Source organism: Lactuca sativa, chromosome 5 (assembly GCF_002870075.4).
Source record: "Lactuca sativa cultivar Salinas chromosome 5, Lsat_Salinas_v11, whole genome shotgun sequence".
NCBI classification, from domain to species: Eukaryota; Viridiplantae; Streptophyta; class Magnoliopsida; order Asterales; family Asteraceae; genus Lactuca; species Lactuca sativa.
Genome location: NC_056627.2, coordinates 28,903,496 through 29,047,674, shown reverse-complemented (window position 1 = coordinate 29,047,674; position 144,179 = coordinate 28,903,496). Strand labels below are relative to the sequence as shown.

Below are 144,179 nucleotides of genomic sequence, written 5' to 3'. Positions count from 1 at the left end.
TTCAATAGTCGTACAACGGTAAAAAGACAGACGAAAACGGATGTCGGATGAAGAAGTTATGAAATTTTAAACGGATTTTCTTGTCCCGGTCTGTTAAAAATTATAATATTAAAAATAAATTCAAAATTAGCCGACGAAGTCTAAACGAAAGTTGTAGAATATATTCCCGCCTATGCTTTCATATAAAGAACCTCAAAACGGAGTCTGTATGCGAAAGTTATGGATTTTAGAAATTCGGGACACATTTTCCGAGGAATTTCGCATGTGTGGCTCGAAAATGGCCACGTCACCCTCGTTCATGGCGCGCCACGTATCCGATCTAGGTGAGTCATCGCCTCGTGTAAGCCACTGATTCATCTGAAGCTGAGGTCCAATAAGAGACCAACGCGCCTCGCCCCGTTTCACACTTCCAAGCCTCGCACCCGGCCCCCCGCATGCGCGCCTCCTGCCCTTCGCGTGTCCGAAGATCGCACGAGCCACGTATCCCCTCCGATCCGAACCTCTCAGCAGCTACGTGGATCCTTCTTAGCCACTAATCCTCGGTCTCGCACCCTATATATAGGGGGGTTGCGAGATCTTCTGGCTAGAATTAGAAATTTGTCACTTTTCACCCCTAAACTTATATTTTGACTATTTTGACTTCCCCCGAAGCCCCGGAATCATCTCCAACACCCGAAACAAATCCCGAAGTGCCCGAAGACCTAGAAAAATTTATCTTTTCAGTTTTCAAGCTCCAACCTCGCAGAGCCCGATTTTTCATTAAAGCCCCCGGTGTTATCGTAAACGATCATTTTAGGAAACGAAATGTTGCCCGATTATCATTTTAGTCACTTTCATATTACACATAGATATGAAGTATTTTATATAAATGCGTGCTATGTGTATATATATTGATTGTTTATTTGAGACGGTTGTTGAATGAATGTTTATACAAGTTTTAAAATGACTTAAACTATATATATATATATATATATATATATATATATATATATATATATATATATATATATATATATATATATATATATATATATAATCTAGAAATATGTTGGGTATAACATGGGTAGATGAAATAGTTGGTGTGTGATAAATTGATGAGAGGCCTCAATGTTGTTGTTGTTCCAGTCATCTAACGGAGTATGGATGATGACGACAGACTCTTCTAGACAGTCCAGTGGAACGCTAGCAGGCTCGCAACCTGTAGGTGTTTGTGGGCGTGATGTTCACTGGTGTACTCCACCCCCCTCATGGTTGCCTTACGGACATATATGGTTGAGGAATCCCCTTAGCAGTAAAGTCCATCTCGATGATAAAATCCTTAGACTATGTCCCTTTAATAGGTATTTAGGGACGTAAAGTGATGATAACGGGAATGGGTAATCAGGGTTATTGTTGGTTTGATAAAATTAATAAATTTATTGTTGATCAATGTAATTAATAAATTTATTATTATTTGTAGGTTGAAAACCCTATATGCTCACCAGGCTCCCAAGCCTGACCCACTCAGCTTTATGTTTTACAGGTAGTGGACCCAGAGCATTATTTGGATGAGGATGAGGGATTTTTGGATTATAGTCCAGTAGTTGTAAATAACTGTTGTAAGGCTTATAATGTACTGTTTATGCTTTTGATCTGTATCGAACATGACATCCCGAGTCTTTTTAATGAAATACATTTCTACGGAAATGCTTTGATAAATCTTTATCATATTTTATTTTGGGAACAAATTCCGCAACACTTTTAATCAAAGGATTACTCTGATTTTATTATAAATGCATAAACTAAATAGGTCTTTTCTGGCCGTGAAATTGGGGATGTCACAGTTGGTATCAGAGCATTAGTTTAAGCGAACTAGGAATTTGTAGGATTTCTAGACTTAAACTTAGAATGCTAAGTGATGATTGTGAGATGAGTGTCTACCATATTTAAGACACGAGCACTAGTATATTTTAGGAAAGTTGCCTAAAATGCTTTTATGTGCTAAATGCTATATGTTTACCATATATGCCATTAATTGTTCGGATCTATGGTCTGTTGCCGACCGGATTTGGAAACCTTATGTGTGTAGGATTCTAAGCATAGGACTACGATATTAGAACTAGCATGTAAACGTTTTAGAGTCTATACGGAATAAAGATCTAAATTCACCCTATTCGATGTATAGATCAAGATGGCAAGAACCCACAGTGGAGCTGGGAATGCAAATGGGAATAGGAATCAACCCCCAGTACTTGAGCAAGTACCTGTTGCAGGAGCTGCACCTGAGCCAATGACGATGGCTGGAGTACAAGTGATGATATAGATGATGTTGGATCACCAAATGCAGGAGACAAGGCGATTACTACAACAGAATAGGGAAGAAATTATGATACCTGTTGAACAGCCCAAATTGAATGAAGGGCAATCAGAATGAGGGAACTATAGTGGGACTGTTGGTCAAGCCAACCCACTGATAGTTAGACGAAACAACCAGGATGGAGTAGGTGATGGACGTGGATGCAAATACAAAGATTTCATGGCATCCAAACCACCGTGTCTATCCGGAAGTCCAACACCGGTGGAAGTTATAAATTGGATCTCCGAAATGGAGACAATGTTTGAAAGTTGTGAGTGCAGCAACAAACAGAAGACCGCACTTGCAATTCCTCTGTTAAAATCTGGTGTATTGAGCTGGTGGAAGTTACTAGCTGATTCGATGCCCAAGGGAGAAACTAGCAAGATGTCTTGGGAAGACTTTGTGGTACAACTAAAATTGCAATACTGCTCTGAGCAGGATCTTCTGGAAATCAATAATGAGTTTCAGAATTTGAAGAAAGGAAAAATGGGCGTTACTGAATACGCTGCTAGTTTCACAAAAAAGATGAAGCTTATTCCATACATAGTTCCAACTGAACTCTCTAAGGTCAATAAGTTTGCACATGGTTTACCAGCAGATTTTGGTCCAATAGTTAAACAAGCAACCACACTGAAAGCCATCATCTGGGCTGCCAAGAATGTTGAGACCCAAATCAGGGAGAAGGGTCTGGAGAGGACAGATGTTGGTGAGAAGAGGAAGTTTGAAGGACCTTCGAGGCCCAACAAGAAAAGTATATTATCGAATTCTGGTTGGAGAGGAGGAGGAGGAGAAGCCAAATCGTGCAACAAATGTAAGAAGAAGCACCATGGGAAATGTGGCAAAGAGGTCACATGCTTTAAATGTAGAAAGCCTGGGCACTATGCCAATGAATGCACCCTCATCAGGAAAGTTTGCTATGGGTGTGGTGAGGAAGGGCACATCTCGAGGGACTGCCCAAAGAAGAAAGGGGAAGCAAGGCCCAATCTCCCACCAAAGCCAAAAGCCAGAGCCTTCAAAATGACACTTGAAGTTGCGAAAGAGGAAGTAGATGTCGCTTCAGGTACTTTTCTCGTAAACGAAATTGCCTGCCTAAATTTTGTTTCATTCTGGAGCCAACTACTCCTTTATTTCGTATGAATTTGGTAGAAATCTAGCTTTGCCTGTTGATAGACTAGATAATGCTTTAATAGTCGAGGTTGCTAGTGACAAGTTTATACCTGTTAGCCATCGCATGAAAAACATCTTCATAGACTTGAATGGGAATAAGTTCCACGAGGAATTATTGCCTATTAAGTTAAATGGTTTCGACATCGTGTTGGGAATGGATTGGCTTAGCGCCAATGATGCTGAAATATTGTGTAGGAAGAAGATAGTAAAAGTAAACCCGCAAGGGAAAGAATCATTTATGGTGTATGCGGATAAACACATAGTGAGTTCTGGAATCATTTCCACAATGAAAGCCAAAAAGTGTTTGGCCAAGGGATGTACATCATATCTAGCATTTGTGATTGATGCTAAAAAGGAAAAGAAGGAGGTGCAGGAGATACCAGTGGTGTGTGACTTTCCGGAAGTCTTTCCTGAAGATCTTCCTGGATTACCCCCTGATAGACAAGTAGAGTTTAGAATAGACATGTTACCAGGAACAAGACCAATAGCAAAAGCACCATACCGATTAGCACCAGCGGAGATGAAGGAGCTTATGATGCAACTTTAGGAGTTATTGGACAAAGGTTTCATTAGACCTAGTTTATCGTCTTGGGGAGCTCTGGTGTTATTTATAAAGAAGAAGGATGGGAGCATGAGAATGTGTATAGATTACAGAGAGCTGAACAAGGCAACAATAAAGAACAAGTACCCGTTGCCAAGGATTGATGACCTGTTTGATCAGTTGTAAGGTTCGAGTTATTTATCGAAGATCGATCTAAGGTCAGGATATCATCAGCTAAAGGTGAGAGAGCAGGATATTGAGAAGACTGCTTTCAGAACAAGATATGGACACTATGAGTTTTTGGTTATGTTATTTGGACTAACCAATGCTCCAGCAGCCTTCATGGATTTGATGAATAGGGTTTGTAAACCATTCCTCGATAAATTTGTGATAGTGTTCATAGATGACATTCTGATTTACTAGAAAATCCAAGAAGAGCATAGTAAACACTTACGAGAAGTGTTAGAAGTGGTGGTTTTCGCTCTCAAGATTGAGACGATATACCCTATGCACGATCTTGAGTTGGGAGTGGTGGTTTTTGCTTTCAAGATTTAGAGGCACTATCTGTATGGGGTCCGTTGTACTATATACACAGATCACAAGAGTTTGAGACATATCATGGATCAGCCGAACCTGAACATGAGGTAGCGCAGGTGGCTGGATGTGGTCAAGTACTATGATTGTGAGATCCTTTACCATCCTGGTAAAGCGAACGTGGTTGCGGATGCTCTGAGCCGCAAGTCAGCTGGGTCCTCAACCCCAACCAGATGTATGAGGATAGCGGTGGATTCCCCGTTGGTGGGTTTGGTCAGGGATGCTCAGATTGAGGGCATGAGATCAGAGAACTGCAAGTTAGAGAGGATTAAGGGCAAAAGCGCCCGGTTTGTTCTGGATAGCCGCGGGTTGTTGACCCGTTACGATTGGGTTTGGGTTCCGATGTCCGGAGGGGTTCGGCAGACAGTGATGGGGGAGGCTTATAAGTCTCGTTTTTCGATTCACCCGGGAGCCAACAAGATGTACCGAGATTTGAGTTCGAGTTATTGATGGTCTGGCATGAAGCGAGATATCGCTTGGTTTGTCGAGAGGCGCTTGACTTGTAGGATGGTCAAGGCCGAGCACCAGAGGCCGCATGGTAAGCTACAGCCTCTGGAGATTCCCATGTGGAAATAGGAACGGATCACAATGGACTTCATCACAAAGTTGCTGAAGACGGAAAGGGGGTTCGATGCTATATGGGTCATCGTGGATCGATTAACCAAGAGTGCCCATTTCCTGGCCATACGTGACAGTTCGTCGGCAGAGAAGTTGGCCGACCTATACGTCAGAGAGATTGTCTCTCGCCATGGGGTTCCAGTTTCTATCGTTTTCGATCGAGATGTCAGGTTTACTTCCCGTTTTTGGCAGAAGTTCCATGAGGAACTGGGTACGAGACTGCATTTTAGCACGGCGTTTGATGTGCACAAAAGTACCCACTAATTTTAATATTTATATCCTAACAAACTTAGACTAACTATGCACTTATAGGCAGTGTACCTAGTCAGATTACAATATAGCTTAGGTAAGTCGGGTGTCGATCACAGGGAACGATGGTGAACCAATTGAAAATATTTTATTATAGGTTACAGGTCACACGAAAATAGTAAAGAAATAGTTTAATAAATCTCAAACTAACAATTAATTAATAACTCTCGATAAACTAATAGGCAAGCAAATCTCTTCAGGTACTTTGATTTAGATAAATTACACCTTAAAAACATAGACAATTGCATACACAAATTCATTTATTTATGTTCACCGATTCCTAAAATGATTAGATTCGCGTTCACTACAACTAATCCTTTAGCAAACAAGTCAATTCAAACAGTGATCAGTTGATTAAACAAACATGCTTCCTAGTGTTCAGTTCGTATCAAGCAAGACTTGTAAATATACTGTAACAGCCCGAAACCCCAGGTATTGTTTAAATTATGTTTTTGGGTGATTTAAGAGGGGACTCGGCGAGTTGGGGCCTAGACTCGCCGAGTAGGATCGCAGACTTGGTCGCGGGATCGCGACTGGACTCGACGAGTCCAGGTATGGACTCGGCGAGTCGACGCTGTTTAGCGGAAACCCTAACCGTCCAGGTTTGGGACGTATAAAAGGGACTCATTGGCCGTCATTGTTCGTTTTAGCCTTCTGAGAAGAACCCTAGATCGATTGGGTGCAGCTGGAGCAAGGATCTTAGGCCATTGTTGGTTATAGAAGAGTGGTTGTGCAAGGAAGAGAAAGGATTGGCTAAAGGAGCAGCAAGGGGTCACATTCTGAGGATTGGGAATACAGAGAATACATCATCCAGGTAAGAATTCGTGTGTGCTCTGCTATATTGATGTACTTATGAAATTAGGGTTTATAGAACCCATTTAGTGATTAGATGATGTAGTGCCCTGTTACCCACGACTATAATCTTGTAGTAGGACCTTTAGAGGTCCAGCAGGTCCCATGCATGTGAAATTCGGGACGAGACCTATCTCAGGAAGCAGTTACTCGTCTGCATGGCATGGACTCGCCGAGTTGTTCTTCAGACTCGGCGAGTAGCTTGAAGATTTACTGGGACTCGCCGAGTTGTTCTTCAGACTCGGCGAGTGGAGTCGGGGTGGCCCCGCGATTCTTCCAGGAGTAACTCGTCGGGTCGAGGAGGGTACTCGACGAGTAGATAAGGAATCTCAGAAAGTTGGAAGACGTCCAGACTCGCCGAGTCGTCATGGTACTCGCCGAGTCCGGTCGAGTTGACAGTTGACCGTTGACCAGAGTTGACCTAAGTCTGACTTCGTAGGGATAGTCACACTTAGAAGATATAAGTATTAATGAGATATGTAATGCTATAGGGAGGTTGTAGCTCGTCGGTTGTGCACGAGTCATTTCGGGGTTTGCTAGCGTTCAGCTTCTACGAGGTGAGTCTTCTCACTATATTGTACCCGGAAGGGTTTGACTGTGTGACCGGAAGGTCGGATATGTTATGTGATATGTATGCTATATGTGGTAAGTTAATTGTTATGTGTGCTTATGTATGATGTGTGGGCCGGAAGGCAATATGTTATGGGCCGGAAGGCGATTATGTTATGAGGACCGGAAGGTCAGGGCCTGGAAGGGCGTATGTGCGTAAGTGTATATTGGGGAACTCACTAAGCATTTATGCTTACAGTTGTTGTGCATGTATTTCAGGTACTAGCGAGGACCGTGGGAAGGCGCCGGCATGATCGATACACACTGAAGATTGTCTTTATGATCTTGGGATTTTGAATAATTGTATTTGACAGAATAATTAATCTATTTATGCATTGTTTAAAATGGAAACAATTATGTTTTAAAAATGAAAAATTTGTTTGAAAAATTTGAGCTGTTACATATACTTAATCAAATTACTAATTCAATTTAACCTCTTGTTGATGGTCATCAAACAAGGCTCACACATTAACTTACTTATTCCCAAGTTAATCCTAGTTTCACATTCGTTACTCCTAGACTTATAATCTTGATGGTCATCAAAATCATAAGCAACAAGCAATCAAGCAGATGTTCATGAACTTAATTTACTTAATAATTAACAGAAAATAATTATCATTAATACGTATGGATCTTTTAACAAGCTTGGCAAGATAAATTAAACATAAACAAACAATTCAATATAGCAATTAGTCTAATAATCAAAGCTTCATTCAATCATAAACGCAAAGTAAAAGGTTTTTACACCCAAATCAGAAACTAAATACAGAATAGTAACACAATGGAATGCTAAACATGGTCACGTTAACAACCCATATGATTACTGACATGTATCCGCTCTCCAACCCTTCCGATCTCCGCTCCCGTTAGCTCAACGGCCTTCCGGCCGCCTTCTAGACCCTCAAAACGGCTTAACAGAAGTTTAATATCGACTAAATTAAGTTGGAAGTCGAATCCCCCTTTCTGGTTAGCTGATAATCGACTTTTATAACCTTTGTAGCCGACTTACGTACGCTGGGCATAAGTCGGATTACGCTGGGCGTACTAAGGATTTATACGCGATTGGAGTTATCTGATGCCAGCCATTACGCGGGGCGTAATCAAGAATTATGTTGTGCGTAACTCGTCTTAGCCTTTAAGCTTGGCGTACAAGTAAATTACGCAGGGCGTAATCGTTCCTCCAACATTTTTCCTTTCTTTTATCTTCTAAGCCCGATTTCCGCTTCAGTCTTTTCTTTTGTGCTTTATCGTCAACGAATAGCTGCAAAACATAATTTAAAGCATTGTGAGTACTTTTTAGTTCTAAAAGAGAATAATAAAGGCCAAAATATTAAGATATAATGTATAAAAATATATATAAAAATACACATATCAGCGTTCCATCCGCAGACTGATGGGCAGAGTGAGCGGACCATTCAGACCCTCGAGGATATGTTGAGGGTGTGCGTTATTGATTTCGGTGGGAGTTAGGATTCCCACCTGCCGCTTGCAGAGTTCGCCTACAACAACAGCTATCATTCCAGTATCGGCGCCCCAACTTTCGAGCTGTTGTATGGGCGGAAGTGCAGGACCCTAGTCTGCTGAGGTGAGGTTGGGCACAGGGTGATGGGTCGGACAGAGGTAGTTCTGCAAACTACCGAGATTATACAACAGATTAGATAGCAACTGCAGACCGCTCAGAGTCGGCAGAAAAGTTATGCCGACCGACGCCGATCTGAGCTGGAATTTCATGTGGGTGACATGGTTCTTCTAAAGGTCTCACCCTGGAAGGGTGTGAGCTGCTTCAGGAAGAGGGGAAAATTGGGTCCCCGTTATATTGGGCCATTCAGAATTATTGCCAAGGTTGGCAGGGTGGCTTATAGGCTAGAGCTTCCCGAGGAGCTTAGCCGGATCCACAGCACATTTCATGTTTCGCAATTACAAAAATACATTATGGACCAGGAGGCAGTGGTATCGTTGGATGACATTCAGGTCGATGAGCACCTGAACTATGTGGAGAGGCCTGTGGCTATTTTGGAAAGGAAGAAGAAGATTTTGCGGAACAAGGAAATACCTTTAGTAAAGGTACAGTGGGAACATCGGAAGGGATCTGAGTGGACATGGGAGCCGGAGGCGGAGATACACGAGCATTACCCAGCATTGTTTATTCCAACGGACTTCGAGGGCGAAGTCTACTTCAAGTGGGGGAGAGTTGTAACGCCCCGATTCTCAGGTATTGCTTAAATAAGATTTATTGGGTTAAGCTCTACTCGACGAGTTGGTTGACCTACTCGTCGAGTAGCAGCTGGATGAGATCGCGTGTTAAGTGACCTACTCGACGAGTCCATATTGGGACTCGGCGAGTAGGAGCGGGAAGATGAAACCCTAAATCCCGGGGTTTGCACCTCAATTTAAAGGAGCCTTAGCCTCCTTTGGCCTCTTTGTAGTCTTTGAGAGCCCCTTAAAACCCTAATTCGTGTGTGTGTGCCTTGGTGAGGTGTTTGAAGCTTGGAAAAGAGAGTCTTGGAGGAAGAAAGCTAAGAGTGCAAAGGAAATTGAAGCAAGGAAGGAGTGGGAAGCAGGATTTACCTTAGCTAGCATCCTTTGGAGGTATCAAAGTACCATCCTTACTTCCATTTTTCCTTTTTGTTGAGTTTCTAGGGCTTTTTATGGATTTTCAGGTTGGTATGATGAGCTATGGGCTAGATCTGAAGTTGTAACTTCAAATCTGGACCCTCCTTGGATTCTAGAAGCATAAAGTCACAGTCATGGTTGTGATTAAGGTCCTTCTTGAGTATGAAGTTCCATTAAGAACTTAAAATAGGCATTTAGAGCCTTTATAGCCATGCATGCACGTAAAGTTTGCAACTTTACGTGATAAGCATGCCCTAGAAGCTTGGATCTATGAGTTGGAGTCGTTGCATGGCTCAAAACAAGTCTATATGGAAAAAGGCCTGAATGGACTCGGCGAATCATGTGAAGATGGCCGTGAACTCGACGAGTTGATGATCAACTCGGCGAGTCCGATGAAGATCGTCATAAGACTCGACGAGTTGAAGAACAACTCGGCGAGTCGGATGAGTTTTCTCTTAGCTAAGTAGTTAGCTATATTTGCAAACCATGGTTCTTCTCCCATGGTCACCATAATATACTCGTCCGGAAAATCATCGCCAACTCTATTTTCGTGCAATTGCGGGTTTTCAAGCCTTGACAAGTGGTCAGCTGCTACATTCTCCATTCCCTTCTTGTCTCGTATCTCTATTTCAAACTCTTGAAGAAGTAGCACCCATCGTATCAGTCTTGGCTTAGCATCCTGTTTGGCAAATAAATACTTGATGGCAGAGTGGTCAGTAAAAACGGTTGTTTTAGATAAAACTAAATAAGGACAGAACTTGTCAAAAGCATACACCATAGCTAATAATTCTTTTTCCGTGGTGGTGTAATTTTCTTGGGCTGGATTTAGAGTCTTGCTAGCATAATATATGGGTCGAAAGTGCTTATCAACCCTTTGACCAAGGACAGCTCCTAATGCAAAGTCACTAGCATCACACATAATCTCAAAGGGTAAACTCCAATTTGGTGCAACAATGATCGGGGCATTAGTTAATTTTTCCTTTAAAAATTCAAATGCCTCTAAACACTCTTTAGTAAAATTAAATGGTGCATCTTTTAATAATAATTGTGTTAGAGGTCTAGTTATTTTGGAAAAATATTTTATGAAACGCTGGTAAAAACCCGCGTGTCCTAGAAAACTTCTAATGCCTTTCACATTAGTTGGTGGGGGTAATTTGGCAATTGTGTCAATCTTTGCCCGATCCACTTCAATTCCCATTTTGGAAACCTTGTGGCCTAACACTATACCCTCTTTAACCATAAAGTGAAATTTCTCCCAATTGAGGACCAAGCCGGTTTTTTCACACCTAGCAAGCATTAAGTCAAGATTTGTGAGACAATCATGGAAAGAAGATCCAAAAACAGAAAAGTCATCCATAAAAACTTCCATGAATTTTTCCACCATATCGTGGAATATGGCTGTCATACACCTTTGAAAAGTCGCGGGTGCATTGCATAGCCCAAAGGGCATGCGCCTATAAGCAAAGTCCCACTTGGGCAAGTAAATGTGGTCTTTTCTTGGTCCATTGGGTCTATGGGTATTTGGAAATAACCCGAGAATCCATCTAGAAAGCAATAGTAAATATGGACCGATAGTCTTTCCAACATTTGATCAATAAAAGGTAAGGGAAAATGGTCTTTACGAGTGGCATCGTTTAGCTTTCGATAATCGATGCACACTCTCCAAACGGTTACCGTTCGTGTCAGAATTAGCTCGTTCTTTTCGTTGGTTATGACCGTCATCCCTCCTTTCTTGGGCACCACTTGGACCGGACTCACCCACAGACTATCGGAAATAGAATAGATAATTCCCACATCTAAGAGTTTAACCACTTCATTCTTGACTACTTCTTGCATATTCGGGTTTAACCTTCTTTGGTGTTGTACAACCGGCTTTGCTCCTTCTTCCAGATTGATCTTGTGAGAGCAATAGGATGGGCTTATTCCCTTGATGTCGGTGATGCTCCATGCTATGGCCCGCTTCCGCTTCTTCAACACTTGCACGAGCTCTTCCTTTTCAGAATTGGACAGGTCAGAGGCTATGATTATTGGCTTTTGGTTGCCTTCTTCAAGGAAAGCATACTCCAAATGTTCTGGTAAAGTTTTGAGCTCAGATTTTTGGTTCTGACTGTTGGACTCGCCGAGTGCAGGTAAGGTACTCGGCGAGTTTGTGGCTGCATTCACAAATTTTTCCTTTTCTAAGGAAGAACTCAGCGAGTAGATCGGCCCTACTCGGCGAGTAGGGCTGTCAGTTTGCTTCACCAATTCTTCAAACTCAGCTTCTTCCAGCAGCCTTTCAATCTCCATTAAGTCTTTTTCTGGATCAAATTCTTCATCATCAGTTGTGAACTTGCTGGAATCTTCACTTATGCATTCCTCCAATAATTTGTCAAGCATATCAATTGAGAATGTCATGTCGTTACTGTTCCTTGCATACTTCATAGCTTGGTCTACCCCAAATGTGACTGAATCTTCTCCTACCCGCAAGGTGAGCTTCGAGTCCCTCATGTCTACTATAGCACTTTCCGTGTTGAGGAAGGGCCTTCCAAGGATGATTGGAACTTGTGGATCCGCCTCCATGTCTAGAATGATGAAATCAGCGAGAAAGACGAATTTGTCCACCTTGACTAGTAAGTCTTTGTATATGCCTCTTGGGAAGGTGACTGTCTTGTTTGCCAAGTGAATTGCCATGAGAATTGGCCTTGGTTCCGGGAGATCCAGCTTCTTAAAGAATGAATATGGCATTAGGTTCACACTTGCTCCTGAATCGGCTAAGGCATGAATAGTAGCCAAGTTGCCAAATTGGCAAGGTAAAGTCAAACTCCCCGGGTCACCCTTCTTCTTTAGTAGCTTATTTAGCATAGCAGCTGAGCAGTTTTCATTGAGGACTACCTTCTTCACTTCTTCCATCTTCATTCTATTAGTGAGAAGTTCCTTAAGGAACTTTGCATATTTGGGCATTTGCATGACGGCTTCAATGAAGGGTATGTTGATTTGAAGAGCCTTGATATGATCTAGAAACTTCTGGTACTCCTCTTCCTGCTTCTCCTTTATAGCTCGGGTTGGGTATGACATTGGAGGCTGATCCAGCTTTTCAGGGATCTGTTTTTTCGGATTTGGTAGTGTACTCGCCGAGTCCATACGTGGTACTCGACGAGTAGGGCTGTCAGATTGTAAATTTTGCTTTTCTGCTTGCTTTTCTGCCTCCTCCTTCTATGATTCCTTGGATGCCTCAGTCTGAATAGGTGACAGGGGAGTGATTATCTTCCCACTTCTTGTTGTGACTATGTTTATGTGCGCGCCTCGTGGGTTATTTTCAGTTTTGCTAGGAAGTTCGCCCGGTGACCTTTGGTTGATTTGTTGAGCAAGTTGCCTAAGCTGCATTTCTATATTATGGATAGATGCTTGCTGGTTTCTAAGCATGGTCCTTGTTTCTTGAATTGCAGCATCATGATCACTATGTCTTTTTTCTGAAGCAGCTACAAATTTGGTGAGCATTTCTTCCAAGCTTGGATTTCTCTCTTGTACCGGCTCCTCCTTTTGGTAGAAACCTCTTCCTTTTTGCCTAAACTTCTCCTCCTTGGCCTTCTTGTACTCTTCATACGGGAGCCACTCTTTCTTTTGTTTGCGCCAGTCTTCATCATATCGGTCTCCGCTTGAGTAACAAACTTGCACCTTCTTGTTGCCATTCTCATCTAAATCACAGTCTCTAGTGAGGTGAGGCCCATTGCAGTTTTCACAACCCACCCGAATAGCATGGATCGTTTGATCCATTTTATCCATCCTCCTATCCATGGCTTTTAGCATAGCCATGACCGTGGATAAGTCTTCAGTAGCTGCATATGCGGCTGCCCTAGTAACATCATTTCTAGGGTTGTGGTATTCTCTAGAGTGTTTAGAGAATTCTTCAATCAATTCTTTGATCACCGGGGGCGGCTTCTTTGTGAGTGGGCCTTGCGAGTCTAGTAACTGCCTGGTTGTGACATTGACTCCATCATAGAAGATGGAGACTTCTTGCTGGTTGTTTAGGTCATGGTGTGGGCAGTTTCTTAGTAAGCTCTTGTACCTCTCCCAAGCTTCATATAGCGACTCTCCAGCTTGTTGTTCAAAGTTAGCAATGGCCTTCTTCAACTTGGCTATCTTGGAAGGTGGGCAAAAGTGATCAATGAATTCTTCTTTCATCTTGGCCCATGTGGTGACTGATCCGGGGGGAAGTGACTTGAGCCAGTCTTTTGCAGCACCTTTGAACGTCACCGGAAGCATGCGAAGTAGCTGAGTCTCGCGAGGCACATTTGGAACATTAAAGTAATCAACTACATCATTGACTTCATCCAAATGTAGTGAACCTGTCTTTTAATGGTATAGTGAACCTGTCTTTTAATGGTATAGTTGGATAAGTAGGGTGTCGATCTCAGGGAACGGGAAAATTAAACTAATGGCTAATTTTAACTAAGCAAATAATGAAAGTAAAAAGGTTTTTTCTCTAGTTTTGCAAGACTAGAAACTTAAACACACCACAAAAACACTTAATTAACTAAGTAACTAAAGCAAACAACTAATTCACCAAATTTGATAAAGATGTTTCTATTTAGGTTCAACCAATTCACTCCTATGGTTATTTTGAATTTATGATAGATTAATTGTTATTGGCTACCAACTATAGTGGTTAGGTTCATGTTCATTACTCCTAACCCTTAGACAATCAATTAATTCAAGCGGTGATCAAGTGTTTAAACTAATTAATTCCCTAGATTAATGATTTGGATTAAATAAGATTTGTAGTGGTTAATCAAATTAGTGGTTCCATTAACCTCTTGTTTGTTGGTTTCTCAAACAAGCTCATACATTAATCTACCCATTATCTTGTTAATCTTAGTTTCATATTCATTATTCCTAAGCATATGATTAAGTGTTCACATAGACATATGAGGTTAACAACTAAGAGATGTCCATGCAGCTTAATTGTCTTCCAATTAACAGAAAATAGTTGTGATTAATGCATAAGGTTCTTTAACAAACTTAATTTAATAAATCACCAATAAACAATCAATCAAAAGCTAAGAACTAAACCATAGGAGTTACTTGGTATTCCCCAAACAGAAACAAAAACGTATTTAGCTCATAGTTGCAGGAAAAACAAACACAAAAACAAGTTTAACTAAGCTAAACATGATTAATTCCTAAAGCTAAGTGGAATGATTAACCTAGTTGCCTTGATTCTTCAAGAGATTGAAAATTAGAGTTCCTCAGCGCCTTCAAGGGTTCTCAACCGCAGATGAATCTCCAAAAAATGCTAGAAAAGTATTCCCCTCAGATAAAGGCTCGGTTTTTATAACTATCTCAAAACAGGGTGTACTCGGCGAGTAGCAGACCCAACTCGCCGAGTAGATTCTAGTTATCCGTCTCAAATCAGGAGTCGTGACTTATCCTATGAAATATTCTAATGGACTCGCCGAGTAGGCTCGTGTACTCACCGAGTAGGAAAGCTTTTGTCCCTCAATCTTCATTCTTTGGTCTCTAATTACTTCCCCTTGTTCCCTTTCACTCCCAAGCATGTCTTTTGGACTGAAAACAAAATTTAAACAGTATTAAGTACCTTTTGTCCACATTATACACATAATTAGTTAAAAATGAATAAAAATGTATGCTAAATAATTAACTAATTATGCACATATCAGTAATGTGACTTCATATCAACACCTGTGATATAAATAAACTGAGTGGGTCAGGTTGGGAAACCTGGTGAGTACATAGGGTTTTCAACCCACAATAATATAATTATTATGTTTAAACAATCAAAAAATCAACCCAATTATCCATCCCCATTATCTTCTTTAGTCTTAAGGATCTACCCTAAGAATCAGCTATTCCTCGTTTATTTATTCCTAAGGATCATCCTAAGGAATCGGCACGAAGTCCATTGTTACCAAGGCTTATAGATTATAACTGGTGAACACGTAGTCCAAAACATCTGGTAAACACTTAGTTCAAAAGTAACTAGTGAACACACTTAGTTCAAAATACCTAGTGAACACACTCAGTTCAAAGATACGTAGTGAACACACTCAATTCAAAATACCTAATGAGCACCTAGTTCAAAAACACCTACAGGTTACGAGCTTACCAGCGTTCCACCGGACCGTCTAGTATCGCCCATGGTCATCATCTATACTCCACTAGATGACTGGATCACTGACAACATTGATGTCTCCCATCGTGTTATCACAAAACAACTATTTCATCTACCCATGTTTTGGCCAACACATTTTGTAGATATAAAATACATATACAGTTTAAATCATTTAAAACATGTATAAAAATCTTTCACCCAGCATAGACAGCAAGTATTCAGACAATATGCACACACAACACATAACTTATATTAAAATACTTCATATCTATGTGTAAGATGAAAGGGACTATGCACTCACCTGAAAGGTGGTGACTCAGCACTCGGACAGCGCTTCGATACTCTCAAAACAATTTCCTTTGATAAAACCTAGTATCAATACCACTAGGGTTTAGTCTAACGATAACCGCGACAAATTAATAGTCTGACTATTATTATTATTATTATATAAGCGTTAAATAACACTCAATATAACTCATAATAATAGCCCAAATAATTATTTTAAGGACCTAATAACATTCCTATAAGTATTCGAAAGCTATATTAAAAATTGCGTAAGTGTAGCTCACTTACAGTGAATTTTATCGAAAACCGGAACTTTATTTGAAGCAGCGTTTCGAAACCGAAAGACCCTTTTTCTCGGGACTCCGGGAGCCTCAGGGCTTCCTTAGGGTGCTAGGGGATCACCTAGGCTTAGGGGAGGGTTAAAACCCTTAGAGAGAGAAAGAAATCTAGAGAGAGAAAGAGAATGGTGTGAAAAAGTTGGAGACCCTCGCCCCCTTTTTATACACTGCGAGGCCTCGGACTACGCTGGGCGTAATCCTTGGCTACGCTGGGCGTAACTTCGGATAGGGTCGCCACCTCGGATCCAGCTGTCTCACACTCGTCGGAAGGATAAGGCCGAAGGTACGCGGGGCGTACCAGATCTCATACGTGGGGCGTAATGCGAGGCTACGTGGCGTGATCCGAAGCGAAGCCTTGGTTAGCAAGCAACGGCTCAGAAGCGGCCACGTCATCAACCTCTCGCAGATTTCGCAATTTTGCACTCCGACTTCTAAAAATCATATCTTTCTCATACGAGCTCCGTTTTTGATGTTCTTTATATCCACGCGAAGGCGGGAACGTACTCTACAACTTTCATTTAGACTTCGTCGGCTAATTTTCACTTTATTTTAAATTTTATATTAATAACAGGCGGGGACAGGATTGGTCCGTTAAATCCTCATAACTTCTTCATCTGACGTCCGTTTTTGCCCATCTTTTTCTCATTATGCTACTCTTAACGAGATCTCCGATTCTCGTTTAGGTTGTGTCGGCTAAAAATCGCTCGATCTAATATTCGAATTTCGGGCAGTAGACTGCTAATCCGAAACTTCGAAAAATCATAACTTCTTCATACGAAGTCAGATTTGGGCGTTCTTTTTATCGAAGTTCTTAGTTTAACATATTCTATGACTTTTGTTTGTATTTCTAAGGCTAAAACTCGCTCTATCGCAAATTTACTATTTACGCTTCTCGGTGCCGTGTCGGTTCCGTCGCGAAACTTCGACGGGTCATAACTTCTTCGTTATAACTCGGATTTCGGCATTCTTTATATGTATGGAAACCTTGTGACATATACTACAACTTGGTTCAAATTATTTATTCTAAATAACCTTTTGTCGAAAAGTCGTTTTCGACCCCTATTGCCTCTAAATTGACTAGCCCGGGTCTAAGGGCGTTACAGCCCAGCACAGAGGGGATCTGCACTTGCGACCGTAGAGGGATTCAAATGGGGCAGCCTTGATGCTGGTGTGGTAACTATTGTTGTACGAGAACTCGATCAAAGGTAAATGTGTGTCCCACGACTTGCCGAAATCGATGACACATGCTCTAAGCATGTCTTCTAAGGTTTGGATAGTTCTCTCACTCTGTCCATCGGTCTGAGGATGATACGCCGAACTCATGTCTAGCCTAGTTCCAAGAGCTTTCTGAAGGGATTGCCAAAACCTTGAGGTAAACCTGCTATCTCGGTCGGAGATAATGGACGCAGGCACACCGTGCAGTCGGACTACCTCCTGGATGTAGATTTGCGTGAGTCTTTCCATCTTGAATGACTCTTTGATCGGAATGAAGTGAGCAGATTTTGTCAAACGATCGACAATTACCCAAATGGTGTCGTACCCACTTGGACACTTGGGTAACTTGGTGATGAAGTCCATGGTAATCATCTCCCAATTTCCACTCGGGTATCTCGGGTTGCTGGAGCAGACCCGAGGGTTTTTGGTACTCGACTTTCACTTTGACGCAATTCAAGCACTTGCCCACAAATGTAGCGATCTCGTCTTTCATGTTGGGCCACCAGTATTGTTTCTTGAGATCCAGGTACATCTTATCCAAACCTGGGTGTACAGAGTCTGGTCTTGTGTGCTTCCTCCATGACAATCTCCCTGAATCCTTCGGACTTTGGGATCCAGATTCGGTCCATGAAACATTAGACTCCGTCACCTCTGATCTCAAGTTTCTTATCAATTCCTCTCAAGGCCTCGCTTGACACGTTCTCAGGTTTAAGGGCTTCTAATTGGGCCTCTCGGATTTGCATGGATAAATGGGAATGGATAGTCATCGTCAGGGTCTTCGCTTTTCGGCCTGAACTATCCTTTCGGGTAAGGGCATCTGCTACCACATTGGCCTTGCCGGGATGGTAGCGGATTTCACACTCATAGTCGCTGAGTAGTTCTACCCGTCGCCGTTGCCTCATGTTTAAGTCTTTCTGATCAAATATGTGTTGCAGGCTCTTATGGTCAGTGAAGATCGTACACTTGGTCCCATAGAGATAATGTCTCCAAATCTTCAGTGCAAAGACTACGGCACCTAACTCCAAGTCATGCGTGGTATAGTTGATCTCTTGTGCCTTTAGTTGTCTCGAGGCATATGCAATCACTTTTCCCCTTTGCATAAGCACACAGCCTAAGCCCTGGTTAGACGCATCACAATAAACAACGAAGTCCTCTGTCCCTTCGGGCAGGGACAGGACCGGTGCGCTGCACAAGGCTCGCTTTAACGTTTGGAACGCAGTCTCTTGATTTTCACTCCAACAAAAGGGTACACCTTTCTGTGTCAGAGTGGTTAGAGGTTTGGCGATTCTGGAAAAATTTTGGATGAATCTCCGATAATAGCCGGCGAGACCCAAGAATTGACGGATTTGTGTGGGTGTCTTTGGTGCCGACCAATTCTCTATCGCCTTGATCTTGGATGGATCCACGTGAATACCCTCTTCGCTTACCACGTGGCCGGGGAAAGTTACCTTCTAAATCCATAATTCACACTTGGAAAATTTTGCGTACAACTTTTCGGATCTAAGGGTTTCCAATACTAGCCTCAAGTGTTGTTTGTGATCTTCTTCACTTCTGGAGTAGACAAGTATGTCATCTATGAACACAATGACGAACTTGTCTAAGAAAGGACGACACACCCGGTTCATCAGGTCCATGAACACAACCATTGCATTGGTTAGACCGAAGGGCATCACTACGAACTCGTAGTGTCCATACCGAGTCCTGAAAGCTGTTTTGGGAACATCACTCTCATGAACTCGTAGTTGATGGTACCCTGACCGAAGTTCTACCTTGGAGAAGTAGCTGGATCCCTGGAGTTGATCGAAGATATCATCTATTCGCGGAAGAAGATATCTGTTCTTGACGGTCAACTTATTCAACTCACGGTAATCGATGCACATTCGGAAGGATCCATCTTTCTTCTTTACAAACAGAACCGGAGCTCCCCAGGGTGAGGAACTCGGTCTGATGAACCCTTTGCTGAGTAACTCGTTGAGTTGGCTGGATAACTCCTGCATTTCTGCTGGAGCTAAGCGATATGGAGACTTGGCTACGGGGGTAGCTCCAGGGATTAGGTCAATGCGAAATTCGACTTGACGTTCAGGAGGAATTCCCGGGAGCTCTTCGGGAAAGATGTCAGGAAAATTACAGAATTTGGGGATGCTCGCGAGGTCTTTAACTTCCTGTTTCTCGTTGATTACATGGGCTAGGAATGCTTGGCATTCCTTTCGCAAAAGCTTTTGAGCTTTGATGCAGGAAATGATACGAAGATTGGAGCTAAGCTTATCGCCATAGATCATGAGAGTCTGACCCGCAGGAAGGTTGAGACGGATTGCCTTTTCGAAACAAAGGATATCAGCATGATTGGGACTCAACCAATCCATGCCAATGATGACATCAAAGCTCTTTATAGAAATTGGCATAAGATCGATGGGAAATGAATGATTGTTCAGGGTAAGGGTACAACCTATGAACACATCGCTAGCGCTTTCTTTCTCACCGTTATCCATCTCGACGGTAAATTTTTCGGTTAATGGTTGGGGATTAGGTTTTAGATTATGTTTGAACGTATGACTAACAAAGCTTCTTTCAGCACTCGAATCAAAAAGGATACAAGCATAAGAGTTGTCGAGAAGGAACGTACCCGAAAAAACAGTGGGATCGGCGACTGCCTCTTCTCGTCCCATGGCTAGGACTCTCCCGGTGTTATCAGTTGTCGTCTTCTTGGGGCAGTTTCTCTTGAAATGCCTAACTTCTCCACAATTATAGCAGGCTTGACCAACACCTGCTCCAGAAGATTGGTTTGCGGATTGGGCTGGTGCCTTGCAGAATCTGACTGTGTGTCCCTTTTTACCACAGTTGGTGCATGATAGATCACGGAAAGGGTCGAGGTTATGGTGATATTTTCACTTGTCACACTGGGGAAGGTTACCAGCATATCTACTAGTAGGTGTTTGAGCTGTAGATCCCACAACAGAAGCAGCAGCAACAGGGGTAGTAGCAGCATGAACTGCTACAGTCTGTTGTTTCTTTGAGGATCCTTGAGAAGATTGACCCTTCTTCTTCTTCCAAAACTTCCTTTTCTCACCACTCCTCTTGGTCGGTTCAGTAGTAGTGGTTGCTTCCTCGTGGTCATCACTGTGGTCAATCAGAGTCTGGGCTAAGCTTTTGGCACTGTCATATGTATCCGGCCTCGCAGATAAAACATTTCCTTTGGTTGGCTGGGTCAGCCCCCAGATGAACCTCTCTATCTTCTTACTCTTCGGGGTAACCAATCCCAGACAGAGTAATGCTAGATCATCGAATCTAGAAGTGTATGCGGCAATATCGGAACCCTTCATCTTCAGGTTCCAAAGCTCATGCTCTAATTTCTATATTTCGCCCCGAGGGCAGTACTCAGCTAGAAGAAGTTCTTTCATGGCTTCCCAACCCATGGCATTGGCTACAGGTAGAGTTAGGGATTTGACTCGACCGTTCCACCAAGTCAGGGCTTTATCGATAAAGGTACAGGCTACGAAATTCACTTTGTCAGATTCCGAACAGGCACAGATTTCAAAGATAGATTCGATTTTCTCGAACCATCGAGTGAGAGAAATGACACCTCCAGTGCCATCAAAGGACGTGGGTTTTGCGTTCATGAAATCTTTATAGGAACCCTCTTTTCGGTGTCCCTGGCTATCTTCTTGGTTTTGAGGCTGGGGACCACCTCCTAAACCACCGGGGTTCATTTGCGATATAGCAGCTGCCACCGCGGCAGTAACAGCTATCTGGAACATTACAAGATCAAATTGAGGAGGAGGTGGTGGCGGAGGAGGATTGTTGTTCTTTGAGCTGGGTCTCTTTCTTGGAGGCATCTTGATCTATAAAGATTAGGAATGAGAGGATGGTAAGTCCTCTGAATTGAATCAAGAGATATGACAGATATTGAATTCTATTAAGCGATAAAGCAGGTATGAGTTATCAAAGCAGATAAATTATCGATAAAAGAAGGATCGAGGAGCAACGTTGGAATGAGGATTTCTCTAACGAAGTTGGCACTAGAAATACTCCCATAGTATTTCGTGATTCGCTGCGACGACGGCTCATTGTTTGGGTATTGGGTAAGTTTTAGGCATGTTGAACACTACAGTCACTCCCAAGCACATGTTGGCCGTGTCTCGAATGAATATAGTAGGCCAGGCTATATTGATCCTAGACACGACTACATAACTGCTCAGGGACTGCCGTCAATATGTCCCTCCAGCAGATATGAGGATTTGTTACCATTGTCATCAGGTTGGTCATGTGAAGACCAAGTGTCCGCAGCTCGCCGCCAAGTTGGCATAGGGTTCCGCGCCAACTACTGTGAGGATTGGGGATGGGAGGCCATTCAAGGTGGAGCCTCCGAAGGCCCATATTCGCGCCTTCCAGCTCACGGCCGAGGAGGCCAAGTCAGCACCAGATGTGGTTGCTGGTACGTTTCTATTCTTTGTCTCAGTTATTGTACTTGTGTTATGCTTATTCATTGTACCTGTGATTAGGTACGTTTTTAGTGAATTCTTTGCCCGATTTGGTATTATTTGACTCGGAGGCGAGTCGGTCGTTCATATCTCAGACCTGCTCTAGAGGGTTCAGTGTGCCGATAGATGATCTTGAGTGACCGTTGCGAGTTTCGATCGCCAACGAGCACGGAGTTTCAGCTTCTTCGGTCTACCGGGGATGCGAGTTGGAGATTTTTGGGGTGTCCTTCCTGATAGATTTGATTCATATCCCCATGGGGGAAGTGTGTGTGAGTGTAGGGATGGATTGGCTTAGCCGTTTTGGCGCCATGATCGATTGTTAGGGGCAGGGGGTGGTGGTTCGAACCCCAGGTGGGGGAGAACTTGTAGTATATGGTGAGGGCACCAGGTTGGGATCAGGATTTTGTTCGGCAGCCAGGGCTCGGCAGTATATTCAGCACGGGTGTGTCGGTTATTTGGTGTATGTTGTAGAAACGCGAGTTAGAGAGCAGCTCTCAGTTTTCGGGGTCCTGGTGGTGAGAGAGTTTGCTGACGTGTTTCCGGAAGATTTACCCGGAGTGCCTCCGGAGAGGCAGGTTGAGTTCATGATTAATCTAGTGCCGGGTGCGGCCCCTATCGCTAAGGCGACGTATCGACTAGAACCGCCAGAGATGCAGGAATTATCGTCTCAGTTGCAGGAACTGCTAGGTAAGCAGTTTATTCATCCTAGTAGTTCACCCTGGGGAGCACCGATCGTTTTCGTCAAGAAGAAGGACGGTTTGCACAGGATGTGCATTGACTATATGTCACACCCCGAAAACCCAAGGCGGAAACGTTTCCGGGGCGGACTCCACGTTGAGTATCAAATCCAATGTAGATAGTAAGTAAAGTAAACAACCATTACATTACATATAGATATTTTACATTTGTTTTAAAGTAAAAAGTATTACAAGTGTGGTACATATGTAAATATATACACAAAAGTAAGACGTGTCTTCAACGCACTTCGTCTTCGTCAAAAGGATCATCGGGTACCTGTCTAATGCGGACCTGAGAATACAAGCAGTTTGAAAATCAGCATAAAGTTGGTGACTTCATAAGCGGTTTTGTTTTCTGAAAATGTATTTGTTTCCTTTCTGTTTCTGAAAAGTTACGCACCAAGAAAATCCCATATTTTCTTAAAAGTTGGTTACTAATCCGAAATGTAATGTAAAAGATGTAACTGAAAACATGGTTACTCTTGTGAATTGTAAGGTTTAGTTATCTGGTTTGTTACACGAATCTGGTTATGTACAAATGTTACCCCAGGAAAATCCCATATTTTCCTGAAAGTTGGTTACCAATCTGTAATGTGAAAGATGTATACCGAAAACCCGGTTGTCCTTGTGAATTGTATTAGTTTTAACATGTATATAAAACTAATATGTACAAGTAAACTAGTTACTTTATTCATTATTACTATCAAGTAAATCTCTGTTATCCAAATTGCGAGTTCCATAACCATACGATAGACTAGATATGGCAATAAGTAGTTCACATCACCTTATGACTTTCGTCACCCTTGAACCTTTTGGTTCGGCTGTAGCTAGCAGCCAGGTGTGGGGTAGTCAGCCCCGTATAGATCTATACACTCAAGTCATGCTCCCTATCTAAGAGATTCTGGTTACGGGTGCGGTCCTCCACTCGCGTATCTCTGTCGAGTGTTCTCCGAGGACGTGTCTCCAATTTATAGGAATAACAAATTTACTAGTAATAATACAGAAATATATTGTTAAAAACAATGATCCTCCACTCGCGTATCTCTGTGGAGTGTTACTGAGGACAAAACAGTGTACTAAGTTTCATGTTCAAAGATCAAATGTTATGCTTTTAACTGATAAAATGTGGAAAACCATTTGTGAAAATATAGAATACAACATTTTATAACATTTTTCACAAATAATACGGTAATGTGTTCTGCAAGTTCAATCGGTATCTGTTATGATTGTCAAAGTTAAAAGCATATGAAATATGAAACACAACACATGTAAAACAAGTTTTTGAGTACAATTATTCCTTGTACTTTTCTTGTATTCTCCCCCTGGAAACAGTGAAAAACATTGAAAAAGGGTAGGGGTATGAACTCACCAAGCGAGAAAACGTGACAGATTGAATGCTAAGCGTCGGTTCGGGGCTTGATAACACGCGAGGTTCCTATGTAATATGAAATGGTATACAAATGTATCTAATTAGACTTTAAATCACTAACTAGATATGATTATACACTCCAATACAAGAAAACACTTCAAATCAAGTGTTTGGAGTGACCCGGGTGGCATCTACGGACGTATAGGGCTCGGATAATGTGTTTGCTCTTTAAGAGTAAACTCCTTATGGATTTTACGGCCCTAAGACCAACTCCACATGAGTTCACGGCCGTGAACTCATGGATGAAGGGTTTTATGGTGCCAAATGGTCAAATAACACTTGGGAAAAGTTGTTATGATTTAATCTAAGGCTTAGGAATGAGTTAAACCACCAAAGGAACCATCAAAGGGAGTTTACGGCCCTAAACTAGGAGTTTACAGCCGTAAGCTCCTATACCTTTCTTATATTAATGATTTGGTGGCCTTAGATCAATCACATGTGATTTAAACAAATCTTACAAGCCTTAGAATGGATTTAGGGCATCATTTGACTAGTGTATATGAGTTTACGGCCCAGGAACCCATTCTTGGGGGGTTTACGGCCGTGAACTCTCAAAGGGATGGTTTTCATCTTGTTTAAGGCCCCTAAATCGATTGTGGTTGATTCTAGAATTTAATCCAAGGCTATTGGTGTGTTTAAGTGGCATTTAAACACTTGGATTTGAGTTTACTCCCCATGAATATGAGTTTACGGCCCAAGCATGTTCTTGGGCAGTAAACTCATGTTTATTCCTCAAAATTTGGATTCAAGGTGCTCTAAGTCTAAATCATTAAGCCATTTAGCCATATCTAAGCTCCAAAGGTGGATTGAAAGGGTTTTAAGGCTCAAAAACCCCTTTTATGTGTGTTTACGGCCCAAGCATGTTCTAGGTGTGTAAACACATGAACATGGTCCTTTTCCATAGATTAAACACGAATTTGAAGGCTAAGGATGCTAATCTATGAGTTAGGGAGGTTACCTTGATGAATTGGAGCCTTAATTTGATGATTTTGGACCTTAAGTTTGGATTGAGGAGAGAGGTTAGAGAGAGAGTAGTGAGAGAGAGAAAAAGCTTCAAATTGAAGTCTTTTGAGCTTTAAATAGGATTCAAGTTCGGGACACGGTGGAATTCTACCCGATACCGACGTTAGACGTGGCTTTTGGTCGCACCCGATTAAGTTGTCGTAACCCGATATGGTCGATTCTAAAAATATTACGATTACTAGAACGGGGTGTTAATATGAGTTCTAAATGCGTTTGGACACCCATTAAGTCATAATAGCAACCTCAAATTAAAGGACTTAATTTAATAGCGTAAACGGAAATGAATTTGAAAACGATAAATTTATTAATGGAAAGGGTTACAGTTTTGGAAACGAACTTCGAGTTGTCACACTATAGGGAGCTGAACAAGTTGACGGTGAAGAACCGTTATCCACTCCCGAGGATAGATGATCTTTTCGATCAGCTGCAAGGTGCATCTTGGTTTTCCAAGATTGATTTGAGATAAGGATATCACCAGGTCAGGGTGAGGGAGGAGGACGTGGAGAAGACCGTGTTTCGGACTCGTTATGGTCATTACGAGTTCTTGGTGATGCCGTTTAGGATCACCAATGTGCCAGCGGTGTTCATGGATCTGATGAACCGATTCTACAGACCGATGCTTGATCGCTCGGTCATTGTGTTCATAGATGTTATCTGGGTGTATTCCAAGACTCGAGAGCAGCATGAGGAGCATCTTAGGGAGCTGATGGAGGTTATGAGGCGAGAACGGCTGTATGCCAAGTTCTTGAAATGCGAGTTTTGGTTACGAGAGGTCCAGTTCCTCGTACATCTCGTTAACCAGGAGGGGATCTTGGTCGATCCGGCTAAGGTGGAGGTGGCTATGCAGTGGGAGACTCCGAAATCTCCCTCGGACATCAGGAGTTTCTTAGGTTTAGCAGGGTATTATCGGAGATTCATTCATGATTTCTCCAAGATTGTCATGCCCCTCACTCGTCTAACGAGGAAGGGGGTGGATTTCCAGTGGGTCCTGAGCAGCGGAGGGCATTTGAGACCCTTCGCCGATGTTTATGCGAGGCACCGGTGTTGACACTCCCCGAGGGAGTTGAGGATTTTGTGGTATTTTATGATGCGTCCATCACAGGCTTGGGGCAGTCCTCATGCAGAGGGTACGAGTGATAGCCTACGCATCGCGGTAGCTAGAGCCGCATGAGACGAGATACCCTACGCACGATCTTGAGTTGGGAGCGGTGGTTTTCTGTCACACCCCAAAACCGATGGCGGAAACGTTCCGGGGCGGAGGACGTCATGTAAAGTATCACAACCAATGTACATAGCAAGCATAGTAACTCAGAACATTACATTACATAGGAATATTTACATTTGTTTGAAAGCAAGGTAATACATGTTTTATATATATATCAGTAACAAAAGTAAAGACGTGACTTCTATACGCTCCGTCTTCTCCAAAAGATCGTGGGGTACCTATCTAACGAGGACCTGAGAATACAAGCAGTTTTAAAAATATCAGCATAAAGCCGGTAAGTTCATAAGCGGTTTATTTCTGGTGAAAGAATCATTTTTCCTTTGGTTTCAAGAAAAAGTTGTTATCCAAGAAAATCCCATATTTTCTTATAAGAGAAGTTTATTTATCCATTGGTTAAATAGCCTAACTAAGAAGAGTTAAGTTATCCCAAGAAAAACCCTTATTTTCCTTAAAGTTGGTGGTTGGTTATCGATTCGGAATGCAGTGTACAAGTATCTACCATACTTGTAGCGTTTAAGTGAAATATCCTAAAAGCCTAGTTATCCTTGAAAAGTACATTAGTTTTAACACATATATAAAACTAATAAGTAGGTAGTTTTTATACATAAAACTATAGAAGAAAGAAAGGAATCTGTGAATAAAGTTAGTTAATTTAATACGTATTGTGAGTCGTATAACCATACTAATTTGACTCGTGACCTCCTTGACGTTCTTCAAGCGTCGTTCGATTCCAAAATTTGTCACCCCAGGCGTGCCCACCTAACTGTAGCTAGCAGTTTAGGCGTAGGATTGTCAGTCCCGAATAGATCTATCCACAAATTTCACGTTCTCCCTCCAGGAGACTCTGGTTATACTTCCAGAGAGGATTTACTGGTACCCCGAGGGGTATAACGAAGACAAGTCTCACAAGCTTGTATTACTAATTCACGGAATAATCGGTCGTTATCGAGTTTTGAAATCGTTTGGAACAAAGTAGATTATAAATAATTATATACAAAGTAATTATTTAGCATGATACTCTAGATAAAACATGGATAAACTAAATCAGACATAGTGTATATATTGACTTTGCATGAAATCTGAATCCGTAAAACAAGTAATAAACATCCCAAATTATTCCCATAATAATTTAAATGATTTGATAAGTTCCCACACTGTTTTGAAAACTATGTAGTTATATTCAGAAAACGTCCCTTATGCTCTGCATATTACAAAAGGGATAAAGTATCTAAAGTTTGTCAGAAATTCGTATAATTACATCAGTTTTAAGTTTCGAAAACATTTATGATTTGCTTGTATTCCCCCCCCCCCCCCCTCCCCTAAAAACATTGAAAAACACGGAAAAAGGTGTAGGGGTATGAACTCACCAGACGAGAAATGTGTCGGTTAGGATGCTAAGTATCAGTTTAAGGCTTGAACACGCGCGAGGTTCCTATATAACATAAGGAGATACATAATTGTATCTAATTAGACATTTAACTACTAGATAAGTAAGATAATACACTCCGAGGCGCGAAAACACTTTATTTCAAGTGTTAGGAGTGATCCAGGTTACATCTAAGGGGGTGTAAAGCCTAGATATGGAGTTTGCTCTTCAAGAGTAAACTCCTAAGGGAGTTTTTGGCCCAATGACCATATCCCCATGAGTTTACGGCCGTAAACTCATGGGTGGTGTGTTCTTGGATGCTTAATGGTCTTACAACACTTGTGGAATTAGGCTAGGTTCAGTTCTAAAGCAATGGAAGTGATTAAACCATCAATTGGACCATTTTAAGGAGTTTATGACTGTAAACAAGGAGTTTACGGTCGTAAACTGTCACATACCCTTTCCTTTTGTGTTTTGATGGTCCTAGGTTAAGAACAAGCGATTCTAGTCCAATGTACAAGCCATGGAAGGAAGTTAGGGCACCATTTGACCAATTTATAGGAGTTTACGTCCAAGGAACCATTCCTTGGGGGGTTTACGGCCATAATCTCCTAAGGATGTGGTTTCCTTCAAGTTTAAGGTCCCTAATGCAATGGTGGTTGGTTCTAGACATTATTCCAAGCCATAGGAGGTGTTTAAGGGGCATTTTAACACCTTAAATGGTGTTCACGGCCTATGAAGGAGGGTTTACGGTCCAAGAATGTTCTTGGGCCGTAAACTCATATTTACTCCCCAAATGATAAGAATTTGGTGTTCTAAGTCCGTTCATGTAAGCGCCTAAGTCATATCTAAGCACTAGAAGTGATTTGGAAGGGTTTTGGGGCTCCAAAACCCCATTTATGGGTGTTTACGGTTTGGGATTGTTCCTGGGCCGTAAACACATGTCTTTGGCACATTTGGTTGATTTAAACACGGATTTGAAAGCTAAACAAGCTAAACTATAAGCTAGGATAGATCACTTACCAATTTGGAGCTTGAAAGGGGTGGTTTTGGATCAAATATTGGCTTGAAGAGAGAGAGTAGAGAGAGAGTGGAAAAGCTTCAAATGAAGTCCACTCACCCTTATATAGGGTTTGAGTTTGAGGCCCAGTGGAAATCTACCCGATACCGACGTTAAACAAGGCTTATGGTCGTACCCGATTAAGTTGTCGTAACCCGACGCGGTCGTAACTAAAAATTTTCCAATTGAATATAAGGTGTTTTCACGTGTTTCTAATGTGTTTGGACACTCATGAATTCATAATAAAGGTCTCAATTTAATTAACTTAATCCAAAAGTTAACGGAAAAATTGAATTACTAACGGGTTTTATTAACGGAAACGGGTTACAGTGACGGAAAGTCTTCAGATTGTCACATTTTCGCTCTCAAGATTTGGAGGCACTATCTGTATGGGGTTCGGTGTACTATATACACAGATCACAAGAGTTTGAGACATATCATGGATCAGTCGAACCTAAACATGAGGCAGCGCAGGTGGCTGGATGTGGTCAAGTACTATGATTGTGAGATCCTTTACCATCCTGGTAAAGCGGGCGTGGTTGCGGATGCTCTGAGCCGCAAGTCAGCTGGGTCCTCAACCCCAGTGAGATGTATGAGGATAGCGGTGGATTCCCCGTTGGTGGGTTTGGTCAGGGATGCTCAGATTGAGGACATGAGATCAGAGAACTGCAAGTTGGAGAGGATTAAGGGCAAAAGCGCCCGGTTTGTTCTGGATAGCCGCGGGTGGTTGACCCGTTACGATCGGGTTTGGGTTCCGATGTCCGGAGGGGTTCGGCAGACAGTGATGGGGGAGGCTTATAAGTCTTGTTTTTTGATTCACCCGGGACCCAACAAGATGTACCGTGATTTGAGTTCTAGTTATTGATGGCCTGGCATGAAGCGAGATAACGCTTGGTTTGTCGAGAGGAGCTTGACTTGTAGGATGGCCAAGGCCAAGCACCAGAGGCCGCATGGTAAGCTACAGCCTCTGTAGATTCCCATGTGGAAATAGGAACGGATCACAATGGATTTCATCACAAAGTTTCTGAAGACGGCAAGGGGGTTCGATGCTATATGGGTCATCGTGGATCGATTGACCAAGAGTGCCCATTTCCTGGCCATACGTGAGAGTTCGTCGGCAGAGAAGTTAGACGACCTGTACGTCAGAGAGATTGTCTCTCGCCATGGGGTTCCAATTTCTATCGTTTTCGATCGAGATGTCAGGTTTACTTCCTGTTTTTGGCAGAAGTTCCACGAGGAACTGGGTACGAGACTGCATTTTAGCACGGCGTTCCATCCGCAGACTGATGGGCAGAGTGAGCGGACCATTCAGAACCTCGAGGATATGTTGAGGGCGTGCGTTATTGATTTTGGTGGGACTTGGGATTCCTACCTACCGCTTGTAGAGTTCGCCTACAATAACAACTATCATTCCAGTATCGGTGCCGACTTTCGAGCTGTTGTATGGGCGGAAGTGCAGGACCCCAGTTTGCTGGGGTGAGGTTGGGCACAGGGTGATGGGTCGGACAGAGGTAGTTTTGCAAACTACCGAGATGATACAATAGATTAGACAGCAACTGTAGACCGCTCAGAGTCGGCAGAAAAGTTATGCCGACCGACGCCGATCTGAGCTGGAATTTCAGGTGGGTGACATGGTTCTTTTGAAGGTCTCACCCTGGAAGGGTGTGAGCCGCTTCAGGAAGAGGGGAAAATTGGGTCCCCGTTATATTGGGCCATTCAGGATTGTTACCAGGGTTGGAAGGGTGGCTTATAGGCTAGAGCTTCCGGAGGAGCTTAGCCGGATCCACAGCACATTTCATGTTTCGCAATTATGAAAATACATTATAGACCAGGAGGCAGTGGTATCGTTGGATGACATTCAAGTCGATGAGCGCCTGAACTATGTGGAGATGCCTGTGGCTATTTTAGAAAGGAAGAAGAAGATTCTGCGGAACAAGGAAATACCTTTAGTAAAGGTACAGTAGGAACATCGGAAGGGATCCGAGTGGACATGGGAGCCGGAGGCGGAGGTGCGCGAGCATTACCCGACATTGTTTATTCCAGCGGACTTCGAGGGCGAAGTCTACTTCAAGTGGGGGAGAGTTGTAACGCCCCGATTCTCATGTATTGCTTAAATAAGATTTATTGGGTTAAGCTCTACTCGACGAGTTGGTTGACCTACTCGTCGAGTAGCAGCTGGATGAGATCGCGTGTTAAGTGACCTACTCGACGAGTCCATATTGGGACTTGTCGAGTAGGAGCGGGAAGATGAAACCCTAAATCCCGGGGTTTGCACCTCTATTTAAAGGAGCCTTAGCTTCCTTTGGCCTCGTTGTAGTCTTTGAGAGCCCCTTAAAACCCTAATTCATGTGTGTGTGCCTTGGTGAGGTGTTTGAAGCTTGGAAAAGAGAATCTTGGAGGAAGAAAGCTAAGAGTGCAAAGGAAATTGAAGCAAGGAAGGAGTAGGAAGCAGGATTTACCTCAGCTAGCATCCTTTGGAGGTATCAAAGTGCCATCCTTACTTCCCTTTTTCCTTTTTGTTGAATTACTAGGGCTTTTTATGGATTTTCAAGTTGGTATGATGAGCTATGGGCTAGATCTGAAGTTGTAACTTCAAATCTGGACCCTCCTTGGATTCTAGAAGCATAAAGTCACAGTCTTGGTTGTGATTAAGGTCCCTCTTGAGCATGAAGTTCCATTACAAAGGCATTTAGAGCCTTTATATCCATGCATGCACGTAAAGTTTGCAACTTTACGTGATAAGCATGCCCTAGAAGCTTGGATCTATGAGTTGGAGCCGTTGCATGGCTCAAAACAAGTATGTACGGAAAAAGGACTGAATTGACTCGGCGAGTCGTGAGGTTGACTCGACGAGTCACATGAAGATGGTCGTGAACTCAATGAGTTGATGAACAACTCGGCGAGTCCGATGAAGATCGTCATAAGACTCAACGAGTTGAAGATCAACTCGTCGAGTCAGATGAGTTTTCTCTTGGATATGTATGAGTGTGTATCTGTCGAGTTGCAAGGAGGTAACTCGACGGGTGGCCTTAAAGTTTGATCGAGAATTAAAGGAACTCGACGAGTCGCTCCGATGACTCGGCGAGCTGGAATGTACTTCAGGGAACTCGGCGAGTAGCCAAGGGTACTCGGCGAGTTAAGGTCAACATGGAATGTTGACCTTGACTGAGGACTTTGACTTTGACCAGGGGTTGACTAGTGGGTTATGGAGTACCTTATAAGGTTAAGGAGTTATGAGTATGATGTACTATAATGATAGGTGGTGGAGCCTGTGTCAAGTGATCCGAGAGTTGGAACTTACCTTTCGTGTCGACATCTGCGAGGTGAGTTATCCTCACTATATCAATAGGGTCTACGGAACCAAGGTCGGCTCTTTAGTTGTTATTGTTATGGTATGCTACATGTGGTTATGATCTGTTAGATCGAAATCGGGGTAGACAGTATGTTATGCTCTTATGATCCATAGGGATTAGTATGTTAGTGACCTGCTAGGTCGGTACTCTAGTTACAGGAGAATTCTATGATTGATGATAAGTGTGACATATATGTTTGATGTTTGTATATGCATGTATATGATAGTATGTGCACATGGTTATTTGCTTGTGGCTGGGTTGAGGCGGTCATGCTTTGTGTTGAAGGCCAATATACCCTATGAGCGTTTCGGGGAGACTGTAGGCCCACATGGCGGACCAGTCATGCCGAAGGATTGGGATAGATTGAGACAGACTGTAGGCCCGGTAGGGCGGTCCAGTCAGGCCAATGGCCCAGTATGCATGTTGATTGATTGATTATTACTGATATGGTATTGTTAGTGTGGTATTGGTATTTTGGGGTAGCCCTGTCAAAAATACCCATTACCCGAATTACCCACCCTATTTTTTCGGGTCTCGGGTTAATTTTTTCGGGTAAGTGGGTAACCCGAATTTTTTTCGGGTCGGGTAAAGGGTAAGTTGTTTGGGTTTCGGGTATACCCGATTACCCAAAAAATATATAACAAATAATGTCCATTTATGATTTTATATGTCCCTCCCAATTTCCAAATCCCAATTTCCCTCGTTGAGGCTCGTTCTATTTTCCCCACGTCAAAAAACACTTGTACCTCGTCCGCTCTTCGTTGGTATTCATCACCAATGGATAACTATATTGAAGTAGAAGATGAGACGATTGAAGTTGACAACCCAACCAATGATCAAGTTCCACAAGAAAAAGAGAAAAAAAATAAAGAATTCAATCCAAGATCAAAAGTTTGGAAAGAATACTTGATATCTCAAATATTATTGAGTAAAAAATCTCAATGTTCAAAGTTTAGCACGACATACTTATTTCATTACATTTATTTTTAGGTCCCATTAAAAAATTAAAAAAAAATAAAAATCGGATAATACCCGAATTACCCTTACCCAACCCATTACCCGAATTTAATTTGGGTAGGGTAACGGGTAAATATTTTTATATGAAAAACCCGAATTACCCGCCTGAATTACCTGAAACCCGAAAATTTTACCCGATCAACACCCCTATTTTGGGGGTAGCTCACTAAGCCCTCGGTCTTACAGTTTTCAGTTTATTGTTTCAGGTACTTCAGGAGATCAGGGAAAGGCGAAGGTGTGACCGTACCGCTCCTCATCCTTATGTTATGATTTTTGGGACACTCTGATAGAAAATGATTTGGAAACATTTTGTAAACAATGCTATTTGGTTTTTATTTATGATTGAAAAAGTTTAAATTTGGCGTAAAATTTATGGATGTTACAAGGAATAAGAGATCTTCTGATGGAAGAAGCTCACAAGACCATGTACTCGATTCATCCCGGTAGCACAAAAATGTATAGGGATCTGAAACCCTACTATTGGTGGCCGACGATGAAGCTCGATGTTGAAAAGTATGTGGCCGAGTGTGTGACATGTGCGAGAGTTAAAGCACAACATCAGAAACCGTATGGGAGTTTAGAACCTTTATGTGACAACCCGAAATTCTTTCTGTCATTGTAACCCGTTCCGTCAATAAAATTCGTCGTTTTCGAATTGTTTCGGTTTCGTTATTAAATTAAGTCATTAAATTTGAGTCGTTTATTATGACTTAATGGGTGTTCAAACATGTTAATATCACAAGAAAATATTCTAAATTAATAATTATTGAATTTTTAGTTTCGACCATATCGGATTACGACAACTTTATCGGGTGCAACCAAAAGCATCGTATAACGTCAGTATCGGGTAGAATTCCACCGTGTCCCAAACTTGAACCATATATAAAGCTCAGTTGACTTCATTTGAAGCTTTTGCACCCTCTCTCACTACTCTCTCTCTCTCTCTCTCTCTACAACTCAATTCTTGGTCCAAAGTCATTGAATTCAAGCCCCAAATCATCAAGGTAACCATCCTAACTCATTGTATAACCTCTTCAACCTTCAAATTCGTGTTTTAACTATGAATTAGGACCATTAGCATGAGTTTACGGCCCTAGAACAATCCTAGGCTGTAAATTCACATAAGATGGGTTTTGGAGCCCAAAAATCCTCCCAAATCACTCTTGGAGTTTGGAATCGACCTATGGACTTATTGGAATGTATTTGGAACACCTTGAACTCATCATTTAGGGGGTAAATGAGAGTTTACAGCCCAAGAACATGCTTGGACCGTAAACACCAATTCATGGGAAGTAAACTCAATTTAAAGTGTTAAGATGCCACTTAAACACATCATAAGCCTTGGATTAAAGTCTAGAAGCAACCACAATCGATTTAGGGGACTTAAACTTGATAAAAACCTCACCCTTAGGAGTTCACAGCCGTAAACCCCCCAAGGATAGGTTCCTGGGCCGTAAACTCCTATACCTTAGTCAAATGATGCCCTAAATCCATTCCATGGCTTGTAAAATAAGTTCGAATCACGTGTGATTGATCTAAGGCCACCAAAACATAAAAAGAAAGGGTACTTAGGTGCTTACGGACGTAAAATCCTAGTTTACGGCCGTAAACTCCCTTTGATGATTCCTTTGGTGGTTTAACCCTTCCTTATGCCTTAGATTTAATCCTAGCAACATTTCCCTAGTGTTGTTTGACCCTTGAGCACCTTAAAACCCATCATCCATGAGTTCACGGCCGTGAACTCATGTAGACATGGTCTTAGGGCCGTAATCTCTCCAATGAGTTTACTCTTGAAGAGCAAACTCCATATTTATGCCCTATACGTCCGTAGATGCCACCCGGGTCACTCCAAACACTTGATTTGAAGTGTTTTCGCATCTTGGAGTGTATTTTCATATCTAATTAATGGTTCAAAGTCTAATTAGATACAATTGTGTATCATTTCATATTACATAGGAACCTCGCGTGTAATCAAGCCCCAAACTGACGTCTAGCATCCAAACTGACTTGTTTCTCTACTGGTGAGTTCATACCCCTACGTCTTTTTCAGTGTTTTTCAATGTTTTCAGGGGGGGAATACAAGCAAACTATAAATGTCTTCGAAACTTAAGAACTATTGTAATTCTATAAATATCTGGCAAACTTTTGATATCTTTACCCCTTATGTATTATGCGGAGCATAAGGGATGTTTTATTGATTATAACTACATGGATTTCATTTTCAGTAAAGGAAACAATCAAACTAATCAAACTATTATGGGAATAATTTGGGATCTTCAGTTCTCGTTTTATGAATTCGGATTTCATGTAATGTCAATAGATAAACTATGTCTGATTCAGTTTATCTTTGTTTATTGTAAAGTATTATGCCAGATAATTTCTTGTGTTCAACTATTTATACGTTATTATGTTTCGAAACGATTATGATATTCGATAACAACAGAGTATACCGTGAATAATTTAATACTAGCTTGTGAGGTTCGTCTTCATTAAACCCTTCGGGTTATCAGTAAATCCTCCCCGGAAGTATAACCAGAGTCTCCTGGAGGGAGAGCGTGGAATTTGTGAATAAATCTATTCGGGACTGACAATCCCACACCTTAACTGTTAGCTACAGTTAGGCGGGCACGCCTGGGGTGACAAATTATGGATATCGTCCGACGCCTGAAGAACGTCAAGGAGGTCACGGGTCACATTAGCATGGTTATACGACTCACAATACGTATTAAAACATAGTTTATTCACGAATTTTATATCTATCTTTGATCTATTACGGGATGGTATTCCCATGGTTTTCAATCTATAGATTTTATACCTACTGTGATACGGGATGGTATTCCCATGGTTTTCAATCTATAGTTTTGTGTATTAAAACTACCTACTGTGATACGGGACGGTATTCCCATGGTTTTCAATCTATAGTTTTATGTATTAAACTATCTACTTTTGTACCAAACAGAAATTTAGATGTTCTAACTAAACCGTCGTTATAAGAAAATATGGGATTTTCTTGGATAACAACTTTTCCAAAAAACTAAAGGAAACATGTTAATTTTGTAACACCGTGATTTCCAAAAACAAAATTTTCATTTAAATAATCAATTTAATATTAAAACACTTGTCTAAAATCTTATTCACATTCGAATTACAAAACATAGTTTCATTTTCGTTATAATAGAAGACCAGGATCCTCCAAAACACAACTCTTTCTTCGGTGTGTACAATCGAACCGTTGCCATCCCGCGTTACTGTAAGAACCTGAAACAACATAACATAAACAACGTAAGCACGAAGCTTAGTGAGTTCCCCAATATACCTTACGCACATACGCCTTTCCAGGCCCTGACCTTCCGGTCAACTGTACAATGCCTTCCGGCCCATGGGATATTTGCCTTCCGGCCCATAAGATAATCGCCTTCCGGCCCATAAGATAATCGCCTTCCGGCCCATACACATATATAACACATAATACAAATACTCTAACACATAAAGCACATACACCATATATCATACCTGACCTTTCTGTCACATAACACTTTGCCTCCCGGCCCATATAAAAGCATGTATATCACGCGTGGCAGCTAACTTTCCATTTATAGCATATAAACATAACACATAACATACTTGACCTTCCGGTCACACAATCAAACCCTTCCGGGTGAAGTATAGTGAGAAGACTCACCTCGCGGACACTGGAAGATAGCAACTCCTAAAGTCCCTTGCACTTGATCATCCGAGCTACAAGCTCCCTGTAACATCATATATCCCTTATTAATACTTCTATCTTCCACGTTAACTGACCCTAAGAAATCACACCAGTCAACTCTGGTCAACAGTCCATTGTCAGCTCGACTGGACTCGGCGAGTTCCCTGGCGACTCGGCGAGTCTGGTCGTCCTTCAATCCTCTCAGATTCCCCTTCTACTCGTCGAGTATCCTCTTTGACTCGACGAGTCACTCCTGGAAGAATCGCGGGGCCACCCCGACTCCACTCGCCGAGTCTGAAGAACAACTCGGCGAGTCCCAGTAAATCTTCAAGCTACTCGCCGAGTCTGATCATCCGACTCGGCGAGTCCACGCCATGCAGTCGATCAAACTGCTTCCTGAGATACATATTTTCCCGAATATACAAACATAGGACCTTCTGGACCTCTAAGGGTCCTAATACAAGGTTATAAACGTTGAATAACAACACAACAATCCATCTAGACTCCAAATGGGTTCCATAAACCCTAAATCTATATACACATCAATCACAGGAGAATGTAATCCGAATTATTACCTGAATGATGCACCTTCCATGTCCCCAAACTTTAGAACTCGAACTCCCTGTAGTTCCTTTAGCCAAAACCCTTCTCCTCCTTGCACAACAATTCCTTCAAGGTCACCAATGGCCTTCAAACTTGCTCTAGCCGCCCCAGTCGCCTAGGGTTCTTCCCAATCGATCCAAAGTCGTGAAATGACGGCATAATAACCCTTATATACGACCCAATACTGAACGGCTAGGGTTTCCGCTGAACAGCGTCGACTCGCCGAGTCCATATCTGGACTCGTCGAGTCCAGTCGTGAACCCGCGACCAAACCTGCGACCCTACTCGGCGAGTCTGGCTCCAACTCGTCGAGTCTCCCCTTTAAAACACCCCCAAAATGCAACTTAACAATACTTGAGATTTTGGGCTGTTACAATTCTCCCCCACTAGAATTAGACTTCGCCCTCGAAGTCTCACTCTGAAAATAGTTCTGGCTGCTGCTCCCGCATCTCACGTTTCGGCTTCCCTAAACACTACCGATCTCTCCCGAGGCCGCTATTGAACCAATACCAGAGGTACCTCCTTGTTCCTCAGAACCTTGATCTTCCGATCTCCGACGGCCACTGGCCTCTCGACGTAACACAGGCTCGCATCCACCTAATCGTTCTCTAGTAGAACCACTGCTGACTCATCCGCTATACACCTCTTCAATTGCGACACATACAAGTGTCATGGATCCGTCCCAATTCCGTTGACAGCTCCAACGATAGGTCACCCTTCCTACCTTCGTACCTTCACGAAAAGACCCAACATACCGGGGCCCCCCATTTACCCCTCTTCCTACATCGAAACACCCCGTCAGAAATACGAAGTCGCCGACCTGAATCACATGCTCGTAACGGCGTCTGCCTGCATAACTTTCCTGTTAACTCTAGACGATCACTAACTCTCTTTAACCTGCTGAGTCTGCCCTGTCAACTAAAGTACGAACTCTGAACTGCTCATCACTCTCTGTAATCGGAAATTACCCAAGATGCACTCTGCTCCAAATCTCAACGATCACTCAACCCATAAGGGTTAGGATACCCTGAACCACCGGATCCCCGATCCAAAGCCCACTTTGCCCATTCCGGACCGACTGAGAGATCCATTCTCCCTCTCAGATCAACTCTCACAAGTTCCCTCTTGCCATCACATACACATACTGAACTAGTCCCAACACTCGCAGGTTGAAAAACCCGATTCACTGATGATATCCTCGAACATCTCCTAAGACGAACCACCAATATCCGTCCTATACCCTGATCAGAATCACACTGAGAATTCAAGATTCTCTATTCCCTTGCATTTTTTCTGAGTCTCGTCAGTCATCCCAACCCGGATGGGTTCCTACTTCACTGCCGCAAACACGATGCTCGAAACCATTCTTGAAATACTCTAATCATAACTCTGCTCTGCAGCTTTCACTTTCGTGAATTTGCACCCCTTCGGAGTTACACACCTTCCTCTTTTCCTTTTTCCAAGGAACCCTCTTGGCCATAATGCCACTCCAACCGGTGCCACGGTGCTCGCCCCAAGCGACACCACCCTTTTTGCATAACCGCTATCCACATACTCTGGTTCTCATTGCAGGGGCTCTCAATCTCATGTACTCTCTCCACTCATCAAAATCACTGCCTCCGCTAAACCAGATCAATAACCCGGGGCCAGACCTTCCAATGCAATCACACTGCAACATACGCGATCCGCAATCTCAAACTAATCCAGCAATACCAACAGAGTCTCCAGCATGACTGGACCGACTCTCATAACACATACTAGCCATTCGAGGCTATATCTCTGTGGGTCCGTACACCCAACTCTGCGAACCCTTAGGTTCTAACTCTGGAACCTTCCGGTTCCAGCTCTAGAAACATGCGCAACATAATCCCGTGGGATTAATGCAGTGCAACCCATCACGTATCTCAAACATACCAATACTCTGATCACATAACCCTGATCACTTACTCAAGCTTGATCCCGACCTTCTCTCAGGCCTCCACAATCGAATGCCCTAGGTCTGCATCCCGCCCCGCATACCCGACACTCGCTCTCGTCGGCCTATACTCTGCGCTGACAAACACTGCTGAATCCCGGCAGCTACGCACCCTCATATACTCATCGATCTCCCGGAAAATTTCTAGTTCTTCCCCCACTAAAGCACTGACTAACTGCCACCGATCGTCATTAACGACCTTACAGAACAATCCTGTACAAAGAGAACAATTACACACTGACTGCTTCCCACAAGCACAAGCAGCCCTCGGCAAAACACACATCCTCCCTGATCAACCCACTCACAAGAATCTAGTCCTTCAATCATCCACTCCACGACTGTAGATGCTACCCGACGATCAACCCAGTGCCGCATCTCCCCTAACAACCCTCACGAACGATAACCAAAGGAATCCTCGACAATAACCCATAACCAAACTCACAATCTGCCCAAAGGATGAACACCACATCGAAAATCGCACAAGACTACAGACACTAAAATACCAATTACAACCATACCCAACCTTCAGGGAATAACGAATGCCAAAGCGAAAACCTGAAGCACCAAACCATAACCATGCCAGACCTGCGAAACAACGAATACCGCATCGAAATCCATACAAGATACCAGCACAAACAATACCCAAATCAATGCAAGACAATTAAGACATCATGAAAGCATCATACCCGCAGCTGTCTCCGACACTGCTCCGTCTCCCTCTGCCGCACGCAGATAAACACGACCCTGAGCCCTCTGGGGCTCCGCTTCATCCTGTCCTCCTCAAATCCCGAATTGGCACTGACTGCCAACAATCCCGTGCACAGTGCCCCTCCTTTCCGCACTTGCGGCATGCACCATCGGACCCGCAAGCTCCGATGTAACCCCCTTTTTACTCGATCATCGACACCTATAGTCTCATGCTTTCCTACTGCATCTCTATACTCCACTTATTACTACTCCTGACAATTCTTGCTTTCTTACATACTGCACCCGGTTCTCCCCCACTAGGGTTCGAACCAACACCAATTAGTATACAATCAACCCACGACTATCTTTCACCAGCGAAATCGTACCTGCCCCAGCAAAGTGCTGTGCAACACCCGGTAGTCCCTCCCCTTATGAAGTCAATCAATCCCCTATACTCTGAACCTCTAGCTAACTCTTCAAGAACTTCTCATCACGGCTGCCTCTAATCGTTCCAAATCCCATACTGATCTAATACTAAGCACCTGCACTGCTCGATAACATATCTGGCTAGAAGAATGCAGTGCAGCATCATCGTTCCTCTCATCTCAACTCATCAATCCGTATCCAACGCCGGATTTGTCCCAAGAACAGGGACTTACTCTCAACATAGACGACAACTCTCCACACTGCAAAACTCGTCTGAACTCTTCACTGCTACCACTATAACCCAACCTGTTATTCTCAATTAGGTGTGGTGTGGTTCTCGACTACCTCAGCCCCAACTGACTGTCCGTCCACGGTAAATCTCTGTCTCGCGGTACACCCGCTACCTGATGCTCTGAGGGAAGTCATTATCGATAACTACCTGCAGGGTGTATTCCCAAATCCAGAACTGAAACACCAGACCTATCGCGTCTTGCACACGAGCATAAATGACACTACCCACCCAAAAGGTGACCTCTCCTCTGTCGTCTGATTGCTCGACTCAACTGAAATTCTCCCCTGTCTTTGACTCTTACCCAAAATACTCTGATAGGCACTCGCCTTTCCCCTCGAGGAACGCCTCTCCGTACTCAATCATGGTCTACAGGCTTGAAACCCATAGCGTCCAATCTCTACCTCATCGGTCATAACCGGATAACAAGATAGCCACAAGCATCATCCACTACGAACCATGGTACTCATCCCATGACATCCCTCCTCAACATGCTTCGGTGTATGGTACCTGAACCATAGCACCACTCCCCAATCTGCTCCAACGTATAGCACTCGGACCACAACATCTATCTCAATCTGTTCCGATGTATGGTGCCCGGACCATAACATCACTCTGTATCCGCTCCGATGTATGGTATCCGAACCATAACATCACCCCTCAATCTGTTCCTTAGGACCTTTAGGATGCCCCCTGTATCAAGTATGGGTCCTCTGCTTTCAGTAGTACGGGCCCATACTACCTGCCACATCTACCCATACTTTCCACACGGACCATCCCAGAGTTCCTAAGTAGCTGATAAACCTGGCTCTGATACCAATTGTAACACCGTGATTTCCAAAAACAAAATTTTCATTTAAATAATCAATTTAATATTAAAACACTTGTCTAAAATCTTATTCACATTCGAATTACAAAACATAGTTTCATTTTCGTTATAATAGAAGACCAGGATCCTCCAAAACACAACTCTTTCTTCGGTGTGTACAATCGAACCGTTGCCATCCCGCGTTACTGTAAGAACCTGAAACAACATAACATAAACAACGTAAGCACGAAGCTTAGTGAGTTCCCCAATATACCTTACGCACATACGCCTTTCCAGGCCCTGACCTTCCGGTCAACTGTACAATGCCTTCCGGCCCATGGGATATTTGCCTTCCGGCCCATAAGATAATCGCCTTCCGGCCCATACACATATATAACACATAATACAAATACTCTAACACATAAAGCACATACACCATATATCATACCTGACCTTTCTGTCACATAACACTTTGCCTCCCGGCCCATATAAAAGCATGTATATCACGCGTGGCAGCTAACTTTCCATTTATAGCATATAAACATAACACATAACATACTTGACCTTCCGGTCACACAATCAAACCCTTCCGGGTGAAGTATAGTGAGAAGACTCACCTCGCGGACACTGGAAGATAGCAACTCCTAAAGTCCCTTGCACTTGATCATCCGAGCTACAAGCTCCCTGTAACATCATATATCCCTTATTAATACTTCTATCTTCCACGTTAACTGACCCTAAGAAATCACACCAGTCAACTCTGGTCAACAGTCCATTGTCAGCTCGACTGGACTCGGCGAGTTCCCTGGCGACTCGGCGAGTCTGGTCGTCCTTCAATCCTCTCAGATTCCCCTTCTACTCGTCGAGTATCCTCTTTGACTCGACGAGTCACTCCTGGAAGAATCGCGGGGCCACCCCGACTCCACTCGCCGAGTCTGAAGAACAACTCGGCGAGTCCCAGTAAATCTTCAAGCTACTCGCCGAGTCTGATCATCCGACTCGGCGAGTCCACGCCATGCAGTCGATCAAACTGCTTCCTGAGATACATATTTTCCCGAATATACAAACATAGGACCTTCTGGACCTCTAAGGGTCCTAATACAAGGTTATAAACGTTGAATAACAACACAACAATCCATCTAGACTCCAAATGGGTTCCATAAACCCTAAATCTATATACACATCAATCACAGGAGAATGTAATCCGAATTATTACCTGAATGATGCACCTTCCATGTCCCCAAACTTTAGAACTCGAACTCCCTGTAGTTCCTTTAGCCAAAACCCTTCTCCTCCTTGCACAACAATTCCTTCAAGGTCACCAATGGCCTTCAAACTTGCTCTAGCCGCCCCAGTCGCCTAGGGTTCTTCCCAATCGATCCAAAGTCGTGAAATGACGGCATAATAACCCTTATATACGACCCAATACTGAACGGCTAGGGTTTCCGCTGAACAGCGTCGACTCGCCGAGTCCATATCTGGACTCGTCGAGTCCAGTCGTGAACCCGCGACCAAACCTGCGACCCTACTCGGCGAGTCTGGCTCCAACTCGTCGAGTCTCCCCTTTAAAACACCCCCAAAATGCAACTTAACAATACTTGAGATTTTGGGCTGTTACAAATTTTTAGAAAACAAAACACTTATGAACTCACCAGCTTTATGCTGATTTTTAAACTGCTTGTATTCTCAGGTCCGCATTAGACAGGTACCCAACAATCCTTTTGGCGAAGACGGAGTTCGTAGAAGACACGTCTTTACTTTTGTTCATATATACATATGTATAATACTTGTAACACTTTACTTTTAAACAAATGTAAATTCTAATATGTAATGTAATGGTTGTTTACTTTTCTTACTATGTACATTGGTTGTGATACTTAATATGAAGTCACCTCCGCCCCGGAACGTTTCCGCCCTGGGTTTCGGGGTGTGACACTTTACCTGTACCCTTGGGTAAATGGGAAGACATCACCATGGATTTTGTGACTAAATTGCCCAGAACAAAGAACGTTCACGACATGATTTGGGTGGTCATTGATCGGTTTACGAAAAGTGCACACTTCATAGCAGCCAATGAGAAATGGTTTATGGATAAACTCGCTAATGCTTACGTGAAGGAGATAGTAAGACTTCACGGTGTGCCTTTAACTAATGTATCGGATCATGATAGTCATTTCACGTAGAGGTTTTGGAGAATTCTACAAGAGGAATTGGGTACAAAATTGTGTCTAAGTACAGCTTACCATCCGCAAACCGATGGTCAGAGCGAACGAACAATTCAAACGTTGGAGGATATGCTACGAGCATGTACCCTGGAATTCCAAGGTAATTGGGATGAACATTTACCTTTGGTAGAATTTTCCTATAATAATAGTTTCCACTCAAGCATCAAGATGGCACCTTACCAAGCTTTGTATGGAGAAAAATGTCGAACGCCGTCGTGTTGGCTTGAAGCTGGGGAGAAGCAGTTTATGGGACCTGAAATAGTCCATCAGACTGCTGAATAGTTGAAAGTGATTAGGGAAAGGATGTTAGCAGCTCAAGATCATCAAAAGAGCTATGCTGACAAGAAAAGACAACCGATATCATTCGAAGTTGGTGATTCAGTTTTACTTAAAGTCTCGTCGTGGAAGGGACTTATAAGATTTGGTAAAAGGGGAAAGTTGAGTCCAAGGTTTATTGGACCGTTTAAAGTTCTTTAGGGGATTGGGAATCAAGCTTACAAGCTAGAACTACCAGAAGAATTAAATGGTATTCATAACACTTTCCATGTGTGTTATTTGAGGAAGTTCACGGGAGATGTTCCCGACATAATTCCAATTTCTGAGTTAAGGCTGGATGAAAGCAAGAGGCTAATAGAAGAACCAGAGGCAATCGTTGACCATAAGACTAAAAAGTTGCGACGCAAGATGGTCGATATAGTGCTTGTGCAATGGAAACATACGAATGGGCCAAATCTCACCTGGGAAACGGAGAGTGACATGATGAGTCGTTACCCGCATTTGTTTGCTGATGTGTGATTCCGGGGACGGAATCATCCTAAGGGGGGGGAGGGGAATTGTAACTCCCGTGTTTCTGGGCTAAAGCATTAATAATGATGTAATAGTCTAGGTCAACCTTTGTAACTCATTTTGAAGTAATAAAGAGGAATTATGTGAATATTATTTGAATTATGTGCTTATTTGCTTAATTATTACGATTTAATTTATTAATAATAAGAATAAGCATTGAAAATAAATATTAGATAAAGCCAATATCTTTTAAGAAAGTTGTAGTAGCCAAAACAAGGATTCCGGAGATATAAAGAACGCCAAAATCCGAGTTATAACGAAAAAGTTATGGCATGTCGAAGTTTCGCGACGGAACCGGCACGGCACCGGGAAGCATAAAAAGTGAATTTAAGATAAAGTGATTTTTAGCCTTATCAATCTAAACGAAAGTCATAGTGTTCATTAAACCGATAGCGTACATAAAAAGAACGCCCAAATCTGACTTCATATGAGGAAGTTATGATTTTTCTAAGTTTTAGCTTAGCAGTAGACAACTAAAAACTCGAATTTAAGATCGAGCGATATTTAGCCGACACAACCTAAACGAGAATCGAAGGACTCGTCAATATTGGTACAGCGGTAAAAAGACAGACGAAAACGGATGTCAGATGAAGAAGTTATGAAATTTTAAACGGATTTTCTTGTCCCGGTCTGTTAAAAATTATAATATTAAAAATAAAGTCAAAATAAGCCGACGAAGTCTAAACGAAAGTTGTAGAATATATTCCCGCCTACGCGTTCATATATAGAACGTCAAAAACGGAGTCCGTATGTAAAAGTTATGGATTTTAGAAGTTCAGGACACATTTTCCGAGGAATTTCGCATGTGTGGCTCGGAAATGGCTACGTCACCCTCGTTCCTGGCGCGCCACATATCCGATCTCGGTGAGTCATCGCCTCATGTAAGCCATTGATTCGTCCGAAGCCGAGGTCCAATAGGAGACCGACGCACCTTGCCCCGTGTCACACTTCCGAGCCTCGCAGCCCCTCCCCCCCCCCCCCCCGCATGCGCGCCACCTGCCCTTCGCGTGTCCGAAGATCGCACGAGCCACGTCTCCCCTCCAATCTGAGCCTCATAGCTGATACGTGGATCCTTCTTAACCACTAATCCTCGGTCTCGCACCCAATATATAAGGGGGTTGCGAGATCTTCCGGCTAGAATTAGAAATTTGCCACTTTTCACCCCTAAACTTATATTTTGACTATTTTGACTTCCCCCGAAGCCCCGGAATCATTTCTAACACCCGAAACACATCCCAAAGTGCCCGAAGACCCGGAAAAATTTATCTTTTCGGTTTTGAAGCTCCAACCTCGCAGAGCCTGATTTTTCATTAAAGCCCCCTGTTTTATCATAAACGATCATTTTAGGAAACGAAGTGTTGCCCGATTATCATTAAATCAAGTGAGTGTATAGTCACTTTCATCTTACACATAGATATGAAGTATTTTATATAAATATGTGCTATGTGTGTGTGTGTGTATATATATAGATTGTTTATTTGAGATGGTTGTTGAATGAATGTTTATACAAGTTTTAAAATGATTTAAACTATATATATATATATATATATATATATATATATATATATATATATATATATATATATATATATATATATATATTATCTACAAATATGTTGGGTATAACATGGGTAGATGAAATAGTTGGTGTGTGATAAATTGATGAGAGGCATCGATGTTGTTGTTGTTCCAGTCATCTAGCGGAGTATGGATGACGATAACAGACTCTTCTAGACAGTCCATTGGAACGCTAGCAGACTCGCAACTTATAAGTGTTTGTGGGCTTGATGTTCACCGGTGTACTCCATCCTCCTCATGGCTGCCTTACGGACATATATGGTTGAGGAATCCCCTTAGCAGTAAAGTCCATCGCGATGATAAAATCCTTAGACTAGGTCCCTTGTATAGGTGTTTAGGGACGTAAAGTGAGGATAACGGAAATGGGTGATCAGGGTTATTGTTGGTTTGATAAAATTAATAAATTTATTGTTGATCAATGTAATTAATAAATTTATTATTATTTGTGGGTTGAAAATCATATATGCTCACCAGGCTCCCAAGTCTGGCCCACTCAGCTTTCTGTTTTACAGGTAGTGGACCCAGAGCATAATTTGAATGATGATGAGGGATTTTTGGATTATAGGTCAGTAGTTGTAAATAACTGTTGTAAGTCTTATAATGTACTGGTTATGCTTTTGATATGTATCGAACATGACATCCCGAGTCTTTTTAATGAAATACATTTCTACAGAAATGCGTTGATAAATCTTTATCATATTTTATTTTGGGAACAAATTTCGCAACACTTTTAATCAAAGGATTACTCTTATTTTATTATAAAAGCATAAACTAAATCGATTTTTTCTGGCCGTGAAATTAGGGATGTCACACATATCCAGCAAATACAGGTAGTCATACAAATTTACTAATCTATCATATAACTAGCATAACATCATCCTATATACCAGGATACAAAACCTAGTGGGACAACATTAGTGCCTTCGATCCACAAGTATAGTGATGAAAACTTAACTCTCAGTTTGAACAAACAGCTGAATAGGTCTATGCTCTGAATCTCAGCTCTACCCGTCACCTATTCATCAAATAGAGACTAATCTCAATTACAAGTCAAAATACCCAAAATACCCTTAGGTCAAATCTTGGTCAAAGTCAAAAAGTCAAACTTTATCAACAGAGCTGCATATGCCCAACATACTCAGCTGGTATGCATGGCGTACACGAGGCTTGACCAAGATATGATGAGTTGACTCAGTATGCCCAACGTACTTGGGTTACGCCCAGCGTATGCGGTTGAGTACTTCCTTCTTGTTAAGAGCTTAATCCTTAATCTCTTTTGCCCATAATCCAGATCTAGTCTTAAACTAACGTCCTTAATCATAAAGTTTCCAACTTTATGGTCTTTCATGACCAACAAGTGCCCAATAACAAAAACCCTAACTACTTAACCCATTAAGACCTTGTAACTCATGTATGGAAAGAAACTAACAATCAAGATTACATTTTTATGCTTCTAGATGCTCCAAAATGTCTAAAAGGACAGCTTATATGGACTAGAGCAATCCATACTCATAATACCAAGCTTATGGGACCGAAAGAACACAATTTCATGGATAAACAACATCTAATCAATGCATCATCAAGTTCAGGGCTTTTTACCTTCAAAGGATGTCAAATAATGTTGCTATTCTAGATCCAAAGAGTTCCACTTCTCTAAGATGACCTTCTCTTCTTTCTACTTCCTTTAAAATCACCAAAACATACTCAAAGGCTCACAAATGCTCTCAAATAGATTAGGTTTTATAAGAGGGGTCGAAATGGGACTGGAGGGTGATGAAAGAAAGAAGACTTAGGGGGTTAAGGATGTTTAAATAGGGTCTAAACCCTAAAATTTAGGGTTTGCACCCTGGCCACGTATACCCAGCGTACGCACCCCACTTCCAAAAATTATAAAAATGTCACTATGGGCCCAAAATGCAATTAATTCTCATACTTAGGGTTAAAAATGGAAATACCTCAATATCAAGATGTTACTTCGACGGTGGTAGGCGACACCACCAATAGTAGCAGAAAGATAAATAACGTCGTAATGAGGAAGGAAGAAAGAAAGAAGTACATTAGGTGGGAGAGGCGATGTGAGAAGCTTCAAGAAGAAAGAAATATAATCAACGGCCTGGTATAAAGAAACTTTGGTTGAGTTGAAATAATTTGATGAACAATACCCCGGGTTAGTTACTGTTCATAAGAATGTTATGATTTTATTAGTATACTAATGTGATATCATTTGAGCGTATCATTAAACACTAATTGTGTTAGTAAAAAATTGTTTTTTAAAGAATCAATTAGGAACTTAAGATTTGATAGATGTAGATGAAGTTTTATCGAGACCACAAAGTGTTTAGCGAGATGATGATAGTTGTTACTCAACAATTGCTAAAACTATTTTGGCGCGCCACAACTAGCTGATAAGCTAACTTATTTTTCAAGATTTTTTTTTAATTTTCGTGTTTGGCAAATCAAAAAGTATCTTAAAAGCTAGGTTTTTAAAAAACTATTTGGACTAGCTTTTCAATAACTTTTAAAAAAATCTAAACTTACCCTTAGTAAATTATAAACATCATATTTTTATAAATGACATTTTATGTCATTTTATATCTTTCACCTAGCTTATCAGCTAGTCTTTACTAAATGTCATTTTTTATCAGCTAGCAACTAACTTTTCAGCTATCGGCTAGCCTTTTAGTTAATACGTCAAACATAATCTAAGGCTCGTGATTCATTTGCAAACTTGCAATTCATAACAAGTGATTAATATCAAATAAAAATCAATAATTGTAAAACTTGTCATTATTTATAATTGCAAACTTGCGATTCACAATGGGTAATCAATGTGAGATATATGTTTGTAATATGATGAAAATCAATAATCACAAAAAACTATTTTGACTGAAAAAAGCAAGGGCCAAGGATGGGTAGGTTGGGTAATTTATTATTTATCCTCATATAGATGAAAGGAATGAGAAAAACAAGGGTGCCGCCAAGAATCCAAAACAAAAGTTTTTGAAGGAATCGTATTTCATACGTCTCTACTCGATTAGGACAGAAATAGATGATTGAAACCAAAAGATAATATAATTTTCCTGTTTAGTATTTTACCGATCTATGCCTCTTCTTGATTTATGATGAAGTTTGAAGCTATCAAGCTAGTGTTAAGTTGAGGAGACTGGTTCACCCTTTAACCCTACAATGGTCCTTGAACCTAAGAACATTCTTGTTACGAAGAATCCAACAGGCATGTTGACCAAGATGGTGACTTCAAATGAGTTAAAGTCGTGTATGGCTTCAACCGGTCTTCCACATACTTAAGAACAAGGCACACACTAGAGAGAGAGAGAGAATAATTAGGAGTGTTATTTATAAAAGTGTCGGTAGGATATTTCTATGTAAAGTGTCGGTAAGTGTCAATTATATTATTCGTGATGTAACATAAAGTGTGTAACCCTCGACTTCCAAATGAGAGATGGAGATTATAGAGTTTTAGCATGGACAACAACATATTTGCTCATCAACCTCCAAATGAGAAATTGTTAAAATTATGGACTAGTTCACAAGCCATTAGGCAAAGTTTATAGGTTTGGCCTTATTTATATATTTTTGATCAACTTATTAGTATTTATATGCCTTGAGTTCTTGTAACGTGTATCACTGAAACCATTTACCAGATATAATAAAACATCTTTCATATTCGTCCGTGGTATAGCCGCTTATTCTGATTATATAAAGTAAACCACACATTTCCCTTTCTCTGTTTCATTATTTTCTTCCCTATAATGTTAGTGTTCTTCCTCCCCTTTAGCTTCTTGCTATCTGGATGAGTTTTATAATATATAGCACTTTCCAAAAAGATATAAACCCCATAAATTGTGTGTGTTATAATTTTTATTTTACAATATTACTCCCTATATGAAATTGTTTTTATCGTTTGTTTGAAATGATTTGAGAACCTAAAAGCTATAAAATTGTACTTTTGAAAAAGAAGGGCAAACAAATACAAGAAAGCAGGAGATACGACATTACATTCATAAAGCATTATTAAACATCAAAACAACAATTCATTATTTAGCTAGAATAGTCTGTTGCCATGGCAACTAAAACCCACGATAATAACCAAAGGATTCCTGTTCCGGTTTAAAGCTTGGATGATCCTCCGGGATGATGAACGACTATATGATTATAGGCATTCAAGGTGAGAAAATCATCAAGTACAGGAGCAGTACATTGGCGTGTGAATAACTTGCAAGCCTCCTTATACATGCCCTTCTTAAACCTCTCCCTCCCTACTTCACGTTCAATCCTCGCCATTTCTTCTTCAACCACCTTCCCAAAAAGCTCATGGGTCACCTTAACACCAACCCCATCGCCATCCAATTCCACTCCATATTTCAACCACTGCCAATTCTGAACACGACTAATTTCAGCAGTTGCAGCATCTTCCATCAGATTATAAAGCGGGACAGACCCTGTCCCTGTGAGCCAGGCCGCTACATACTGGATCCCGACCCGTGTGTTGAGCCTAAGACCTTCAATGGTTCGAACCCCTCTTGGAATCTGCAACAGGTCTTCTTCCGTCAAACTTGCAGCATCTTCACGCTTCATGGTTTCGATTAGGTTTGGGGAGTTGTTCATGTTGTTGGTGAAGACCTCCATGATGGCTGGAATCAGGCCCGGATGAGCTGCCCATGTTCCATCGTGCCCTGCGCGTACCTCTCTTAGCTTATCTTTCTTCACCAGCTCAAGTGCTGCTGCATTCGCTTCTGGATCATCCCTAATCGGAATCTGTGCAGCCTGTTTACAAAGCATAAAGTCAAAATAAAATCAATTTGGGAATTTGATTGCAAAAACAACATACATACCATTCCTCCCATGGCGTGCACACCACGCCTGTGGCATGTACGGATGAGAAGATCTGAGTAGCTTCTCATGAAATGTTGGCCCATACCGACTAGGACCCGGTCGGGTAACAGGCGATCTGGGTGAGCCTGGAATGTTTTGACATAGCTGAATATGTAGTCCCATCTTCCACAGTTCAAACCAACCGAATGATCCCTTAATTCATATAAAATCTCATCCATTTGGAAAACCGCCGGCAGCGTCTCGATTAGGACGGTTGCTCGGATGCTACCTTTCTCAATTCCGGCCATTTTCTCAGCGCGCTCAAACACATTGTTCCATATCCTCGCTTCCCTGCCCACACAACTCCATTAGGAAACATCGCAAAAACAATGTTTCCGGTGACCAATCGGTGGTAAAGTTACCTGGAATTTTCCATTTTAGGGAGATAGAAGAAAGGCCCGTATCCTTCGCCTTGTGTTTTACGGAATGCTGCGTGGTTGTGGTGGAAATAGAGGCCGAAATCAACGAGGCAACCGATTGCGGGTTCGCCATCGATGAAGATGTGGGACTCAGGTAGGTGCCAGCCTCTGGGACGAACAAAGAGCTTGGCGATTTGATCATTGAGTTTGTATACCCTGTTTCTAGCTTTGTCCTGAAAGCTGATTGTGCCATTCACAGCATCCTTTAAGTTCACTTGTCCTTTCATTAGGTTCTCCCATGTTGGCGATAGTGCATCTTCAAAATCAGCCTGTTTTGTTTTCATTCATGATAAGGCTTGTTTAGTTTATTAATTTCAGGGTTTGTTATTCTTAAGAATCTGATAACATTTAAGAATTCAAACAAGCTAGACTATACGTCTCCTACAAAACCCAACTTACAAACCCTATGTATTGATTTATATGTTAAATTATCGAACGGATTATTTGAGAGTTAGTTTAGTTGGAAAATAAAATGTTATAATCTTTTGAGCCTCTTAAAAACCCACTGGTCCAATACTACTAACCCAATAGCACAATACTAGTATTTAACTATAAACTACTAGTTTAGACAAACTTTGTCATTTGTTTTTATTTAATCAAAGCAAAATTGCAAAATACTAGCAATAACAACTAATAACTATTTCGTTTATTCTTAGGTCCGTATTATTTTGGTCGCGCGTTATGATTACTGTTGGATGATCATGCAAAGTTGCAAACAAGTAAACTATTGAAAAAACAAAATGCATGAAACAAAAATCACTCACCATGAAAACCTTAGCTCCAGAATTAAGTGCATTAATGATCATCTTCCTCTCCACCGGACCCGTTATCTCTACTCTCCGATCAGCCACCGCCGGCGGCACCTCCGCGCACATCCAATCCCCATCTCTTACGTTCTTCGTTGCTGGATCAAAACCTGGCAACCCACCGGAATTATACCGCATCTTAGCCTCTTTCCTACACTCCATTGCATACTTAACATGGTTCCTGAACTCTCTCTGTAAAGCAGCCACAAATATCAAAGCATCTTTCGTAAGAATCTTGGCAAACTCTTCGTCATATCTGCCTCTGATGTCTACTCCCTCCGGAACATCGTATCTGCCACCTACGCCGCCACCGGGGATCTTTTTCATGGCGGTGTCACCGTAATACCCCACACTCATTGCCATGTTTGGTGATACACAAACTGAACTGTGTGTCGATAAAGTGTGTTTTTATATATAGTTGTTATGGGCTAGCGAAGTTTATAAAGAAAGTGTAGGGGTGTAGGGGATAACGATGGAAATGGGTTGGGGGTGGATTTACGTGCATAAGATAATAGAATGTGACGATAGTTTTTGTATTGTTGATAAGATTGGGGAATGGGAATGGGGATGATCGATCTTCTTGGGCTTTGGGATCGATAAATTATTGTTTTTAAGTTACAATTGCTAAAAAAAAAAAAAAAAAAAAAAAAAAAAAAAAAAAAAAAAAAAAAAAAAAACTAGAGATGTCAAAACGTATCCGGTAATTTGGATTGAATAATTGTTTAATATGTTTTCTTAGAATGATAGAGGTATTAATAACTGTTAATATATATTTTGGTCTAATATATAAGTTTTGATTTGAATTAGACTAGTGTCTTTGAATTAGACTGTAGACATCTTGTCCAATCTATATTAATTTTATAAATATTATAAAGATTATATGATTAGAACAATAATACTATTATCTTTTAATATGGTAATTTAAAAGTTGTATATATAAAAAACATGTTTTGGAATCATTTTGGATAGTTTAATTTAGTTTTAATAAATAGTTTTGTTTTATTAATTTGAATAGTTAGAAATGTAGCATAATTCAGTTTATTTCATACAAAAATAATATGAATATTAGACTCTGAGTAAAAGTCCAAAAAACGGATGACCACACTCGACTATTGTTTCCAATTTGCCTAGGGAAATGAACCTTGGATAAGTTAATAATTTACATTTGTCATTGGAACAAAGGGGAGCGGTGTCACGTCATCAATGTCGTCCCATGCCTCTATATTTTTATTTTTTAATTTTGAGTAAATTGCAAAAATGGTCCCTGTGGTATGCAAAATTTTGGGGTTTTAGTCCAAACAGTGATTTTTTTGGTTTCGTAGTCCTTTTGGAGTGGTTTGTATGCAAAAATGGTCCCTCCGAAACTGAAATGACTATAATACCCTTGAGGTATTTATTTTTCATTTTTCTTTCATTATTCTTAAAATTTAATATTTATTTATTTATTTTAACAATTAAAAAAATAAAAAAGGGCTCACCTCTCTCTCTCTCTCTCTCTCTCTCTCTCTCTCTCTCTCTCTCTCTCTCTCAGACAAGCCTTCATCTTCCCTCTTTCAAACCTTAATTCGCTGTCAAAATTGAGACCCAAAAAATCGCGATTTACTCATATACACAATCGAGAAATCGAGGTCATCAACTAGTGGTTGTTCATCATCTTCTCCGTCGCCTGCAACTTCGCGAGTAACAGCGGCAATACCTCGAGATCGGAATCCAGGAAGCGTGGTTTTGGGGAAGCAGAAGTTTAATCTGAGCGAAGTAGAAGAGGTAGAGGAGGAGCGCGTCTCTTGAAAGGGCGGAATGAAGACAGAGCTTGAAAGAGCTTCCATGGAGCAAGAACGAAAGATTATATAAAGAGGAAAGGGGTTATAGTTTAGTGAAGGTTGGAGTAGACATGATCAGGTGGTTCACTGAAAACTAATTAGGAAAGTAGTACCTTTGTTCTTCATTTTTCTACAGCCTTGGTGGGGTTGATTGGGGGTGGAACAAGACACATCAGGTGGTTCTTGTTCTTCAATTTCGTTTTATCCATCCCCTAGTAACAGAATGAGATGGTGGTGATTTGTTACTGCTGTGAATGACGGTACTAGGTTGACATAGGGATGGTGCTGGCGAGCCTCAATCAGAACAGTGGGTGAAAAAAAACGATCCCCTTTGGTCGGTGGGTGGATTTGTGTGTCACTGTCGATTTGAATTAGATTTTTTGTTTGGTATTCAAATGTATAATCAGAAACTTTCTTCTAGGTTTGGTCTGCAAAAAATCTAAGATTGTGAAGAGGCTGCAAGTGGTGGAGGAAAGAGCTCCGGCAGAAACAGTGGGGTGGGGATGGTGGTTTCCGATGGGGAAAGAGGTGGTGGCAGCGGTGATGCTATGGTGGAGTAATGGTGGTTAAAGGTGGAGAATTGAGAGGAGGGTAAGGGAGGTTTTACGGATTTTTGAAGGAGAGAGAGAGAGAGAGAGAGAGAGGTGGGCCCTTTTTTATTTTTTTAATTGTTAAAATAAATAAATAAATATTAAATTTTAAGAATAATGAAAGAAAAATGAAAAATAAATACCTCAAGGGTATTATAGTCATTTCAGTTTTCGGAGGGACCATTTTTGCATACAAACCACTCCAAAAGGACTACGAAACCAAAAAAGTCACTGTTTGGACTAAAACCCCAAAATTTTGCATACCACAGGGACCATTTTTGCAATTTACTCTTTAATTTTTTTTGTGGGTCGTTGCCATTCAATACTATCTTACATGGTCTTTTATGAATACCAAAATCTGATAATACTCGAAAGAATTTGGATAAGAAACATATCTATTCTGTCGTCTAGGAATTTCACCTTTTTTTTGTAAACATGATATAGATTATTTATTAATTCGACATAAACATTATTACTAAAAGACTCTTGCGTAAATTCTTATAAATTATTATCTGTCATGAAACGGATACTTGTAATAAATAACATCATTTAACAAAGTATATAATAAAAAATCATAAATATTGTAATTTTAAGATTGTCTCTTTCGATGCACTACTCGACTCATCTACTTTGATACATCTAAAGGACTCATATACTTTTTATAGATAAAAAAAGTTACTAATAAAATGTGAATCGGAAGGTCATAGACTTCAAGTCAAATGACCAACTATTGATAAATCGCCTACAATTCGCTAAAACAATTTTCATAACAATGTAATAGTGTACTTTACAAAAATTATCAATTATAGCAATGTTTTAGATTTTTAATCATAGTTACAATTTAATTTTAAAAAGAAGGCGTATTATAACAGTATACAATTATGCACTATGTTATGTTCATAATAGCAACCTATAGTACAATTACTATAGATAATAATAACCATTTTAGTGATTTTACCCAAGTATATCATTGGTTTTTATTATAATGCTTTATTATCTTTTTATCTTATCAAAAAAATATGTTTATTCGTTTTTTGTCATGTTTTTGTCATGGGTTACCTTATTAGACCTTCTAATTAATATCATGTTACTTGTCAACCTATTGATTTTCTATTTTAAATTTCAATTTTCAAATTTTAAGTTTTCACTCTAATTACATTAAATTAATAGTATTAGAATAAAATTTTGAAATAAAATTAATACAGATATAAGGTCATGTATTTATTTAAATTAAATATTATAATTTTATATAACTAAAAGATATCTCTTAATTAGTTATTTATTTAAAATAATTAATTAATAATTTTGAGTTTTTATAAAAAGCTAATTAATTTTATAATCATATTTACCACGTTTATAAACTAATAAACAAATATATGAGTGTTGATAATATATATTGAATAACCTTTCAAATTATGTAAGAATGTCCGTGGAGACTAAATGCATGAAAAGAAAAATGCAAGGCTTGTAGGTTGTAGCTGTACGTAGCTGCGTCGGCTTACAGTCCAACCCAAAATATCGAAGCCTATTTAGTTGCGTCGATTTGGCCCGACCGTCGTTCTAGGTTGTTGGAACTTCGTGATTTGATGCTTTGATTGATTTAGGAGGGGAACACCTATTGGGTGTTCCTTTTTGCCTCTTTCGTCATAAAATCCTATTACTGCATCATATATATATATATATATATATATATATATATATATATATATATATATATATATATATATATATATATATATATAATTACAATTGGACTTGGGTGTTGTTTTTAGTTGGGCCTAATTGACTGGGTCTGTTACATTGTTTGTGCTAAATGTACCATATAGCCCAAAGGGTTTTTTTCTCGTATTTCTTCTACTCAAGTAACGTGTAAAGCCTTACAAAAAAACGCAGTTAACGGAAAATAAACCTATTCCGCGGCTGCCGTCGTCAGCTCCGCTACCGCTACCACCCTCTCCCTTTGCAGTAACGTAAGTTCTCGTCTTCCCTTCACCTCTCTTTCCTTCTGTAAATACTCATCACCTAGTGAAGTATTCTTCTGTACATCATTAGCTAAGCTGTAATTCAGAGGTGGAAAAATGCCACGAACAACCACAGTAGAATCTGCTGGCTGTCCTCCACTTCGCACCCTAACTTTCGATGTTCTCGGTCTCATCAAAGGTTTACTTCAATGATATTATCTTATTTACGTTTGAATTTGATCTTCTGTATTGCTAAGCATTTGTCAAATCAAATTGTTCACATAGTTTTTGGTGTATTTTATGATTGCAGTCACTGAAGCTCGAAGTAAGCTAGGAGGAGCTCCTAAGGTGGTCGAGAGATGGGGGGAACCGGAATCCTCTCGATGCGTGCTTGCTGCTTCTACTAATGACCGTAAAATCGACCCTGTATGTTCTAGATTCCACCATATGATACTTCATTTCAAAATTTTAGACACTTGTGTATATTAGACATCGAATGTAATGATTTTTCATTTGAAAACTGCTATTTAGAGCTTTTAATCCTATATTTTTTTGCAACATTTTGCAGTTGTTAGCTGTTGCAAGGAAAAGTGGTGTGGTAAGGTTTATCCATCAGTTCATCCATGCTTGTTTAGGCACTTCCATTGTTTGTTGCCTCTCTATATTTACTTTTCCCTGCCAAACAGATCGAGTTGATTAGCTCCATCAATGGTGATCTTCGAGTTTCACTTCCTAGTGGCAACCAAGCTGAAGTCCAGTCTCAAGAAGATAATATTGTTGGGTTGCATTTGTTCAAAAAACAAACATCTGAATCATCATCCAGGTATCTGTCAAAATCATTACTTCTTTTCCCATTTAATTATGATATCAAATTCGTATGCAAGTAACAATTTGATCATTTACTCTTGTGTTTTAAATTAGGTCATGCACCTTGCTTACATGCACAACAAAAGGGCTTTCAACCCTGAGATCTTTTACAATACCAAAATCACCAGGGGACTCCATTAGTGACGATGCTCAAGTCACATGGAATGTGTGTGCAGCTGGTAATGTCTTATGTTGTAAAGTGGATGAAAATGAAAACTACGCCTTATTTGGAGGGTTAGTTTTTCTTTTTCTTTTAATATATTTTATTCTTCATATATTAGCTTTCAAATACTGATATAAAACAATTGACAAATTTCCTGTATATCAGGAAAGGAGTAGAGGTTAATATATGGGATCTTGCAACTCATACGAAAATCTGGACAGCAAAATCAGTAAGCCAATCTGTTCTTCTTTTTGGCATGTTTAAGTTGTATAGGCAAAGGCCTTCTCTATCAATTTCTCCACCATGTAATTTTCCTTATTTACCCCTGCAGCCTCCTAAAAACAGTCTTGGGATATTTACACCAACCTGGTTTACTTCAGCCACGTTTTTATGCAAAGATGATCACCGGAAGTTTGTGGGAGGCACCAACAGCCATCAGGTCCCTTCCTTTGAAGAAAGCATATAATATTCATTTCTTCATTATTATTTATATGTTGAAAATTGAAATAACATGAATATGTTAAATAGAGGTCTAAATAAAAGTAGTATTTGTAGGTACGTTTGTATGATATGGCTGCTCAAAGAAGACCTGTGATGTCATTTGATTTTCGTGAGACACCAATTAAGGCAATCACTGAAGATCAAGATGGCAATACAATTTACATTGGGAATGGATCTGGTGATCTTGCATCTGTTGACATACGCACAGGTACACAATTCTAAAATATGCCTCTTAGACAAGGGTAATTTCGTCATGTTCAAAAAAATGTACTTTTTTTCTTGACATGACCAAGAAACGAATGTTGACATTTGTTTAATGCAATTTAATTTCAAGTTAGTAATTTTTTACTGAAGGGAAACTATTGGGATGCTTTTTGGGGAAATGTTCTGGAAGCATCAGATCAATAGCCAGGCATCCTGATCTCCCAATGATAGCTTCTTGTGGTGAGTTTTTTTTTTTTTTTTTTTTTTTCAAGCCCTTCATATTTCTTTTTAAATTACTAATACAGAAAACACCTAATAGAAAAAAATCACTGAAAAGAGGTTTTCTCCATTTAGACATTTAGTCCTAACCTTTTTACAAATTTTGATGATATTGTAGGACTTGACAGCTATTTGCGCATATGGGATATAAAATCAAGGCAGCTACTCTCTGCGGTATGTAAAGATTTTCATATTAAACATTTTGAGTTTTGGATTTAATTATAGTTTGAAGATGGATGGATTTGTAAAAGATTTTCTTTGGAAAAAAGGAAATTGTATTTGTAGCTACTATTTTTTATTGTGTTCTAAGTTGTTGGAGAATGAATGCAGGTTTTCTTAAAGCAGCATCTCACAAATGTCATCTTTGATTCTCATTTTAACGATGAAGGTCTGTAATTGATTCTCCTCTTTCCCTTTAAACCACGTTTTGTTACTTAGACTGTGATTGTGATTTGATGTGAATGTGACAAAATTTGCACCCAAAAAGGACAAAACATAACATAACAGGGAAAATAGCTCACACATTTTTGATTCTCAATCTGCATGAACAGAAGTTGCAGCTTCTGTGGCTCCAAGTGAACAAAAAGAAGAGGATGAGCTAATAGAAAGAGATGAGGAGTTGCCACCAATTGTTAAGCGGAAAAAAAAGAAAACTAAATCACGTGATGTTGACAGAGATGATGATGATGATGATGATGTTAAACGAAAAAAGTCCAAAAAATCACAGAATGATGATGATGATGAAGGGCCACATTTAAAAGAAAAGAAGAAGTCCAAAAAAGCAAAGAATGTAGACAAATACGAGGAAGGATTGCTTTCTGTTGAACATGAAAAGTTGAAAAAAGTAAAGGATCGAAAATCAAAGAAATCAAAAGGCGAGAGGGTTGATTTGGAATGATGTATGATTTAAGAAGAGAATGATGATGGTTTAAGACAACAGTTTTGAAGTTTCTGAATGAACATGGTTGTTGGGGGATTATTGTTTTTGTGATATTGACTTGACTAGAAGGCATTGTTTGTGAGAATTAGTAGATTTTAACAAATTATAAGGGGTTGATTGCAAAAGAATGCAAAGTACTTTTATCATTAATACATAATTTAATTTTTTCAACCATTTAATGCGACAAGCTATATTTTTTATGGAGTTAAATAATTTCAGTGGTTAAAAATAGAAAGTTAATATCATACAATGACCATGTTTAGTACTTCTTTTACGATATGTTCATAAAATATGAAAACGAAATAGTTTTTTTTAAGGCAAAACTTCAGAAAAATTGTAACTTTCTATAAGTACCCCTTATCAATATTTACCCCTTAAAATCAATCAAATCAATTTTTTTTCATTTGACTGGCTAAATAATCTATTTTATTTAAATACAAGAGGAAAAGGAAATAATTGATTGGCTAAATAATCTATTTTATTTAAATACTAAAAATAACTCTTTTGATTTATTTATTTTGTTTTATTTAGTAAAACCAGTTATTTATTTATTAGTTTTTTTGGTAAATAATAAATATATCACTTGTAAGTATCCCATTATTTATTTTCATATATTTTAAGATTCTTTGTACGTGACCTCATAGATCCATGAATAATTAGTAGTATAGTAAATTCATTGTTTATTGCATAATAGATCTTACTAACCGGCCTCAAATATGAGTTGTCTATAGACATTAAACAAGGGAACATTCAAAGTGTAACATATCATATATTCTACAAGTTTGGCTTATACTGCCACAAAAAGCAATGGAAACATGAACCTAGAAGGTGTTTGAATTGAGTTTTAAAATCAATTATTAACTTATTAGTCTTTTGCCACGGTTATAATCCAAAATGTGTGTTTGGTATTTAAAATAGTTTTTGCCACTACTACTAAGGAGTTGTTAAGATGTCATTTTCAAATAAATTCTTAACATTTTTCTATAGGGCTAATTACTAATCTAGCGAAATTAAAAAAAGTAATTAACCATTTTTAGCCAAAAATTAGGAATTGTCCTAAAATAGCCCACAAAACCGTAGATTTTTAGAATTGTCTATTGTTTCGCTAATTCGTCTATTGTTTCGTGTTTAATATAAAAAAATCATTTTAAGGATATAAAACCGTAGGGTTTTTTAAAACCTACGGTTTTCTTTCTATAAAATATGGTTTCTTAAACCGTAGCTTACGATTTTTGGTTAAATCTAAAGCTTTGGGTTGAAGTCTACGGTTTTGGGTTAAAAAGCTACGGTTTTGTGCATTGTGGACTTGTACACCGTAGGTTTCTTGGTTTCGTAAGAAACCTACGGTTTTATTTTTATTTTTTTGGTTTTTCTTCAAAGAAAAGGTTATCCCCATATACAAAAACTACTCCTAATCAACAATACGGTAAAATTTTGATTAAAAATGGACGTATCTCTTTGTTCTTCAGGTGCTTTATTGAGGAAATGAGGAAAAAGTAACCTAAACTGAAAAATAAGACATTGTATAATATAAGTCAATGGACCACAAATCAGTAGACAAGCCACGAAGAGTAGTCCATTGCGACGAAAGAATAGTTTTCGAAGGTTGACCGTAGTCAACCCTAACCTATCTATTATTTTGTGGGCTAGTTTTGGCTAATGTATTTATTTGGCTAATTTTAGATAAATAATTAGTATATTTTGTTAGATTAGTATTTTATCCTTGTCTATAACTCCTTGATATAAAACAACAATAATGTTCTTATTTTTTAATCTAATAAATACATGACTCCTAATTTTTAGATAAAACGGAAGTTTTTTCTTTTTTTTTGCATATATGATGGGCTCTCTCTCTCTCTCTCTCTCTATATATATATATATATATATATATATATATATATATATATATATATATATATATATATACTAGGTTATAACCTGTGTACTACACGGGTGAATATCTAAAACAATTTTAATAAGGTAATAGATGTTACAATTTATTATACATTTGCAAAATAGTAATATGTTTTCATTAACTTGCTAATTTTAATACCCTACTTTTATGTTTTGTTATTTAATCATTCTAATAAAGTTCCATAACCCATGAAAAATATTTTAAAGTAGAATCCTTACGATGAACCCTTACCCAAGCGAGGGAAGAAAGTGATGTATGAGACCAATATACCAACCAACGTTGCAAAACATTGAAAATGAATACAATCGTAAGAAAATAGAAAATGTCATTGTCATCACTACTTAATACAACTTCGTATGGACATCAAATTTACTTTTTAAGGCATTATACCTTCAACATCAAGTACAAACCTCTAATACACCGGTTGATCTGATTTATTTGTTGTAGTGACAAAAGTACGTAAGTCTAAAGAAAATTTGTTTTCCTCTCCAATTGTAAAATCTACAAAATAGGTTCTGAGCAAAACATGTGTTATTTGAGGTATAAATCAAAATAAATCTGATCAGGTGGGTCCATAAAATATATATTTCAATTATTTTCAAAGTTTACACAAGTGATTTGATAAGTTTAGATACAAATGATTTATTATAATTTAGTAAATACTATTAAAAAAACATTAATAATCCTATATTTAATATAAATATATCTAAACGAATTAAAAGTATTAAAATATAATTAGAAGAAGTTCCCTAGTTTATTTGAAAGTTTATTTGAAGACATGTATCTGTTTTATATTAATATGATACCACAAGGGCAAGTTTTAAAAGTTAGAAACACTTAAGAAGACTTGCAATTGCAATTAAACTTAAAATAACTTTTTAGTTTTCCAACATTAAAAGGGATCGAAGGAACTTGTAGGAAAGCTTTAATGTAATTTGTAGGAAAATGATTGATTTTTGGATGTAAGGTTGCATAAATGGTAGGGATATGTTTGCATCATTTAGAACAGTACGGAAAATCAACGAACTTTGTCTTCCATAAAGGATCTTTCTAATACATACTACTTTATTATGTGCATTTTTCTGTTGAAATGTGTTGATGTAAATTATTTAACTAAAATAAACAAAGAATGACAACATACTGGTCCCTTAAGCTTCATTATCTTTTGTAACTGGTACTCTGGTGTTGATTAGTTTTCAATGTTGATCAACTGACCTGCAATTGCAAAACAACCTCAAAAGTTAACACTTATTTTAATCATAACAGCTACATATTTATATTTCTTTACCGCTAATATCAATGTATAGCTTGAAATTTGTAAAATGGCATACAAGTATCATTTTACATATATTGCTATAATATATTGCTATAATAGGGGGAAAATGCAAGTATGCTTTACTATGTGCAAGTGATTAGAAGTAGGTTGCTATTAGGTGTAAAGAGATTTAAGTAGGTTGTTAATATAAGTTTGTTTATACATTGTTATTATTATTATTAAACAATACAAGTATGTTGCGATTATAGAACTCATACCCGAAGTGCACTTCACCTGGATAGAAATTATATGAAATGATTTCTTAATTAAGTATAAAAAACCAATGACTAACCTCTAGTTCTTCACGATTCAAGATTCATATATGATAATACCAAAACCCATAGGTACTTATATAATTTCATGGTAATCAGGGAGCTATATATAAAATTTCCCATATCAGTGGGTAATTCTAAACAAGAATCTTATATTTTTTAAACAAAGTATCGTAGCAAGATCAAGTGGCTCATGGAATAATGTGAGAGTGTCTTTCATGTAGATGAATAAGACATACATAAAGAGATATATTAATCGATAAATTGTATGATAATAAGAAGAAATAAGATATCGTTTCTTCAAAGTGAAATAAAAAGGCGTACTTTTAAAACTAAAAGTCAGGTAGTATTAGCAACCAATATAAGAGCCAGATGCCAAGTACATATGAAATGAAATAATTACAGAGAACGTTAACCATTAAATTTGAACATGGGTTTTACAAAGAGGTAGGATTTAGGAATAAAAAAGATGCCGGCAGTAAGTCCACATTCCAACACTAATGATTGAAGTTGCTCGAATTTGAATCCCTTGTCAAATGTCAATACCTTATACCAAATTCATATCAGAAATGCCGGAATTTATATAACTTGCTCAAAATTAAAATCTGGAAGATCTTGAATAGAGTTGCAGATTCATAAAAACTTATATATATATATATATATATATATATATATATATATATATATATATATATATATATATATATATATATATATATATATATATAGGGTTAGGTTATTTTGTTTTCACTATCTATTGTGTGCATGTATGATTGATTCTGGACCAATCATTTTAGTTATTTTAAGAAAGTAATTAATGCATATTACATGTTGAAGATATAATGAATATTAATTACATCTTGAGCATTTAATATACATTAATTACTTTCTTAAAATAACTAAAATGATTGGTCCAGAATTAATCATACATGCACACAATAGATAGTGAAAACATTTGAACCTAAATCTCTCTCTCTCTCTCTCTCTCTATATATATATATATATATATATATATATATATATATATATATATATATATATATATATTCCAGATAACATGTTTATTCTCCATGGTGATTATTAGGGTTTGAGAGGCACAAAGATAGAGAGGAATCGAATGTGGACTGACCTCGATTAGAACTAAATCTGAAATTAAATTTCTTTAAGGATCTTAGGACCATTACACCAAGTGAATTGGCCCTTTCTACGAACCTTAACACATCTTTGATCTGCAAACTGATGGATAAGAAGCAAAATATCTAAGTATACGATCATGGAAGGGAGATGTAAAAAAGACGATTAAAACTGCAGGCGTCACATAATCTAAACAAATAAAAACCCTATGTTATGAGAGATGTATGGAAGGGATTTGATTCCTGATTTTTTTGCTGATTGAGCGGTGATTTGAGGAAAATCAGGAGACAGATGAAGACCACAATTTTTATTTTGAGCGGGAAATGAAAGGAGCTTGTTAACAAAAAAAGGACACGTGGATAAAAGATGGTTTAGAAAAGAGACAAGTGGCATGTTTAAGAGGCTTTTATTAGATAGGGGTATATATATATATATATATATATATATATATATATATATATATATATATATATATATATATATATATACTAGTTTATAACCCGTGGGCACCACGGATTAGAAAGGTAAAAATAATTTTAATTAAATTATAAGGTAATTATTGAGCAATGATCAAAAAAAAGTTTAATAAATTAGGCAATAGATATTACAAATAAATTTTTTTGTTCAAGTGTTTGATATGTGTAAAATAGAGGAGTGAATTAGTGGAAATTTAATTAATGAGGAAAAACCTTAGAATGACAAGTGGCAACTAATTAATGTGAATCTCTAATTGATTGACATGTGACAAATGTGCTACTCTTTTATTAGGTATGAAGATATATATATATATATATATATATATATATATATATATATATATATATATATATATATATATATACCATTTTCTATACCATATGTTCTGTTTTCTATGATCTTTTTCACTACCACTGTCACCCTAAAAACAACTTTCATAAAAATTCACATAAACCAATTGGGCATGTGTTATTCTATAATGGTTAAAGGAAGAAAGCAACTCACGCTGTCATGAAGTTGCTCTTTTTTCGTCCTTGTTTTGACAACACCATTGATTTAGGTGTTGTTTGTTTTTTTGTAAAAAAACATCTTCAGACCTCTTATTGTTGCACGGCGCAACACACGCGCAACACTTTTAATCTCGCAGTTGTTTGTTTTTTAGAAGTCTTATGAGTAAAAAAACATTTATGCGTGTTTTGTTTAACGCAACACTTGTATTGCCTCTTCCAGCCTCTTTTTCTTCTTTTTTCTTGCTGAATTCTTGATTATATGTTGTTGAAATCTTATTTTACCTTTTTTTCGGGTTTTTTTTATTGTTGTTTTTTTTCCGAATTTTTATATTGAATAATAATAATTTTTTAAGGAAATATCATTATTTTTTGCTAAAATATTTTTATTTTTTGTTGAAGTATCATTGTTTTTTGTTCAACTGTCATAAATCATTGCTAAAATGTCATACATTATTAATTTTCCAGTATTAATAAACTATTTCGGTTTATAAAATCAGTTTATTTTAACTTTTTAATATCTGCAGCAGCATGCAGATGTTAAAAAAACAAACACGCTTTTTATTACAGTCTGCAGCCGTTTGGTCCACCTCTTCTACTGTAGAGGGTTGCAGAGGTGGTCCGCAGACTTCATAAATTTTTGCTTCAAAAAACAAACAGCACCTTAGTTTTTGGCATATAACTTTCTATAAATTATAGTAACCTTCCCATATTTGTTGTCCTTATCCAATCCGAATAAGGTTCGATTTATTCAATTTTGGTTTACATTGGTTCGGTTTTATATTTTAAACTTTGATATTCGGTTTAACCAATTAAACAGAATAAGAATATACATGTATAGTAATTTTTTATTTTTAATATTTATTTTATAATAATCTTATAATCTGTTTTTATTATACAATACCTACTTTATCTTTTATTCCATAATTTAAAATTAAATGGTTCATCTAACATAAACATTTTTTATTTTTCCTATTATAAATCATGTTCTACTTAAATAGACTATTGTTATTTTGGGTTTTTTCATTATGATTAGTGCTTATTTTGTACATTCCAAAAATTTCAACAAATTTAAAACTTTCAAAACAACCCCTTTACTAATAAAAGTGTTTACAAAATCATTGTTTCAAAACATTATTTAAAATCAAAGGCTCCTAAAATCCAATTCGTACTAAAACCAAGGATGTGTACGGTCACACCTTCGCCTTGTCACGTCCTCTGAAGAACCTGAAACCATAAACTAAAATTGTAAGCACGAAGCTTAGTGAGTTCTCCCAAAGTACCAACACACAAATAGATAACATATACAAATAACAGCATGCCGGGTCCAATCAACCATCGTGTTGGAATACCCCAAGCCCAATCAACAATTGGGTTGGAATGCCAATATACAACGGTTCTAGTCAACTATCATATTGGAATACCAATACACTATGGGTCCAATCAACCATCGGGTTGGAATACAACGGGTACAGTCAACCATCAGGTTGGAATGCCAATATACAACGGGTACAGTCAACCATCAGGTTGGAATACCAATATACTATGGGTCCAGTTAACCATCGGGGTAGAATACCAATATACTATGGGTCCAGTCAACCATCGGGTTGGAATATCCCAGGCCCAATCAACCATCGAGTTGGAATGTCAATATACAGTGGGTCTTGTCATCCTCAGGATGGAATACCCTCGGGCCCAATCAGCCATCGGGTCGGAATGCCCTCGACTTGTCACTTAACAGGATGTCAAATTCAAATGGCCGACCTTGGTGCCTTTGACCCGCAAGTACAGTGAGGAAAACTCACCCGAATCGGCTGAATATCTTAGACAAGTGTGCGGACCGCTAATCCAGAAATCCACGCACGCTAGTACCGTCAAATATTATCCAATTAATGACTGAATCTCAATCCATAGTCAAGAATCTGAATTACTTGCCTAATGAACATGGTAAAGGACCATTTTATCCCTTTTTCTTACTTGGCCCAAAACCAAGGCCTGATATGGCCCAACTTCCAAATTAGGCCCAAAAACCATCATGAATCAAATTCCAAGAAAACCCATAATCAATCCATGGCCCAAGGTGTGACAACCGCCACTTTCTGGTCAGGTCAAAGTCAAAGAAAGTCAACAAGTCAAACTGGTCAACTCAACAAGTACTAATATGATTAGGGATTGTCTTATGGTTACTAATGTATGACTCTAAATCTTAAATGCAAAGTAACACTTGAAAGTTTCAAATGCTCAAATTTCTAAACCCTAATCAGAAAGAGTGAAGTAACAAATCTATAAAACACTATCACGTGCCCTTCGGGGGTGTATAACACTCAAAGTGGGATGTAACTAAGCCTACGGTCTTTGAAATACGAAGAAAAACATTAATAAAGGCTCCCGACAAAGTCTCTCTCAATCTCTCCCGCTGTATCTATCTCTCTCCCAAATCTCTTCAAGTATGAGAAATCTCTCCTAAATCTCTCCAAGTATGTGAAATCTCTCCCAAATCTCTCAAAGTATGTGAAATCTTTCACAAATCTCTCAAAGTATGTGAAATCTCTCCTAAATCTCTCCAAGTATGTGAAATCTCTCCAAGTGTGTGAGATCTCTCCCAAATCTCTCGAAGTATGTAAAATCTCTCCAAAATCTCTCCAAGTATGTGAAATCTTTCCCAAATCTCTCCAAGTATGGGAAATCTCTCTATGTACCTTCCTCAGTCGAAAACAATCCAAAACCGAAAGAGAAAACCCAAAAGGAACCCTCTTAGTATCTCCCGGTTTTCGACCACTTTTGCGTTTTAAGCTCGTTTTTCATGATTTTCGCGTGGGATTTTCACCCATACTTATATTTTGACATATAAGACCATATATATTCATATTTTAATCACATTTTAGGGGAAATCTCAACTTAAGAATAATATATAGTGTGTGAGATATTAAGATAGAGTGTTGTCCTTTCCATGAAGTATGACTCAAGTTAACCCACATAGGACAACCCTCATTCACTATTCATCCATACCTAGTCATCTATTTATCCACTCACACCTCTCCTCCCGCTGGTATCTTGATCAAAAGTTGGAAACCCCCGTCCCCCCTTCCAATTTACTCACTCTCTCACCAAGAAACAAACACTTCTCTCTTATTTCCATCTCAAAGAAACTCGAGACTCCAAGGCTGCCTTTGAGCTTCTCACCCTCATTCAGTAAGTATTCTCATCCTACACTGAACATTCTTCGCTCCTTCACTCATATTATGAATCTCTCATAACAAAGGTCACCATAATTGTTCTTAGATCGTTAACTCTCCAAGCTTCTACCAAGTGATCTTGACTTAGGAACCCTTTCTCTTCAGCATTCATCTAAGAAAATCACTCAAGGTGGGTTCATACCCTTATATTTTTATGTTTTTTTCAAGTTTTTGGGGGGATACAAGTTAATACACCAAAAACTTAACTAAATTCAAAACAAAAACTTAACTAAATTCAAACAACAGTTTCATCAAAAAAGTTGAGTCCTATTCACGGACTGTTTTGACTATCTTAGACTTAATATCTTTCAAAATTGTTTAATATGCAAGTAGTTCAGGTTTATACCTTTCTAATGTATGCTTTCACATCTTCATATGATTTTTCTACAATTTATGATGATTTTCACAAAACTACCGATCATTTCATAAACGAATTTGGACCAGTCTGTGAATATGAACAATTTCACATAAGTTAGACACTTCTAAAAATCATAATAAAAATTATGGATAAACTAGACATATTTTATAAACTCTCAAAGTTTACGGATTCAGTTTTTGACTTCGTATGATTTTTCTGTGATTTTTCTAAAATAGTGTATATAAGTTAAAAACTACTTACATAGCTTACAATATTAATAACACTTTGTAGCATGTTGAGTAAAGTATATAGCAATAAGTTCCTAATTATTGAATGTATTTTTTGTTAGTCGAACATCATAAACAGAAATTAGTCATTCATGATATGGATTTTCATACACTTCTAATAAGTAAAGTAAACTACAATCAGTATAGTTTATGGATTTTACAATACAAGCACACTTCATGGAAAAGGTTTTACTCTCAATACAAACGGGTTTTTTCATATACTACATGATAAACTATAATAGTAATAATTTATGGATTTCACATCACGAATTTATTACACAAAGGGTATTTCACTTCCACCACGGAAAAGGCTTTATATTCAAACTATACGTAAACTAGTTAACGTAAGTTGTGAGACAATTCTTCAATAGTACTCTTAAAGTACAGGTTAAAAAAATTCCTGCAAGTTATAACCAGAGTCTCTTGTAGGGAGAGCGTGATAATTGTGTATATATCTATATTGGGATTGACACCCCACACCTCGCTGTTAGCTACAGCAGGACCTGCAGGTCTACGGGTGACAAAAGTCATAGGATCTTGACGTCTGAAAAACATTGTAGCAGGTTCATTCTAGTGATAGTATGGTTATAACGACTCACATAGGGAGTTAATGTGACATCCCAAAAATCACGGCCAGAAAAGACCGGTTTAATTTATGTTTTTAAAATAATTTCAGAGTAATCCTTTGATTAAAACAGTTGCGGAATTTGTTCCCAAAACGAAATATGATAACAATAAGATTTACCAAAGCATTTCATAAAGAAATGTATTTTCATTATATAACAAAACCCGGGATGTCATGTTCCGATAAACAGACCAAAAGCATAAACATTTCAATACAGACCTTACAACAGTTATTTACAACAACGGGTCTATAATCCAAAATATCCTGACAAATCATCCAACTTATGCTCTGGCGCCACTACCTGTAATACAAAGAAACTGAGTGGGTCAGGCTTGGGAGCCTGGTGAGCATATAGGGTTTTCAACCCACAATAAATAATTTTATTTAATTCCACCAACCAACAATAACCCAATTACCCATTCCCGTTATTCTCACTTTATGTCCCTAAGACAACTAACATAAGGGACCTAGTCTAAGAATATTTCATCGGGGCGACAACACATGCTTCGGGGGTTTCCCAGCAATATATGTCAAATAGGGCAACCATGAGGGGGATGGAGTACAACAAACGAACACCCAAGTTCATTAACACCTACAGGTGGCGAGCCTGCTAGCGTTCCACAGGACTGTCTAGAAAAGTTTGTGGTCATCATCTAAACTTCGCTAGATGACTAAATCAAAAACATCGAGGCCTCTCATCTTTTTATCACAAGACAACTATCTACCCATGTTCTACCCAACATTTTAGCAGATAAAATATACATTTTTATACATAGTTTAAAACCTGTATAGTATGTTCATTCAAAACACATTTCAGATAAAAGATGAGGCACATAAACATAACACATATTTCATAGAGAATAAATCATATCTATAAGATTAGAAGATAACATCGATACACTCACATAACACATATACTTAGTACGTTAAATCGATACTTGTATAAAATCGTGCATTTGAAAGAGATTATGTACCCCCTTCAAATCAACACCAATATATCAACACATAACATGTATTTCATAGTAAATATTTTGTATTTATGTATTAGAAGAAAGTAACTACACACTCACTTGATCAGAAGATGATCGAACAACACTACGGCTCTAAGAGTAGTACTTTTTCGGTGAAACTATAAGATCTTCATGTTGGATTAGTGTCTAAGTCCATAACTATTTTGGTATGTACTTGACCCGATGGTGCATGGTCCTTTTGGGTTGCCTTCACCAAAGCAACTTGATATGATGAATTATGGAGAGAAAGGATTAAATATGATTTATTAATATATTATGGGAATGATATATTAAAGGAGAAATCATATTGTTTAATTAATATTAGTCAATAATTAATTGGTAATTAGTTTTGTGACTAAAAGAGATTAATTAAACTTAAGGGACTGGAATTGTAATTATAAGATAATTGCAATTTGGGCCATGGATTGTCTTAAATCAAGAGGTGGACGAATTCTTATGGGAAGCCCATAAGGAAATCGTCCAAGGGCTTGATTAAAGGAGTCTATGGGTTGCTTAGGGCTTAAGCAACCAAATTAGGGTTTCCTTGTTAGATAACCCTAATAGCCTCACTATAAATATAACCCTTAAGGCTCAAAAACGTGGGGAACTTCTTTTCTAGGGTTAGAACACGTTTTGGGCAGCCTCTAACCTCTTTCCTCTTCATCCTTTTGCTTATGGTGTTTGTGAGCCATTAGAGGAGTGACACTTGTGACTCTAAGCCTTCCAAGGTCAATTCAAGGAGGAATTGGGATTGTTATTGCTACATAACAATCAAGGTAATATCTTAAAACCTAATTAATATCGATTTCCATATGCTAGAATTAGGGTTTATAGTCTTGGATTCAAAGCATGTACAATAGAGAGACCTAGATCCAAGCATTAGGGTTTGTATGAGCACATAGGATGTCTTATGACCAAAACCCATCAGTGGTATCAGAGCCTAGCTTGGTTTCAATTGTATTGATGCATTTCATATCTGGAAAATTCGTTTTTTGGGTTTCTGGAGGCTGGACTCGCCGAGTCCATAGCTGAACTAGCCGAGTCCAAGGTGACTCGACAAGTCCAGGCTTGACTCGACGAGTCAACTCGTCAGGTGGAGGTTATCTCGGGATTTCTTGTTGTTTTTGCATTGGGATAGTTACCTTATCATGTTAGATCAATATTAATCCGATTATATGATATATTTGACTATAATTTTGATCTAATTGAAGATATTTATCAATTAATAAGATAATTTCTTCCTTAGAAGATAATTGATTAGTTATTTTGACTAAATTGATAAATTGTTTTGCAAGAAATCATTAAACAAATCAAATATGGATAATTATGTGATTAAATGTTAACTTAAATTATTTGTTATTTGATCCTTGTTGTTATGAAAAGTTTCATATTTTTCCCTTTAGGTTTTATAGTTTAAATTTGAACCCAAAAGTTTTGAAATTTAAATAGTTGAAACCCTTATGTTTTGAAAAAGGTTTCAAAACTTGCCCTCAAGTTTTGGAATTTAAATTTTGATTAATAGTTTAATTTTGATGTGTATTTAAATTCTAAACTCTAATGTTTGAAATGTTTCAAAACTTGCCCTCAAGTTTTGGAATTTAAAAGTTGATTAAAAGTTTAATTAGGAATGTTAAATTCTAAAACCATAGTATTGTTTTGAAAAAGTTCAAATCACACCCTTATGGTTTTATTAATTAATTAAGGTGTATAATTAAAAGAGGTTTAATAAATCCATAAAAGTTTTGGTTTACAATTTAATTGAATTAAATGTATAATTGTTAAATTTGACCACCTAATATTTTAAAAGTATAAAATACACCCTATACTATATATAACATTAAAAGTCTAACATTATATATATGTATGAGTAAAAGTCAGTCTTACCGTTAGTAGGCCTCATTCACGAAGCTGGTCTATGAGGGGTGTTTAAGGAAATTGCCTATAAAATGGCGATTGAATGGGTATCCACTCTTACCCACCGCACTCTTGACTAGTGGAGGGTCGTTAGCCGAACGGGTAGGATAGGACAAAACCTTCCATTATAAGTATAATGAATTATCAAAGTAACTAAATGTTTTTTTATAAAATTTCCAATCTTAGTTACTTAGACAAAAGTGAATTGATGCAATTCCATGAAATTACACTTTGTGCCCCTGCGAAGACGTTAGTGGAGCGTGTGTGGTTTACCGGCACACTAAATGGTTCTAAGCAAAGGTAGCAAAGGGTGACTCAATGTTTGTCATAGTTCGGTGGAGCGTGTGTGGTTTACTGGCACATCGAATAGGTGACTGTAACATGTGAGGGCACCATGTAAGTTTGCATGGTTATTCACACCCGCTTTGTGATCCTCGGCATCCCAGTCACAAACAAGAGGGGCATATCGAGATTTAAACATGCCATTGAAAGTTCAATAAATCTCAAAGGATCTAGGAGTTTTCATAGATTTAAAACTTAAATTTCTTTTTCGTTTTTCGTGGTGGAAATTAGTGAATCGTCATTCACTTACCTTCAAATATTCTGCAATTAGGGTTACGGCATCCCTCTCCCGAGTTGTAGAATATTGTGTTGGGTCTTAGCCTTAGTATCTCATTTGGGTGATTTACTAAGGACTCAATCTATCAACTAACTTGAATTTGTTTTTCTCCCGTTTTGTAGATGTCAAAGTTCGACAACTATGGTTTTCCCAAATCCCGTGGAGCAAGCTTTCCACATGAAGATGGTATTCCACGATTCAATCGAGGAACAAGAAATCATGCTTCACTTCCTCCTCCTCCTCCTATTGTTCTCCCCAACCCACAAGATCGAAGAATTGAAAGGTTCAATATCACTAAAGCCCTATTGGAAATGAAACATGAAGATGGTAAACTCGTGTGTGCCCACGTTCTAGGAATGAAATCACACATTGATAGGTTGATAATGTTGGGTGTGTCATTCCCAGATGAGTTGGCTGTGAATTGGGTTTTGCAGTCACTTCCTGAATCATATAATGAGTTCAAAAGAAAGTATTATATGATGGATCATGACGACAACCTCATTGACCTAACTTACATGCTCATTGCTGCTGAATCAGAAATGATTTGGCGAAGCAATGGAGCGTATTTGTTGGGAAAGTCAACCGACCATGCTTCCGAGGACGTTCTAGGAGAACCGACCTGCGTTTTCTGCCAAAAGAAAGGGCGTTGGATACAAGTCTGCCCAAAGAGCCTGAAGAGTCCAGAAGATGGGAGAGTCAAAGAGTATGGTTGCGCTTCAGGTAAAATCCACTAACTCCATTAAGTTCCTATTCATTAATTCTTAATACATAATGTAATAAGATTGCATTTGAATGTTTTTACAGGATCGATGAAAAGAAAGGAAGCTTGGTGAAAGAGCAAGATGAATCTAATCACAAGGAATGGATCTTGATCGCATGGACTTGAAGATTAGATTTTGAGCTTAGATAGTTATGATAGAGTTGTTAGAAAATTTTCTTTTGAAATACATAGTTTTCAATGGATTTTGCATTGTAAGGACAAATGTTTTCCGCTGCTTTTATAAATAAAATAAATTTTCGTTTGACTTATTTATTTATTTGTTTATTTCCTTGCAATGAAATCGTTATGAAAATTGGCGTTTGCATATTTCTACAACAAATGGATATGATTCTTACTTATGGTGTTTATGGAAAAGTCGAGAATTTACCAAATAGGAGAGTTTCTCATCGCCCAAGTTTCAATTGGACAGAAATTTGGAATCATGCAACTTGGTTGCACGATGAATGAGAAATTTCATATTTGGAAATTAGACTAATTCATTGACAAAGTGTCAAGTGAAGGACTTGGAGATCGAATACACAAAGTTGCGTGTTGATCAAGTCCACCATAAGAGTAACAAAGATATTCGTCATGATTTACTAAAGGTTTAGTAAATATGATTATACTTACAAGATTAAGTGTAATTCTGAATTGATTAAAGGGTTTAGATCAATAGCAGAACGAATAAGAAGAATCAAGTAGGCAGAAAGATAAAAGTTTCTCCATTCTAAGAAGAAGGGAGAGTACCTTTTATGCTTTATGATAGGTCTTAATGATTAAGAACCATATCTCAATTGATCCTCTAAATGAGTCTTAGTACAATTGTATGTCTAAGAAGAGGAATCAAGAATTGAAGAAATGGTTAAATCAAGAAGTCAATCATACTTCGTTCCAAAACAAGTCTTAGAGTTAAGATTGTGACAATAAGTGACAAGTATTAAAAGGTTTATAACATTCATCAAATGTGGAAAGTTGTGATGTCTTGGATAAGACAAAGACCAACTAGGACCAATTTATGAAGAGTTTGATAAAAACTACACTAACTCTTGAATATTTGTTTGTCAAGAAATGTTTATTGACAAGAGAATCTTATATGACAAGGAGTAAGTGGGAGTCTTAATAGTCTTAAAAGGTTTCAAGAACAAATCAAATAAACCTTATCGATCATCACTAGCACACGAGTTGAGGTGTATTTTGTTTCTGTGTTGTTCCAATTGAGTTAATTATGCATGTGAGTTCGATGAGTTCTCATTTTGAACGCATAAAAGGCAAAGCACCTTAATCAATGAAAGGTACATTGATAGGAAAGGGTGAGCTGCTTAACTGCTTGGAAGATATGGTGGGCAACTGTGCTACCATAAGGCAAGAAATCAAGATTAAGAAATATCGGTCCATATGAGTTTGAATTTGTCGTAAACCTTAGTTTCAACAAATTCACATGGATAGGAACACATACACCGCTCAAATCTAAGTGTCATAACATTTCCTCCTTCATGAAAATGATTGTGAGGAAATGCTTTCACTAAGAAAGATTTAAGAAGATAGTGATTGTAAAATTGCATTCTCGAATTCGATTATGGTTACAGTATCCCTTTCCATAATTTGAATTGTGAGGTTTGGCAATTAGTCTTAATTGTTTAGACACACATATGAACTATCGAAGGCAAAGGTGTATAAGTTCAAGAAACCTTGATAAAAGATTATCAAAGCACTAAGTATCAGAAACATGAACTTAAGAAAATCAATAAGCATTGTTTTTCTAAAAGTTAAGATGTTTATGAATACATGTCGAAGCTAGTGGGAGAATAAGTGTTATGTTTTATAATAATCATCATGACAGTGGGAGCATAAATGTTATGATTGTATGATTATTAAGGCACGTATGCAAGTTGGCAATATTAATTATAGAAAACAAGAGTTATACCTTGCAAAGTAGTAAGGGTTATAAAGTTGTTTTGCTATAATTAAGGGAGATAATATTATGCTTCAATTCAAATCTAAAGGATTAGGTTGAGAAATGTTAATAAATTTAGTCAAAGGTACATAGTGTGTTCTTAAAATTTCGATTATGATTATGGCATTCCTCTTCACAATTCGAATTTTGAGAACATAGCAAATAAAACATTGTGCGTTGTGTCCCATACGCTTCGGACATAGGATCGATTGCAGATGCTTTAATGTTTGACCATTCTAAAAATTTCCAAATGTTTAGCGCATTTAGAGGAAAAAGGACAAGAATCGGTTTTGACTAAAATAATTAAGCAACTATCAAAGGACAATCCAAAGTTCGCCGAGGATTGATCGCTTGTGAGTAGTTGGAAGTATAGTATTGGAAAATATGGAAATGTTTCCATATTGGATGGACCATATCGACATTATTATGAATAGATAAGATTCTATTAAGAATAAGTTGTCATATGGAAAATATGGAAATGTATCCATATTGGAAATTGAATATTGAGAAATCTATGACTAGATTAGAAACTTTTATGCAAAAGGATGTTCAAAGGAATGTACTTTGAGTGAGAGACATCATATCTAAGAAATTGTATTGTAACAGTCTCCGATAGAGGACTTTGGAAACAGTCATTGTGACTTTAGTGCAGTGACATTACAAAAGGATCGTTGCATAAAATGTTAGAATCTAACATATTCCATAAGTGGCAAGAATTTGATATTCTTCCACTTATGAAAAGGATTTGGAGTTGTGAAATGAGAATGATTGGAAATGTGTTCAATGTGATCTATTTCACAAAGTAAGAACCATAGGTAAACATTGTGTGCATGCTAAGAGCATGGGACAAGTGTTGTAATTCAAGTAAGAAGTTGATTACTCGAAACGACAAATAATGAGTAATCAATATGGTGATAAATAAAAAGTGTTTTATTTATGCTCAAAGGGTTGAGGCCATATGGGATTAGTATTATTCTTGTGTTTCACATTTGCATGTTTTGACTTCCAGAATAATTGAGTTTATTAAGAATAATCGAATTATTCAAACGGGCCACAGTCGTTCATATGTTGGAAGTAGATATGAATGAAGACTGTCGTGAATTGGTGTGTGGATTGTCTAAAAGAGTATTAGACATAAGCAAATGTTTACTGCAACATTCATGAGTGCTTATGAATATGATTTGAGCATTGGATTAAACCCACGCTCACTTGGATCACTCCATGGATTGTATCACGAGTGATTGGTGAGACGATAACATCTTATATTCTTGAAACTGAGATGTGTGAGTTGTATCTTGCAAATCGGTTGCATATTGATAATATGTAAACGCACTAGTAACTTGGTGTTATAAAACATATTGTTGCGTGTGATTTGGTGAGTGAGTGCAAGCAAGCATTGTATCAAAGTTTATCCGTTCCTTTTATCCAAAGTAGGATAAAAGCGATATCTTTGGTCCCCTCGATGGTTTAGTGATGACAAACGTAAATGCTCGGCCGGGCTAGGGCTAATTTGATTTGTTCAATTAGTCTGTCGTCATAAATCGGAAATCGAGATATAGTACAAAGAGAATGATTTGAAATCATATCTCATACGATATCAAGAATGGAGGAATATATGATCCCTTATCTAAGGACACGCGTATCTGATAGGATCAGAGTTGACAGCGGCTTTGGAAAGCTACGATTGCAGATCAGGATCTGAAGTCATACGCAGAATAGTTATTAGACTTATCCAAGTGGGAGACTGTTGGATTAGTGTCTAAGTCCATAACTATTTTGGTATGTACTTGACCCGATGGTGCATGGTCCTTTTGGGTTGCCTTCACCAAAGCAACTTGATATGATGAATTATGGAGAGAAAGGATTAAATATGATTTATTAATATATTATGGGAATGATATATTAAAGGAGAAATCATATTGTTTAATTAATATTAGTCAATAATTAATTGGTAATTAGTTTTGTGACTAAAAGAGATTAATTAAACTTAAGGGACTGGAATTGTAATTATAAGATAATTGCAGTTTGGGCCATGGATTGTCTTAAATCAAGAGGTGGACGAATTCTTATGGGAAGCCCATAAGGAAATCGTCCAAGGGCTTGATTAAAGGAGTCTATGGGTTGCTTAGGGCTTAAGCAACCAAATTAGGGTTTCCTTGTTAGATAACCCTAATAGCCTCACTATAAATATAACCCTTAAGGCTCAAAAACGTGGGGAACTTCTTTTCTAGGGTTAGAACACGTTTTGGGCAGCCTCTAACCTCTCTCCTCTTCATCCTTTTGCTTATGGTGTTTGTGAGCCATCAGAGGAGTGACACTTGTGACTCTAAGCCTTCCAAGGTCAATTCAAGGAGGAATTGGGATTGTTATTGCTACATAACAATCAAGGTAATATCTTAAACCTAATTATATGTTAATATCGATTTCCATATGATAGAATTAGGGTTTATAGTCTTGGATTCAAAGCATGTACAATAGAGAAACCTAGATCTAAGCATTAGGGTTTGTATGAGCACATAGGTTGTCTTATGACCAAAACCCATCACTTCACACACCGGGCTTCTCATGGGCAGAGCTTGGCTCGGAAACTCTTTTCTTCGCGGGATATTCGAGCTTCGGGACTCGGGATGAACACCAGGGCTTCGGGGGTTAAAATAGGGCTTAGAGAGAGTATCGGGAGTGAGAGAGTAAGAGATGAGCAACCAAACTCGGCTGACCCCTAGTTTTTATTTATAGGCTAAGATTTTAGGGTTCACGTCGTGAGTTTTAAGGCTCACGTCGTGGGGCTTGATCGTCACTGCATGCGCCACTCGTTCACTTAGGTCTGACAACTCTGGAAGGGTCAAATTTCAAAATTCACGTCGTGAACTCTGACACAGTACCGAGTTTCGTGCTCCGAACTTCAGAAATTCATTACTTTTGCATACGAGCTTCGTTTTCGACGTTCTTTATATGCACGCGTAGGTGAGACTATGCTCTACAATTCTCGTTTAGACTCCGTTGGCTAACTTTGACTTTATTTTTAATATATTATAAATATATTACTTTTATATTATTTTTAGTAGGCCGGGACAGGAAAACACCGTTATAAATTCATAACTTCTTCATCTGACGTCCGTTTTTGCCTATCTTTTTTATCGTTTCACTACTATCGATGAGATCTTCGATTCTCATTTAGATTGTTTCGGCTATAAACCGCTCGATCTCGAATTGAGTATTCGGGCTGCATACCGCTAAGTCGAAACTTCGGAAAATCATAACTTCCTCATACGAAGTCAGATTTGGGGGTTCTTTTTTCATGCATACTCTCGGTTTAACGAACTCTACGACTTTCGTTTAGATCACTAAGGCTAGATATCTCTCTATCTTAATTTCATATTTTACGTCATTCGGCGTCGTGCCGGTTCTGTCGCGAAACCTCGACAGATCATAACTTCTTCGTTATAACTCGGATTTCGGCGTTCTTTATATCTCCAGAATTCTTGTTTCAACCACTAAGACTTTATGTAAAGATATCAGGTTTATCTCACACGTTAATTTTGATGCTTATTTTTATCCTTTATTAATTATATCTTTATAATTAAGTAATAAGCAAACAAATACACATAATTCACATAATACTCAAATATTTCATCATTAATACTTCAAGAAGAGTTACAAGGGTTAACCTAGACTATTACATCAACGAAAATGCCTAGCCTGGAAACGCGAGTGTTACAGTTAACGACATTTCAAGTTTACAGGGAAATTCTACTTTAAAAAGGGGTTTTTATCTATCCAAAACTACAAACACGTAAGTACAAAATACACACATACTCTCGGTCTTGGTATTTAAGACTACATGACTTTTATAAGGAAATTAATGGATTTTTCTTGAAGCATACATTACCATTACAAACAAAGGTTTTCAAACTCTACATCCAAAAGCTTATAAACTCGCCAACTTAATTGTTGACATTTTTTCAAAACTACTTGTATTCTCAGGAAATCAGTAAAACAGGTAAACCGCAGCTTTTGAGGATGGGACGCTAAGGCGTCAACTAGTTCATTTTGTCATCATAATGTAAATGATTTTGGAATATAAAACTCATGCTACGGTGTAACTTTTTCATTTACGTTATGATGGTTGTATTTGTTTGGGTCACTATTATACTCGTTGTTATGATACTATACATGAAGTCCACCACCCCAGACATTTCTGCCATCCTTGGTTGGGGGTGTGACATAAGGTCATAAGTCTAATGGCCCAACAAGGCCCAAACCAAAAACCCAAAATTTCACATCCTGGGGAGTACGCACAGTGTACCATAAGTGTACGCCCCACATACTCACCCTCTAAGCACAAAATACAAGTCCTCAAAGCACGAAACTCCATTTACACTAAACGTACTTCCGAGTATGCCCAACATACTCATCAGGGGCCAAAAATTCACTCTAAGCTCTTATTTGGTCAAGTCAAAGGCATCCAACCACTTCTCTTAACCCTGAATGATGTCTTAAATCATAAAGTCGAAACCTTTAAGCATTTGCGTGGCTAAAAAGGGGTAAATCTCCAAAATCCTTTTCTTTCACAACACTCTAAACCACTTAACTCTTTCAAGGTGCTAAGGAAACAACCAAGCAAACATTTTTATGGCTCAATACACTTCAAGACCTCAAAAAGGACAGTTAATATGTTTTAGAGTACTCCACACTCACAAAGATCCGAACTTTCAGACAAAAGCTCATGAAATTATGCCATAACAAGATCTATGAATAAATTCATCAAGTTTAAAGCTTTATACCTTGAGAAGATAGATCATGATGAACTAAGCATGGATCAACAAGCTCCAAGTAATCCCACACTTCTCTAAGAAAATCCTTCTTCTTCCATGAGCACCAAAATGCATGAAATACCACCAAGAACTCAAGAACCACACCAATGGAGGCTATAGTTTCGTTTCTAGGGTTTAAGGGGATGGAGGTTGGAGATAATAGGGTTTGGTGATGAGTTAAGGTGCTTAACTAGGGTTTGGGTCTAACTGGAGTACGTCCAGTGTACTTTTGGTACACCCAACATACTCCTTTAAGGCTCCACGATCATTTCCCTTAGTACGCCCAGTGTAAACTAATGTACGCCCCACGTACTGGCCTTTACACTAGTACAACATGCATACACTTGTGTACGCCATGCGTACCCGGTTAACCCTAAATTCTCCAAACTTTTGAAGGCCATAATTTCTTTGTTATAAGTCCATTTTCCAACAATCATTATATCCACAAAAAGGTAACGAGAAGCTCTACACTTCTATCAACTCATCATTGCTTTAAAACTTTCTGAACAAAAATCCAAAATTCATAAAAGGTCCGACTGCCACTTTACAGTTACACCATTGGGCTCCAAATCACAAACCGAATTTCCATATCATCTATCATACCTTATCCACACCCAAATGGGTCTAAATCCCCCTTTCTCAAAGACTATAAGCTTTATGATGACCGATCTTCGGGTCACGACCCCACATTAGGAAATGATTCGGAAAAGGGTGTTACATATTTTATATATACTCATAAGATCTTGTGATGGTGAATAAATGGAGAATCCATAGAAAAAAGTTGAGGTATCGTTTGATAGTTGTTGTATGAAAAAGTTTTCTGACTAGAAAACTAACCATGGTGTTTGATTGTACATTTGTGTGACTATGTTGAATGATGAAAAATAACCATATTACCCTCGTACTCAAAAGTTAAAAAAATATATATACAAACTTATGTATAGAGTATGAGTTATTTGTATAAAAGTCTTTAAGTTAGACCCAAAGTTGGTTTTTGTTAAATTAGGATAACATTTGCAGGTAGCTTGTTGATTTTACTTTTCCCCCACTCGTTTTCACCATTTCTCTTGTTGAATATGAAACTTACTGGGCATTTTTTGCTTACCAATGCAAGTAGCATCTTAGAAATAAATGGGAAGAATGCGAGGGCAGGGTTCAAACTTGAGACCTATGGGTTGTAGGTGATGCGTTCTCTGTTGGTTTTGGAAATAGATGGTGTGGTATATATAAAATCAAGATGTATGTTGTCATCTAAAAAAAGAGAATAATGACAACCTGATGGTAGAACCATACCAAGTTTTGATAATTATTGTAGTGCTTTAAATTTACAATACGTGTATCAATGCTAAAGTAAATGATTTAAATACATATTTTTAAGTATGTATTCATATAATATACACATCCATACATATAAATAAAATACAAATACATAATGTTACTTACAAATACACAATTTTATATGTATAAATATGTATTTTGATGAAAATATATTTTTAGTTTTGTAATAAATATGCATTTTAAATGTATAAATGAATATTTTTATGCAAAAATATGTTTTTTTACATAAAAGTATATATGTTTACATAAAAACATCAACTCATATCATTACATTTGAACGAGTGATTTAATCATTTGAAGCGTGCAAAATGGTTGTTTGGATTTCTTTTTCCAAAGTCATGATTCTAATTTCACTAAATACATGACAATTTCGACCCATTCACTTATATATTTATAATTTTATAAATTTAGTTATGTTTTATCTCTCAAACAATCAAATAATGGAAAATAAAAAAGTTTAACTATTATTTAAACTTAAAACTTAAAAGTCACCCATGCCCCATGATGGTATATATAACATTCTAAATCGTTTTATCCAAAAATATCTTTATGTATCGAGTTAAAATGAACTCAATTCTTTTTTTATGAATAATTGATATATAAAATATTATTACGAAAACTATACCATTATATTACATTATCGTTGTTATAATGTTTTTCAACTTACTGATTGCATTATACTTCTATTGAAAAAAATGAGGATGGCCTTTAATAATAATTCTTATTATTAAAAGCATTTACAAAAGACTTAAAAAAAATAAATCCAAACCACCTTAGTTTTCAAAGTATTAAAAGTTGGAAGTTAGAATCATTCTTCCAAAAAAAAAACACGGATAGAGAAAATCATCAATTTGTGCTGGATGCAAAAATTATGGAAGAGGGGAAGGTTTGGTTGAAAGAAGTTAGAGAAAATGTGGTTTGGAATACATCCCACATCGGCGTATTAGAGGAAACAGAGGGGCTGGAAGTCGTTATATAAACCAAGCAGCTGGAGAAGGAAAAAGCACGCAGCCATGCAGTGAGCACAAAGCGAACTATTCTTTCGCCTTTTACTAAAGAATACCGTGTGCGCGCTGCCTATAGTGGCATACGCCTATTTTTGGAGAGTCTCTTCTTTTTGAGGAGCTCCAACCAATCATTAATGTTTGAAGCTTTTATATCTTACCAGATTATAGAACATTTATTAATTTATAAAAGATAGTTCGATTAAAGTATTTAGTTTAATTTGCCGGAGTGAAATTAACATTTTCAAGTCTAACTACCAAACCATTTATAGATCGAAAGGATTAAATTTACAAATATTCCTTGCTTATTATACCTTTGACTCTTATACACATCGTTAACTTTTTTTTTTTTTTTTTAATTATTTAGTTATAATTAACTATTCGACTAAATCACACTACGAACTCCAAATTAAAAGAAACTGACCCATTAAGAAGAAATTATAGGTTTTTACCTTTTAGTTAAAATCTTAGTGGGACATTTGACTTCTATATACAAATCCAACTATAAAAAAACAAACAAACATTAAACACCCCCTTAATGTAACTTGTGACAAGAGGAGAAAGGTAGGGTACATGAGAATAATGAGATATCAAGGAGCACTGCAGATTTGTGTTGATTACTCCACAAATGTGGAAACGATCAAATACTAGGACGTTGTTTGATAAAAACGAGATTAGTAAGTGTTCGATACACTACGTGTTAAATCATATCAATATGCATGAATTATTAAAAGCAAAATAAACTTTTGAGATAAACTTACAAAATTTTAACCCTGTATAAATGGATAAGTGATTGAATAATTTAATGTGTTTTCCCCAAGGTCATTGTAACTTCAAGAACAAAGATTGTAATTTTGGTTCATGCACTTGTTAATGTGTCGAACTTATGACTCGTTTTTACGCTTTCTGTCACATGCATATACACAATCAACAAAGGAACATGTTATCTTTTGCTTGGGAGTTCTGTAATTGTACACCTCAATAATGGCTTTGCTTCTTGCTAACCATGAGGATTTCCCAACAATTTCAATTCTTTGACATTTTCTTCATTTGGTTATTATATGATGAATAGCCATAAAAAAGAAGAGGTAAGAATGTTAACTCCGTTAAATAAAAAAGAAACAACATCTAAGTCCTACATTAAATAAATAAATAGCTTCTAAAAAAATTGGTTGGAGACTTCAACATAATAAGAAGGACCTCTTTGAAATGGTGCATGCCACTATATATCTACAAAGAACATTTTATTTTACTATGATAAAAGTTTGACATGAAATATCTACAACAAATAAATAAATAAATAAATAAATAAAAACATTGTATTTTTCTAGTTCCATAAACTTTTTTTTTGACTCCCTCACAAATTGATTATTTTCTCTAAGGGTGTTTATGTAAGATCATAACTTTTAATAATTATATTTGGATTCCAAAATATTGGTTTTGAAGATAACGTGGGACTACTTAATAATATATAATTTTAGTAAATTACATTCTACTTGTATAATAGAGGTGAATAATTCAACAAGTCGGCAAGTTAAGTCACACGTCAAAATGTCAAAACTGATTATTTTGGTTCAAGCAAAGTTGGGTTGTTATGAAACTATTGTTCCAATCATAATATAAATTCTTAAATAAATAATTTAGAAATTTGTATCTGTATAAGATATAATTACGGTTACGTTAAACTTAGTCGGGTTGTTTAATATATATATATATATATATATATATATATATATATATATATATATATATATATATATATATATATATATATATATATATATATATATATATTATTTTAACTATTTGGCCTTTTAAGGATAAAACATAACCTAACAGACTCTATTTATTTGATAGAAGTAAAATGTAAAACTCATGAGATATTTGGATATGTTTTGGTACTAATGATTTGATTTATAAAGCGTTTTAGAAACTTTGAATTAAAACACTCTAATTTAGGTTATTTATAGTCGAATAAAAAGTTTCACTATGATTAAAAATAAAACAAAATTACAAATTTACCCGTGTGCATTAATGTAATATTAAAAAGAATTTCACTCTTCCATTTTTCTTAATCAAAACAACACTTCGGTAATTTTATCCATCAGTTTCTAAATAATCAAAATTTATGTCCACAGATGGAATATTTTATTGGAATCAACCACTTCTAAAGGTGGAAGATAGGAAAAAGACGAGAGAGGAGGGAGATAGTTTGAAACTTTGAATTAGTTTGGGAGTTCATCCCACATCGCTGACTTAGAGTAAGTAGAAGGCTTTGGAGTCCTTATATAAACCAAGCAGCTGTAAAAGAATAAAGCACGCAGCCATGCAGTGAGCACAAAGCGAACTATTCTTTCGCCTTTTACTAAAGAATACCGTGTGCGCGCTGCCTATAGTGGCATACGCCTATTTTTGGAGAGTCTCCTCTTCTTGAGGAGCTCCAACCAATCTTATGAGTTCAAATTTTCAAAAACAAACATTCACGTTAATTGCCAACGTTTGAACTCAAAATTAAAACCCATTTGCACTTATTTGGCTAATTAAACGAATGAAAAGAGATAAAAGAATTTTTCAACTATTCTATGAAGTCTAGATGTGTATTTGTATTTAATTTTAACTGGATCAAAACCTCAAAAAGAGCCAAAGCTGGTAGCTAAAGTGTTCCTACATATAATTGCTCTCATAATACAAACATAGATTAGTCCGAGAAAAAAAGCGATAGACAAAAAAGAAAGAACTCAAATCCAAAACCACATTCGTAAAAATACTAAGCAAAAAAAAAAAAAAAAATTGTGCATATCATCTCATGAGAGCACTTTCTGGACCTCAGCTGTAACATCTTGTGGCTGTTTTTCTGCATGAAGGTTTGCAACAATGTTTTTCTTCTTGTAATAATCAATAACCTTCAAATCAAACACCAAACAAAAAAATTATAAGTTATATTTACAAGTATAATTGACACTATATATTAATTGAAGACAATGAGACATACTGGCTCAGTCTGTTTATGGAATGCTTCGAGTCTTGCCTTTAGCACAGCTGCTGTGTCATCTTTCCGTTGAATCAAAGGCTCTCCAGTCACCTTCAACACACACAAAAATAATTCAAAAACCATAAATAAAAAACAAAAAATTCAATGAAGCTGATTACTAAATTATATAAATAAATTAATAAATTAATAAATCTGACATACATCATCTACGCCAGGAACTTTAGGGGGTGCAAATTTTGAGTGATAACTCCGACCACTTGAAGGATGGATCCAACGGCCAGTAATCCTCTCCTCTAGGATTGCATCATCTATTGCAAAGTTTAGCACTTTGTCAACTTTCACCCCTCTACTTTCAAGCATCTCATCAAGCTATTATAACATAACACACAATTAAAATATCACATTCAAGAATCTTGATTGATGTTCAAAAAAAATAAAAAAATAAATAAAAACCTTTTCTGCCTGGATCACTGTTCTTGGGAATCCATCAAGAATGAAACCTTTTTCACATGAAGGTTTCTTGATAGCTTCATCAATTATCCCCACTACTAAGTCATCAGAAACCAGTTGTCCCTATTAAACACATTGGAATATATGATGTGATGTGAGTACAAAGTACAAACAAGTATATATAGTAAAGTAAAACACATACATTGTCCATAGCCTCTTTTGCTTTGATTCCAAGAGGGGTTTTTGCAGCAACAGCAGCTCTTAGCATATCACCTGTTGCCAGGTGGCATAGACAGTATTCATCCTTGATTATTGGTGACTGGGTGCCTTTACCAGATCCAGGGGGTCCTACACAAGATGAAAAAACATATCTTCATTGTCATGGGAAACGTATAATGAATCAAAGATCTACAATTGAGACACTATTTACCTAGAATAATAAGAATGTGTCACATAATTCACATTAATCTTGATGCAAAATACAACATGTAAAAGTTGTAATAAATGTTGATCTGTTATATACTTGCCTATGATTCCACTAAGCTCTAAAATTTGACACTAACCCTACCTTGCTAGTCGCTATTATGATTAGTTGATTACCCCTCCTGTAAACAATATAGGAAGCAAATAGAATGCTAAAAGAATGTTTCTGCAATCTCCTATAATAACCAAAATTTCTAACTAAACCAAATCCAAAATCAAGTACTTATAACCTCACGTTTAGGGGAAAAAAATCATATTTGCTGCATTTCTACGCAGCAATACGATAAAGTCAATAAGAAAACACAAAAACTCATAGCAAACAGAATCCCAAATGAACGTTTCTGCAATTCTCTAACCGAATCAAATCCCTGATAACTTCCTGTTTAGGAAATTGGCATATGTTAAATGCGCAGCATGTTCGACATAGCAATCCGATGAATTAAAAAAAAAATATAAAAAAAATTAAAAAATCCTAAAAGAGAACCTTCTGTTGACTAAATCGCATCGGATCTGAGCAAATTAACAAGACCAACACTTTGTGAAACAAAATTCAGGAGGAAATGCTTATCCATGGAGAAAAAATGGACATGCAAACAAGAGGTTACCGACGAGAATGAGGCGTTTGTCGGGTTTGGTAGAGCATTTCATACGACGAAGCAGCTCCGTCATTAGATCTACCGACTGAAAATCCTCCAAATTCACCGCCGTTGAACTTGTCATGGCCTCCTGTAGGGGTCTTTGCTCTCAAAATCTTCAAAACAAATTGATCAAATGATCAGTAATAGTTCTTGAGAGCTTCTTCGTCTGCTCTGTGAGCCTGTGAAGACTTTGAGATATGCTTCGATTTAAAGTCCCACAAAAGTATACCAACACGTTTCCTTTTTTACCCTCCATTGAATAAACTGATTATCTAATGGTCACAAAATCAAATAAATCAAATGGTAATTCATCTTTAAAAAATATTAATAACTTGATGAAAAATAAGTTGTCATTTTTTAAAAAGAAAATTAACAATACATAATGATGTTGCCATTTCATCTATTAATATCTCAGCTTATTATTACAATCTCAAAAGCATACCAACATATAATAATGAGTATTCCTTTCAAATTTATATATTATCCAAGGAGGGCGCAAGATTTCATCTTAGGAGTGACACGATAGTAGAAAAAAAAAATCAAAAATTACACTGCGTGCAGACAAGTCAGACATTGTCGATGCCACCATGAAACCCTATACAAAATCGTCCCTGATTATAATTCAAGCAAATATAAGTGATAATGTTTACTTTCTTTTATGTCAACCTAAAATCAAACAAGATAAATATCAGAACCGACACACTATTCTTTTAAAGTCCTCTATATTAACAACGCATAGTTTTTACATTGACCAAGTATTGTTTTTTTTTTTTGGATAGCTTTAATATATTTTTTGGATGTTATATGTTGGTAACACTTACCGAATATTATACTTTGACTTTTTTCGTTCGTTAGGTGTTTAATAATCATGAAAATTTAAGAGAGTATGTGCATAAATGTGACATGGTGTCTTGGTATTAGACCTGGCAAAACATGACACGACACGAAATTAGCGGGTTAGGGTCAGAGATTTCGACACGTTTATGTAAACGGGTTGACACGACACGACACGATAATTAAACGGGTAGGGTTAGGGTCAAGACTTTCAACTCGAAGATGACTCGAATATGACCCGTTTAATTATATATTATTTATTATAAATTTCATATTTTTATAAATATATTATATGTTATAGACTTGTAGTTGATCAAACTCAATAATTAGAAGTAATATTCAAATTTTAAAGGTTACTTAATTTTAGTGATCCTCACCACCTATCACTTTTGCTCCTCAACTTTAATTCTTTTTATTTTTTCTTCTAAACTTACTATAAATAATCATTTCATCTCATAACTCCAGTGTTTCACTTTTTCCTTTTTGCCTCCATAACTCCTCCATTCCAACCTTTAAAATGTTTCAACCCGACATGACACAACATATTTACAAGGTCTAAACCTTAACCCGAAACCCGACACGAAAATAAACGGGTTGACACGGCACGACATGATAATTAAACGGGTCGAATTAGGGTCAAGTCATTTTAACCCGTTTAATATCTTGACACAACACAAATCCGACATGACACGACACGACACGTTTGTCAGATCTACTTTGTATTATCAATAAATGAAGATAAACTATACACGATGTTGTGATTATTAATTTGCAATTTTTCTCACTCAATTTCTAACATTTTCATTGGCTAAAAGTTGTATTCTATTCTTTCATTTCTTCACCTTGATTATAATATTTTACAACTTTTAACAGTCATCACTTCCGGTTAGTAATACAAACTAATTAATCGATTAACAGTATAACCAAACAATAAACTAACTTACTAACTTATCAGTACACTCTATTTATTTCATCATCATTTGCACTCATGTATCAACATTTTCATTTCCCTTAACCTTATTCATTTAATAAAAAAAAGTAGAAGATGCAAGAATTTTAAAAGTTGGGCTAATGTTATTGTAACACCCGTTATTTATAAATAAATAAATAAATAAATTGATGAATGTTTAGTAGCCCTAAAATCCGTAATTATATATGTAGGGTGTTGGTTTCAAGGAGTTGATTGACATAATTTAGAAGTTGAGGGTTAAAAGTGTAAGTTTCAGAATCAGTTTATAATTAGAGTAAATTACTGAAATGGTCCCTATAGTTTGGTCAAAATTACACGTTTGGTCTCTAACTTTTTTTAGCACTCGGATTGTCCCTGTGGTTTGATTTTGTTGCGTTTTTCGTCCCTTACATACATAAAGTTAGGGACCAAACATGCAATTTTGACCAAACCATAGGGACGAAAAACGCAATAAAATCAAACCACAGGGACAATCCGAGTGCAAAAAAAAAGTTAGGGACCAAACGTGTAATTTTGACAAAACCATAGGGACGATTTCAGTAATTTACTCTTATAATTATTTATGAAGACAGGGGCTTCGTGGTAATTATTTGGATTTAATTTAAGAGGAAATGAGGTGGAAGGGTTGATTATGTCATAATTAAGATATTGGGGGCTGTTTTAGTAAATTTTGGACTTAATTTGTAAAGGAATTGAAGGGGCAGAGTTTAAATGGTATATTATAGACTTATTTTGAAGGGATTTTATGGAGGAGGGGCCGAAACTGTCATTATGGCAAAGATATGATGAGGGACCGGGTATATAGCTTCCTTACCCATCAAACCCTAACCCTAAGCCCCTTATGTTGCAGCCGTCACTCACACCCCCCTTATGCCTCCCAACCGTCGGCCGCCACCCATTCTCCCTTGCTCCTCCAACCACCGAGCCTTCGTTGTGTCTCTCCGGTGCTGCTGAAGACAGAGACCATCACGTAATGTTGCCATTCAGTTGGTAACGGATGGAAGCGGGTTGCAGTCACACCTGTGACAACCCAAAATTTCTCCCATTATTTTAACCCACCTCTGTTAATAAAATTTAATTTTTATTTAAAATTTTCCGTCAACTTCTTGGGTTTAGTATATTAACTAGGGTTATAGTTATAATTGTTGGAATAGTGTCTAAGGCTGTAACTATGTTAGACAAGTATTTAATCCGGTTGTGCATGGTCCTTTTGGGTTGCCTTCACCATAGCAACTTGATAAGATGATTTAATAAGAGAGAGTAAATATTATTAATATATTATGGGAATAATATAATGAATAATATATTGTTATTTGATTAATATAAGTCATAGAATTAATTAGAATTAATTTGGTGACTTAAAGAGATTAATTAAATAAAGGGGTATAAACTGTCAATTGTTTGATAGTTAAACTTTGGACTGTAAATCCATTTGGATATGGTATGGACGAATTCTAAGAGATTTAGGATAGCTAAAATCGTCCATATGATTATCTTAAGAATGGATTTGGATAGCCTTAAGAGAAGATTATCTGATAGGGACTTATCTGTAATTCTTAAGGAGTCTACAAGTATAAATAGACCCTATGGCTGATGGAATTCGACACCTAACCTAAAGTAAGGAACCTCTGGTCGAATTCCTCCCCTCTCCTCTCTCCTAAATCATCTTCCTTGCTATTGGTGTTTGTAAGTCATTAGAGGAGTGACATTTGTGACTCTAGAAGCTCCAAGACAACAAGGTCAACAAGGAATTCAAAGGTATGATTCTAGATCTGTTTCAATGTTGTTATTTAGCCTAAATAGTTATTAGAAGTCTTGGATTCAAAGCATGTTTAATTAGAAAGCCTAAATCCGAGCATTAGGGTTTTGCATGCGCACATAGGAAAGTTCTTATGGCTAAAACCCATCAGTGGTATCAGAGCCTAGCTTGGTTTTCTTTAAATTGTTGCTTGATTAACTGAAACAAACCTGCAAAATTCGATTTTTGGTTTTTGAGTCATGGACTCGGCGAGTCTCAAAGTGGACTCGGCGAGTAGGCCTGACTCGGCGAGTCCCTTTGTGCACTCGGCGAGTCCAGGCGTCAGGAATGACCAGATTCGAGATTTCTTTGTAATTATCTTATGGAAACTTACCTTAATCATAATAGATCAACATAAATCCGATTTTTTGATAAATATAACAATTATCTTGATCTAGTTAAAGGTAATTATCAACTAATTAAAAATCAAGATCAGTTAAGTTATCTTCATACAAATTTAGTCACACTATTCACACAAATCATTAATAACCGTTAAAATAGCAAAATATAGTTCACCAAGTTGGTCATTTTACATTGCTATCTTGTATTATCCCAAACTAGGTGTGAATCTCGTGTACTACACGGGTTGATTAAAAAAAATATATCAAAGTTTAAATAGTAAGAATTTTTTAAAATAAAATTTCAAAATAAATAGACATATTCTAATGAATAAATAGAATCACTATTAATAAGATCATTCATAATATCAATGATTGTTTTGTGATATTCATTAAATTTATTATCATATTCAATGTATTTTAATATATCATATATATTTTTGAAGATTTCTTGAATTTATTATCACATTAAATATATTTAATACTTTACATATATAAATTTAGTATTATGTATCATATCAATTGGTTTAATTAAAAAACCCACAAAATGACAAGTGGATTTAAATTTAATCAAAAAATTTATAAAATTACATGTGACAAATTTAATGAAAAGATGATATTTAACAAAACGATCATCATTTATTAGGATAGATGAGCCGTATATGTTGGTGAATTCTATTAGCAATAGGCAAAAATATGTAATTGATCATGTTCCAATTTGAGCATGTGGACAAGTTGAGTAAATAATAAAAAAACGTATAATATATCTATGTAACTTGAAACTGGACAACTTATGTTTGGTTGGGCCAAAACGCTTTTTTGTCTAATCTAAATAACCTTTTTTTTTTTGTGTGTGTGTAAACAATCAGTGTTAAATATGATTACAAAAGTATACTGCCAATAATAACCTAACTCTTAGATTAAATTTTTTTAATGTTATATACATTTGAAAATATACTTTGAAAGACTTTTAAGGTGTCTTTTTCTTTTTTCTCAAAAAAAAAGAACATATTAGATTGGTTTTAAGGTAAAAAATATAATTAAGTATTTTTTTTTTCTTTCTAAATGCACATTTTCATTCATCAATAGACTGTAAAATAATTTTACAACATAAAGGTATTTCACAATTTACCACTTGTTAAATGGGTGTCTTCCTTTTATTAGTTAAAATGATGATCAAATTGTCAAATTGATCAATTTATTTTGGTCGTTTATATAATCATATAAACGACGTTTGAATAGTTGTACCAAAAGACATGTAAAAATGAATAAAAATAAAAGTCAAAGATCAAGTTGGACTTGAAGCAAGAGTTCGAAGGAATCAAGTCCCTAAAAATGTTATTTGTAGGTAGGGCTGTAAGGATGTCAAAACCCATGTAACGGTGGTTTGAGGGGGTGTCGTATAAGCAATTCGGGGGAAGAAAATGTGAAAAGAGGGATTTCAAAAAGAGAGGAAATAAATAGTCATTTAATGTGTCATCTAACGTAGATGTGAAAGATAAGAAAACATATAACTTGTGTTTATTTGATTGGAGTGGAAAAAATGACATTTATGATCGAGCCATTTGAAGGTGTGTTTTGGAAACTTTGATTGGCTATCACAAAAATCTTTATTAAAGAAAACTATGGTTCATATGTTAAAACAATAAGCATCACATTAATGAATACTTATAAAAAAAAAAGTAAAACCATATTACATATATATTTACACCGAGGTTTAAAGTAACATGATTAAAGACTTTTACACTTTTACTCTTATTGGTGGAATACCTTATTTTGAATATCCGATATCCCCTAATTACTTTCTGAAAATGCATTTCCAAACACTTGTGTATAAAAAGAAAACCAAAATGAATTCAAGCTAAAAGAAAGGGAAAAAGGCCAAAGAGGAGAAATTTAATTGAAGTATGGGGTTCATCCCACATCGTCAGCTTAGAAGAAACAAAAGGCTTCCAAGTGATTATATAAACGAGGCAACTAGAGATGAGAAAGACACGCAGCCATGCAGTGAGCACAAAGCGAACTATTCTTTCGCCTTTTACTAAAGAATACCGTGTGCGCGCTGCCTATAGTGGCATACGCCTATTTTTGGAGAGTCTCTTCTTCTTGAGGAGCTCCAACCAATCGAAGTTAAAGTTTATTTTGTTTACCAAATAATACTTGTCAAACTTTCTATTACACATAATTTAAAATATGTTGTTTTACGTAACCAATTACAAACTACAGATTATTTGTCATATTAGTCTCAAACCTCGTACTTCAATAAGCAAAAGTACAGTAATTGCCTACACTTGTAAAGTCAGGTTTGGTTGCCTAAAACATTCTGTCTAACTTTCTCCTTGTATACAATTAGTGTTTAAATGTGATCACAAACTATATTATTAAAAATGTTAAATATATTGAAAACTTTGCATAACAATTTAGCTATTTTTCTTATTATAACAACTAAACCCGTTAAAAATAAAACATAACTAATAAACGAGTCAGAAATCACCATCTCTACCACTGATATAAGTTAAAACATACAACTGATAAATTCTTTAGCTAGAAAAAAAAGGTACTCAAATAGTCTGCTAAAAACAATAATATACTTGTCAACTAAAATATGCAACATATTAAGAACCAACTCTAATGGTCATTTTTATGGCTTTTTTACTAGTTGTACAACCCATTGCAAATCCTTTTTACAATTTGAATGTTTTTTGTTTTTTATGGCTTCTGCCACTTGGAAATCTCTAACTACTTATTCCTTTTATTTAATTTCTACATTTAATAAAAGTTTATTTAAAACCATACTTTTATTTACGTGGTAAACCTTTATCATTTTATTAAATATACAAGATAAAAATGAATGCATTCCAGCAGGTTTGTCATAATAGATGAGTATAATTAGTTTGTTAAATACGCCGTGCACTTAAAAAAGGACAATGTAGATGAGGATTGAGGAGCTTTATAAGACATTTAAGATAGATGAGTATAAATTAGTTGATTTTAAGAAAAAGCTTTTAAAAAGGTTGATCTATTGAAGAATGTGTTAAATGTAGAAATCATTTGAAATGTTAACCATGGGAGATGTTATAATTGGAAACCAGTTACATTATGCCATGACACTGATTTAAAATTTAAATGCTTATTTATGCAACAATGTTATAGTGATACATGGTTTCATATTTTGGATCTACAAAGTTGTAGAACAATTTAGGGGCGAAATCAAGCCTCATATTAAACACAAGTTGTACACATCAAAGCCTTTTTCATCACAGGGACAAAATATGAAACTGATGAGGTATCTGTAAGGTGTGTTTTGGAATGCAAAAATCTTTGATAAGGCAAACTATGATTCTCAGTGTATAGAAGCTAATTAATAAGCATCACGTTACTGAAAAAGAAGTAAAACAATATTAACTATTTACAGTTACACCTTGATTTAACGTAAAATGAAAATGAAAGGCTTCTAGTCTAGTTTCATAAAACTTGATTTTTTCTCGAAATTGTCTTTTTTTCATATTTTTTTATATTGATTTTGTCTATAAACAAAATTTATCCTTTGGGAGATATATATTTTACCAAGGCGTATTAGTTGTAAATCATCTTATTCTGAATGTTCAATGACCAACATCCCCTACTTATATCTGAAAATGTATTTTCAGATAGGGAAAACCTCATAATAACCCCATGACCCATGTATTATACTTATGTATTATACTTCAATGCTTAAAAAAACCCCATATAATTTTTTTGTATGAATTAACCATTATATGCTTAATTTCTAACTTTGATTGTTTTCATGCGGTGTGACTGGTTAGCCCAAAGCTACCGGTAACCTTTGGAGTCACTGTATATACTATGGTGGTGTACGAGGTAGCTATAACAGGTAAGTGTTTATGGTAGGTGTTTGGAGGTCCGATGAAGGTTACAGTAATGGTGATATAAGGTTTACAATGAAACAAAAGGTGTTGATATAAGGTGGGTAAAATGGAGGTATAAGGTGGTGAGGTTTATGAGGAAGACGATCGATGAATAGTATAGGGTGTTACATTTTCTTCATGCACGAGGTTTTAAGGTGGTTTGATGGAAGTGGTTTACGTGTTCTTGGTGATACAGGTGAAGTCTACGTGGGTTTAAAGTAGTATAAAGTGTAACGTGGTGGTGATGAGGTTTTATGAAGAAGATGGTGAATAGTACTGAGTGTTCAATTTTTTTGTTCCAAAAACCATCATTATCGGGACCTTTAGCCATCTGCTGCTTCGTTTTCAATTTCCAGCATCCACCATCAAGATTGAAAGAAGAAGAATCAAGAAGTAAGAAGGACACTGTTCATCGTCCCTATGAGAACCTGCAACCGAACAAAAAAAATCTCGATTTTTTTTTTGAGTTTTTTTCTTCAAGGTTTTGTATCTACTTCCCTCACTAAAAATGTGTGTTTATCGACAGCCTCAAAGAAAAAACACAGTTTGAATTTTTCTTCTTCTCCTTTTCTTGATTCTCGATGAAGTTGGTGGTGGTTTGTTTTAGATGGCAGAAGGTGGTAGAGATGGTGGCTTCGATGGCAGCAATATGTGGGTTCGATGGTGGTGGGTGGGTATAGTTTTAATGGTGATGGCAAGCTCGATCGGTAAAGATGGAACAGGTATCGGGTCTCGGCTGCGAAGACGAAGCAGCAGGTGAAGATCTTGGGTTGGATTGATCAACGAAGAAGACAGCAGAGGTAAGTTTACTTGTTTATTTTTCTTTCTTTTGTTCTAGTTAGTTGCAGGTCTAGACGAAGATGACGATGATGAACAGTTACAATTCTACATATTAAATTAATCAAAATGGAATAGTGAGAGTATGATAGTTAGCGTGTATCACGGATAAACTAGAAACAGTTTGGAAAATAATAATGGTTAAATACTACACAAAAATAATGGAAGGGTTTTTTTTAAGTATGGGATATAATACATATGTAAAAAGAAAGAGAAAAGTCCAAAAAGGAATAAAGAATAGAAGTTTGGGATGGGGTTCATCCCACATCGCCAGCTTAGAGTAAATACAAGGTTTGGGAATCATTATATAAACCAAGCAGCATTGATAATGGAAAGGCACGCAGCCATGCAGTGAACACAAAGCGAACTATTCTTTCGCCTTTTACTAAAGAATACCGTGTGTTCGCTGTATTCAGTGGCATACTCTTATTTTTGGAGAGTCTATTCTTATTGAAGAGCTCCAACAAATCAAAATACAAAATTTTAAGATTTTTATTGTTTTGTATAGAAATCTGTTTTTAAACTAACATGTCTTTGTTAAATACTTTTTACTTATATTGTGAAGTATTGTATCAGAAAAGTTATCACAAATGAAATTGGTCGTAGAAACAGATTTCTATACAAAGCAATAAAAATCTTTTGAAAGGTTTTTATTTCGAGTAGAGTTAACAAGAAGACAGAGCATCAGAAAAATCAACTGTATGTGATGATGTTGGCGAAAGGATCACTCTTATTCGTTATTCTGCACCTACGATTTTGTGTTGGGAGCAAATAACATGTCTTTACAAAAATAGATCAAAAATCATAACATGTCTTTTTCCAGCATCAAATCTAAAGTGTATGGTCTCAAGTAGTCACAAAGATACAAATACCTTGTTAATTTTAAAGTATAAAACACCTTTTTAAGCTTATATACATACTCCCACGGAAATAATTTATCAATTATACGTACTCAATACTTTTAGAACCATATCAATTATTGTTCATCAAGTTGTTCATCCCATGGTCATGTCCCAAATCGCTATCTCTACTACTAATATAATAAAAAAAAACATAAAACTCATAAATGCTTCTTTTAGAAAAAAAAAATACCCAAATAAAATAGTCTTCTAAAAGCAATAATATTACCATAATCAACCCAAAATCTAAAAGCTTCAAAACACATTTATTCAATGTTAAATCCCAACAAAAATCTCTAAATTCAGCAACAAACAGAAAGCAAGAACAAAATAAATAGATTTTAAATTTTCCCAAGCTCCTTTTCAAGCATGGCCCTGACCCTCATAGGCAGCCCATACAACTTTATAAAGCCAGCAGCATCAGCCTGATCATAAATCTGTCCACTTTCAAACGAAGAAATATCCTCTCTATACAAACTAAACGGGCTCTTCCTGCTAGCCACAATAACCGAGCCTTTATACAACTTAAGTGTCACCGAGCCCGAGGTCGTTTTGGTAATATTCTCCATAAACGCATCCATGGATTCACGGAGCGGGTCGAACCACCGACCCGCATACACCAACTCAGCGTATTTGAGTGCCATGATGTCTTTAAATTGGATGGCTTCTCGATCGAGTGTGAGAGACTCGAGTTCACGACATGCGGCGGCTAAGATGGTCCCACCGGGGGTCTCGTAGACCCCACGGCTTTTCATTCCGACCAGACGGTTCTCCACCATGTCGATTCGACCGATTCCGTGACGGCCACCGATGTCGTTGAGTAGGGATAGGAGAGTCGCGGGGGAAAGTTCGATTCCGTTGATGGAAACCGGGATTCCGGAGACGATTCCTATCTCCAGGTACCTAAATAGTATTACAAAGTTCGGAAAACAATTTATACACAAAAATAAAAAATTTAGAGAGAGAAAAATTGTTACTCGGGTTTGTCAGGGGCATCTTCGGGGTCAACAGACATCATGTACATATCCTTCTTGGGTTCATTTGCAGGGTCTTCCAAGATGTCTCCCTTCAACAACAAAAAAACAATCAAATCAAGATTCTTTTTTTTTTCTTTTGGACACATATATATATATATATATATATATATATATATATATATATATATATATATATATATATATATATATATATATATATACCTCATGACTGAGATGCCATAGGTTTCTGTCTCTACTATAGATGGATTTCTTTGTGACTGGAACAGGGACATTGTGTTTCTTGGCATATTCAATTGCATCTTCTCTCCCTGTTATGTCCCATTCTCTCCAAGGAGCCACAACTTGTAGATCAGGATTCAGAGCGAAAAATGTCAGCTCAAAACGCACCTGTAAAATATTATAAAATTTAATACCATGTCTTTAGTGTAAAAAAGAAAAAAAAAAAAAAAAAAAAACCATAATCTTAAACATGCCTGATCATTTCCCTTTCCTGTGCATCCATGGGCAACTGCATCAGCTCCGACTTCTTTTGCCACATCCACCATAGCCTGTGAATGTTCATTACAACATTTTTAAAATTTTTTGGAAGGTTTTTAGATAACAATTTACCTATTTACCCATTTAGTATTCTTAGTTAACCTTTGCAATAACGGGTCGGGCCATTGAAGTTCCCAATAAGTACTTTCTCTCGTATACAGCTCCAGCTCTCAAACAAGGGAATACATAATCTTTCACAAATTCTTCTGTCAAATCTTTCACAACCAGTTGACATGCTCCACTAGCCTTAGCTTTTGTTTCCAGACCTTCCAGTTCTGATATCCCCTACACAATGTAGAAATCATTGAAAATGTGAACGCTTGTTTAGCTGATATTATATTAAACAACAGCTTTTTGATTTCTTTACACTAGCCACTATGCCTTGCCAGGTTTTATGATTTTAGACAAAAACTAGATATGTAGATGCATAAATAAGCATCATACATGGAATATTCTGTCAAAATTAGCTCAGAGTAGAGTTCTTTTTCTGCATTTAAGCAAGGATAACACTTTTCTTGCCAATAAAAAGCAAGGTATGATGGTTTAAAAGCAAAATCAAACCAACTGATTACCAAATACACTAAACAACTTACTTGGCCAACATCTGCAGTAAAGCAGACAACCTCACATCCATAATTCTCCCTGCAACATTTTTAGCAAGTTACTAGAAGAAATCGGATGTAATCTATGAAGCAAAAAGAACAATGTTAAAAACCTACAAGAAAAAAACAGAAATCTCAAATTTGTCTATCAAGATTGGATCAATTCTATTAGTATTAATAATGGGTTAAGTAAGGAATCCTGAACTGGATGTATGTTGTAAAATGTAATGTAATGTACCTTAGCCAAGGAACAATGACTGAGGTATCCAAGCCACCACTATAAGCTAACACAACTTTGTTCAATTTGCCACGAAGACCCCTTTCTTTAGTTCCACTTGATGCATCTGTTTCCTTATCACTGGCCAAAACTGCTTGAATTCCTGTCCATCAACCACATTCCTTATATTAAGCAATTTAACACCATAAAAATATCAATGAAATTGACAGGGTTTGCTCAAGAACAAAGCAACGTTTTGAAGGGGTGTTTGGAAGTGTGTTTACAATCTAATTGTGGCGATTTGAGACTTTGAATCAGATTCAAATAATTAATTTATTAAAATTTGGGATGGTTAGGCGATTTTACGTTTATCTCAATGGTTACAACAGTTTACCACAAAATACGACTATTTGAATCAAATCCAAACAACCCTAGTACAAACATTCTTAGTTAACTCTTCTTAATCTCACACGATGATCAAATTCTCTACGTGTAGGTTTAGAAGATGCCAAAACGACATAGTTAGTGAAGTGATTAAGCTAAAATACCTTGATTTTTACAGGCCTGAGAAAGATTCCTAGTGTTATGATGAACAAATGCAACTCCACCAAACTCACTTGATTTAGCTCCTAATTTACACTCTATCATAAAACAAAAGACATTTCACAAACTGGTATTGTCTATATCGAAACAACAACTAGAAAAAAAAGACTACCCCGATTTGGAACAGGAACAAGGGGTTTTGCTGCAGATGTTGTGACGTGCAAGTGAGCCATGGTCAACGGCGTATCTCCTTAGCTAGCTAGCACGCACGCACACCTATCGGACAGTTTGTAGTGACGACTAGGGTTTATACAAAAATAGGGTTTAAACCATTTATTAAAACTTAACCGTTTCGGATTTGAAGGTGGGTGGGTGGGCTTTGTAATTTGTAACTTCTCTTGTTGGGCCTCCATTTTCTCTTGACGGGGTAACTGCTCGTACTTTCTATGACATTTTTTTTTGGTTGGAGATACTCTCATTCCATATGGTGAATCATCATGCTTTCAACAAATCAAAAAATACGGATTAAATGATATATTTGTCAATCATGAAGATGTATTTTCCTTGTAATTTGACAATGACAAAGGTTTACAACATGTTTTTGAGAAGGGTCTTTGGAGTATAAAAGATACTCCCATTGTCTATTGAGACAATGGGATTTGGAAACCTTTCTCAAATTGACAACCCATGATAGGGTTCCGGTTTGGTCAACTTTCCAATAAGGACGCAGTGGTAAAAAGCTTGGAAACCCATTCCAGGTTGATTCTTATACAACATTTAGATGTAAATTTGCTGCAGGTTTATGCTTTGCTTATTTATTGAAATGTAAAATGTTGTTTTTTTCCCTATTTCTTCTACTTTGGTGCTTTTGGGCTTGGGCGAATCATTTGTTGTGTTTTAATATATTGTACATGAGGCTTGTTTTCTTTTACCAATAAAATAAAATAAAATACAAATGAAACTTTAAAAACAAATTTGATGTTAATAGAACACCATATTTTGTGATACACTATTCATAAAACCAAATTAAGTTATCGTTTTTTTTTTAATATATTTAGGTCGTATTTAAGAACAATCCGCTTAATTTGTTTGGTAAATAAGAATCCACAACGACGTTATCATATTAATAATAGGGTTGACTTAAGAAAGCAATATTTTATTTAACTTTAAACATGTGTATATATTTGACAATACTCGAGTATTATTGTATCAAACCAAAATGAAGACGTATGATATAATTGAAGAAAATCAAACAGTTTTTTACCAAAATACCTGAGCCACACTTTTTTTATTTTATCCTTGTACTAATAAATAGAAGTTGAATCAAATAAATAAATAAAGATATAGATATAGATATGCACAAGATTGATTGATTGACTGACTGATTGATATAACTTTTATTCCTATCCAGTAGTAGTTGGTGTCAAATAAATAAACCAAAAAAGACAAAAAGAGATGGAGATGGAGATGGGGGTAAAGAAACAAAACAAAAGCTGAGGATGATTATGATGATGCCAGCCTTTTATGCCAACCATCTCACAGAGACCGAGACCACTCACTACTTGAGAGAGAGAGAGAGAGAGAGAGTATTTTTTAAGTTAAAAAAGAAAAAAAGAAAGAAAGAGCCTCTTCCTCCTCCTATACTTGATGATGATTGTACAAAGGAACATGAGTAGAATGTATTATTTTATCACATGAAGTAGCTGAGAGGCTTCTTTCTTCTTGATCCTCCTTCTCCATACAGCTCGTTCCATTGAACGAGCTCATTCATGTTTACAGACTCGGAAGAGACGCTCGCACAAACCTATCATCCACAATCAACAATATATTATTATATTTTAATTAATAACCATATCAATCAACTTCTTCTCACCAAATTTATTTATTATCTCTAACATAACAATTCACAAACAGCAAACAGTACCCTACCTGTTCATGTGCAAATTTAAAGTCGTCCAGGTTCAAAGCCCGGATATCAGAACTCTCGCTTAAAGCTGGGGCCGGTTTGCCTTCTGCTATAGCTGCAGCATGCTCCTGAATCATTCATCCAATTCATATCATATCAATCCGTCCACAAAAACTAAGCTTTAAAAAATACCTAAAATACTGTATTTACCAACCTTTTTCTCCTTTTCTATGATTTCTCTAATCGGACAATGCGCCGCAGTTACACATAGATTCTGCAATGCAATATAAAACAAAATATCATCACCTTCGACATTATTAATTTTTAATTTAAAAAAAAAAAAAAAAAAAAGACACAACAAACCTTTAGGTCACTTCCAGAGTATCCCTCGGTCATGCTAGCCACTGCATCCAAATCTATATCAGGAGATAAATCCTCTTTTGCCAGTATTACCTTTAAGATCTTTGCTCTATTGGCTGCGTCTGGTAAATTCACCATCAATCTGAATAAAACCCAACCCACACACAATTACATTAATCATACTATTTGATATTTTTATATATTAAAAAAAAAAGAAAAAAAAAACATTACCTACGAGGGAGCCTTCTAATAACAGCCTCATCGAGGTCAAAAGGTCTATTTGTGGCTGCAAGTACAAGAACCCTCTCTGTATCTTTTGTGCGCAGACCATCCCAATTCACCATAAACTCATTCTTCATCTTCCTCATCGCTTCATGCTCCCCTGGATTCTCCCTCCTCCCCAACATACTATCCACCTATGTTATGTTATGTTATGTTATGTTGTAAATACAAATTAACACTACTTTCAATTACTCTAAAATCACACAAACAAACAAACAAACTTACTTCGTCCACAAACACAACACTTGGAGAAATCTTGCTAGCCAGCGTAAACACAGCCTTCACGTACTTTTCACCCTCACCAAACCACTATTAACAAACAAACCACACAAAACCTCACATCACATATCCAATCCATATATGCTTAATTAATCATTAAGTCATTGGTTTCTAAATCTAAATAATAGTATTAGTATTACCTTTGATGTGATGCTTGACATGGATATATTTATGAAGTTGGCACCAGCTTCCGTCGCCACAGCCTTAGCAAGCATAGTCTTTCCAGTTCCAGGAGGCCCAAACAGAAGGATACCCTTGCATGGCTGTAATTTTAAAAACATTCATAATAATTCCCTTAATCACATCAAATATATTAAAAGAAAAGAAAAATGAAAACCTTGGTTAATTGGCCCTTGCAGAAAAGTTCGGGTCTTTGTAGAGGAAGCATCACCAGCTCCTTCAACGTGTCTTTAACTTTTTCCAATGCTCCAATATCATCAAATGTTACTCCAATGTCACTAGGAGGAATCACATCCGCTAGAAGCCTTTTCTCAAACTCATTTTCCGTTACAACATCCTATTAATATTAATCAAAAACTGTCAGTCAGCAAATTTCATATAAACCCTTAAACCATCAAGTAACATCCATCACCTTGAGAGATTTCTTCAAGCTCTTGGATTCATTCTGAATTGCTTGGAGAATTTCAATACCGTATTGTATGCTGCCAAATTAACAATTACATACTTTACTACGCTTCCCAACAAAAAACATTATATACTACTATTTTTATCAATACGTTACAGTGACCATACTTTATCTTATTTTACCAATAATAACCACAAACTTATTTACTGTTTACTCATAATAAAACTGCACTTACATTTCTTCAGATATAATAGCAATTTCTTACCCGCAATACCAGTACGTAACATGAAACGTGTAAGCATTTTACAGTTTCAAGTTATATATTGGGTTGCAATTATGTGTAGAAAATAGAAATAGTAATACATACCAACACCACAATTTGCTCAAAAAAACCTATATAGGAAAACAGAAGACTGAGATTAAAGTAAGTGAGTTTTAAGTAGGGTACCTCTCGTTTGAGAGAGCAAGTCTTGCCTCTGGTTCAGCTTGAGCGTGTTGCATTAGATGATGGCTTAGAGCCCATCCAACAACCTTCTCAGCACCTTCAATATAAATTTAAATTATAATGCCAAAACATTTATTTAAATAATAATTCACTTGAAAGACTCTCAAAATAAATCTTTACATTCACATACCTTCGTTTGTAAGCAACTGATCCTTGATGCATAACGTCTCAAGCCCATCACATTCTAAACCAGTCCTATTAAGAACCTGTCATAATATTAATAGATCCATTTTTTTAGAAAAAAACATGTAGATGTAGCATTCATTAGTAATTGATTAGGAATGAAAAGTGTGAGTTGCTCACATTACGTAGATTGTTGAGATTTCCCTTCATCTTTAATGTTTCAGAATCACGATCCAATTGCTGTTTCCAACTGGCAAGGAGGTTCTCATCCTGAGGCATGTGAATGGCCACTTTATTTGGAAAAAGTCTGGTTAAAAGCTTAGTCGCCTTCGGAACCTCCTTCCCCCTTTCATGTAGCCTCCCAAAACTATCCTGAATATTATATTATATATAAACATAAATGCCCTTAATTATCTTATCTTATTAATTATTATTATATAAAAAAAAATCTTCAAGTAAAGAAAATAGAGGCAGAACAAGTCCTTACTGGAAAAGCCAGGTCAAGAAGAGCTGTTTGGTTGCTGCCAAATTTTGTAAAAAGCAAACCACCAGGATGTGACTGCAACAAAAGCAAACAAACTGCAATTACTAAAAAAATATATTAACAACATAAGAGGAATTGGACTAAAAATTTACCTTTTCTTTGCGACTATCTGTATGAGTTTGTGAACCAATAACAACAACGTTGTCTGGTAGCTTTTCAAGCCTGGTTTTAAATGTTGAATATGATTCTGAGCTCCCAACAATCGACTTTTCTGCATCTTTCATGAACAAAATAAAAGGAACATTCCTACTCTCACTGGTTACAACCTGCAGCAACAATCCATTCATTATCTACCCTTGTAAAATGGAGGAATGATAATAATATTTGGGGGCCAATTGCCAAAGCATACGTCAAACAAAGTGGTAATGAGTAATTTATCCAGATCTTCAACCCCAGTTGAATCCAATCGAATCTCATTAGCAGAGCAGAAGTATCCATAACCCCCATCACAAAGTCCACCAAGGTCAACCCCATCAGTGATGACTTTATCAAACTTTACACCAATTTTTGAGAGGGAATTGTCTTCAAAAGGTAGCAGAACCCTCCCACGAGCTCCAGCAGTAGGACCCCTTTAGTTTAGGTCAAGAAAACAACCAAAACTTTAACTAGGAAACAAACAGAAGACTTTATTGTACCACATGAAAACCAGATTGTACCTTGAAGAAGAGTATATGGCTCCTGAAGTAGGACCTATATATTTCACTCTGTCACCTACACATTTGTAGTTAAACAGGAATAAGAAAAGATTAAGCAATTAGAAGAGAGTGAGAGTGAGTGCATAATGCATACCCAATTTGAATGTGGGGGTTTTAGAGGTTCCTGCAACTGGAGGGACAAAGTCAACCTCCATTTTTTGTTGTGGCTCAGAAACACTTTCATTCCCCGGAGCATCCAATTCACTAGGGGTGGTGCTTTGCTTAGTGCTTCCTTCTTTCAATAGCTCCGCTTTCAGTGATAAACCCTAAAACACAAATCCACCAAATGACTTGTCGTTTCTAAACTTAATAACCATTTTGGCACCATAATAATAATAATGATGAAATCTTACACCCAGAAACGAATGGCTATCGAATATAAGCAATTTGGCACCATAATAATGAGCAAGTGCCTTTGCTAGCATCTCTTGATAAATTTCAGATCCTGAAAAGGGGGATTAAATCTCAGCAGGAAAATTCATGGTAGCAAAGATCCAAACTCCAAACATTTATACAATGCAAGCAATAGCAATGTAGTTTCATTAATTTGCTTATTATAGCATCCTACTGTTTTAATAAGAATTTTTATGTAAGTAGAATGCTATAATTGGTGGATTTTTCAGAGGTATAAAAAGAAAGGAAAAGGCAGAATGATATAACTGGTGATGTTTCAAAGCACAATGCTGTAATAAACAGATGTGAAAGTAGGATGCTAAATAGACAGATAAATGGCAGTATGTTGGCTGTTTTTGCATAAGTTAGGATCTCAATGATCTTTCTTTTCTAAAACATTTGCAGAAGCTACAATAATGAAACTAGCAGTGAAGATCTACATAATAAACAGATTAATGAAAAGCAGTTATAAATGGGCTTATGGAAAATTCATGGTTTCTATTTGATGCCAAACTGTGAAGAAGCATAATTTAAGACATACCTGCAGGCCCAGAAAGCAAGATTCTAGGATTCACAGTTGGTAGTTCAGAAGCATATTTAACTTGGTCTCTATGCTTCAAATGTATATAAGAAGCTGCAATAAGAACATTTTTTGTGTTCTCACTGCATAAAAAAGTAGAAAAGACATATGAAAAACATGGCCAGATCCTTTAATAGCATGACAAATGGTCGATTGAGTATAAAAACCTTAAATAATAAGGGAAGTCATCAAAAGAAACTCCAACTTCCTTCCCATCAATAATCCCTGTAAAAATCTCTTCCTTCAACATTGCAGATCTTACAGACATCCCTGGAACCGGAGGCAGTGAATCCCTTGTTTCCAATACCTGTCGAAAAAAATATATTTTCCCTTATGTTAAAATCAATAACTAGAAGATGATGTCAGCAGTCAGCAGTTGGGAAATAATATTAATTAGGCACAGAAAGCTTTTACATTTCCTGTTTCAACAATACTAGGATCTAGATTGCTGCCAAGTGGCGTGATCTTGCTGGTAGCTCCAATTTCAGATGCACTATCATTGCCAGTATTTGTAGCTGAATTCACTTCTAGACCATCAATCTCATCATCATGATTAGGAGCAGTTTGAGCAGCAGGCTTCAAACGAGATAAATCTGCTCTAAGATTTGAAAGAGATGCCAAAATTGAAGCACCTGCAACTGCTGATGGATCCCCTGCACGTCTTTCGGTATGCAGTGTTTTGGGTGTATGTGTTTTTAACAAGAAATCGCTTGTTAGCTGCTGGAAAATCTATTGGAAGGAAGATTAAGGAAGAAAATAATAATAATAATAGTAGTACTAACAAAGTAACAAACAATGGAAAGGAAGGGATACATAAGCATGAGTCCCAGGAGGACCAAAAGCAACTTCATCTCCTGAATTCAAAACATGGTTTGTACCCTTCTTAATAGTCTTCCCATTTATATGCACAGATCCCTTGCTTCCTTTGCTTTCAAGCACAGCAGAACCACCTTCGAGCTGATCATGTCGACAAACAGTAAGTATTCATACTGCAAGTAGACAATATGGAGTTCATCTCCAAGAATCCCCTATAAACTTCTGTTTGTGCTTATTGCTTAATGTGAAATGTGATGTGAATCCCTACCTAAACTGGAAGCATCAAATATCACTTAGTAGTTTGTTAGTAAGTACCTCATCAGGCTTGATAGTGCAAAGAATAGCGCTTATATCCTTGATGGAAAGATTAGCATTCTTGTTTGATCCAACTAAAAAGTTTGTTGTATAAACAGTCATTGTTTGGTTCTGCCAAAAAAAAACAATACATTTCAGCTTTATGTAGCCTTTTGCTGAAATAAAGAGGAAGGATTCATACTAACCGATGGACTCTGAGCAAGAAGCCTGCACCAAGGTGTGGCCATCTCACAGCTCTGATTTTGCTGCTTCCATGAAGAGAATGAACTTCTCAGCTTTTCCCCTAAAATGGGCACTGATGCTTCATAGCAACCAATAAAAACCCTCAGCATTAAGTGGTTAAGCCCTTTCCAAAAAAAAATACCAACTAAGAAGAAACTTTTGCTCTTCAATACTAATGTCTGATACTCATAACAAGCATATCTCAACAAGTGCCCAAAAGCCCCATTAGACTTCTGTGGGTAAACAAATTTATATAGAAAGTTAAGCACACATGTTGACTTCTGCACTCATTGGAATGTGTGCTAATCCTAAACCCTGATGTGTTCTGTACCTACACTATTGTTTAATTGATCATTTTCATCATGAATTTCAGACCATGAGATATGGTTCTTAAAAGATACAAACCCAACAGATTAGATTTAACAATGCAGAAAGCCTAACATTTTAGTAATTTGCATGCAATAGATTTGGAAGACAGCGAAAAAACAACTTGCCTTGAGCGATCGGAGTGACGACGGATGCAGCCGGAGCCGCCTCCGGCTTCCCAGCACTAACAGCCTCGCCTTCGGCGCTTCCATCTTTCCGTTGATAACTTGCTGCGGCATTTTCAGGTGGATCCAGCGCCGTTGGCGAACTAAATTCTTTCGAATTGTCTACCAGCGGCTGTTGCAAAGGTTCCTGCGGCGTCGATTTCTCCGATGCACCACCATTATCAGCCTATGAACATAAAATTAAATCAAGGCTCAATCAAGACGGGTGAAATTCGAGAAACGACGAGGAAAAGTGCGTGAAACTACGGGGGGTAGAGCATTTGGGACCTTTTGGCGTTTGGGGGACGGGGGTTTCTGTTCGGAAGACGATGATCGTTTGTTGTTGCTGTTGTTGTTTGATATAGATCCGCTGCGACGCGTTGACACCATATCTTTGTGCTTCTTTGTTGTCCTCTTCGTCGTCTTCGTCCTCTCCGAGAGAGAGAAACAGAGCGAGAGAGAAAGAGTCTAGAGAGGGAGAGAGATAGAGAGAGAAACCGAATGAGACGAAGGGAATAAGAGAGAGAGAGAGAGAGAGAGAGAGAGAGAGAGAGAGAGAGAGAGATGAGCAAATATTGTTTCCTCAAAAAGGAAAAAATAAAAAAGATTTATGTAAGCAATTTTTAAGTAGTAGACGTTAGATTTACTAAATTTGTTAATCTTACACTTTGCATGTCTAAAGTTTCAAGATTTAATTTTATGCCCTCATTGTTTGATTTTCTTTAAAAGGGTAGTTTGTCTAATTGTTGTACTTGGGTGGCATTTGGATATGTCCTTTGAAATGTTATTTGATTATTGTGATTTGAAGTGATAGTAATTAGAGATGTACATAGGTGAAAAACATATTTGGCTAAACTGGAACAAGAGTAAATCAAAGATTGATTCGGTTACAATAATATTTAAATGTGAGAGCTAGTTTTCTAAAAACTCTAAGAATCGGAATAAAGATAGTTTTAAAGCTATACAACCAAATGTAATGGGTCTATATTTGATTTTATGATCCATCAATATTAATCGAGTTATGCACATCATTCGTAATAATCAATTTTACAATTTGAAATAAATATTTTGTTTCTAATTATTTGATTATTTGGATATCATACAACCAACTTTGATTAATCACATTCATAAAATATGCAATTCGGATAAAACTACACATTTTTCTCTTAATTAAACATATGATTTGGAAAAGATTGGCCCAATAGCATAAACATAGAATTGAAAAAAATCACTTGGTCAGAATTGTCGCACCTAATAATAGTCTAAATAGTTTGGATGTGTCAATGAGAGTTTTCTTAAACGATCTAAACATTGATTAAAGCCTTTGATACATTAACAAACCCAAAAATATTATTGATCGTGATGTATAAATACTTTTAAAAGAGAAGTGAGAATAATGAAGATGTAATGACAACACCATTTGGGGATGATGTTACATGGGAACTTGAATGATAAGTTCATGTCAAATAGTGACATCTTATCACTTAAGTGATTACTGAAGACGAAGTCTTCTTTTGAGGACGGACGAAATGTAAATGTAAGGACCCACAATCACAACAGTTATTATTATTATTATTATTATTATTATTATTATTATTATTATTATTATTATTATTATTTTAAATAAATAAATTACTAATATAGATTGTTTTCACAAAACCAGAGTAACCAATATTTAGCAAAACATCAATTAACCAGAGTAATTCACATTGTGCAGAAACATGTGGTGTGTGTTCTGCAATCATTCCGAACTCTTCCCTTTGAAAACCGAAGTACCTGAAACATAAACTGAAAACCATAACCATAAAGCTTAGTGAGTTTCCCCAAAATACCATACCACATACAATCACAGACTATCACACACATACATATAGGTGTCATGGGCTCCCCCCATGGTCTTTTCCTGGAATGCCATGGGCTTTCCCCTCATGATCTGACATCCAATTGCTATGGGCTCCCCCTTGAGGTATTCCATGTAAATATCACAAAGACAACTAACATACCACATAACACATAATGGGTCGGGCATTGGTGGCTTCGACCCATGGATATAGTGAGAATATTCACCTAGCACTGTTGAATCTTACAAAGAACTCCTGATTGCATGTTGATTGATCCCTGAACTATTAATAACAAAATGACACCCAATTAACAATTGAGTTCCAATCCAAACCACAACTCCATGCATGGGGTAAAATGACCATTTTACCCCTACCTAACCTTGTCAAAATTTATGACCCAACTACACTCTGAAAGGCCCAAAGGAACACAAATTAACCATTGACCCAGTTTTCCAAATTGGGCCCAAACCCATTACATAACCTTGCCTTAAGGCCCAACCATTCTCCCTAGTCCAACACTTTGTGTTCTGATGGCCCATTAATAACTCAAACTCTCAAGTTGTAACACCCAAGATCAGAAAGGCCAAGAAAAGGAAAGAAACTCTAAGTCAAGGAATGGACTCGTCGAGCCCAGGGAGGAACTCGACGAGTCGAAGCGGGATCCGGGGGGGACCGAGTAAGTGACCAACTCGGCGAGTCGGCTCGTGAACTCGGCGAGTTGGGTCTGAACGAGGAAAACCCTAAATCCGGGATTTAGAGCCTATTTAAACATCTCATTCTCCTCCCTAGGGTTCCTTTACTGCCTCTCTACCCCAGAACACCAAACCCTAGCCACCATATCTGTTTTTGAGCTAGATCTTGCCTTGAAGAGTGCATTAAAGCTTGGAGAAGGAAGAAAGACCTTGGAGGCGCAAGAAGGGACTGTAGATCCGGGATTGGGAAGACATTTCAGACCAATTGGAGGTAATAAGTTGTTGCTTGGACTCCCTTTTTGCACCTAGATCTATTCTTATGTGTGAGTTTTGGACATTTTTGGCATGATAAGTAACCATTTCAAGCTAGAGGTCCAGATCTGAGGTTGCTACCTCAGATCCATGCTTTTTTTGGTCTAGAATCCCCTAAAATATCAGCCCTTGGTATGTTGGAGAAGTATGTTTGCCATAAACCCTAGTTTGAAGTGTTTTGAGCCTAGATCTCTTTAGCTACACGTAAAGTTTGCCACTTTACGTGAGGAATAGGCCTTAGAAGTATGGATCTATGAGTTGGAACCCCTGTTTGGCTCGAAAAGCCACTACATGGATTAAGAGCTGTAGCGACTCGGCGAGTCACATGGGTGGACTCGACGAGTTGGATGAAGATGGGCAGGAACTCGACGAGTTGGAAGAACAACTCGGCGAGTCTGTTGATGATTGCCTTGGACTCGGCGAGTCTGTTCTTAGACTCGGCGAGTCAAGTCGCGAAACACCAAACCCTTCGAGTTAAGACTCGGATCAGTGAGTTGAGTGGGGACCCAGTGAGTTGGCCAGGTCAGGACTCGGAAATCAGTAGACTCGGGGAGTCATGGTCTGACTCGGCGAGTAGAGTCGAGAAGGGAGGAGGTTTCTGAGCTCATGAACTCGGCGAGTCAGTAGGCTGACTCGGCGAGTAGGGTCAACCTGGAAGGTTGACTTTGAACAGGACTTTGACTTTGATCAGAGTTGAGTTAGTTGACTTGTAGAGGTCAGTCGGGCTAAGTGTTACCTTGTTATTGGTAGCTCGGAGAGTTAGAGGAGCGGCGCTTCAGACGTGTGTCGGTTAGCAGCCAGAGGGTTACCAACAGAGTTCAACAGTTCAGGTGAGTTTCCTTTCAGTAGGAACGGGTCTAAGGCCACAATGCCGGCCCGTTTAGCTAGCAGTAGTTTTCCGGATTTTGATCCAATGCAGTAGTTAGTATGTTTGATGCCTTCGTGGCTCATACAAGATTTATGTGTTATGTGTTCCGGGCTACGGCCCGATGCAGTATGCAGTATATGTGTGTTCATGCTAGTTGATATGTTTATGTTATGTGATGTTCAGTTAGTTTCGGACTTCGGTCCGATGCAGGGGGCAAGGCCCCAGTTAGTCCAGACTTCGGTCCGATGCAGGGGACAAGGTCCCAGTCAGTTTCCGGACTTCGGTCCGATGCAGGGGGCAAGGCCCAGTTAGTCCGGACTTCAGTCCGATGCAGTGGGCAAGGCCCAGTATGTGCTTTATATGTTATTGTATGGTATGTTGTAGATTGGGGGAGCTCACTAAGCTTCGTGCTTACGGTTTTCAGTTTTGGTTTCAGGCACTCAATTTTCAAAAGAGGAGCTCGGGAAGATTGCAGTGCACACACCATAGTCAGTTAGCCTGGGAATGTTTTACTCTGATAATGAGATTATGTTTTGAATTAATACTCTAAAAATTATTTTATGACTTATGATACTCTTTTATAAATATGGTTTTAGTTATGTTTTAAAAGAAATTTTTAGTCGTGATTTTTGGGTCGTTTCACAAGCCCAGAACCAAGGATCCATAAAGGCCCACTAATTGCCCAATTTTCCAAATTGGGCCCAATCCCATATGGGCCTTATCCTAACCCCATATTTTCCTTATATAAAATTCATATTACCTCAAGCACCACCTTGGGAAAAACTTGGTTAAAGACATAAGCCAAAAGGACAAGATCCATAATCCATATTGTAACGCCCGTAGATCAGGGCTAGTCAATTTAGAGACGATAGGCGTCAAAATGACTTTTTGATGGAAGATTATCTAGAAGGATTAATCTTAACCAAGTTGTAGTATATGTCACAAGGTTTCCGTGCATATAAAGAACGCCAAAATCCGAGTTATAACGAATAAGTTATGACCTGTCGAAGTTTCGCGACAGAACCGACACGACACAACGCGACGTAAAAAGTGAATTTACGTTAGAGCGGTATTTATCCTTAGCAATCTAAATGAAAGTCGTAGAATACGTTAAACCGTGAGCGTGCATAAAAAGAACGTCCAAATCTGACTTCGTATGAGGAAGTTATGATTTTTCTAAGTTTCGACTTAGCGGTATGCAGCCCGAATACTCGATTTAAGATCGAGCGGTTTATAGCCGAAACAATCTAAACGAGGATCAAAGATCTCGTTAATTGTAGTGAAACGATGAAAAGATAGGCGAAAACGGACGTCGGATAAAGAAGTTATGATTTTATAACGGAGTTTTCCTGTCCCGGCCTACTAAAAATAAATAATAAAAATAAAGTCAAAATTAGCCGACGTAGTCTAAACGAAAGTTGTAGAGCATAGTCTCACCTTCGCGTGGATATAAAGAACGTCGAAAACGGAGTTTGTATGAAGAAGATATGAATTTCCGAAGTTTATTAAATATTTTGTATTTAAATTTAATCTTTAATTCGGATGATTATCCGAAGGAGTCACCGATCTGATCCGAAGTACGCCCCGCGTACAGCGAAGCATGACGACCTTCGCACTCGAGTTCTTCGGATGACGAACGCCATGACGTTTCGGAGCAGTACGCCCCACGTACTCCGAGGCTCCAGCCTCCTATAAATAGGATGCGAGGGCAGCCGAGTTCTTTTGCTATTTTCTCTCTTCTCTCTCCCGTTTTGCATCGATTTGCATGCCAGAAATACCCCGAAGACCCGATATTATTCTTGAGCCCCGAAGCAAGTCCCGAGATCCCGAAGATCCCGAGAAGTGCGGTTCCCGAGCCGAAGCTCTGCCCACGAGAAGTTCGATTTTTGTGGAGATCTTCCAGATCTGCTGAGGATTACTACTTCTGCAAGTCGTAGTGCTGTTCGATCATCTTCTGATCAAGTGAGTGTATACTACCTTTCACAAACATGATAATAATACAAGTATGGTTTGAGTGTATTAAGTATATTGTTGTTTACACGAGTGAGTGTGTGGTTACTTTCTTCTAACACATAAATATGAAGTATTTGTTATAAAATACGTGCTATGTGTTTATATATTGTTGTTTATTTGAGATGAGTATGGAATGAATGTCTTATATAGTTTTTAAATGAGTTAAACTGTATATGTAATTTATATCTACAAATATGTTGGGTAGAACATGGGTAGATGGGATAGTTGGTATGTGATAAAATGATGATGTATGAAAGATGATTAAGAATGATATTGGCAGATGCACCAATTAGAGAATGTCATAATGCTAGCAGATGCGCTCAAGCATAGTATTGGTAGATGCACCAAAGAGAGAGTGACATAATACTAGTAGATGCACTTAAGTATAGTATTGGTAGATGAACCTAAAAGAGCATGTCATAATGCTAGCAGATGCGCTTGAGAATAATATCGGTAGATGCACCAAGTAGTGAATGTCGTGATCTTGGCAGATGCGCCAAATAGTGATTGTCATAATAATAGTAGATGCGCTTATAGGATAATCTTGGCAGATGCGCTTATAAGATAATGTCGGCAGATGTGCCTAAAAGAGAATGTCATAAACCTAGCAGTCGCGCCTCATAGTGTATGACGTAATCCTGGCAGAGGCGCTTAAAGGATAATGTTGGCAGATGCGCCTTATGTAGCAATGGAAGTTTGTGCTAATTCCTTAGGTCAATCCTTAGGAATGAATGAATGATGGGTAGTTGAATTCCTAGGGTAAAATCCTAAGAAAGATAATAGGGATGGGTAATTGAGTTGATTGTTTGATGGTTGAATATAATAATTATATTATTGTGGGTTGAAAACCCTATATGCTCACCAGGCTCCCAAGCCTGACCCACTCAGTTTTCTTTGCATTACAGGTAATGGCACAAGAGTATAAGTTGGTGGACTTGACGATAGATTTTGGATTATAGGCCAGTAGTTATGAATAACTGTTGTAAGGTCTATTTTGTTCTGTTTATGCTTTTGGTCTGTATTGAACATGACATCCCGTGATTTTGTTATATAATGAAAATACATTTCTTTAAAGAAATGCTTTGATAATTCTTATCATATTTTGTTTTAGGAACAAATTCCGCAACTGTTTTCTTTAAAAGATTACTCTGATTTTAAAAACCAAGCATAAACAAATCGGTCTTTTCTGGCCGAGAAATTGGGGATGTCACACATATGGACCCAACTCGTCGAGTAGTCTAATCAACTCACCGAGTTCTACATCAACTCAAAAATTGGGGAAAACCAAAACAACTCGCCGAGTTAACCAACCAACTCGCCGAGTTCGCCCGAGACCCAACAATTTAATACATTAAGATGCCTTCATCGAATACAAGAGCTCCAAAGCTCAAGTCTCGACCAAAATGAGATCTAGAAGGGTAAAGTTTCCAACTTTACCCCTAGGAACCACCAAAATGGGTTCAAACCCAAACCCTAGACTTAAAAGAGTGAGGGCTTAACCATTAAGTACTTAATCTCCAAAGACAAAGCCCCAAATTGAAGATCTGACACCTTGTAGCTGGAAAACCATATAAAGTTGACAACTTTACATTCATGCATGCCTAGCAGAAACTCAAAAGCTCAATAAGAGCTTAATAAGGGACTTAATACACACAATAAGTCCTTAAATCCATAAAGTCGGTACCTTTATACCAAAAGAGACCATGACAACCCCAGATCTGAAAGAATAATGCTTTGGGACTTCCTAATCCAAACATTCATCCAACCCATAGCTAAAGCATAACAAATTAACCTAAAAGAGGGATATAAGCATCTAGCCATCAAGATAAGAACTTGATACCTCAAACTCTGGCAAAATGGGTAGATATTTTGGATCCAAGACTTCCTTCTCCAAGCTTAGAACTTCAAGATCTTCTAACTCCTTCATAATCCCCAAAATGACCACCAAACTTCATCCAATGCTCAAATGTTTGAAATGAAGGATACAAATCAATTTTTAACAATAATGGAGGCTGCTAAGGAGGCCAACCAAAGAAGCTTAAGGCCTTTAAATAGGGTGCAACACCCTAAAATTTGGGTTTCCTTCCCAGCCACCAACTCTCCAACCCGCCGAGTTCAGCTCAAATAAAGCTTATTCTCAACAATTTCTATTCAAGATTTCGGGTGTTACACAAACATTTTCCACACAATGTATTCCAAGTCTTAATTTTTTGGTAAATAGTTGAATTTGTATGTTTATTGAGTATAAACATTTTAGATAATGTCATGTATTTTATTCAATATGTAAGTATACCATATTTGGATTGATATAAAGGTTCTAAACTAAAAGAATTTGATATTGAATGGAAATACAAGTTCTTTATATTGAGAATTTATGCATAGGTACGTAGAAAATGAGATAACTACCACATTATGTTAAAACTGGTAATAAAATACATAGCGATCATTTTAATATTGGTTATCGATGATGGTATAGACCATTAAATACCATGTGGAGTTTATACTATGGATATATGTCAAAACATACGAGAATGTTATCTAAGGTATTATCTAAGGTAATAGATATATGTTTGTTTATGTTTATTCATGTCCATTTATATTTGTTCGTGGTGCTATGTTCATAATCGTTCGCTTATGTTTGTTCATTTATTTTCATATATGTTTGTATATTTATGTCCATTAACGGAAATTCTTTTTTTAATTATTATTTTTGTCATTTTCTTTGCCTAAAAAAATATAAAAAAATATCATTTTTTTTAATACGTGAAATATTCTAATAGATTATTACACTGTAAATATTCCAATGTGATTTTTAGAATGTTAGAATAATCTAGTATTCTAGTAGATTTGTTAGATATGTAAAATATTTTAATATTCTACTAGAATATTTCACAAATATTTAAAAAAAACGGTAATTTTTTTTATTATTTTTATTTTGGATAAAAAAGTGACGAAAATAATATATTTTTTTTTAAAATTGAAAATTTTCAATTATTTTGCATTTTAAAAATGTTTTTTCTTTTATTTACAAAATGAGTGGCTAGGATTGCGTCTCAACGTCTCACAAAATATAATTGTCTCACATGAACCTAACCATATATATATATATATATATATATATATATATATATATATATATATATATATATATATATATATATATATATATATATATATGGTTTATTATTTTACTAGCCTAATAGAGAGAACACTCATATGGTCACTATTTACTAAGGACAAAGTTATAAACATTGTTATCAAGTTTAATCAAATTATGATTATAATGATTTAAGTCATCGTGTATTCATGCGCATTGCGGCGGAAAACTTATTTACAATTAATAATAATGAAAACTATAAAAATAAATTATGTAAAAGACAAAAAACGTAACATAACAATATAATGAGGGACGAAAATCACAATTATAAAATACTAATAATTGAACTTTAAAATGATGAGGAATGAAAACTTTTAAATCAAAATTTCTTTAAAATCGTTATTTCCAAGAAGCTGTTTATTTTGCATCTTGTATTATATGTAGTATATGTTGTTAAAATTGTAATGTAATACAGATTTAACTATTTTTTAACTAAAATAATAAAAATAAATTAACAATAATTTATCTCATATACTCATTTTGGTAATTAATACAATATATAGTATATATATAAATTTCGAAAATGAGTTTGGTTAAATTTGTGTTTTATTTGTTTTGGTTTGAATTTTTATATTTAATTCTTAATATAATGTTAGAAATTTCATATGATTATTTATTGGAAAGTTTAAATTAAACAAAAAAAATTAAAAATTTATAAAATGTATAATTTTGGAGGATTTTAATAAGTCTTCAAAATCTCTTTTAAAATAGTAAACCATATCATTGAGCATTCCAAGTCAACCCACAAACAAATATATTGAGTTTTAGGTGTGTCATGATTTAAACATTTACATCTCTTTAAAGCATTACTATGAGTAGTTTTTGATAAAAAGTTGACTTATAAGCTTTTTTTTTTAATTTAGCAAACATAACAATATAACACTCTGCTCCTGATGAAACGTATTACAAACATGATCCAAAAAATTTATTTTTAATTTAAGTAAAAACAGTATTCCAAACATTTCCATACATCCCGAATAAAATAAGTGTAATAGTGTATCAAACATCATAAAAGTCAAAGTGAAATCTCTAATGTGGAATCCATATGGTGGGTGCGATGCAGTCAACCAGAGCTCTTTCCTTTGGAACCGGAAGTACTTGAAACATAAACTGAAAACCGTAAGCACAAAGCTTAGTGAGTTTCCTAAAATACCACATACCATACATATAGCACATAACGGGCCCCACCCAATGAGTATAACTGGCCCCGCCCTAACTCGTATAAGGGGCCCCGCCCAATGAGTATAACGGGACCCATCTTAACTCACATAACGGGCGCTGTCCAATGCGTATAAAGGGTCCCACCCTAACTCGCATAACGGGCCCCACCCACATACGGTTCATATCAAATAATAACATACAAGATAATCATCGGGCTCCGCTTAGAAAGCATATAAACACATACACATACTAGTGCCACAAAGACAATGAGTATTCTAACATATCAATTCTTGGGTCGGAATTGGTGCCTTCGACCCACTATACATGATGAGGGAAGCTCACCTCGAATGCTGAATCTCACTGAAGATCCCTAGTTGTTGTCCTAACGACTCCCTGAGTTATCGGTACAAAATAACACCCAATTAATACTTAGGTTCTAAACTATATCCAATACTTAGTTTCTAAACTTACCCCTGGTATAGCTTAACCCAACGCTAAGGCCCAAAACCAAATAATCCTTCATGGACCATTTATGGCCGAATTTTCCCAATTGGACCTAACCCCATCATGGGCCTTACCCTAAGCCTAATAACTTTTTCCAAGACCAAGATACTTGTTCCCAGAAGGCCCAACAAGAGCTCATAAACCTAAGCCCACGAGGAGGCCCAAAATTTTGGCCCAACTCGCAAAATCCCTCTAACTGAGTACGCGGTGCGTACTCAGCTGTACGCTAAGCGTACTCGCTGCTTGGCTTGTACACTGCGTGTACAGGCTTGTAAGCCCAACGTACTCACCCATTAAGTCAAATTTCCATTAAGCTCTTATTACTTAAGTCCAAGGGTCCAAACCACATATATGAGTCATAATCAATGTCTAGAACCATAAAGTCATTGACTTTGTGACTTTGCAAGTCCCAAATGAACCCAAACTCGAAATATAACATTCTACTTCCATGAAGTGAACTCAAACTCATGCATGGGTGAGTTCCAACCCAAAAGATGCTTACTTTAAGGCTTAGAAACCTCAAAAACATCAAGAGGGGAAACTCATAGCTTCTGGTATTGCATCAAACCACCAAACTCACTCATGGAACCAAAAGTTGACCAAAATCAAGCTAAAACTAGATTTAAGCTATAACACATCAAGTTCAGAACTGTATACCTCCAAAGAGTGCCAAATGATGATGATGTTCTGGATCTACAAGCTCACACTCTTCCAATGAAGCTTCAAGATGATCTCCTTCCTTCAAAAGCACCAAAATATACCCAAAATGACATTCTAAGCTCAAGAACACTCAACAATGGAGTTAAGGTTTCGCGGAGGCTGATTAGGGACAAAAGGGAGGCTGATAGAAAGGATCATTGGGACATAATGTTCTTTAAATAGTGCTCAAACCCTAAATATTAGGGTTTTAATTGGGCCTGGACAGGTACGATGCGCGTACGTGCATGACACCCGCGATCCACTTACTTGTGTATGCCCCGCGTACATAGGTGGTACGCCCTGCGTACGACACCCTGAAGTCTAAAGATCAAGTCCAAGGTCTTCAACCCCAAAATCATAATGGAATAAGCAACCAAATTAAATAAATAAATACCTTAGAATTATCTGGCGTTACACCCGAGTTCATTAAAGGAAAGAAAAGAAAGGAAAAGAAGAACAAGGAAAGAAAACAAAAGAAATGGAGTGGAAAGAATAAATTTTTCCGTGCTCCTGAGTTCAAAAGAAAGAAAAAGAAAGTATTCATTTTAGGCGTTCCCGAGTTGAAAGAAAAAGAAAACAAAGATAAAAAAGATAATTATACCCTTCATGTTATTGAGTAAATTTTAGGTGTTTAAAACCCCATATCCCAACACCCATTCACCCCCGTCCCCCCAACCAACCCTCCCCTTCATTTTCTCTCCTAAAAAACTTAACAAAACAATTTTTTAATATAAAGTCAAGAGCAAAAAGAAAAAACGCATGCCACATCATGAAACAAGTAAAAACATAAGCCTCAATCCATTAATCGTCAATTGTTTTCAAGACACAAATCGAAAAAACATAAACAACTAAAAAAAGAATCAAAATCACAAACTCGTCCAAAAGCACCAAATTAAATAAGTTTCAAGTGAATAGACGCATAAGATTAATCTAGTAACAATCACCTAAGGTTATTCAATCGCGTGTGCCCATCGTATCTGAAGGGAACAACTGAATAATGTCTTGGCTTTTACTTGATTTGTTGCCAAAAAATTTAGAGCCCTCGGTAATTCATGGGGTTCTAAGCCCACCAAATCCAATTCTCTATAAATTTCTTCCCCCGTATACTCTTGAGGATAAGATCTATCAAATATTATATTACCCTCCCTGATAACAGTAGCCATATTATCAACCAATTTCATAATCTTTGAGTTAAAACCGTCTTCTTCTTCTTCTTCAAATTTCCTCTTTTTACGCTTACACTTCTTTGCACTTGAAGACTGCTATGGTGAAAAAGGAGTTGGAATAACCTCCTCAATGTCATCATCAACATCAACGCATTGGTTCTCCAAATGAACTTCATTGGTAGCTAACAACTCATCAACTTCTGTAATTGTTTCTAATTGAATTTTTTTTCATTCTTATTTAATCGATCATTTCTTTCTTTTGATGTTTTAGCATTTGCACCAGATGCCCTGTCCCTTGCAAATAATACCAACATATGTGACATCCCCATTTTATGGCCAGAAAAGGCCGATTTTGTTTATGCTTTTTAATAAAAATTACAGTAACTTCTTAAAAAAAGTATTGCGGAATTTGTTCCCAAAACAAAATATGATATAAATTTATTAAAGCATTTCTTAAAGAAATGTATTTTCATTACATTACAAAAACTCGGGATGTCAATCATCGATACAGACCATAAGCATAGCCCAAAAATAATTAAACATCTTAGGCCACAAAACAGAATATGGCCTTAAATCCATAATCTATCGTCAAGTCATCCAACCATGCTTTTGCCACTACCTGTAATACAAGAAAACTGAATGGGTCAGACTGGGGAGTCTGGCGAGCATATAGGGTTTTCAACCCACAATAATAAGTTCATTATTTATGTAACGACCCAAATTTCACGTCCAAAAATTTCATTTTTTTGATTAAGTGATTTGCAAAACATTTGTAACAAAATATCATCCGATCATATCATTTAATAAAAACATGTCTCGCGTCTGAAAACCAAATCGCAAAACATAATAATGTCAGAGTACAAATCCCAGAATAACTCATAGTGCGGAAAACAATGTGTGTGTATGATGTGACGCTGCCGCGCCAGCTCCTTCCCCTTAGCTGAAGAGGTACCTGAAACCAAAACTATAAACTATAAGCACGAAGCTTAGTGAGTTCCCCCATCGTACCACATACCATATAATCACATAACGTACATACTTCCGGGCAATTATGGGGTCCCCGACCTACCCGTACGGCCATTTTGGGGTGCCGACCTACCCATGCGGCCATTCTGGGGTGCCGTCCTACCCGTGTCAAGCCATTCTGGGGTGCTGACCTGCCCGTCGGTCCTAACAACCGACCCTCGGGGACTAATTCCACCCCCTACTGCTACTATCACATATATCATAACATAAACATATTATCAGACATATCTGGGGTGTCCGAACTACCCTTCGGTCCTAACAACCGAACTTGGGGACTATTCCCCTCCTACTACCACTATCACATATAACATATCATGCCAGCATATAAACATATCATCATATACTGTCAGACATATCTGGGGTGTCTGACCTACCCTTCGGTCCTAACAACCGAACTCTACTACTATCACATATAACATATCATGCCAGCATATATAACATATCAGGTAGTAGCAAACCTAGATGATATCACAAAGACAATCATCTAACATACAACTCCTACCGGTGGGTCGGTATTGTGGCCGTAGACCCACCGCTACTGGAAGGTAACTCACCTCGTAGTAGCTGCTGAACTGTGCGGGAATCCTCTGACTGTTGTCGTTGCTGCTTCGGAAATCCTCCGGCTATAATTCCCACAAAACACTTAGTCATACACTGCTAACTGTTCTTAGGGTGAAATGACCATTTTACCCCTGACCAAGTCAAAGTCAAAGTCAACTTCCAGTTGACCTGACTCGCCGAGTTGGCTTGCCAACTCGTCGAGTTAGGAGATGACCCGACGAGTTTTCATTCTAAATGAACATCGACTGAATCCGCATCCGACTCGCCGAGTTGTATGAACAACTCGTCGAGTTCATCTTCAACTGATACACAGGTCCTGTCCTTGACTCGCCGAGTTGTATGAACAACTCGTCGAGTTCATCTCCATCCTTAGAAGATTGCCTTGGACTCGCCGAGTCCGTTCATGCACTCTCTGAGTCCCATGAACTTCCAGAACAATGACTTAGTCCAGAACATTGGGTCACTCCCCGGGACCCTCCCTAACACCTTTCCACGCTCAACTGGGTCCTTTTGACCCTCAACTGATATGCGACAGAACCCTTGGACTCGCCGAGTCCAAGAATGGACTCGTCGAGTCCAAGAATGGACTCGTCGAGTTGGTCACATCCACTCACTAAATCTTCGATTTCTAATGTACAAATCTTGATTAAAAGATAGATCTATGCTTCTACAATCGATCTAGCACGTAGAGTTACAACCTTTGCGTGCTTGCATGGGACTTTGAGCTCAAAAGGTCCTAAAACAGGCTCTTACAATGCATGAGGCCTTCTTTGAGTGCAAAAGCCACTCCTTTCTGCCTTATAACCCCTTTAAGGATCTAGATCCAAAACATCAACCCCCAACCATGCTTGCAAACATGGTTGGTGATCAAAATGGCTTAGAAAAGCCCTAAAACTCCACAAAATGGGATCTATCTAAAGAGCAAACAAGGTATAGACTTTATACCTTCTGAAGACTGCAAATGATGTTCAAGGTCGGATCCCTCTAGCCTCCTCTTGATCCTTCAAGCTTTTTCTTCCTGCCTTGGATCACAAAGCACCAAAATCACTCCAAATGCCTTAGATTGCTTTAATAACGGATAAGGTTTGCTATGGGGGTCTTCTGGGAGCAAATGGGACGAAGGAGGTCGAGTTAAGGTGTTTAAATAGGGTGCAAACCCTCGGGTTAGGGTTTTTGTCCAAACAGGGCCTACTCGCCGAGTCCGGGACCCGACTCGTCGAGTCCACAACTTAAACTCCGCGTCTCATCCCGCTTCTACTCGGCGAGTTGGTCCTTCAACTCGTCGAGTCCAAGGACAAAATGCAACATATTTTAAAGAAGAGAATACATACCAAGAACCATGTGCTACAATTTATTTTCATCAAATCATTAACCCGATTACCCGTTCCCGTTATCCTCACTTTACGTCCCTAAGCATCTATTATAAGGGACCTATCATAAGGATTTTTATTCGGGGTGACAACACTGCTTGGGGGATTCCTCAGCAATACATTCCAAATAAGGCAAGCATTGGGGGATGGAGTACATCTTCAAAAACACCTACAAATTGCGAGCCTGCCAACGTTCCACTGGACTGTATAGAAAAGTCTATGGTCGTCATCTATACTTCGCTAGATGATTGGATCATCTTAAACATCGTAACATCGATACCTTTCATCATTTTATAACACATCATCTATTTCATCTACCCATGTCCTACCCAACATATTTGTAGATATAATATACATACACAGTCCAGATATGAAAAACAAATTTTACATCTTTCATCCAGCATAACTTTCAAAGCATAAAATACATATACAACCTAGATCTGAAAAACAATGTTTACATCTTTCGTCCAGCATAACTTTCAAAACATAAAATACACAAATAGTCTAAATCTGAAGAAAAAGTTTAGATTTGAGATGAGAAAGTGTAGATCCGAAGGAAAAAGTTTCAGATCTGAAAGAAAAGTCTTAGATCTGAAAGATAAAGCGTAGATCTAAAGGAAAAAGTTTCAGATATGAAAGGAAGAAGCATAGATCTTTCACTCAACAACATCTCAAGTAATCAGCTAACATATACAATACGTATAACACATAAAATACTTCATATCTATGTGTAAAATGAAAGTGACTATACACTCACCTGATAAGGAGTGATTCGGACAACACTTCGCTTCTTAAAAATAATCTTCTTTGATGAAACGGGGAAGTTTGCTTGATGATCGGGCTCCGTGCGGACAAAGTTTCAAACCGAAAAACTCTTTTTCTCGGAGACTCCGGGCTCTCCAGGGCTTCCCTCGGGGGGGGGGGGGGGGGGGGGGGGGGTCCTAGGCTTTAGGAGGGTTTTAGAAGGCTTGAAAGAGAGTAGAGAGTGAAAGATATGAAGAAAATGAGCAAAAATTCTCGGCAGCCCTCGCACCTATTTATAGGCCGAGGCCTCGGACGTACGTTGGGTGTACCGCAGCTCGGACGCGGGGCGTACCGAGGTTCGAACATACGTGTCGGATCTTCGGTGGAACGACGTGGCAAGCTCCGGAACCACAGGAAAAGTCAATACGCGGGGCGTAGGGTTCTCGTATGCGGGGCATACTTGGTACGCGAGGCGTCCGAAGTCTACGATGGGCGTAGCCTCGCATCCAGCTTCACAATTTGCACCATCGACTTCTAAAATTCATATATTTCGCATACGAACTCCGTTTTCGACGTTCTTTATATCCACGTGTAGGTGATACCGTACTCTACAACTTTCTTTTAGACTTCGTTGGCTAATTCTCGACCGATTTAATATTCGAACTTCGGGTTGTGCACTACTGATCCGAAATTTAGAAACGTCATAACTTCCTCATATGAAGTCAGATTTGGGCGTTCTTTTCATGCACGCTTTCGGTTTAACGAACACTACGACTTTCGTTCAGATTGTTAGGGCTAAAAAAGTCTTATATCGTAAATTCACTATTTACGTCACTCAGTGTCGTGTCGGTTCTGTCGCGAAACTTCGACAAGCCATGACTTCTTCATTATAACTCGGATTTCAGCGTTCTTTATATCTCTAGAATCCTTGTCACGACCACTACAACTTTCTTCATAGATATCGGGTGTATCTAACATTTTATTTTTTACGCTTATTTTTATCCTTTATTTATTATATTATTATAAACAAGTAATAAGCACACAAAAGCACATAATTCACATAATATTCTAGTAATTCATCTTTATTACTTTAAAATGGGTTACAATGGTTGACCTAGACTATTACATCATCACATCAATGCTTAGCCTCAAAACACGGGCGTTACAACATATCATGGAAGTTTGCCACTTTTTTTTGTCTTTAATGACGTAGCCTCAAGTTTTGACCGGTTAACAACACAAACATAGTTAATATTGCAAACAATAACATATTTAAAAAGCTAATGGAGACATGAAAGGAATAAATCATCCTATACTTCTTCCTCCGCTTCTATTAGTTGAGTAGACGAATTCCAATAGAACCCACTCAGTGAAATTCCTCTAAACAAATCATACCATTGAGAAAAATGTGTTTTTAAGGTTTTGTAGTGATTCTTCGAATTACTTTTAGTGATACTCATTTAATGATTGTATTCAACTCCTCAACCATTTGAGCATATGCAGTTGGTGTGAAACTACCATTTATCCTATTGAGTATATGTTATTGTTTAATCAGCGTTTGAATGTACGCAATATTCATTTTCTCTGACCATTTAAGTTGTTCCTTTTTACTACCACTGGCTTCCTATTTGCTCATGACGACTTTGCACATAGGAATAAAAATAACAAAAGGATACATTGTTAGACCACATAAATTCTTGGAAACTGTTAACATAATACTAATGAAAAATATGATGGGTAAATAACAGAAATAATCTCAAAAACCAATCTTCAATACATTGTGAAGTTGAAAAAATAAATGTATCACTAGGAAACTAGTTTTACATATTAATTTAATTGTTTGAATGTGTCAAATAATTGACCCACGTTTCATTTGCAATTGAATTCGTTAGTTGCTCAGCTATACTACTACCCTCATCTATTTCTGTTGAATTACGATGCTCTTGATCTTGTGGTCCATTTAAGATCTCCTGCATAACCTCATCTTCAAGATTTATGTCGCGGTCTTCATCTAGTAGAAAGTTGTGTAGGATACAACATGCAAAAAATATGGCAGATTGTGTTTCACAAGAGTAAAATGGTTCTGTTGTACTTTGAATGATAGGAAACATTCTTTTGAGGACACCAAATGCTCGTTCAATGGTGTTATGTAAGGAAACATGACAAAGATTAAACAACTCTTTTGAATTATGAGGAGCACGCATGGAGTACTCTTTTAAATGATATCTAACACCTCTATATGGCGCCATTAGTTTACTCGTATGAGGCAAACCCGCATCTACCAAACAATATCTACCTATAAAGAGTTTAATCAATATTATTGTAAAATACTAGATATTGAAATTACTTTGGTTTAATACATTACCTGATGGAATTAGTAGTTTATCTTCTCTAGTAAATACGTTCTTTATTATTCTCGAGTGTGATGCAATACCCTCCAAACCTGTCAACACATACGTAAACTTCAAATCAAATGTACAAACAACTAGTACGTTTATTGTCGGGTATCCCTTACGACCACGATATCTAGGAGCATGTGTATTGGGTACATGGACACAAACATGTGTTCCATCAATTGCCCCTATATAATTCTTGAGAAAAGGATAAAATCTCTTTATTTCTTGAATTCTTTTGGGACAACGTCACCTTTAGGTTGTTGAATATAGTGACTTTCTATCGATATAATCGCTCGTAGTACTTTATGGAAGCACTTACTCGTTGTTGATCTAGAGCGACCATACATCCATGAGGTAAGCCGAGTTCTCAAATCGTTACCTACAATATGGAAAAATCTTGCAACATGTTCATCAATGGACATGCGTTGCATAGGTCGAAGACCACCTTCACCTTTTAAGATGTCACACAATCTCATAAAAGCATTTTCACTCATTCGTATAAGGTCTCGACATTGACCACCATTTAAAAGATTGCACATCAACTCTTCCCGTACAACTATTCGTTCTAAAATAACTTTTCTTGTGGGTAACTTAACAAGCTTTGTGTTGGTCGGTCTACGTTGTATAATAAAAGTCAACAACAAACAAATCAAATTAACTGCTTGCAATTGTCGGGCTTTTAAAACATGAATGGGAGTGAGTATCGGATTATCCATAGTGAAGGTACTTGTTGTTGAAAGTGTAATTTGAATAGCAAAGAGGATGTAACAAGCATGGAAAAAATGTTAGTCATAAAAACTCATTCCAAAATTTTAGCTGTTAAACAGTTATTAGGTTTACATGGGTAGAATACTAGGTACCAAGGGGACGTTGTATGGTACTTAACTCAATGCTAAACAGAAGTATATTTGTTAACAAAAAACGATACATGTTAGTTCATAGCTTTTGGACCCTAAAATGCACAAGAACCATTATATATCAACAATTCAAGAGCATCAGATAGTAATGTTTTTTTAAAAGAAAATGAAGCGGGAAAGCATCTTCTTGTTCACGTGAAGCAATAGTAAAAAAGCACATAAGAAGAGTACACGAAGAAAGATGGTTTTTCACTTGCCAACATGACACCTAAAAGGATAATTCTCTATTGATTTTTCTGAGATTAATAACAAGTTCCTTTTATTAAATACTAGGTGCGAGACTCGTGTATTATATGGGTTTATTTAAAAAAAAAAAAATATAAAATTTTAACAATTTGAAATTTTTGAATTTATAAGAAAAATAACAATTTTTGAATTATTAAAATTAATGAGGTTTTAATGTATTGAATACATTACATATATAAATTCTTTCTAATAAATACCTTATATATATATATATATATATATATATATATATATATATATATATATATATATATATATATATATATATATATATATATTAAATGTGGAATTTTAATTTAATAAAATGAAAAATACAATAAAATAACAAGTGGAAAATAAAAAATTTAAAAATTCTAAAAAATGACATATGTCTAAATGAAAAAAAATGGGACATGTGGCAAAAAATTCTTCATTTATTATAGTAGATTGTTTTTTGTGTGCAGGTGTCTTCAAAAGTTGGCCAACAAAGCTAAAAGAGAACATTAGTTGATGTGCATAGTAATTTATACAACAGATGGGATTCTAGCTTTGGATTCTAATGCATATGTAAGTCTTACATATCTAAGTGACCTATTTCATATTAGATCATCAAATTACAAATTGCAAAATCTTTGGTGCTTTAGTTATTTTTTTAAAAGGATTAATATATATGGAACGTTTTAGAACACTCACTAATCACATTAAACTACTTAAACTATATTAAAAAAAAACGCTATATATCTTAAGCAAAATCATGAAACAAGAGCTAAGAACACATCAAAAAGAATGAAGACAGTCAAGATGTAAGAAATTTGATGGCAAATGGATCACAGCCATAATAATTAATAAACATCACATATAATTCAGCTTCACTCAACTATCAAGTTCTTGTAACCAAACTCAATACATGTATCTAATACAATTTGAAATCGCACTAACAAAACAAAATTCAAAAACTCATTCTGGTAAATCGATCAAACAAAACTATAAGTTAGGCTTGATTCTTGGTCTTTCTAGAAGCTAGCTGAGTCTCAGGCTGCAATATCCACAAATACACATCAAAATTGGTAAAAACATAATTAAACACAATAATACAATTTCTACTTAATGCCATCAATAACTGACCTCTTTCTTCACAGGTTCTTCCTTTTCTGATAAGGTCAGCTCAATGTGACATGGGGAAGACATGTAAGCTGCAAAAGCATAAGACTTTAATTGTGGATACTATATTTTATATATTAACATACTAATAATAATAACTTTCAATACAAAAAGACAGAAAACTCACGATTGATTCTTCCATGAGCACGATATGTGCGACGCCTCTGTTTCTGAGCTTGATTCACCTGAATGTGGGAAATATGAAGAGCATCTACATCCAACCCTTTGACCTAAAACAATATTGAAACCCAAAAAGTCGATAAATTTAACTAAAACAGATTTGAAGAAAGTATAAAGTAAGTTGAAGTACTTACTTCTGCATTACTCTCAGCATTCTTTAGCAAATCCAGAATGAACTTTGCAGACTTAGCAGGCCAACGTCCTTGTCCATTGGAATGACGATTCTTTGCCTGTGCAGTTCTTCCAACTCCACGACAAAAACGTGTGAATGGAATGGCTTGTTTATGAACCAAAACATCCTCCAGGTATCTTTTAGCCTTGATTAAAGGCATCTTGCGAATAGCATGTGCAGTTTCTCTTGTGTTCTACGAAGGAAGAATGCAATAGCAAGTGTTAGAAAACAATGGAAGCTTTGGGTGACTGATATATGTTGAAACTGATTTAATAAGAGAAACAATTAGAATCCACGACAACGAAGCATTGGCAGCAAAATTTCGTAAATAAGAAAGAGGTAGCACATAAGCGTACCTTGAAATGACACCTGAGATCCGATCCTCTGGCTTTGCAAGCTGACAAATGTTCATCAACAAAACAACACAAAACTCAAATTACATTCATCGAAAGCAGCAAATTAGACAAAAAAAAATGGTAGAAATACTGAAATAGAATCGAACTTACATTTGGTAGGGTTATCTGGCTCCTTGGAATACTTCACCTGACATCATTAACAGCAAAAACAAGACAACAAATCAATTGGACAATCACTTAAACATACAAGATAGATGTGATGTAAACGGTGGATGAATACCGACCATGGCTGCTGATTGTTTTGCCGGTGCGACTGCTGCAGGATTGAGAGTGAGTTTGCAGAGGCCACAGCAGCTAATGGTCTAACGGAGAATCTAGGGTTTGTGTTTTTGTTACCAATACAGGGGCCGGGGGTTTACTTGCTATGGATTCGGATCGGGCCTATGTACTATGGCCCAACAGTTTTTAAACTCAAAAGATTTTTTTGACTTATGAGTTCTAAAAGGAGTTATTTTTAAAGAATGTTTGTTTAATTTAGGTGTTGTTTGTTTTTTTTTTTTAAATAACTTGAGACCATTTATTGCTGTACCGCGGAGCACACGCGCAACATTTAGCCATTTGCAACTGTTTGTTTTTCAGAAGACTTCTGACTTAAAAACGGCTGCGCGTGTGCTGCGTGGCGCAACACTAAACCAACTACTTTAAACCACTTCACGTCTTGGTTTAACTTACTGCAACAGTTTGCAGATATTAAAAAACAAACATACTTTTTATTACATGTTGCAGCCGTTTGTTCCACCTCTTCTACTACAGAGGATTGCAGAGATGGTCCGCAGACTTCACGCATTTTATCTTCGAAAAAACAAACAGCACCTTACTTTCCAAAAAATCATCTATGTTTAACTTTTCAAAAACTCATTTTTTTTAAATTGTTTTTTGTTATAAAATATGATCAAATAACAAGATAAATTATAAAGTAAAGAAAGACATGAGAATAAAGAAACTTTTATTCTAATACTTATGATGAAAAATCAACTTTCTAATACATACGACCCACTATTTATACAATCAAAATAAGATGAAGATAAATGTACATTATGATAGTGCATCATTACACTCATAAAATACATTGAAATGGTTGTTACTAATGCTAAATAATGGAGAATCCAATGGTCATTCACAAACTAATATTTCATAACGATTTCCCTTGAATGACGATTGTTGGTGATTTGTTTCACTAATTATATTTAAGTGTAATGGTTTGACTGGTTAACCAAAAATCAATCTTGATGAATATTAAACAAGTAAGGAAGGTGCGGAGCGCACACTTGTTTAAGTTTATTCAAGATTAAAAGTAGATTGTTATTTAGGGGCAAAGCCCCTGAACGGACATGGGTCCAGTAACAACGCCCTTGGGAGCGGGGTGCAAGGGGCGGCAGCCCCTGGCTCGCGTAAATTTTTTATTTGGGTTATATTGTTGTATTAAAAATGCATCAGAAAATCCAAATTTTGAATATTTAACCCGTTTTTGGCTTTACATTAATCCTTATAGAAAACTCTGATTTATGACAATTTTGACTAATGAAAAAACTGTTTTATGACAGTTTTGACAGTTTTCAGATGAATGAGGTTTTTAACCAATTTTGGTCAGTTTTCTGGTACTCACCAAATCTATACATCTCATTCTATATTCTTTTCTATTTTGAGTCTTATCTGATCAAAGATTAGGGAGTACCGCCCAAATAGTTTGATTTGAAAATGGAATCACAATTCTCAAAATATCCAAGTGCCTTTATTACCCTGAATTTCTAACAACGATTGTATCATGCCTCGTTAAAACCTTAATAGGTAAAACCTAGTGGGAAAAACCCTTTATTAAGGAAAAAGAGTACATGATTAATAATAGCGTAACATCCCAAAATTCAAGGCCAAAAATTTCGTTTTTAAATAAGTCATTACATAAAACCAAAGTGTTAATAAACATTATGAAACCATATCAGAGTATAATCCCAAGGATCTCGTGTGCGGAAAACATAGTGTGATGCGCTGCGACTAAGCCGACTCCTTTCATTGAAATGAAATACCCGAAACCAAAACTGTAAACCGTAAGCACGAATCTTAGTGAGTTCCCCCATCATACCACATACCACATAATACCATCGGTATCTTTCAACCGGTAACTGTCATCGGTATCTTTCAACCGGTAACCGGGGACTATTTCACCCCTACCACTATCACATAATAATATATCATAAACATACTGATCGCCTACTAACATGATAAACATGCTGATCACATACTAACATATCATAAACATAACGATCACATACTAACATATCATAAACAAACAGATAAGCATTACATGGTTTTGTATACCCCAATCGATATCTTTCAACTGGTATCCGCCATCGATATCTTTCAACCGGTAACCGGGGACTATTTCACCCCTACCACTATCATATACTAACATGATATAATCATACAGTCAGGCATATCTGGGGTACTGACCTACCCCCTGATCCTAACGACCGAGTCAGGGAAGAATCATTCCCTGCTACTACCACTAACACACATAACATATCACATATCACATAAGCGTATCTCATAAGCATATCTCATAAGCATATCTCATATGCATATCACGTAAGCATATCACATAAGCATATCACATAAGCACATCACATAAGCATACCAAGATAATTATCACAAAGACAATTATCTACCAACTACCCCTGTTAGTGGGCTGGCATTGTGGCCTTAGACCCACCCCTACTGTAAGGTAACTCACCTCACACTGTTGAAGTCCCGTAGACTCAACCCCACACTGCTGAAGTCCCGCAGACTCAACCCCAGCTGCTGGATGACAGATTCCCGATCTGTCAGTATCAAAACATCACCCAATTAATAATCGGGTTCCACTACATAACCATAAGTACATGTTTTAGGTAATTACTACATTACCCCTAGCTTGGCTTATTCCAGTCCAAGGCCCAATTCATAGGCCCAAAGTCGACTAGGACTCAAAGCCCAACATATGGCCCAATTTTCCAAATTGGGTCCAAGCTTATACATAACCTTATTCTAAGGCCCAACATCATATGTAATCATTAAGACCCAGACTATGGCCCATCTATGGCCTAATTTTCCAAATTGGGCCTAACTCCTCAAAGCCCATTAATTATTCTAGTCCAATTGCTTGACTTTGGATGACCCAATAATAATCCAATCATCAAGGCCCAATAATAAACCCAAGTGAAATTGGGGTTTTCAAATAAAATGATGATTAGGGTTAAGTCTTCTCACTTAACCCATTAAGGACTTAATCCATTAAGTCCAATCTTACTTAGATTAATTCCTTGCAAATGATTATTATTTAATATCTCCAGTTATTAAATAATTCTCGTGTGTCCCGATTAATTTCCCAAATTAGGGTTTTGATGGCATTAGGGTTTTCCAACCCAAATACTAGCCCATTTATTAATTTGTCGGGCTTTTAGATCAATTAGTGCTTTATTGGGCCTATTAAACCCACTAAAATATTATTAAGCCCATTAGGGTTTTATTGTGTCAATTAGAGTCCATTAGACTCATTAGGGTTTCCACTAAGCCCATTTGGCTTCATTGGGCCCATTAGGCTAACAAGGCCCATTAGGGTTTCAAGCATCCCCAATCGAGTCAACTCACAAGACAAGCACACCGTCACCTGACACAGCGGCTGGTAGCTGTAGGAGGTGGCAGCCACCACCCTACGGTGGCATTTTGAGTTCCATTTCATTATTCCAAATTTTACAATTTACAATTAACTCACAAATAAGCACATACTACACTAACTAACACACATACTTATGGGTTTTAGCCATATAAACATTCCTATGTGCACATGCAAACCCTAATGCTTGGGTTTCTCTAATTGAACATGCATTGAATCCAAGACTTCTAATGGCTAATAGAGTATAATAACAATAAGAAATCAGAATTAGAAGATTACCTTGAATCACTTGCTTGATCTTCTTGTCCTTAGAGCTTTAGAGTCATAATTGTCACTCCTCTAATGGCTTACAAACACCAACTAGCAAGATGATGATTTGAGAGAGAGGAGAGAGGATCAAGAATCGGCCAGTGTTTCTTCTTAGAGCATAGGTGCCGATTTCCCTTGACCCCTAGGGTCTATTTATACTAGTAAGGCTCCTAGGGTTTCACTCTTAAACCCTAATTGGATAACTTAGGCCCTAAGCAATCCAATACCTTAATTGATAAGCCTTTGGACGATTTCAAGGCCTATCCATAGTCCTTAAAATCGTCCCCCTTTATCCATAAGGGTTTTATAGCCCAAAGTACAACTATCATACAATTGACAGTTTATGCCCCTTTATTCAATTAATCTCTTTAAGTCACCAAATTAATTCTTAATTAATTTATGACTTATATTAATCAAATAATAATAATATTATTCCTTATATTATTCTTATAATATATTAATAATATTTCTTCTCTCGTAATAAATCATCCTGTCAAGTTGCTAAGGTGAAGGCAACCCAAAAGGACCATGCTCAACCGGGTCAAATATTTGCCTAATATAGTTGCAGCCTTAGACACTATTCCAACAGTCTCCTACTTGGATAATTCTAGTAACTATATACACAAGTATAATCCGATTAGCAATCGTAGCTCTCAAAGGTGTTGTCAAACTCTGATCTAATCAATCTTGTCCTTTATATAAGGGATCGTACAATCCTCTGTTTAGATACCATGCTGACAATTCTATGGAACAAATTTCTCTAGCATTTGGTTTCTCGATCTCCGATTCATTTGACATAGAACTTAATCGAACACATCAATTCAGTTCTGACCGGGCCTGACACACAAGTCAAATCAAATCATCGAGCGGCAGAGATATCGCTTTTACCCTCTTGGAATAAAAGTAACAGATAAACTTCGACTTATATGCATTTACTTATTCATTAATCAACTATACACAACAATGCGTTTTATAACATCAAGTTACTGATGCGGTTTCGCATTATCAATGCACAACCAATTAACAAATAACAAACCATATATCTAGGTTTTAAGACCATATGATATTATCGTCTTGCGATCACCCTTTTTATCACATTCCACAAGGTGATTCCAGCAAGCGCGGGTTTGTTCCAATGCTCAAAACTAGTTCATAAGCACTCATGAACGTTGCAACAACCTTTTGCTATGTCTAATACCATTTAGACAATCTACACACCAATTCATGACAATCTTCATTCATATCTACTTCCAACATATGAACGATTGTGGAAAATTTGAATAATTCGATTATTCTTAATAAACTCAATTATTCTGGAAGTCAAAACATGCAAAGTGAAACAATAGTTAAACAATTAACATAAGATAGTAACATTACTCATAAATAATACTCTTTTATTTAATCATCAAATGTTAATTACATTTATCTATTACACGTTTCTACTACTATCTAATCTATACTAATATCATCCTTCAGCCCAATACTCCTAGCATGCTGCAAGTGCTTAACCCTACTCAGTCCCTTCGTAAGCGGATCTGTTGGGTTATCTTCTGATGATATCCTCTCCACCACGAGTTGTCCTTCTTCTACACGATGTCTAATAAAGTGATATTTTCTGTCGATATGTCGAGATCTACCATGATCCCTCGGTTCCTTGGTTAAGGCAACCGTTCCTTCATTATCACATAAAATCTCCATGGGCTCCTTTATGGCAGGTACAACTCCAAGATCACCGATGAAGTTCTTCAACCATATTGCCTCCTTCGACGCTTCACTCGCTGCAATGTACACTGATTCACACGTTGAATCAGCTACAGTTTCCTGCTTGGAACTTTTCCAAGTTACTGCTCCTCCATTCAGGGTAAAGACCCAACCCGACTGCGAACGGTAGTTGTCCCTGTCGGTCTGAAAGCTGGCGTCACTATACCCTCGCACCTTCAAGTCATCACTCCCTCCGAGGACTAAGAACCATTCCTTCGTCCTCCGAAGGTACTCAAGGATATTCTTGACCGCAATCCAATTGGCTTTGCCAGGGTTCCCTTGATATCTACTAACCATGCTCAAAGCAAAGGCTATATCAGGGCGAGTACAAGTCATAACATACATGACTGAGCCAATTGCGGAAGCGTATTGAACTCAGAACATTTATGCTATTTCAGCTTCGGTACTCGGACTTTGAGTCTTACTCAACTTGGCACTACTTTGTATCGGTAATTCTCCCTTCTTCGAGTTTTCCATACTAAAACGTTTTAGTACTTTATCTAAGTAAGTGTTCTGACTAATTCCTATTAGTATCTTACTTCGTTCTCTCACTATCCTTATTCCCAGAATATAGGAAGCCTCTCCGAGGTCCTTCATAGCGAAGCACTTCCCGAGCCAGGACTTAACCTCCTGCAGAGTCGGGACGTCGTTTCTTATGAGTAGTATGTCATCGACATACAGAACGAGGAAGCTTACTATACTCCCACTGGCTTTGACATATACACATGATTCATCTTCGCTTCGTACAAATCCAAACTCTTTGACTTTCTCATCGAAGCAAAGATTCCATCTGCGAGACGTTTGCTTAAGTCCATAAATGGACTTCTCAAGCTTACACACTCTCTTTGGATGCTTCGGATCGACAAAACCCTCTGGCTGAGCCATGTAAACATCCTCAGCCAACTTCCTATTAAGGAAAGCGGTTTTGACATCCATTTGCCAAATCTCATAATCATGAAATGCGACAATAGCTAGCATCACTCTAATAGACTTTATCTTCGCAACTGGTGAGAAGGTCTCATCATAGTCAACTCCAGGAGTTTGAGTAAAGCCCTTCGCAACCAATCGCGCCTTATATGTGTGTACGTTTCCATCCACGTCGGTCTTCTTTTTGAAGATCCATTTGCACCCAACGGTCTTACGTCCGGGCACATTATCAACCAAATTCCAAACTTGGTTGTCATACATGGTCTGGATCTCGCTGTCCATTGCCTCTTTCCATTTTGCAGACTCCGGGCCTGCCATGGCTTCCTTATAGCTATTAGGCTCATCTAGATTTATTAGTGTACCATCACTAATATACGTGTCCCCTTCGGTAGTAATTTGAAAACCATAAAATTGGGGTTGAACTCTAACTCTTTCGGAACGTCTAAGAGGTAAGGACTCGTCAATCGGTTCAACCGGAGTTTCCTCCTCGGGTTGAGTGCCAGTGGTAGAGGTTCCTTCATCTATCGGTTCTTGAATCTCTTCAAGCTTGATTTCCCTCCCACTGTCTCCTTGGATTATGAGTTCTCTCTCTCTCGAAAAACTCCTCTCCTCGCAACAAAGACAACATTATCCTTCGGTCTATAGAAGAGATATCCAAAGGATTTCTGCGAGTAGCCGATGAAAATACATCGCTCACTACAAGGTTCGAGCTTGTCGTGAGTATCTCGTCTTACGAAAGCCTCGCAACCCTAAACCTTGATATGTGCTAACGAGGGAGCTTTCCCTGTCCACATCTCGTGAGGTATTTTGGCAACCTTCTTAGTAGGGACTTGGTTAAGGATATGGGCGGCAGTCTCTAAGGCATACCCCCAGAATGAGATAGGTAGTGAAGCACGACTCATCATAGAGCGGACCATGTCTAACAAGGTTTGATTACGCCTTTCTGCCACACCATTCAATTGTGGTGTCCTAGGTGGCGTCAATTGTGAAACTATTCCACACTCCTTGAGATAGTCGTGTAATTCAAGACTTAGGTACTCTCCTCCTCGATCGAATCGAAGCATCTTGATTTTCCTGCCCAATTGATTCTCCACTTCATTCTTGAACTCTTTGAACTTTTCAAACGTTTCTGACTTTTGCTTGATTAAGTAGATATACCCATATTTACTATAGTCATCGGTAAAAGTCACATAGAAGTGATTCCCATCCTTTGTGGTTGATCTAAACGGTCCACATACATCGGTATGTATGAGGTCCAATAGACCCTCACCCCTTTCACATGTACTAGTGAAGGGTGACTTGGTCATCTTTCCAAGTAAACAAGACTCGCATGTGTCATCTTCCCTAAGGTCGAATGACTCCAACACTCCATCCTTTTAGAGTTGGGCTATGCGCTTCTTGTTGAGATGCCCAAGACGACAATGCCACAAGGATGCTCTATCCATACCATTGGAAGAATCCATGCATAAAACATCATTTCCTAAGTTATCTAAAATCATAACAGTTTCATAAATTCCATTACATGGTATTGCTTCAAAATATAAGACACCATTTAGATAAGCATAAATAGAACCATTCTCATTATTAAAAGGAAATCTAAATCCTTGTCTAAACAAACCATGAAATGAAATGATGTTTCTTTCCATTTCTGGCGAATAGCAACAATTGTTCAAATCTAAACATAAACCATTCCTAAGCACTAAAGAATACACTCCAATCTTGGTCACAGGCGACGATCTTCTGTTCCCCATGATTAGATTTATTCTTCCATGCTCCACATCCCTATTTCTTCTTAGTCTTTGCAATTCAGAACAAATGTGGTAACCACACCCGGTATCTAGTACCCAAGAAATAGCATGAGATGAATCATTAGATTTAATTGTGTATATACCTGCGAAAGACGGCTTGATCTTTCCTTCCCTGATGGCTTGCAGGTAGTCTGGGCAACTTCTCTTCCAATGCCCTATTTTATGGCAGTGGTGGCACTCTGCCTCCTTTGGGTTAGGGTTAGGCTTAGCGGGATCAACTTTGGTCCCACTAGAAGAGGAACCATCTCGGGACTTTCCCTTGCGGTGGCTCTTAGATGGAGCCTTCCTGTTCTTGCCTCTTCCTTGCCTAATGGCCAAAACAGGAGCAGCGGGTGGATTGGGAGTGGGTGCAACAGACTTGTCCTTGAGGTTGCTTTCAGCAACCCTAAGGAGACCTTGGAGCTTACTTAGGGTGACCTCTTCTTTATTTATGTGGTAGGTCATCCTAAATAGATTCACGCAGTAAATCAACAAAGCCCAAAGTGATTTCTCTTTCCCCTTCAAGTTTACCTACTACGGTACCGGAATGAATATGATCTCCACCAGACATACGTAACGCTTTAGCTAGTACACGGAAGTGTATACCATGATTCTTCTGTCTATCAATAACTGCATGCATTGCGTGGTGGATGTGAAGAAGTAGACCATTATCTCGGCAATAATGAGCCAAGCTTAACACGGAGGCAAAGAGTGAAGCACCATGTCGATCGCCAAGTCTTCCCCAAAGTCAACATTCAACTTGCGAAGACGATCGACATACCTTTGCATCTTTTGCAGGTGCACGGTTAGAGATTCTCCATGACCCATTTTAGCGGAGATCATGTTAGTGAAAATCTCGTAACGCTCTTGTCTCGCGTTTTGGTAGTATCTCTCCAACAAGTCTTGGTGCATTTCGTACGGATACATGTCCTCATAGGACTTTTGGAATTCGGCGTTCATTGTGGCTATCATGATGCAATGAACCTTCGTTGCATCACATTCATGAGTCTCAAAAGCAGTCATTTCAGCCGGAGTAGCGATTTCTGGGTTGATCTTCTCGAGCTTCTCATCGAGGACATACTCCTTGTCCTCGTAGCGAGAAATTGTGCGAATGTATCTTATCCATTCGCTAAAGTTCGTTCCATCGAAAGTCACCTTTTAGCAAAGGCTCATCAATGTAAACAAACTAGCAGCAGCGTTGTTCGCGTTCGGCATCTACAAATAGAAAGGACAAAGATAGATTAGAATTTGAATCCTTAATTATCACCCAATAAGAAAAATTAGGGCTAGGATCCAACAACAATATTTACATATTAGAAAAGGGATGCCGTAATCTAACACGCAAACAATTTGAAGGTAAGTGAATGACGATTCACTAATTCTCCATCACGAAAACATAACTTTAAGTTCTAAATGTATTGAGAATTCCTAGGTTTGGATGAGATTCATTGAAACTTTTCAATGGCATGTTTAAATCCCGATATGCCCCTCTCGTTTGTGACTGGGATACCGAGGATCACAAAGTGGGTGTGAATTACCATGCAAATTCACATGGTGCCTTCATTGTAACAATCACCTATTCGATGTGCCGGTGAACCACACACGCTTCATCGAACTATGATAAACAATGAATCAACCTTTGCCACCTTTGCTTAGAACCAATTAGTGTGCCGGTAAACCACACACGCTCCACTAACTTCTTAGCAAGGGTGCAAAGTGTAATTTCATGGGATTGCATCAATTCACTTTTCCTAAAGTAACTAGGATTGGGAATTTTGAAAAACATGTAGTTACTTTGTATTTCATATTATACTTTTAATGAGAAGATGAGGTTGCCCTATCCTACCCGTTCGGCTAACGACCCTCCACCGATCAAGCAAGCGGTGGGTGTGAGTGTACACCCATTAAGCGCCATTTTATAGGCAGCAACCTTGTACCCACCTTATAGACCGGCTTCGTGAATGAGGCCTACTAACGGTAAGACTAGCATTTTAATTATACATATATATATATATATATATATATATATATATATATATATATATATATATATATATTAATCTTGTAATATTATATTAATATAGGGTTGAATTTTAAACTTGTAAAATTCTAGGGTTTGAAATTTAAATTGTCTAAATTAGAACTTTTAATCACAAAACATAAATTTCAAAACTTGAGGGCAAGTTTTAAACCTTTTCAAAACATAGGGGATCAAATAACAAATAATCTGAATTAACATTTAATCACATAATTATCCATATTTGATTTATTTAATAATTTCTTGCAAAACAATTTACCAATTTAATCAAAATAATTAATCAATTATCACATAAGGAAATAAATATTTTATTAATTGATAAATATCTTCAATTAGATCAAGAATATACTCATATATATATATATATATATATATATATATATATATATATATATATATATATATATATATATATATCATAAAAGCGGATTTATATTGATCTAATATGATAAAGGCAAGCATCTCAAAGATAAACAACAAGAAATCCCGATATTTGGTCTTTCTAACGCTTGGACTCGCCGAGTTCCACAATGGACTCGCCGAGTCTAGCCTACTCGCCGAGTCCACTATGAGACTCGCCGAGTTCATCAGGCAGAAACACAAAATTCGAATTTTGAAGGCATCAAACAAGCAACCAATGCATCAATTCAATAGAAACCAATCTAGTCTCTGATACCACTGATGGGTTTTAGCCATATGAACATTCCTATGTGCACATGCAAACCCTAATGCTTGGATCTATGTTTCTCTAATTGAACATGCATTGAATCTAAGACTTCTAATGGCTAATAGAGTATAATAACAATAAGAAATCAGAATTAGAAGATTACCTTGAATCACTTGCTTGATCTTCTTGTCCTTGGAGCTTTAAAGTCACAATTGTCACTCCTCTAATGGCTTACAAACACCAACTAGCAAGATGATGATTTGAGAGAGAGGAGAGAGGATCAAGAATCGGCCAAGGTTTCTTCTTAGAGAATAGGTGCCGATTTCCCTTGACCCCTAGGGTCTATTTATACTAGTGAGGCTCTAGGGTTTCACTCTTAAACCCTAATTGGATAACTTAGGCCCTAAGCAATCCAATACCTTAATTGATAAGCCTTTGGACGATTTCAAGGCCTATCCATAGTCCTTAAAACCGTCCCCCTTTATCCATAAGGGATTTATAGCCCAAAGTACAACTATCATACAATTGACAGTTTATGCCCCTTTATTCAATTAATCTCTTTAAGTCACCAAATTAATTCTTAATTAATTTATGACTTATATTAATCAAATAATAATATTATTATTCCTTATATTATTCTTATAATATATTAATAATATTTCTTCTCTCGTAATAAATCATCCTGTCAAGTTGCTAAGGTGAAGGCAACCCAAAAGGACCATGCTCAACCAGGTCAAATACTTGCCTAATATAGTTGCAGCCTTAGACACTATTCCAACACATACACAGCGGTGCATGGCGGCAGCCACCACCTCACGGTGGTGGCGGTGGCGGCTTAAGGCTTTCCGGTTGACAATCACACACACAAAAACCCTAAATTAAGCAAAACACTTCAGCCACCCACCTGGTGGCTCCCGGCGGCGGCAACAACGAAGTTGAGATAGCAGCCACCACCTCACGGTGGTAGCAGTGGGGTTTTCTTCACTACTCCGACCAAAGGGCGCTACTACAGCCTTATATCATCACAACATACAAGTACCAACACCACAACACGCCTACAGCCATCCTTCACAGTGTCCAATGGCGGCATAAAAGCGTTCCCGGTGACAACCACCATGGTTGGCTGCCATGGTGGTCTTCTTGCGTTCTCCAGCCATCCTTTCACTCACACACACCTGTGTGACCACTGAAACCAGCACAACACTACGACATGGCTGAGATACGAAACACAAACGGACATACACAACACCGCCACCCATATGGTGGTTTGCTGCTTCCCGGAATGGGTATCATTGAAATGCGATAGCCATCGGGTGAAAATAGCGATGCACATGAGGAAAATGGCAGAAGAACAAGAGAGGGAGAGAAGGTTCGTCATAACCGGAGAAGGTAGATGCACAACGGCCCCGACATCGGCCTTGACTCTCGTATTCGTCGACAACAAACAGCAATCGATAGGGCTCCACTCCCTTGGTGGCTAAGTTGGTTGGAAGAACAGTGTCACAGGTGGTGGTGTTTCGATGGCTAGCGGCGCTGGAGGTGGAAGGGAGATATAAGCGTGGGAGAGTGGCGGCTACTGTTTATCTTTAGGGTTTGAGTTAGGCACGATTATATACACCCGATCCCTCCACAACTTATTTCCACAATGTCGCTTTTAGTCCTTCCCTTCCTATATTCTTTCAAAATGAAGCCCAATGTTTACCATATAAACCCTGCCTCTTGAAAACCTTTTCAAATAACACTCGAAACTTACCGATCAGCCCCTCTTCTACATATTGTTCTCAAATAAAGTCCACGTGGTACTCCTTTAACCCCCGACTCCACAAACCTTTACAGTGTAACTCCAAAATTTACATTTTTATCCCTCGCTACCATAATTTCTTTCATATTAAGTCCCAATTATTACCAAGCAGCCCATGTCTTCTATATAACTAACGATTAAGTCCAAAATTTTACACTTTAATCCCCGCCTTAAAAAATTATGATAGATAACTCCTTGAGACCAACACCTTGCTATATAATTATAAATTTTTAGGGCTACTACTCGTTCATCAATTATTTATTTATTTATTAAAAATAAACAGGTGTTTCAAATAGATATTGGAAACAATTGTCTCGCTAAAAACCTTCCTAGGAAAACCCAGTAGAAAAAAAATACCTAATGAAAAAAGTACAATATATTTCCAACTCCCCTTGATCAGCACATCACTTGATTTTCTTGAAGCGCCGCATAGCAATGTTTCGTACCATCTTTTCAAATTTGGATGTAGAAAGTGCTTTAGTAAACAAATCAGGAAAGTTGTTACTTGATTAAATTTTATGGATGTTGATGCCACATTATTTTTGAAGATCATGAGTGAAAACGAACCTGGGTGATATATGTTTGGTTCTGCCTCCTTTGATAAATCATCCCTTTAATGGAGCTATAAAAGTCGTGTTATCTTCATATAGTATGGTTAGAACATCCCTATCAGAAGTTAGACCATAATTTTTGCAAATGTGTTAAGTTAACTTTATTAACCAAATACATTCATGACTTGCCTTATGGATTTCTATAATCTTTGCATGGTTAGAATAGGCAGCAACTAAAGTTTGTTTGACATAATGCCAAGAAATTTTCTTACCTCCATAAGTGAATAAATAACATGTTTGAGTTCGAGTTTTGTGTGTATCAAATAAATAGTCAGCATCTACGTAACCAATTAACTCTGAATTTGATGAAGTTGATTAGTATAAATTCATATCCACTATGCCTCGAAGATACCAAAGAATGTGTTTGACTCCATTCCAATGTCTTCTTATTAGGCAAAACTATATATTGCAAAAGATATATTAGGTCTCGTATTATTATCAAGATACATTAGTGCACCAATAGAACTAAGA

General features: G+C 37.5%; 7 protein-coding genes and 5 non-coding genes across 15 annotated transcripts; 6 read left to right on the top strand and 6 right to left on the bottom strand.

The window, feature by feature from the left end:
- Positions 1 to 13,644: 13,644 nt before the first annotated feature.
- Positions 13,645 to 13,751, top strand: LOC111880539 (small nucleolar RNA R71). The gene has a single exon (XR_002846505.1). It is a non-coding gene; the product is annotated as a small nucleolar RNA R71 (small nucleolar RNA).
- A 36,654-nt stretch (positions 13,752 to 50,405) lies between these two features.
- LOC111880531 (malate synthase, glyoxysomal) lies at positions 50,406 to 53,025 on the bottom strand. The gene is made up of 4 exons (XM_023876963.2): positions 52,493 to 53,025; positions 51,672 to 51,997; positions 51,270 to 51,600; positions 50,406 to 51,201 (listed from the first exon to the last, which is right to left on the bottom strand). Exons 1-4 carry the CDS (start codon positions 52,895 to 52,897, stop codon positions 50,545 to 50,547), a joined length of 1,719 nt encoding a protein of 572 aa, XP_023732731.1. The 5' UTR covers positions 52,898 to 53,025; the 3' UTR covers positions 50,406 to 50,544.
- Positions 53,026 to 56,777: 3,752 nt separating this feature from the next.
- Positions 56,778 to 60,033, top strand: LOC111880520 (uncharacterized). Of its 2 annotated transcripts, none has more exons than XM_023876950.3 (13): positions 56,778 to 56,914; positions 56,997 to 57,104; positions 57,216 to 57,331; positions 57,474 to 57,503; positions 57,592 to 57,728; positions 57,827 to 58,006; positions 58,101 to 58,164; positions 58,267 to 58,374; positions 58,491 to 58,644; positions 58,791 to 58,880; positions 59,038 to 59,093; positions 59,250 to 59,307; positions 59,471 to 60,033. In XM_023876950.3, the coding sequence occupies exons 2-13, from the start codon at positions 57,023 to 57,025 to the stop codon at positions 59,815 to 59,817; spliced, it is 1,422 nt and encodes a 473-aa protein (XP_023732718.1). In that variant the 5' UTR covers positions 56,778 to 56,914; positions 56,997 to 57,022; the 3' UTR covers positions 59,818 to 60,033. The 2 variants fall into 2 exon arrangements, with proteins under 2 accessions (XP_023732718.1, XP_023732719.1); XM_023876951.3 differs by having other exon boundaries at positions 56,779 to 56,914; positions 57,013 to 57,104.
- Positions 60,034 to 83,402: 23,369 nt separating this feature from the next.
- Positions 83,403 to 83,520, top strand: LOC111880544 (U5 spliceosomal RNA). The gene has a single exon (XR_002846510.1). It is a non-coding gene; the product is annotated as a U5 spliceosomal RNA (small nuclear RNA).
- Positions 83,521 to 85,719: 2,199 nt separating this feature from the next.
- On the top strand, positions 85,720 to 85,837 carry LOC111880543 (U5 spliceosomal RNA). Its single transcript, XR_002846509.1, has one exon. It is a non-coding gene; the product is annotated as a U5 spliceosomal RNA (small nuclear RNA).
- A 127-nt stretch (positions 85,838 to 85,964) lies between these two features.
- LOC111880532 (adenylate kinase 4) lies at positions 85,965 to 88,171 on the bottom strand. The gene is made up of 6 exons (XM_023876964.3): positions 87,928 to 88,171; positions 87,042 to 87,187; positions 86,843 to 86,962; positions 86,591 to 86,758; positions 86,390 to 86,479; positions 85,965 to 86,300 (listed from the first exon to the last, which is right to left on the bottom strand). The coding sequence occupies exons 1-6, from the start codon at positions 88,040 to 88,042 to the stop codon at positions 86,202 to 86,204; spliced, it is 738 nt and encodes a 245-aa protein (XP_023732732.1). The 5' UTR covers positions 88,043 to 88,171; the 3' UTR covers positions 85,965 to 86,201.
- Positions 88,172 to 93,898: 5,727 nt separating this feature from the next.
- LOC111880545 (U5 spliceosomal RNA) lies at positions 93,899 to 94,016 on the top strand. Its single transcript, XR_002846511.1, has one exon. It is a non-coding gene; the product is annotated as a U5 spliceosomal RNA (small nuclear RNA).
- A 2,971-nt stretch (positions 94,017 to 96,987) lies between these two features.
- Positions 96,988 to 97,105, top strand: LOC111880537 (U5 spliceosomal RNA). The gene has a single exon (XR_002846503.1). It is a non-coding gene; the product is annotated as a U5 spliceosomal RNA (small nuclear RNA).
- Positions 97,106 to 97,791: 686 nt separating this feature from the next.
- On the bottom strand, positions 97,792 to 100,772 carry LOC111880509 (argininosuccinate synthase, chloroplastic). Of its 2 annotated transcripts, XM_023876934.3 has the most exons (9): positions 100,614 to 100,772; positions 100,447 to 100,539; positions 99,920 to 100,061; positions 99,673 to 99,721; positions 99,182 to 99,364; positions 99,016 to 99,090; positions 98,744 to 98,929; positions 98,522 to 98,610; positions 97,792 to 98,447 (listed from the first exon to the last, which is right to left on the bottom strand). In XM_023876934.3, exons 1-9 carry the CDS (start codon positions 100,672 to 100,674, stop codon positions 97,886 to 97,888), a joined length of 1,440 nt encoding a protein of 479 aa, XP_023732702.1. In that variant the 5' UTR covers positions 100,675 to 100,772; the 3' UTR covers positions 97,792 to 97,885. The 2 variants fall into 2 exon arrangements, with proteins under 2 accessions (XP_023732702.1, XP_023732703.1); XM_023876935.3 differs by lacking the exon at positions 100,447 to 100,539 and having other exon boundaries at positions 100,614 to 100,769.
- Positions 100,773 to 101,797: 1,025 nt separating this feature from the next.
- On the bottom strand, positions 101,798 to 109,153 carry LOC111880508 (uncharacterized). 2 transcript variants are annotated; one of them, XM_052764146.1, is made up of 26 exons: positions 108,866 to 109,153; positions 108,542 to 108,764; positions 108,011 to 108,126; positions 107,826 to 107,936; positions 107,508 to 107,651; positions 107,109 to 107,423; positions 106,862 to 107,001; positions 106,656 to 106,777; positions 106,075 to 106,166; positions 105,816 to 105,987; positions 105,683 to 105,737; positions 105,376 to 105,595; positions 105,119 to 105,292; positions 104,970 to 105,041; positions 104,663 to 104,854; positions 104,490 to 104,565; positions 104,303 to 104,396; positions 103,861 to 103,930; positions 103,606 to 103,785; positions 103,409 to 103,531; positions 103,215 to 103,298; positions 102,939 to 103,123; positions 102,711 to 102,849; positions 102,562 to 102,621; positions 102,371 to 102,475; positions 101,798 to 102,245 (listed from the first exon to the last, which is right to left on the bottom strand). In XM_052764146.1, the coding sequence occupies exons 1-26, from the start codon at positions 108,965 to 108,967 to the stop codon at positions 102,132 to 102,134; spliced, it is 3,480 nt and encodes a 1,159-aa protein (XP_052620106.1). In that variant the 5' UTR covers positions 108,968 to 109,153; the 3' UTR covers positions 101,798 to 102,131. The 2 variants fall into 2 exon arrangements, with proteins under 2 accessions (XP_052620106.1, XP_052620107.1); XM_052764147.1 differs by having other exon boundaries at positions 108,011 to 108,120.
- A 17,370-nt stretch (positions 109,154 to 126,523) lies between these two features.
- Positions 126,524 to 127,803, bottom strand: LOC111880503 (uncharacterized). The gene is made up of 3 exons (XM_023876928.1): positions 127,467 to 127,803; positions 127,057 to 127,134; positions 126,524 to 126,987 (listed from the first exon to the last, which is right to left on the bottom strand). Exons 1-3 carry the CDS (start codon positions 127,801 to 127,803, stop codon positions 126,524 to 126,526), a joined length of 879 nt encoding a protein of 292 aa, XP_023732696.1.
- A 1,228-nt stretch (positions 127,804 to 129,031) lies between these two features.
- Positions 129,032 to 130,509, bottom strand: LOC111880526 (60S ribosomal protein L17-2). The gene is made up of 7 exons (XM_023876957.3): positions 130,383 to 130,509; positions 130,249 to 130,285; positions 130,099 to 130,139; positions 129,705 to 129,935; positions 129,518 to 129,620; positions 129,355 to 129,422; positions 129,032 to 129,265 (listed from the first exon to the last, which is right to left on the bottom strand). The coding sequence occupies exons 1-7, from the start codon at positions 130,383 to 130,385 to the stop codon at positions 129,221 to 129,223; spliced, it is 528 nt and encodes a 175-aa protein (XP_023732725.1). The 5' UTR covers positions 130,386 to 130,509; the 3' UTR covers positions 129,032 to 129,220.
- Positions 130,510 to 144,179: the final 13,670 nt, after the last annotated feature.

Bases quoted from the DNA above. Each gene is read 5' to 3' on its own strand.
- LOC111880531 (XM_023876963.2), bottom strand. From the start codon at position 52,897: ATGGCAATGAGTGTGGGGTATTACGGTGACACCGCCATGAAAAAGATC. The intron at 51,998-52,492 runs GTGAGTGATTTT...AAAACAAAACAG, and splicing joins CTGGAGCTAAGGTTTTCATG to GCTGATTTTGAAGATGCACT. The intron at 51,601-51,671 runs GTAACTTTACCA...TTGTGTGGGCAG, and splicing joins CCTAAAATGGAAAATTCCAG to GGAAGCGAGGATATGGAACA.
- LOC111880509 (XM_023876934.3), bottom strand. From the start codon at position 100,674: ATGGCTCACTTGCACGTCACAACATCTGCAGCAAAACCCCTTGTTCCT. The intron at 99,722-99,919 runs GTACATTACATT...AAAATGTTGCAG, and splicing joins GTCATTGTTCCTTGGCTAAG to GGAGAATTATGGATGTGAGG. The intron at 98,448-98,521 runs GTAACAATTTTT...AATACTATTTAG, and splicing joins GATGCCCCTGACAAACCCGA to GTACCTGGAGATAGGAATCG.
- LOC111880520 (XM_023876950.3), top strand. From the start codon at position 57,023: ATGCCACGAACAACCACAGTAGAATCTGCTGGCTGTCCTCCACTTCGC. The intron at 57,504-57,591 runs GTAAGGTTTATC...CCTGCCAAACAG, and splicing joins TTGCAAGGAAAAGTGGTGTG to ATCGAGTTGATTAGCTCCAT. The intron at 57,729-57,826 runs GTATCTGTCAAA...GTTTTAAATTAG, and splicing joins ACATCTGAATCATCATCCAG to GTCATGCACCTTGCTTACAT.
- LOC111880508 (XM_052764146.1), bottom strand. From the start codon at position 108,967: ATGGTGTCAACGCGTCGCAGCGGATCTATATCAAACAACAACAGCAAC. The intron at 107,424-107,507 runs GTATCCCTTCCT...TCCTTCCAATAG, and splicing joins CTCCTGGGACTCATGCTTAT to ATTTTCCAGCAGCTAACAAG. The intron at 103,786-103,860 runs GTGATGGATGTT...TAATATTAATAG, and splicing joins GCTTGAAGAAATCTCTCAAG to GATGTTGTAACGGAAAATGA.
- LOC111880532 (XM_023876964.3), bottom strand. From the start codon at position 88,042: ATGACAAGTTCAACGGCGGTGAATTTGGAGGATTTTCAGTCGGTAGAT. The intron at 87,188-87,927 runs GTAACCTCTTGT...CATCTTGTGTAG, and splicing joins CAAACGCCTCATTCTCGTCG to GACCCCCTGGATCTGGTAAA. The intron at 86,301-86,389 runs GTATGTCTCATT...TTTGATTTGAAG, and splicing joins TCCATAAACAGACTGAGCCA to GTTATTGATTATTACAAGAA.
- LOC111880526 (XM_023876957.3), bottom strand. The intron at 129,423-129,517 runs GTGAGTTTTCTG...ATGCTTTTGCAG, and splicing joins TGCTCATGGAAGAATCAATC to CTTACATGTCTTCCCCATGT. The intron at 129,266-129,354 runs GTCAGTTATTGA...TGGATATTGCAG, and splicing joins AAGAACCTGTGAAGAAAGAG to CCTGAGACTCAGCTAGCTTC.
- LOC111880503 (XM_023876928.1), bottom strand. From the start codon at position 127,803: ATGGATAATCCGATACTCACTCCCATTCATGTTTTAAAAGCCCGACAA. The intron at 127,135-127,466 runs GTAACGATTTGA...ATGTGTTGACAG, and splicing joins AAGATTTTTCCATATTGTAG to GTTTGGAGGGTATTGCATCA. The intron at 126,988-127,056 runs GTAATGTATTAA...AACTCTTTATAG, and splicing joins TAAACTACTAATTCCATCAG to GTAGATATTGTTTGGTAGAT.